This window comes from Cololabis saira, chromosome 12 (genome assembly GCF_033807715.1).
Source record: "Cololabis saira isolate AMF1-May2022 chromosome 12, fColSai1.1, whole genome shotgun sequence".
Classification (NCBI taxonomy): domain Eukaryota; kingdom Metazoa; phylum Chordata; class Actinopteri; order Beloniformes; family Belonidae; genus Cololabis; species Cololabis saira.
In genome coordinates this window covers 29,119,771-29,263,949 of record NC_084598.1, presented here as the reverse complement: position 1 = coordinate 29,263,949, position 144,179 = coordinate 29,119,771, and the positions used below count along the sequence as shown (strand labels likewise).

The window sequence follows — 144,179 nt, the reverse complement described above, 5'->3', positions numbered from 1 at the left end:
TCCCTTGGCAGCAACCAGGTGTGGAATTATTAGTATTAGCACCGAGCCAACCCATCCTTTAAGGAACTGTACTTCCTTACGTTCAACACCAGGGGGCATGAGCCGATTTTCATACGAACAGATGGAAGGCAAGTGGAAATAAGGCATTAAGGTGGCGAAAGTAGTATATTTTCAGGTCTTGTTGCTACAACATTGTAAGAATGTTTAATATCATCTTTATCTTAGTCTTGCTTTATTCAGACTCTATCGTTATTTGAAACAGTTTGTGTTAGCAACCAATTAGAAGTGTTGTTTCTCTTTGGGAATCTGCAGTCATCCAAATACCTCAGCATATTAAATGTGCAATAACGCCATTTCTGCTTGTGATTAGCTCTTGTGGAAATTATAATGAGAAGACTAATTGCACACTAAAATGTATGTTTCCGTTAGTCCATCTGTCTGTTTCATATTGAGATTGATAACAAACATCCGGGCAGTATGCATGTGATTCGCTGCAGAGAGGTGGATATCTGAGCGGCTCTTCTTATCTAGAAAGCATCAGTGAGGTCTCTCAGTCATGTTTCCCTGCTGTTTTAAAAAATAACACCTTAAAAAGTGCAGTAATGTATAACATGCATCACATTTTTCATGTCCACAGGCTTTATTGCCAAAAAACAAACCCAGAACTTCCTAGAAACTGATGCAGCAAACAGAAGAGTGTTCACTGGTTCACGCTCCTCTGTGTCAGCGGACGTGTGGGAATATTTTATGCTGACAAATCACAGTTGATCTCAGTTAGCTGTTCATTTGCATGTGAGAAAAAACAGCATTGTCTCTTTTTCTCCTGAACATCAATAATGGGCTTTCTGATCTGTTAACATTCCTACAGTTTCTGCTTTAATGTTTTCTGAAGGGAGAGTGTTCCTGGAAGGATTCCCGGCCCTGTAAAAGAGGTTTCCATCGAGCTCCCAGTTTAAGCTGCAGTTTTATTCAGGGTGAAGTGAGACAATTAAACCTGTTAAGCTGTCTTGCTACACCAATTTAAATTTCCCTCCAGAGTTAGCATTTGGTATTTACAAAGCCTGAGGATTAACTGCAGCAAAATCAGCACATTTTCTTTAATTAAACCCCTCTATGTTAATGTTGATGCCACCGCCCACCTGTTGTCCGCTCCATGCAAATTGACAACTTTCCTTGAAGAATAGATATACTGTATTCAAGCTCTTAAAGCAGCACAACGTAACTTTCAGCTTTTCTGAGTTTGGCGGCATCTTTTGGACAAAAGCGGTAGTGTTTTACCAGAAATAACACTACGTTTCCCATGAGCACCAGCGCGTACTGCCGGAAAACTCCTGTCCTGTCGCGTGCATTTGTTTTGAGAGAAGACGAGATGCTTTTCTGTTTCACCAAGTGAACAGACAGAACGCAAAAAAAAAGATGTTAAACTGCTGGAAAGGAACTGGAATTTACCGGGATACCTTAAACAAGGAAGCCAGGGAGCGGTATATGGAGAAAATAATGATTATTAATTATTATTAATTATAATAATTAATAAGTAGGGATTAATTATAATAATAATTAATCCCTACTGAAGAGCCATGTGTTTCAATAAATTTGTATAATAGTACAAAATACAGTACATGTTTTGTATCCCTCTTACTTCTCTTTTCTTTTTTTTGACTGCTATATTATGGTGAATAGGCTCCGAGGCGTGAACAATATTTTTGTTTTCCTCGTGAGATTATTTTTTTCCTCTGCAGCTACAAATAAGAGTTAATATTTTTTCCTCAACAAACAACTTTTTATCTGACGATTGGGGTTAATTGAACCGCAGAGAGCTGGCAAGCAACTGCGTTTAGCTGGAGAAGTGGGGAATAAAACCCGTGTTTTGATCCGACCCAGTCTGTGTGAGTCTTTGTGGTTTAAGGATGTTTATGGTTCTGCGTTAAATCGACGCAGAGCCTACGGCGTAAGGTACGCGGCGACACACACCGTACGTTGCGTGTCGCCACGTACCCTACGCCGTAGGTCTGCGTCGATTTAACGCAGAACCATAATTCAGGCTTTACTGTGTGGAAGCCGGTGTTTGGTCGTTACAGCCGCGATCCAAAGCGAGCCGACGACTCTTTCACTCTTTTACTCTGTTATATCAGATACTTGGCCTGCGTGGTTCTGCCTCCGAGCAGGAAACCGTTGAAAAGTTAAACCATTAGGATCTTTTCCCCACGTCTGTTGTGTGGAGCTGCTGCAGCAGCAACGGGTTACCAGCTTCTGCGGAGCTCTGAGCTCCAAGCCCCGCCCATTTTCGTCTCGACTGCGAATCGGGAAGGAGGGGGAAGTGACGTATGCCGTAAAGCAGTCAAAGTCGTAACGATTTGTAGTTTTTTAGTGTGGCAGGGTTCCTACCATGCTCCTCAAAGTTACATAGTGCCAGTGAAGGCGATACAGACCCCTCAGACCATGACAGAGGTGTCATTAAACCTGTTGGAAGTTGATGTACCATCACAATGACTCTGGAAATATTAGATTAAGGTGGAAAAGTTACGTAGTGTCGCTTTAACCTAGAAAAAGTCTGCAAAATGGATTCAAAAACAAAAACAAAAAATACAAAACAGGAACATAAAAACAGGAAAAAAACTTTTTTGAAACATTTCCTGACATAATTAGTCAAAATGACCAAAAATCCCTCTGTCTGTTTCCTAAAGAATCCTTTCCTGTTCAGTTTTTTAAAAACTTTTTTGACAGCTAAAAGAAAAAGGTTTGCCATTCTAATTTGCCTTTACCCTAGAGAGCTAGCAATTATTATCATTATAAGGAGAGGGGCGATAAAGTCAATAATATGGAGATGTTCAAAAAAACAACTCCTTTTGTTATTTCTCAGAGTAAAACATTCATCATAATTAGATTTACTGCAAAATGTTTTGTGGTGCATTTAAAGCGTTTTCTGCACATTAAAAATGGCACAACACTGTCTATTAGTTTTGCAGATGAATACTGTATTACCAGGAGCTTAAATCTGAAAAACAGTAAACACTTGTGTAATACGCCATCTGAACTGCTCTGTATTTGGGTGCGAATCCAAAACCAAGTGCTTCTGGTGGAAAAATCTGGAGGAGGAGTTGCAGCAGATTGTGTTTACTCCTACATCTTGTGAAAAGGGGAAATATGATTCTGTCTCCTTTTAATAGGGTTATCTTCCAGGAGGTTTAATTGAGCCCTCGCAGTTGTTAATAGTGCTGGATTTAAGTGCTGTAACGAAGATTTAGAAAAGATTGTTTTTATTCCTCAACTTGCGAGCTGCTGGGGATTCAAACTGTGTCTTAAAAACGAACAGATGATATGATTCACTGATAACTAGGTCTCAGAATGTGTCAGTGCTTCAAGGAAGAAGCTGCCGAGGCCTCATTAGGAAGAAAGTCTGCTTGTTAGTCCAGCTTCAACAAGCCCTCATTAAGGATAAATATTTTATTTTGCAGCTCCACCTCTGAAGTTAGCGTTAGGATTAAATTAAATTTGTGAAACCGCATCAGCCTTGTTACTTTATGTAGAATTCACGTCAGAAGACATTTGAAATTTTGGTGAAGTACAATGTTCATGGTTTGGTCTCTTTCCAGATGATGGGAAGCTGTCCTTAGAGGAGTTCCAGTCCTACTTCACTGATGGTGTCCTCACTGAGGAGCAGATGCAGGAGCTGTATTACTCCATCGACAGGCAGCAGACAGAGTAAGCTCATTTTTTTCCCCCTTTTTGGTCGTCCTCCAACTCTGCTGCCATCTGCAGACCCCCCTGCTCTGCTGCTGCCTGTCAGCAAGAGGTCGATACCTGACTTCAGTGAGGATTATTATTAGCCTTAATACCAGCGTGAAAGACAGGGCTCTGGCAGCAATCTGTTGGATGACTTCTCCCACACACTGTTTTATTTATATTACCCTTTGCCCTACATAAGCTTCCCATACACTGGAATGTAATTGGTCTACGGGTGTGGATGATGGAGATTCATGCAGCAAGGATCATCAATGATCGCCACAGGGAAGAAAATGAAATATGTACGCATTTACTTGATTACATTAATCTGAACATTTTTTTAAGTGAAAGAAAATGTTTTGTGACGTGGCAAAAAGTACACTAGCAGGTATTTTCTGCTGTTCCAGTGGGAGCGACACAGAGGTGACAGGGAAATGAAACATTGTCATGTGCTGCCAGTCACAGTGAGGCCGTGAGGAATGATCGAGCAGCTGTAACAGCTTTTTGCTGGACAGATTGACTCTCACTTTCATTTCTACGCCATCAGCAAGAAAGCTTGAAGAACACAAAATAATAAATGTTCCAGCTGAGCTGTCACCTATCAAATGGGTTTGTGATATACAACAAAAGTGAGCACACCTCAGTTAGAGGAGCAATTTGGAGTTAAAACATTCTTATGTCTACTATAGGATGGTATGGAGAGTAGACTTTGTATATATATATATATATATATATATATATATATATATATATATATATATATATAAATGGAGCTAATTTAGGCGATATATATATATATATATATATATATATATATATCGCCTAAATTAGCTCCATTTAGAGTTCCTGCGCTCACAGTTTATCTCAAAAACCGAAGGGAAATGTCCTTCAGGACTGTTCCAGAAGTTCCCACTGCAACCATAAACTGCAATGTCTGCATTTCCTAAAGGATCATAAAAAGAAGCATGAAAAGTATTGGGACTAATGTATAATGAGTGCTTGTGTTTGTATCATTCTGCTATTTGACTGATGGTGACTATCAAACAGGGAGGGTCTTTAGAGAATTATCTGATCCAAAACGTGACCATTCCATACTTGGTCACATTTGTGCAGGCTGTTGATGATATTTAAAGACTTTTGCATGTCACAATTTGAAAACCTGCATGCTAAAAACAACAAATAAGGGATCACTAAAGCGGGGGTGGGGTGGGGGGTTGTTTTGATGGTGCTTTTGAAAGTATTTAAGGTTTCTCAGTAGAATTAGTTTGATTAACATTCCCCTTGTTTTTTGTCTATTTCTTGTCAACTCACAGAAATCTGGACATAGAAAACCTCTCAGGTAATAATGTGTTTTGCTTTTTTTTCCCTTCTTACTGATTTGAACAATAAAAGAGTGTTTGTATGTCAAATATTACTAAATCTACAGGTTTTATGGCTCAAGTTGACACACTAGCAAAGAGAATCCAAACATTTGCTTCAGCATTGATTTATTCAGACACAATTAAGCCCTGTGTGTGCCAGCACTGATTTAAACACACCTGATCAATGAGCTCGTCAGACACATATCATGTTGAAATTGCTGTTTTAAAGCTTTTTTGTCTCCAACAGAGTACTTCGCTCCACATCTGGGAGAATATGTCAACGTCTTGTCTTCTCTGGAAAAGCTGAACGTGGCCATTTTGAAAGCCATGGATAAAACTAAAGAGGTAGGTGATGCACTGACTTACAGTAGAATAAATGTAGCACTGTAAGGGTCCTCCATCCCTCGAATCGGTTCATTCGAGGCTCAGCTGTCAGCTGCCATGAATCGTTTTGCTGCTGTGGAGCTAAAGAAGAAGAAAACCGCACAGCATGACTGATCCAGCCTGCTATCTGTTCTGCCTCTCATCACTTGCTCTAAATTTTCAAACGTGAGCTACGAGACCTTTACAAGATGAGCTGTGCCTTTGAAAATCACTTGTCTAACAAGAAATGTACGATAAAAGACCCGGCAACTGACTGTGCTCCGTGCATCAGCCGGACAGCCACTTAAAACGAAGTAAAGCAAATCAATGGAGCTAAGTTGACGCGAGCTCATCAGACCTGCAGCATTCATTGCTGACATGTGAAGGAGTGCATCATTTAGCAAATGCCTTGTCATGAACCTTATCAGTAAGATTCAAATAATTTTCAATACTGTACTACCCTATTATTATAAACATGCTGATGCCTTATTATGACATGCTGATGCCTGTGCATTCTGTTAAAAATGCTTAAACAGGTGATTGAAAAAATCAACTAAAATGTTTACTTTCGCCTGAGAAAATTCGTTTTTGTATTACCTCATGAAAAGTATTGAGCGCATAAAATATTTGCACTCATGTTACTAGACAGAAGATTAGTTACAACAATAAAGTTATAACAAAAGTTATAACAAATAGTGCTGTGAAATGAATGAATGTCTGAATGAAATTTTGTGTCCAAATGCCTTACTTTGACTTACTTTGGCACTTCTTTGTGCCAGAAGGACATTTGGGGGACAAGAAGGATTTTACCTGCGGGTAAACCTTTCCACATGCACAAATGCTAAATGGCAATTAAACCAGTTAGGCACTAGTTAGGATAGAAATGGTGCACTAATAGACAGACAAGACCCCTCCAGAGAGAGGCTGATGAATCCACAGAGATTAGCAGCTACAACACAAGCAGAAAGTCCTCACCTTTTAGTGGAGCATGATGAAACCTGAGCCATTATCTTTATTCTGGGATGGATCAGGGGGCGCTGGGGCTTATCCTCAGGCGCTGCACACCTGGAGCAAACACAGAGACAGACAAACCACTCAAAAGCCACAATGGTGTTTACCACTGCGCCACCATGCAGCCCTGCAGCACTCGATGTCATGTGATGTTTCAACATTAATGCAGAGCATCGGCATGTGCTCAGAGCCGAAATGTTTACTGTCTGTTCAGCAAATGCAGGTTCTATAATTTGCACAAACATATTATTGCCCTAAGCAGCCATTAAAATGTAAATCGCCTTCACACAGGACTAAAATGTCCTTTGATGGCATTCACTTTGGAGTTATTTTTCTACTAGAAAAAAAAAGGCAGCGTGCAATTTTTTATTGTTGATGTTAAATCTGTGTCTCTCATCTTTGTTGTCAGAATCCGAAGAAGTTTCACTCAAAATACATTAAAGCTACATTGGTTTTCTGTGCATATTGTTGGCATTTCACAACAAAGACAAAAAAATTGGAGATTTGCAACACTTTCTGGGCTCCAAAAGAAATGCAGTTGTATATGTCTACATTTTAAGTTTGTAACATACCTACATGCCACATTACAGTACTTCTAAAATTGTACATTTTGTGAATCTTCAAAGCACCAAGAAAAATACATGCATATATTGTACATTGCAGATTTTTAGCATTTCTGCACCTTGTATCATGTGCAACCTTAAAAAGTATGATAATGCAGTGTTTTAACAAGATAAAAAAGTGATTTTTGGATGGCAGTGGGGGGCTGAAATGTGTCATCAGTCCCATCCAACATTAACACAAGGAAAGTGTTTCTATTTCACATTCTTAGTACTTTTATTGATACAGTATTATATTTTGGATGTGTATCAGTACTGTGTTTCATCACTCATATCCTAATTGTAAACTTTAAAAAAAATAAAACAGACTATGGAGTTGCTTTTAAGTTCAAAAGAGTGATCCTTTCCTTTCATCTGTACTTTCAGATAATGAGACACGGTATCTAAAAATCCTGCGCCTCGGATTGTGTAACACTAATTATTTTGTCCTGAAATCCTGTTTTGACGCGGTCGAACGGCGACACGGAGCTTAATATTCCATGAGATGCGGCGGGGGCTCGGCTGTCTGCCCCTGACAAGTAGGACTGTAATCATGCTGTTTCAGCAGCACACAGAAGAGATCAGCATCAAAGAACTCCCACAAACACTTAATCAATGGTTAAGCCCGGTCTTTATTGATCTTCCACACTTCTCCATGTTTAGTCAGCTGGTGAATATTTCTCGTTTTGGGAAAGGCTTCTGAGTGTGTTCTGAGCTGCGAATGAACAGATGCTTGAATGTTAGAGCAGGGATGTTCTCTGTGGTACGCAGCAGCTTATTTTCACTGCAGTTATGGAAAGGCAGAGCGACAGTGGAGATGACAGAAACTAAGGCTGACAAACCCTCCAGCTTTTGAACTGATATGACGTCAGTTTGTAAATGCAGAGCAACCCTATTCTCTCACAAGCTTGTTTTGTTCGTCTCTTTGCTCTTTTATCTCTCTGCATTCATCTTGTTTGACTTGGTCTCCCTGCCTGGCCTTTTCTCTGTTATTTATCCTCTTTCTGTATCACTCCTGCGGCTCCAGAAGGTTTAATTTTTCTGTTTTTTGTACAAAAAGCTTTTTTGCCCTAAAGAAGTGGTAGATTACCAGGGTACATTTTAGTGAATAAATTGCTCAACCAGCCATGTAGCTGACCTCTGACTATCTTTAGGTAAAACGTATAGGTACAATTCCTGGAAACAAAAACAGTAAACTGATGAAATTACTACACAGAAATATATTTTCTGAGAACATATCCTCTTTGGTGTCTGAACTCATCTACCTCGGAAATTAATGAGGGAGAAACTGAGAAAACAACAGAGGTTCATTACTCACATAGTGCGACTTCTCTGCTGCAGAGACAATAAAGCACAAAGAAACAGATCTGCAACAGCTTGGTGGTCATTTTTTTCTCTTTTCTTTTTCTTGTAATTTCTCCAGAACTCATTTGTTGCACTGCAGGGTGCTGGAGAGGGTGACGAGGCTCATTATCCACAAACTCTGAGTTGGAAAACTTGTGTTTACTAAAATGAAAAGCATCTATTTTGGAGATGATAAGGATTAGAAACTGGTAACCACGTATACATGGTGATATTAGGAGTATTTAGCTGCACACGATCCATAATTGTACCCAAGCTGGTTGGTAGCTTCCATCACGTAACCACAGAATATAAAGAAAGATCATCGATATCTCTAATACAGGGCTGATCAGATTTAATGGCATCCCTGCAGTAGCAGATATCAGCTCTCTCCAAAGGCTTTTACGGGAATTTAATTCAGGACTTGCAGCTTGTCAGTATAAAATTGTCCATATTTACCTTGTCTGTCCTTCTTTCATGGCGTTGAGTCAGTTCCCTGCTGAAACATTCAAGGCCTTTGCCTCAAATATATTCTTCCAACAACAGGTCACGTATTGCTTCATAAAATGCAGCAGCAGGTTTCATTGTAGATAAGATGCCCCTTTTACATCTCTCTGATTTAATTTTATCACCAATAAACGAGCTGATGGGCTGTATTCCTAACAGCTAATGAGAAACATCTATGTGTTGTGGCTGTTGTCTGTATATAAGAGATGCTCTACATTAACCAGCCCTCAGTATCTGTCGCTGATATCCATACTGCATCAGCTCGTCAAGACTCACAACAATGTCCAAATTTATGTTTCAGTTCGGCTGAAAACCCTTTGTTGTAAAATATTCTGATAATACAAATGGGTTAATTTGTACGACGGAGTATTAGGGCCAAACTAAGAAAAAAAAAAGAAGGAAATTACGAAAATAAAGTCATAATGTTGCGAGAATAAAGTCGTAATATAATGAGAATAAAGTCGTAATATTACGAGAATAAAGTCGTAATATTACGAGAATAAAGTCGTAATATTACGAGAATAAAGTCGTAATATTAAATATAATATAAATATATAAGTATAACTTCACAAGATACTCAATATTCAACATTTTAACACACTCTTCCTGTTAGAGTTCTCATAAATTACCACTTTATTCTTGTAATATTACGACTTTATTCTCATAAATTACCACTTTATTCTTGTAATATTACGACTTTATTCTCATAAATTACCACTTTATTCTTGTAATATTACTTTATTCTCATAAATTACCACTTTATTCTTGTAATATTACGACTTTATTCTCATAAATTACGACTTTATCCTCGTAATGTTACGACTTTATTCTCGTAATATTACGACTTTATTCTCATAATATTACGACTTTATTCGCGTAATATTACGACTTTATTCTCATAATATTACGACTTTATTCTATTACGACTTTATTCTCATAATATTATGACTTTATTCTCGTAATTTCCATTTTTTTTTGTCTTAGTTTGGCCCTAATACTCCGTCGTAAATTTGCATTATTTTTTATGAATAAATTCAGATTCAGAGGAGGGAGGAATTCTGTTATTTGCGATTAATGGGTGACAGTCATTCAGTCTAAACAGGTATTCATGACACACTTTAGCTGGTTTTAGCTGGATGAATATGGTAGATTATCTACGAGCAGAATAAAAAGAAAAATCAACTACATTTTTATGTCTAAATTGGAGCAATAATCCATTACTTTAACATTTATTGACAAAGAATAACATTATTACCAAGGCCAACACATGGCTGACTCTTCTTTAATCTTAACCTTCCTCCTTCACCCCAGGAGTATCAGGGTTCATCAGTGCTCGGCCAGTTTGTGACGCGCTTCCTGCTCAAGGAAACCACCACCCAGCTGCAGTCCCTCCAGTCCTCCCTGGATTGTGCCATGGAGGCCGTTAACGACAATAGCTGCACGGGGAAAAGGCCGCTGAAGAAACCTGAGGACCTGCCCATCCAGAGGGTGACCAAGAGACCCGGCCGGCGCATCCAGAAGAACATGTGTCTCTCCCCGACAGACCCCTACTCCGGCATGCTCACCACAGGTGCTCGTCAGGGTTCAAATACTGACACATTAGGACGCATTTTGCAGCAGAATGTTTTTTCATCATTTCATCATGTAAATTGAGTTTATGTGTCTGTGTGTCTAATCCTTTGTTTTTCTTATTAAAGGGGTCAGTGTGGAGCCAGATAACCACTGGGGCTCCCAGATCAACCAGCTGGAGCATTTTATTGACAAACTGGAGTGTGAGGTTCGTATAAAATATATTTTTTGTAGGGATGCCCCGATACCGATACTGGTATTGGGGCCGATACTGCCCTCATATACTCGTACTCGCAAAAATTCTCCGATACCAGGCACCGATACTTCATTGTTGTTGTAGTTACTGGTTAGCGCCGCTAGGGGGAGATGTTGAGCCGCCCCGCGGCTCCCCGGGTCAGTCTGCAGCCTGGCTGAGCAGCAGCTCTGTGGCTGTAGCCAGCTGTTCCATGTTTCAGTAAATTCTATCTTCCTTAATTATACAAACTGGACAAACCTTACTCACAGGGAACTTTATTAAACACTCCACGTAACTCACAGTACAACATAAACAATCCCATTGTTACATTCCAGTTAGCCGCGTTAGCCGCGTCGACAGCCCGCAGTCTGCCTTGCTTCTGTCGTTGCCCCTTATTTTGAAATATGTCCACACTGCTGACATCCCACTTGCATTAATTGTCACTATCTTGCCTGAAACGGCACCACTCTCCTCCCACCACCACGCACCACGCCGGTTAGCCGGACTGTAAGAATGGGACTGTAACAATGGGATTGTTTGTTCTTCTTCTTCTTCTCTGTTTTATTGGCGGATCGCAACCAACTTTAAGGGGCATACCGCCACCTACTGTACAAGAGTGTGTAACATAATTTTGCTTAGCCTGTTTTTTAAATTCTATTTGATTGTTTATGTTGTTTCACACGGACGGCTTCAGGTGAAGCACCACACATGCTCAGTTGATGTACCTGCAATGAGACAGCGCGGAGGAAAGACCAGCCGGCTGAGTTTTGTTTAAAATTGAATTTCTCTTCCAAATAAAACCTGTCTTCTAATTCATTGCATTTTTAGCCTAGTTATTTTTGTGGTAGAAGTATCGGATCGGTACTCGGTATCGGCGAATACACAAATTAAAATATACTCGTACTCGTACTCGGTGTGAAAAAAATGGTATCGGGACATCCCTAATTTTTGTCAATTTAACTTCACGGCTTGTTTTCATATTGAGCGAGAGTTGGCGTCAACCTTTTTCGTATCGAGAAAACAAAAACGTTGAGCAACTATTTGCTTCGGATTCACAACATAATCCCTGGGTTCAGCAGTTAACCTTTTAAAACTAGGATGTTTTACACATGAAATTAAGCCCTTTAGGTGGAACCATTACTGACATGATTTTATTTCGAAGGCAAGTTAAATTTGCCAGAAAGATCTTAATAATAATAATAAATCCGCCAAAAGCTTCGTCTCCTAAGGGACATGCTGCTCTTTGGAAGTAAAAGGTTTCACTGCAGGCTGTATTATCATTAGGAAGACCACGGAAACGCTAATGTGGGTTTGCAGATTCACAGTTTGCCCCTGTGGTTTAAAACCTCTAAGATCTTGCCAGAGAAGATGATTTGTACAAAAAAGCAACGCTGAACTGTGCTGCATGTACTGAATATGATGCATGAACATATCAACGCTTTACTCTGCTTTGTTTTGCAAAACAGAGTAAATTGTTGTAAAGGGCTTTGGGAAGCTCTGTTGGATTTATTCAAATCATGATACTGCAGCCGTCAGAATTTGAAATGTTAATCTTAATATATAAGTAAATATATGTAAGATTATCAGGATTGTCTGTTATGCATTTAAGAATTTCATATAACTTGGGTGAAACATATATTTTGTGACGGTAAAAAAACATTTATGTCTCATTTTTCAGAGTCCACATCTCGAACCTCTCAAAGAAGACTCATTGGCAGGAACATATAAATCTGTGAGTGAACATATGAGATTGTGTGAATTTACTTTAAAGTGTCCATGTAAATGTTAATGGTAAATCTATTCTCTGTTTTTAAACGTTATTTTTTCATAGAAGAAAAAAATCTCTTTGAAAATTCAAACCATGCCAATTCCAAGTTGGGTCCCTTTTACCGTAGTTAAATGAGGCCTGATTGTCAATAATGACTCTTAGAGGGGTAGGAAAGGCTATGAATCCATATTTTAGTATTATGAAATGACATTGACCACAAAAATAAGAAAATGTTCCACGTCGTCTGGAGTGGCACCATCAAGACCATCAGAATGAACCTGAGCCCTTCTGGTCAAGACTTTCAGGCACAGACCTCTTGGATTCAGCAGCACACATGTCCAGAAGCTCAACTAGCCTGTCTGGAAACTTCTGTTCTCCATGCTTGAGCCACAAGGGACCAAAAGAGATTTAACTGGACAAACTAACGTGACAAGAACTGGAATGTCATGTGTCAAAGGTTTTATTCAACTAGTTCGAAAAATGCAAGAAAAGATGATTTGATATCAATTCTGTGGCAAATATTAGCCCGTTGAAGATCAAGGTCTTGCACAGCATTGGACTATACCCCTCAATCTCATCCGTAGTGGGTGGAAAAAAAGGCGTTCCAATCTTATAGACAGCCCTGGAGAGCAAAGGGCTTGAACCAAAATCCCAGTGGACACATGCACCTTCTTAGCTTTTATGAGAATCATCTGTATGCTGTTATGGAAAGTTGCTGTTAATTATTGATGTAATGTTCCAGTGAAAGTAGTTCAAGTTTAATCTATGCTATCCATGTTTGTGATGTATACTAACAGTATTTCATTCTTCTCTTTAGAACATACTTCTGGTCCAGAGACAAATGTCTGTGAAGGAGAAAGATGTTGAACAGTTTCAACAAGCTCTTAAAATCTACACGGATGAGACTGCCGGCGAGCTTAACAACTTGCAGTACGTCCCCTTTATCTACCTCTGTGTTGTTGATTGCTTCAGGAGCTCTCTGTGGTTTCTTGCAGCTCCTTCAAATTGCTTCAATTTCTCCAGATACAACAGCAGCAAAAATCACCTCCCACACTCTCTGCCCTCTTTTAACTCTGTTTTTTTATTGTTTGCAGCATTTCAGTCCAGAACCTGCCAGACAGATCATGCTTTATCATGTATGAATTTTGGCAGGATCGCCTCTCTTGGATGAGGTACGCTTTGGCATATTATTGGCATATTATTCAGGAAAACATACCAGGAGAATTTCACTGCCAACATTTGACACACAGAGCTGCTCACAAATTCTCTTTGATGTGCAATGAGAGTCTCATTATTATGTCTTTGGTTGTTCTGCCTGTGTTTTCCTCTCAGCTACCTGCAGTCGTCCATCAGCAAGACTTTCCAGCGCTGCGTTATTGACTCTCTGGAAGAGCCAGAAATGGTTTCCACCATGCTGCTCCCAGGTAGAAATCGATCTTCAATGCAGGCAATTCAGCTGATGGAAAGATGCTGGTTTAAAAGCATTTAATCAAGTTTGAATTTATGATTATTGATGCTATTTAAGTCAGGAGTAAAAAACAAACAAACCCCAGTCTCAGAGAAGATATAGATTTTCTTCACAATTAACAGAATAACGTCCACAGACAGGAGCTTTTCAAGCTTTAAGGGCTTCTTTAGTCTGTATTGTTGGGTAGTTTAGGGAGCTGATGGGGCTTTAGAGGTAGCGTTAACATTTTATTTCTAATCTAATATCTTATATATTAGTATATATTATTAGTGGATCAAATGTTGCAGAAGTCCCCTCATCTCCAATGAAGCATGTTATTGTCTCGTAGCCCTTTCTTCTTATTGTCGTTTCACTCATAACGTTCTCATCAGTGTTATTCCAGTAAATCCCCTTTATGCAACATTTTGAGAGCCAGATGGTGGACAAAGTTTGTGACAAGCACCTAAAGAGCCAGATTTCGCTCCCTTCTTACTGAAAAACTATTAAACAACCAACACAAGAAAAAGTATTGGAGATAAGATGGATTTCTATCTATATCTGGTCTATCAAAAATAATGAAAATAAATCCTTCTTTCATTTAATTAAATGCAGATAAAGTGACAAATGCAAAACTGTTTGTTGGTTCCAGTCCAGTTCAGAAGGTGCCAGAATAATATATTATTATATATAACATATTATAACAGCTGCTGCTGAGGTCTCCACCAGAGTGGTGTAATAATTGGTGTAGTTTAGTAGCATTTAGTATTCTTTTAGAGCAGTGTTTTGGGGGCTCCAAAGACTGAATGTGGTGACAGATTTATAGTTAAAAAGATGGAGTTGAATTGGTATTTTTTTTATCGTCATTTTTATAGTTATTGGGATAAATGCCAGAAATTATCGTGATACATTTTTTAGTCCATACCGCCCATCCCTAGCGTTGACGCGTGCGTTCCTGTCATTCAGATGTTTCCACTGTACTGGCGGTGTGCCATCACCCATTGCTGAGCCTTTCTTTGTGTAATTTCTAGTACTTGTGTAATTCCAGAGGAATGGTGGTATTTCAATAAGGAGGACTTTTTATTTTTAGGTGCAACGTGATACAACTCCTTCGTGTAAGAGGTGATAGGAGCAGGGTTGGTAAGAGCAGCGGGTGTCTTCATGGTGGCTCATCTGCTCCCTGTCCTCTGTTTCCCCTCTGTTACTACCTCCTGAAGCAAACCAAACATATGCCGCCATAAACACCTACACAACAAAAGCAGGGCAGAATATCTGTAAAAAAAAATGTGATATTTAAGTTTTGTGTTTAAGGGGCTATTATCTTAGGATGGATGTGTGCAGGAAAGGAGACGTCGTAAGAGGAGATCTATCAAACATGGTTCTTGCAAGGCTGCATTTTCTTAATCACATTTAAGGTGCTTAACAATACAGCTTCCCCCCTCAGCGTTGACGAGCTTCAGGACGGGCTCCTGAGCGAGGAATTTTGGGAAAGTAAAACCGTTTCCAAGGAACTTAAAAATGCTCCAAAAGCTTCATAGTTCAAAGTGGCAAAAGAGAAAAAAATAAATCAAACCCAGCTTCCATGTGTTCTTCTGTATAACTATAATATTTCAGTGTTGGATCATTAGTTTTATCTTTCTGTCAATGCTGGAAATTGGTTCGGCTCAAGCCGAGGACATAAAGCATTTACACACTGCTTCTCTTTACAGCCTCCTGGTGGATCATGAACAACAACTGACCGAGCAACACTGCTGCTGTTCAACAAAATAAGAGCTAAATATTAAGGAGAATTCACCAAGCAGTTCTTCTTCTTCTCTATGCTCTGTTATTAATCTCTTTTCTCATGGCATGACCTGGATTGTTTGCTCTTTGAGTTTTTCTCATGTGTTATAGAAAAAGAAAAAAAAGAACCGCTCAGAAAAACCTGCAAACAGGTTTTTAAAGCTGTAAAGATTTTAAAACCTGATAGACGAGGAACAGATATTAATTTTACAATATTGATTCAGTTCTTACTTCTGTTAGAAACACAATGAATACATTTTTTTAAAACAACATAATTTGCATGATTTATTTCTCAGTGCTGATTTATTTGACTCAAAGCTGCATCTTAGAGTAGATATAATGTCAAATAAAAACTGACCTATCATTGCATTATCCATTCTACAAAGACAAAAAAGAAATAGAGGTAGGGTTAACGTTTCCTCTTGTTCTCCCTGTGCTTTTGTGCTTTGTTGTGTCCTTCAGCGCTTCTCTAAACGTTTTTTTTCCTCCTGTTTTTGCAGACGCCCATGACCTAGAACATAGTTACTGAATAATTATGGTCTGAATTGAAACATCAATCCTCTTTGTCACTCCTGCACCTTAGGGGAAAAAGAGAAACATGGACCTTATTGTAAAGAACAGATATTTATTGTACACTGACTTAAAAAAATAAAAATAAAAAAATAGTCAAATAAACAGATGTTATTAAAAGCCAACAGCTGATATGCAGTGACAAATTAATGGATTGTAAGAAGTCACCAAATAATTGTGTATTTTCCAAGTTCTGTTTCTGTACAGTAGATATAAAAACTCAAAAGCCATTATTTTACATTTATGCTGTGCAATCATAAGAGTTTAATGATAGAATATGCACAAATATAAGTTTATATTTTGAAATTAAACAGAATCTGGTGTATAATGATATTAGAAAGAACCTATTTTAAGACCGAGTGCCGTAGTAAACGAAAGCTTAGGACTGACGTAGTTGTTGTACAACACTGGTTAATGTACTGTATGGACTTTGGTTGCTCTGATAATGTGAGGAATGAATGTGTTCACAGTTTTATTTTAAGTGTTTGTCATTTCTTTTTTGAAGAAAAAAAATATATACTGTCGTTATGTGGATTTTAATGTTTGTTTTCTGGCATGAATTAAAGTTTGATGTGTTCATGACAAGAAGAAACGTGCAACGTGTTGGTGGCAATGCGTTATTTAACTATGAAAGTGACTCGTATGATATGACTAAAGACAAACAAGACTGTGGCCTAGAGACACCAATCTCATCTCATCTTCAGTCTTACAGTCTGAAAAATAATTTAAGCAAATCTAACACTGATAAAGATGGGAAATTGTGTATTCGCTCTTTTATATGGTTGGCGAAGACTGACACACTGAAATACCTCATTAGAATAAGTTCATTGTATTGGCAGGTTTGGAAAATGTCTGAAAAGCAGTAGAGAAATTCACAGCCTCATTTTGATGCTGGGACGAATATAATATTTCACCATTCAAAGCCTGTGAGGTTTTAAGGCAGTTCCATCATCTCGAAAACAAGCTGAACAATTCAAAAAGGAAGCAGCTGACGGCTCAGATTCACAGTGAATTGACAGTCTTAAAGGAACCACCCAGACTTAATTATTGGATGGAAAGGAGTGTATGCTTTCTTTAGAGACCAAAAGAAAGTGAAGCAAAGCAATTTTGAGTGAGAATAGAAAATGTATCTGGGGCACTATTTACCATCCACTTACAGACTATTGGTTGTCTTAACTCCTTTAACAGCACACACATGCCAGCTTATGTATTTATGTAGGACCCTCAGTCATCCTGGAGAGCGTTATCCATTAACTGATAAATGGTAGACATTGGTGGTGTCTTAATTTTGTCATGTCATGCTGTTGCCATGACACAATCTGTCCAGACTACAGCAGAGGGTTGATAAATCCACATTTAATTACATAACATATTTACATTTTTAATCTTAACATTCATATCACCATGTTTTAAACCAGAGTTTGATTCTGTTCCAGCAGATTCTTTTTTTATTCTTTTATTCTTTATTCGGATCCCCATTAGCTTCCACTGTCGTGGTTGCTAATCTTCCTGGGGTCCACATAAAACATCACATAAACATACAATACAACATACAAAATAAACTGACACTTGTCAGTCTAAATCTAAGTACATTAAAAATGGCAATAATATAAAAATAGAGATACAAAAATAGAGAAACATTTGTCAAGCATCATGTACAAAAACATTGATTATTCTAACTGTGTGGTCTCACTCATAAATTTTTGTTTAATAGATCTTTTGAATAAATATTTGCTTTTGATACTTTTCATATTTGCAGGTAATGTGTTCCACTGTTGGGTGGCTCTATAAATAACAGATCTTTTAAGTATATCAGAAGTTGGTTTTGGAAGTGTCAAATAACCTAAGCTTACCTGTCTAGTATTATGATTATGCTTTAGACCAGCATTTAGTAACTGATCTCTAAAGAAATCTGGCTTCCCCTCAATCATTGCATTTCTGGAAAGATATGGAGATACGGTATTAAAGATTTCAAGAAAGGCAAAGTCAAATGGAAAGGTTGGCATAGGATGGAGGAAGAAGTGAAGATGATGGAAGCAGGAGGATTTTTACAGGTGCCTCCTCCTCTTCTGCGGCCATAAATCTGACGCTATAATTCTCCTGCTGGGCTCTGAAAGCGTTTGCAATAAAAAGGAAGTGGTTACAATGGGCAGAGGCAGGAGGTGGTGGGGTGTGTGGGTGGAGTTCATTGGTTAAAGAGCAGAGTAAATAAGGAAGAAAAAAAAAGAAAAGAAAAGGAGACAATGGAGCGGTGTGTAAGACCGGGACACACTGTGAGGAAAAATGGGGGTCAACTGTCAGAGCCCATCGATGCAGAAAGATCGCAAACTGAAGTGGAAAGCGTGCACTCTGATTTCCTCAAGCTGAACTCACACATTCTTGCACAGCAGTAGGCAGATCTGTGGCAGCAGAAGGAGAGACGGAGGAGGCAAGTGCAGTTACATATCTGCTGGGGCCAGTTATTGACAGCTGATAAAGGAGGGATTACTGACGGCCAGAGGCGGAAAATATATTTCTGGAATTAGAAGGCGTCTGACCTTATCAGATGGGCTCTGCTGTGCACTTTCCATGCCACAGATGCCGCACGTGCACTGCAGCTCCATCAGCAGATGATACAAACAGAAGCGGGGGAGTGCATCGGTTCATATCCAGGATAACTGTGGAGGCATCACATTTCTATTTCAGGTCTGAGCTGATCTGCATAAAATCCAATGTGATCATTTTTTGACAGTAAGTTTAGGGTTCAGGCATGTTAAAAACCACTACATTTACTCTGAGCAGGGCTTTTTCAAGACTTTAATGTTGGGTCTTTAAAGGACGCCATAAAGAAACTGCAGCAAAACACGTAACGATGAGCTTCAGATCACAAAAAACATCCTTGCCTTCATTTTTCAGAAAAAAATCACATCAAAGATTTGAGGTTGTAAACCGGGTCATTAGTTAAAAAGTTCGGGTAGACAATGAGGCTTTTGACCATCTTGAGATTAATGGAGAGACAGAGTCAAAAACACAGAGGAGGATAAACGACAAGGCCAAAAGAAGGAAATCGTGAGGAAAAACAAAAACGATGATGAGAAGGAATCAAAGGCGTAAAATTAAACTCAGTTTATAACATTAGCATTTTGCAAAGTGGGGTTACCGAGGACAAATGTGAGATGTCTTGTTGGAGGAGGGCTGGAATACAAAGAATGATGAAAAGAAATGTGAAACTGAGAGGCATGCCAGTGGGGGATGGAAGCAGGAGGTGGCTGTTCTCTGAAGGGAGGAGAGGGGAACATAAAAGAAAAAGTTAGGAAAAGGAGAAGAAAAATAAAAGAAGAAAGATGAAGGCATAAAAGTTTTAGAAACAAAGAATATTGAATGAAGCAGAGGAAGATGGAATTGCATATGTGAAAAACCAAGAGAACCGCAAAAACAATATATAGAAATAAAAACAACAGCAACATTAATTTAAAGATATACAGTATATGGACAGGGATGTGGATATTGAGTTGGCAGTTGGCAGCTGTTTGACCGGAGCTGCCAAAATTAAGTCCAAAGAAATGTGAATGCAGGTGAAGGAGACGATTGTTAGTCTGGGAAAGAGAAGAAAAGCATAACTCTATGAGAGTGACAGTAAAAACCTTAGATACAGATGAACAGAGTTTGGTTCATTATTATGACATAGAAATAAAATAAAATAAAATAGGAGGGTCCTGCCCATGTCAAAGAAAAACACCATCACAACATAAATGACACAACAGACAATAATGTCCTAAATGTCATGGAGAAATAGTCACCATAACTGCCTTTTAAAAGGCAGAGGATTCCTTGAGGAAAGCATCAATTTAAACCTAATTATAAGACAGACCTCCATTTTTTCCTTTACGTGGAAAACAAGTGAGAAAAAAGAAGTAAGCCAACCACACAATAGGAAGATAGGAGCTGAAAATATCTCTGTGTTACAGTTGCAGAGCTAATTGGTATAATCAAACACTCATATACTGGGTTGGATGTTGGCTGTAGGGTTTGATGTTAATTCTTTGAGATGCATCTTCTTGTGAAATATTCCAGGACCAAAAAGCTTTGATGTTTTGTTTCATTTGAGTTTGTCTAAAGCAGTTTCTGCAATGGTAAAACACTCATTCTGACAAATCAGTGGTTCTCATTATATGAAGACAATAAAAATGGCTGTAGGAAATGTAGGTTGGAGCGGAGGCTGAAGGATCACAGCACGAGGAGCAGAGACGTGAAATGTGAAGAAAAGAAAAAGATCAGTTTGGGATGATGATAGGATCAAAAAAGGTAGTTAGAGTGAGCTGAGTCTGAGTCTGTGGAATACCACTGAACACAGGGAACGGGAATAGGTGGGAAGCAGCTGCAAAGAAGAAGGTATCGAGAAAACGATGGGGAGTGGAAAATGGCAAGTCAGAAATAAATCCAATCAGCTTCAAGAAAAAAACACAACTTCAAATGGGAACAAAAATGCTTACAAGTACAGATAGAAAATGATATGACAAAAACAAACATAATGGTGTGTGTCTCGGTAATTAGAAAACACTGTGATACTCAACTCTGAGATGTATCTGTATATGTACAATAACCAGGACAGTGCATGTCTTTGTGCAATATTACACAACACTTTTTCTATCCATATAATTCTTTTTTGTGGCACTGCACTTTTTATTTTTGTTTTTTACCTTTTATTTTTATCTCTATTTTTAATTGTATTTTTTTTTATCTTTATATGGGTGTTTGGCTTTTGGGGTGTTTGATTTGTAAATGACAGTGATGTGTGTGTGAGATGGAGATGTCAATTTCCCTGAGGGAACCTCCCAAAGGGATTAATAAAGTCGTCTGAATCTGAATCTGAATCTGAATCTGAATCTGAATCTATATACAGTGAAACCAGAGGTTTACATACATTACATACATACAAAAATACATATAAATATAAAAAGGGACATTAAACAGGATGTCCTATGTTAGGTCCCCTCTGGACGGTGATACAGAGCACAAAGCCTCCAGGCTCCAAAACCTCCAGACACAGAGACAGTTTCTTCCCCCAAACTGTTGCTCTTATGAACTCTCAACACTAATAGAGTCTCAGAGTAATCTTTTTTCTTTTGATGTGTGTGTGGAGATGATGACCATGTTCTATCACACAGTGGTGGCCAGTGCACTCGTTTTTGCTGCTGTGTGTTGGGGAGGCAGCATTGCAAACAAAAACACCAAGTGACTGGACAAACTGTCAAAAAAGCGGCTCAGTGTTGGGCAGGAGTCTGGACCCGCTAAGATCTGTGGTGGAGAGGGAACACTGAACAAACTGAAAGCTATAATGGACAATAGCAGACACCCTCTCTCTCCACAGCCTCCTGGAGCAACAGAGGAGCAGCTGCAGCGGTCTCTCACTGCTGCAGAACGGAGCCATTCAGGAGATCCTTTGTCCCCACAGCAATAAGACTGTTTAACTCCTCCTGAACTCAGTCACACACACACTCACACGTTCATCACAGATTTCACCTCTGCCAGAACTGGACTATATTTTATTTTGCACTTTATATGCTATTTTTTTAACCTTTTATTTCATGTTTATTTTAATATTAATGTGCTTTTATTGTCTGAGTGGAAGTGTGGTTGTTTTTTATGTTTTCATGAGCTGCTGGACAGTTGAATTCCCCCTAATAATAATAATAATAACCACAATCATATGTTGTAACAATGCACCTTTCATTAACCATGTCTACCTCATACTGCTGCACCTTTCACTTTAAAAACAAATGTATATATGTTAATAAGAGCTGTCATTTGCCTATTTAAGATAAGATAAGATAAGATAATTCTTTATTAGTCCCACAGCAGTGAAATTTGCAGTGTACAGCAGCAAAGGGGATAATGCAAAACAAGAGCATCAATAGAAGTAATAATAATACAGTAATAATATCACACGCTATAAACAGTACTGGTATATACAGTAATAATAATAAGAAAAATAATTAATAAGAAATACTGGTATATAAAAAATAACAGACGGATATTTACATGATTGCACGTTGCAGTGAGTGATATTGCACATTATTTTCTACTATGTACATTTATTGTCAGGTTGTATGTGGTCTACTGTGAGCAGTGCTGGTTGTGTAGTCTCACATTACTATTTATTACCAGTACTCGAGTTGAGGGGGGATGAGGGGGGACGGCATCCCCCCTGAAATAAAAACGGTCCAAATCATCCCCCCTGTAAAACTGTCATCCCCCCTTTCCATCCCTTATGTAATTTCATCAATGAATGTGGTATTACTGCTATTTCAACATTTAGAGTCATCACCAGAAAAATAAAAACAGAAAAATAACTTATTTGACAATTTTCACCTGTTTCAAGTAAATTTTCCCTTGAAATAAGTAGAAAAATCTGCCAGTGGGACAAGATTTATCTTCTTATTACAAGCATAAAAATTGTTTTTTCCAGTGATGTTTTGTTTTAAGTGTAATAAGATTTTTTTTACTAAAATGAGACATTTTAACCAGAAACTAAATTTGACTTATCCTGTAAACGCATATTGATAAGTTCAGAAAACTGCTGCTATGTCATTCCTGCAGTATTTCTGCAGGTGTTTTGGTCAGTGCTATTATTTGTAATATAGTATATTATTTGTAATCAGCACAAATTATTTGTCCCTATATGATAAAATCCACCATCCCCCCTGATTTTTTTTACAACTCGAGAAAATAACAAATAAATCAAATTCCCTGTCTTGTTTGACCTGAATTGGCCAATCAAACATGATTCTGTTCTATTCTGATCCTGTTTGTTAAATACAGAATAATGACAATAATAATAATAATGAGTATAATGTTGTATTGTGTCTTTTTAAATGAGAAAAGAAGTAAAACGAGTTAAAAGTGTGGGTGGAGAGTAGTCTGAATTGGGTTCTGGAGCTGTACTCCACCTCATACATCGGACTCAACTGCCAGCCGCGAGTGATTCCAAGCCTGCGAGCTGCACATCCACCAGCGGAACGCAGTTATTGCTCCATCTGGCTTCTCCTGTGAGAACAGCCGCGTTGGCCCATTATTTCTGTTCACTCGCTCACCCGGATCAGGTGACACCCTGCAAGGGCAACTATTGGCTCTTGTCTCAGACCTTCCCCGAGGTGATTGGTGGAGTGACGAGCACTCAGCACGTGACCTCTACAATGAGCTTCCACCCACACCCGGAAGAAGGGAGCTGGCTCGCTTATATATCGACTCCATTGGAAAGTGTACTTTGTTATGGTTACGTTTTCCGTTCACATCGGTGTTGGTCAAATAGTTAGTACTTGTTGGTCGTAATAAAGTTGTGGATGATGTAATAGATTTTGTTTTAAATTATCGACGTATAAGAAACGTTAATAGATTTAGTTATTTATTTTTTAGAAGCAATGCATGATGGGAACCTATCGTATCAAAGCCTTGATCAGAATCAGAATCAGCTCTATTGGCCAAGTTTGAACATTGCCCGACAAGGACAATGGTTATTTCGCTCACTGTACCCAGATTTAAAAAAAGAAAACAGTAAATAAACAAATGTGGCACTTATTAACATATATACAATTAAAAAACTGAAAGGTGCCGCAGTATGAGGTAGACCTGGTAATGACGGCTCTAAATAAAATAACATACATGACTATGTCTCAGAAAATTAGAATATTGTGATAAAGTTCTTTATTTTCTGTAATGCAATTAAAAAAACTAAAATGTCATACATTCTGGATTCATTACAAATCAACTTAAATATTGCAAGCCTTTTATTATTTTAATATGGCTGATTATGGCTTAAGATAAAATAAGATAAGAAATCCTTTAATAGTCCCACAGAGGGGAAATTTCCAGATTACAGCAGCAAAGGGGATAGTGCAAAACACAAGAGGCATCAATATCACACAATAATAATAAAAACACTATAAACAGTATATACAATAATAATAATAAGAAGAAGGAGAATAAAAATAGTAATAAGAAATACTAGTATATAAAAATAATAACACATGGATATTTACAGATGTTATTTACATAATTGCACGTTGCAGAGAATGATATTGCACATTATTTTCCGGTATGTATATTTATTGACAGGTTGTTATGTTTGTGGCTTACAGTTTAAGATTAAGATTCCCAGAATATTCTAATTTTTTTAGATAGGATATTTGAGTTTTCTTAAACTGTAAGCCATGATCAGCAATATTAAAATAAGAAAAGGCTTGCAATATTTCAGTTGATTTGTAATGAATGCAGAATGTATGACATTTTTGCATTACAGAAAATAAAGGACTTTATCACAATATTCTTATTTTCTGAGACAGTCCTGTATATAAAAAAAAAATTAAAGTGAAAGGTGCAGCAGAATGAGGCAGACATGATTATTGTTGGAAGGTACATTGTTACATTATGTGATAGTGTTATTATAATTACTATTATTATTGATATTGTTATTGCACGGTGATTGGTTTCTCTGAGACTCTATTAATTGTGAGAGTTCATCAGAGCAACAGCTTGGGGGAAGAAACTGTCCTTGTGTCTGTGTTTTGGCGTACAGTGCTCTGTAGCTTTTGATCACGTATCTTTTGAATATGTATGTGTTATAAATATAAACAGGTTCATAAATATAATTCAAATTTAATATATCTATCAGTTTTGTCCAGCATTGCCAGTATGTACATAAACTGACATGGAAAAGGAAAGTCTGATAACATTTGTGAGCGGTAATGTAGGCATTTGCATTTCCCATGATGCATCGGGGTTAGAAAACACATTATTCCCCAAATTGTGCCTTAACAGCTGTAGGATCCACAAGAATGCCATTATATTTATGGAAAGGTTTTGTTTTAAAACCTTAAATCGGGGTTTACAGTGTGAGACTGACTTGTTGGAAACCATGTAGATTAGTAACGACCGCCCGGCCTGTTATAAATAGCACTCGGGCCCCTGTCTCATCCGGGCATTCAGAAGGTTTGCACTCTGGGCTACATACGGAGAACGCAGTTTCTCATAAATGCGCAGGGGAAAGTCCCTGGACACGTGGCAGAAAGTGTCGTGGTTGAATCCATCGTCGGGTCGCGCTCAACCGCAGTGAGCTGAGACGCCCGTCAGGGCAGAGCTCGGTGATCGCGGCCCGACTTTGTCAGTGTTGCTAGTTATTGCAAGCGAGCAAGTAAGCTTCAACTGAACAGGGCTCATTCTCTGAACGCTCATTTTGTAATATCTTTATCAAGATAATGTAGGTTGCACCTACATTCAAATTTTTACTGTCCACAATACAACTTTACTATTTAAATTCAGGAGATGAAGGGCCATTATTTGGACATTTTGTCTGCAACTATAATATAGGATGTTTCCAACATCTTCGGTGACCATAAGAGAAACAAGTGTTGAAACGTGTTTATTACTCCATCTGGTGGTTAAAAAGACGAACTACATCCCGGCAAATGGCTCAACCAACGGTTTGTAATTAAATTAAATTATCACCGAGCTAAAGGTAGCACATACATCCTGATTAATGATATTAGTAAAAGTATATTTCTCTTTCCACTGCCAAGAAACACCATATTATTATTATTAATAGTAGTAGTAGTATTATTAGTATTAATAATTATTATTATTACATTTATTTATTTTATTTTATTAATTTAGTTTTTTAATGATTTTATTTATTTGTATATTTATTAATTTAGTTTTTTAATGATTTTATTTATTTATATATTTATTTTTTATTTTATTATTATTTATTTTTTATTATTTTATTATTATTTATTTATTTTATTATTACATTTTATATAACACACTTTATATTAAGTAATCTCAAAGTGCTATAGAGCAGAAAAGTATAACATGACATTTTTTTTTAAATATATTTAATATTATTTAGATTCAACACACACCAAAAATGTTTGTACATATGATTAAAATGTTATAGATTTGTGGTATATTTTGTTTAGTATTTATGGATGGATGTGGTTGAATTTTGAATATCTGGCAATATTCTTATTGTTGTGTGTGTGTGTGTGTGTGTGTGTGTGTGTGTGTGTGTGTGTGTGTGTGTGTGTGTGTGTGTGTGTGTGTGTGTGTGTGTGTGTGTGTGCGCACGCCTGCTGTCATTATTACTCTTTGTTTGCCCTGAAAATGGCTCATGGGCCTCCATTTTCTATGGTCTCCCATGTCTGAGATTGAACGTTTTCGTTGGCAACGCCACTAGAGGGAGCCCCAACTCTGCAGCATCCATCCTAATACCCCCAGCACACATGGACATGCTGAATGCCACAGGATTAGATGGTAGACAAAAAGATTACCACGTCACATGGTTATCCCTCCAAATGGTGCCTTGTAGTAAACTACATCCATCCTTGAGATATCCCATAATTCATCTGGAGTGGGCGTAGGCCCGCACAGCATCACCGAGGATCGGCTCCTCCCTGTCGTATGCAGGAGGGAGGGAGGAAGGGAGACACAGAGAGGATCAGGGTCAGATGAATTCCTGCCTGAGTGTGTGCAAATGTAGAGACAAGTGCGTGTGTGTGAGGGAGGACTAATCAGGGAAGGCTAGGGAGGGTGTTGTGTGAGTGCACATGAGAGTGAGAGGCAGAGAGTAAATCCAGGCAGAAAGGGACGCAAGGAGAGGAAGGAGAAGAGGGGACAAAAGGTAAAAGACAAGACAAGGGAAGCCAGACTGAGGGGGAAGATGGCTGAGCCAGAGCTGAAATCGAGAAGCAGCCGGGAGAGCGTTGCCAAGGCGGCAAGCCAGGAAAAGATGGGAGGTAGGTACAGTGCATGCTCACACGCCTGTGAGGACCACATGGCGCAGAGCTGCATTATTCCACCATGCGCTCTGATGCAGCAGCATTGCCTGATGCAAGATTGGGATAGTGGAGAGGCATCGTGCTGTGTTGGGTGTGGGATGTAACAGGTGACAAAGATGGCAGGTCTGGGGATGTGGTACATTAAACAAAAGAAAGTGATACATACACACATAAAGGAGTTGGTATCAAGTGTTATTCTAGAGTACCTGGATTTTAAAATGTATATAATGAATCTGCTTCTGCATATTTTCCCCAATGATTCATAATATCGAAATTGTCCTTCTTTGCAGTCAATTTTTGTTTTTAATTATGATGCCTTGCAGATGAGTTTTTATGTAGTGTGTGTGTGTATTCCAGTCTTTGCCAGAAAGACTCTCACAATGTAATTTTATCATCTGTCCAGTCAACCAGTGCCTTAAACGTCTGAACGCGAGACTTCCTCGTCATACCTGAAATGTCAAACTTTCATGTCTGACCTTCTGCTATGCTGTCATCTCTTCACCAGACACAGGAGGAGAACCCGGCCAAGATGGCCTTATCGTGGCGCAACCAGACTCTCCATCAACCCCAATGGTCTCTGCTCCCACTGCCACCACTCCCACCGACGACCAGCCAGCCAAGGGTCAAAAGATTGAGCTCAAGCGCAGCATCACCCTCTTCAACGGCGTGGGGATGATCATAGGCACCATCATCGGCTCAGGCATCTTCGTGTCCCCGGCAGGTGTAGTCAAGGAGACGGGCTCGGCCGGCCTCTCCTTGATCGTCTGGTCGGTCTGCGGGGTGATATCTACCATGGGCGCCTTATGCTACGCTGAGCTGGGCACAACCATCGCAAAGTCCGGGGGAGACTACGCCTACATCCTGGAGGTGTACGGAGAACTGGCAGCCTTCCTAAAACTGTGGGTGGAGATGCTCATCATTCGGCCATCGTCACAATACGTGGTGTCGCTGGTGTTCGCCACCTACCTCCTGAAACCTCTGTACCCCAGCTGTCCGGTACCAGTGAACGCTGCCAAACTCATTGCCTGCATGTGTCTTAGTGAGTAGACGATGATGTAGCTTTACGTTACACAGCAGCTTCAGAAGTACAGTTTGTGTAACTGGAGACACATTTACACCCATTTATTGGCGACTACTCACAGATATCCTGACACTGCTCTTTTTTCTGTTATCTCCCCGCCTGTCCTAGCTTGTCTTACGTTTGTAAACTGTATCAGTGTGAGGGCTGCCACCAAGGTGCAGGATTTGTTCACAGCTTCCAAACTGTTGGCTCTGATCATCATCATCCTCTTTGGCTTCATTCAGATTTTCACAGGTGAGTGCCACTTGCTCAAAGATTAAGTAACTAAGATATAAGAATGGGTCATTTGTTGATTTGTTTGGGGTGGAAAGAACCTCTTATTCAGAATTGTATTCATCAGTTTACTTGGATATGTCTATCCATTTTAATGTTAAAGTAAATCTGGATGTTCTATGATCTGCCTTTTTTGAGATACCTCAACAGTATCCTAAATAATAGTAAATGTTGCCTCCTTTAATGACCGAGGAAAGTTGTGATTGCGGGTCTTTAAACACTATCATAAGGACTTTTATTATTATTTATTGAGGTAATTGATGGTATTTGTAGTGTAAAGTACAGTTATATAAGTTGTTATCTTGACCATAGGGAGTTTACTTACTCTTAATGATCAACAATTTGTTGACAAACGCTAATGAGGCTAACGAAGCAGGCGGGCGCTCTTTTCAGTTGGTTAGCACAGTTGCTGAATCTGAACACAAGGCCCGTCTGTCTGCAGCCCGGTGATTGAGTCTGGGTGTGCAGCCATGTGCATGTGTCTCTGTGTGGGCGCACTCTGAGTTTGATCACCGTTGCGCTTGATTGCTTCCACACATGTCTCATCTGCACTGTATTTATATAACCAGAATGTATTTTGGAAAATATTCACTTAGAATGACTTACAATTTAATGTAAGTAGCCACTTAGAGTGCCGCACACATGGAGGGAAGAGAGATATCATCTCCTTTTTCGAAGGAAGAAAAGAAACGGAGTACGTCTCGTGGACTGAAAGAGGCCATTCAAAGAGATATTGGGGGAAAAAAAAAAAAGAGCGCGGGAAAACAGTTTGTCCCAAAAACCTGCTCCTTTCCCTCCTCTTCTAAGACCACACCCACTGCCATTGTAAACCTCCACCCCCCACTTCCAGCTTGTTACCATGGGAACTCGGTGGCAACGCTCAGCGGCTGTTGTCAAGCTGTGGTCTTTGAGAGTGGGGAAGACAGAAGGATCCAGTGAGGAAATAACATGCGGGTAATGAGCCTCACTGAATAGAGACTCTGTAAGCGTGAACACGACAGGTAGAGGAGCGAGTCACGCTGCAGGTGCGTTCGCTGTCAAACACACACTCACGTGTGCATCCCCTGGCTGTGTGATCTACTGATGATCCACTCACGTTTAAGGCCGCTGTGGGTAAATGAGGGGACTGAAGTTTACTTATCGTACTTACGTTTCTGCTCATATTTGAATGTCAGCTGGGTCCGAGCTGATTGAGTTTCTTTACATCAAAGGATACTCTCTGAGTAGTTACTGGTGTTAAATGTCAGGCATTTCAAAGGGGAGGCAGTGACAGACCGGCACCGGTACCAGAAGTAAAAGCTCTGACAAATAATCCATTAAACTGACATTGGGACGGAAATAAGGCCAGTGAATCTTCTGAATTAACTGATTTAATGCATTAATTTGCCATATAATATGATGAGATTGATCTCCACCTAAGTCAAAATAGCGACCAAACAAACAATTCTTTTCTCCTGTGTTTACATTTTAAATTCACTTTTCATAAGAAGCAAACAGGAGATGTCTGAAGACATACAATCAAGGCTAGTGGATCTTCATAAAGCTGTGAAAGGATACTTACTTGAAGTCTTGGCTGCTAGATAAGGTTCAACCAGCTATTATCGTCCAAGGGTTTGCTTACTTTTTTTTTTCCAGCATTGGGTATGTTTGATGAGTGCTTTCAATAATGAGACAAGAAATAATAATTGCTTGACTGTAAGTGGATCTCCCTTGATCTCAAATGTGTACAGAAAACCAGTTATGTCCAAAGGATTCACATATTTCTTCTCACCATCCTGCAGCGAACTGAATCTGCTGCTTCGATTGATATTTCTTCTTTTCTGTGTCTGTGTAGGTGACGTTCCATATCTGGAACCAGAAAGGGCATTTGAAGACAGCAAATTCGGGGTCAGCAACATTGTCCTGGCCCTGTACAGCGGTCTCTTCGCCTTCGGAGGCTGGTAAGACATTTCCTGGCTCTTTTGACGTCATAAACGGAGCAGAATTATAAATCATAATTACAAAAAAAAAAAAACAAGCAGCAGCAGGTATGAAGGCATTTGATAAGCCTGGAAATAAAGGAATTATTTAGTTTCTGTCGTGTTTAGATTTTGATATAGTGAACTATTCATTATACATAATTTCTATGTCCTTAGTGTGATAAAGGAAAACTAAGTATACCATGTTAAAAGTTATATTATAAACACATTGATGTGATTTGAAGCTGCTAGGATCCAGGGGGTGGGTCGGTAATGTCTGGGGTTATGATTTTATTTTCATTTATTTATTTATTTATTTTTGCTCTTAATTTATGTGTTAATTTTGCATTGTTATACTTAATAATATGGGCATTACTTTTTTTTGTTTTGTATTTTTTTTTTTTTTTTATTACATTCATCTATTAATTTTTTGTTGTTATGTATTGGTGTTTTTTTTGCACCATATTGTTTTTTCAGAAAAAGGAAAAAAAGAAATAAAAATTTGATCACAAAAAATAAACGGAGCAGAATATCTATTTCTTTTTGCAGTATAATGGACACTAGTTCCCGTTTTAATGTTATGTTAAAACAGTTTTTTTCCCCCCTAGGAATTATCTGAACTACGTTACTGAGGAGATGATCAATCCAGAGAGGTGACGTAAATATGACGACCTGAGAATATGATCAGATATGAAGATTTCTGCCTGAAATTAAGCACAAATTCAATCCCCCATGTTATAAATACAGTCTTGTATTACAAATGTTCTTTGTTCAATGATCTTTTATTTATTCCTCGGTAGGAACCTGCCCTTGGCAATCATCATATCCATGCCGATCGTTACGGTGGTGTACGTTCTGACCAACCTGGCTTATTTCACCACCATCTCGCCAGAAGTTATGGTGGAGTCTGAGGCTGTAGCTGTGGTGAGAAAGATCAACATCAACTTCATAGCCTTGAGTTATCCTGTGTATTGAACATGGACATTTTGATGGATTTCCCCATAATACAGTCTGCTGTGATGTATGTTTTTGCTGGGCTGTTGTGCAGAGCTTTGGGGAGTATCACCTTGGTGTGATGTCCTGGTTGATTCCCGTCTTTGTGGGATTGTCCTGCTTTGGAGCCGTCAACGGATCCCTCTTCACTTCAGCCCGGTGAGCAGAACCAAATATTGACATCATTTTTGTGCTATGAGGGGAGGATGGGGGAGGGTGCTGTTCCGAGATCTGAAGCTGATACAGGGTGGAAAATAACCGCTGAAAGATTGTTTCTCTTCTAGGTTGTTCTATGCTGGAGCGCGAGAGGGTCAACTCCCCGCTGCTCTGGGGCTCGTCCACACAGATCTGTTCACACCGGTGCCATCCCTCATCTTCACAGTAAGACAAGAACTCAAACCACACTGATGGCTTGTTTTTTTTCTTCAAATTATTCAAAGGTTTTCCACCTTTGAGTCTCTTAAAATGAGCTAAACCGGTGTAAAACGTAAAAGCTATGAATCTGCTTGTGCAATATTTGTAACAAGTGTGTGTTTTTCTATTTTAAGACTAAGTGCTTGTGTTTCATCTTCCCAGTGCTGCCTGTCCATGATGTACGCCATCTCCCAGGACATCTTCTCTGTCATCAACCTGTTCAGCTTCTTCACCTGGCTGTGTGTCGGTATGGCCATCGCCGGCCTGGTGTGGCTGCGTCTCACCAAGCCTGAGCTCAGAAGGCCCATCAAGGTAAAGTGTAAAAAGGTTACTGGAGGTGGTTAAAGCTCCAGTTCTTTCTGTAAGAAGTGGCTCTCACTGAACTTCAGCCAAAACATCGACTTTTTTGCAGGTTACGTAAAGCATCCACTATTTTTTATTTTTTTAAATACAAGCGCCATTGTGTCACATTTCTTGTTATTTATATGGAAGTGGAACCATACTGTGTGTCCAAGATAGAAGGGAGTGGTGTTTGACTGAAAGCACAACGCTTTGTTTCTCTTTCATTGTGGGAATATTACCTTAGTTCACCACGCTCTTTCATCTTTCTTTTGAGCCACAGTGTTCTGAGCCCATTTGTTTTGTAAGATAAACTACTGACAACCAATAAACAGACACATCTTCTTTGTGTGGAGAGCATTCACGTAACAAAAATCAGACTGTTGAGTCTAGATTCAAAGCTTTTCTCAGGACAGAGGACTTTTTTATCCAATCCTGATGCTCACACTGTTACAAACGACTCAATCGTGACCTGCGCCCGCTGGACAGTTTTCAGCAGGGCCGGTTCTAGAAAATGATGACTAGGGGTGCATCTCAGATCAGAGGGGGTGCACATGCCTGGCACGTTATTCAACACTAAATTATGCATTTTCCCATAATTTCAAGCGGAATGATAATAGCAAAACAAGAATATTTAAAGTGTATTTCAAATGCTTTAGCAATATTGCTGCAGAACAAAGAAAATGCTACATTTAGTCTGGGCTACCTCACACGTCAGACAATCTAGCAACAGATGTTTCTTACCCTGAAGATAAAACATAGAAATTCAAACTAATTTTATCTATACAGCTCAAAACCATCACTAAACATGACCGTCATTTCAAGTGGAATGATACCAGTCAAACAATAATATTTAAAGTGTCTTTCAAGTGCATTTGTGCATTAATATCGCTGCAGAACAAAGAAAATGCTACATTTAGTCTGGGCTACCTCACCCATCAGACAATCTAGCAACAGAAAATAAAACATAGAAAATAAATAACAAAAATAAATATAACCATAAATATACAAGACTGTCTCAGAAAATTAGAATATTGTGATAAAGTCCTTTATTTTCTGAAATGCAAAAATGTCATACATTCTGGATTCATTACAAATCAACTGAAATATTGCAAGCCTTTTATTATTTTAATATTGCTGATCATGGCTTACAGTGTAAGATTCCCAGAATATTTTTTTTTTAGATTGGATATTTGAGTTTTCTTAAGCTGTAAGCCATGATCAGCAATATTAAAATAAAAGGCTTGCAATATTTCAGTTGATTTGTAATGAATCCAGAATGTATGACATTTTTGCATTACAGAAAATAAAGGACTTTATCACAATATTCAAATTTTCTGAGACAGTCCTGTAGTTATATCAGATGTAATCTTGGACACAAACGCTCACTGCAACAAACATCCTCCAGAGGCGCGTCGCCGCGTACCCTACGCCGTAGGCTACGCCGTGGCCTATACGCCGTGGTTCGGGAGGAACCATAAATCAGGCTTGACTCGCGCGCATTTGTCCGTTTTCTTTTTGTCTTTTCAACTGAGCATGCAAACACATTAACTGAGGGTGCAATGCTTTTGCACCCTCGTAGACCCGGGCCTGGTTTTCAGAACAGGTTACCCAAACGTACTCTTCTCTCATCCCTCCTCATTTAACAGGGGTATAAACCTGCTGCTTGTTTCTGCTTCCTGCAGGTGCCCCTCTTCATCCCGGTGACGTTTGTGTTGGGCTGCGTCTTCATGATTATCGTGTCCTTCTGGGCCGCTCCGTTCGAGTGCCTGGTAGGCAGCAGCATCATTCTCACGGGCATCCCCGCGTATCTACTGGGATACAAGTGGAAGAAACCCCATATGGTCAAGAAGATGCTGGGTGAGTGGGATGCTGGGCGTGTTTGTTTTCAATAATGCCTTCGCATATTTGCTCAGGCGAGGCTGAATGAGCATTCCTTACATGTTTGTTATGAGATCCACGTTAGGATATGTGCTCGAATACGCATCGTGGGCACTGATACAGTATATTTGTTTATATAGTTGGTGCGGCAGGGGGGGGGGTTAGTGAATAAGACCTGGAAACATATGATCTGCCGTGACCCAGAAAAAGTAAGACGGCTAACACGATGAGTTGTTTCTTCTCAGAAATCTTCACAATGTTCTGTCAGAAGATCTTCATGTCGGTTCCCGAGGAGAGGGGGAAACAGGCGGCCGAGTGAAGGCCGGACGGACCAAGCCGGATGGAAGTGTGTCAGCGGCATTCCTGCGGTGTTTACATTTCTTCACCTGTGATTTTGACTAGACCGTTTTGTTTTTATTTTTCTAAAACTTTATCCAACCAGGTGACAAGAGTTTACGAGTCAAGTGGAAAGCTTGTATAAGGAGGGTGTGCAGTACTATGTGATCCGTGTTGTGCGACCTCTCCAGCTACTTTAAAACAATGCGGGTGTTTTTCCACCGCTTTTACTCAACAGTTACGTCTCCTTTTAATGTCCAAATGTGCTTTAATGTTAAAGGAGGGATGCGCTTCTATCTGCCGTCGGCACATTTTTCTACACAATGCAATCTGCTGGCCAGCAGGTTTTGTTCTTTACCTGACATGCGCAGAAGGGAAGTCTAAAATGAAAAGACAATCTTGACTGTCTTTACCAAATCCCACCCAGTTTATTGTAGTTTACTGTTCTCCACAATCCAAAACCTGATGATCAGTGAGGTCAAACTGAGGACTTAGCTGCACTCACTATTACATTTATGGACTTATCAGAACTAAATTGATAGCGTTTAAACGTCAGTGTCTTGATAAGGAAGTATAAGAGTAGCACATTACTGACGAGAAATACCCATACTAATATATGAGTTAACTAACAATTCATGTCTAGTTTTATATTGTTTTCATTAATTTTTATAATAAATCTTCAGCACCTACTGTAAAAAAAAAAAAAAAAAAAAAAAAAAAAAAGCACCGAAGTTAGATTAAATTTGTGTTTTTCATGTCTTCATGTTTAGATGTGCCGCCACCAGACAGGTCTGTCTCTCGAGTCATTTAATCCTGATGTTGAACCATGTCGAGTTGTTTTGTACATGATGAAATGATGATGGAAACCAGCACGTCTGTTCGTGCAGCGACGTTACGTTGAACTGGAGAGCTGTTCAGATGTCACTGTAGTGGCTTTAGTTGTGTTTGTGTAGAAAGTACCTGTAGTCTGTGCCAGCCGTGTCAGTGGTGATATTACAATTTTGCATTTCTATTTTTCTTTTTTATTATTATTTTTATTTTCACTCTAAGACCAAAATGAATGTTGCACGTTTGGAGACACGGGCTCTAAGGAAAATCTAGCCGTCCATGTGTCTCTCTGTCGTCGGCCATCTCATTTAGCTGAAAATCCAGGTTTTACCGTTCAAACCAGCTGTACCGTCAGAGCACACACCGAAAACCGTAAGATGAGTGCTGTGATTATCGACATTAATGCAACAAGAAACTTACAATGTCAGCACAAAGGAAAGCCTGATATAAAAAAGCACATTCGTCAGGATTCAGTGCCGTAGACTCGGTCATTCAGGTCGTGGTCGTTCTCAAAGACTTAAATCAAAGCAGCTGGACTTTGTTTTCCTGGATGCTGAAGATGTTTCACCATACAATCAGAAGACTCCCTCAGTTCACACTTGACCAGTGGGGATTCTTGGTGCTTATAAACTATTGGGGTTACATGTAAACCCTCCTGTCGCATCAGGATTAAAAGTGGGCTAATTGAGTACAGAGTGGGCTTGGCTTTGAAACGGGCAAATGCCACGATTTCATTACGGATTCAGTCTTATGGCCACCAAATGGGAAGCCTATGTGGGATGAAGTAAATTAAATGGAGACAGGATTCAGAGGCAAATTGTGTGGGTCCTGCACAGTTTCAGTAAGGTATGAAAACCTAAAATCCAGGTAGATCCCCATCAGAGTCCACATAGGCAAACAGGTAAGGCCACAACGAAAACGTCCAGAAAAACCCAAGTGGAACTGATGCTGCAGTCCATTTTTAGCTGATGTCATGTCTTTTGCCCACTTTGATTTGTTTTAAGTCGGTTTTGGTCACATGAATATAGGTGTGAACAGCTATAAAACAGGCTGCTCTGCTGCAAGTGTTGGATAAGTAAAACCTGAGGGCTCCTCTGCTGTTAAATGTTCATTTGGGGCAGTTTAAAACATATTTGGAAAGGTGTGCAGAGAAAACAGATGTTTTGATCACTCAAACCATCTGGGAAAACTAACCTACAGTGAATGAAAGACTCTAATGACCCACAGAGGGGGCAGGAGGGTCGGTGATGTGGACACGACTTCAACAGCTTATTAATTGATACTTCACACCAGTCAGTTTGAACTGATGAAGCCTTCTGGAAGGAAGAAACACCTTCAAGATCCAAGAAAAGGAAGTCCAGCTGTTGCGATTCGGGCCTTTGAGGTCACAGTTATCTTTTCATATCATCATCTGTTCTGTGATCCAGATGCAGTCAGCTAGAGCGGCCGACCGCTACAAGTATGGGTCTCTCAACTCAGAGCCTTTTCTCTGCAGGTCAGTCCTGTAACAGCCCTGAAGCGGGCGAGAGAACGTCCCTGGCAGAGGCTGCTCTAAGTGGCTGCATCTGCAAGAGATGAAATATGTTTCTCCTCTTTCAAAAAGACAAACAGTCCTCAGCAATTACCTTATTCTTTAATAAGAAGAGAAAATATAGAAATGCCAATATACAATATATATGTATTTACAAATAAACGACAGAGCAAAACACATTCTTGATCCACAGTTAATGACATGTCCACCCCAAAGCACTTAATGTTTACCACAAAAATTGGGTAAAAGCTCTATGAATAATTTACCCTCAAGCACAATGAACAGCACAGCTGAAGAAAAGAAAGAAATATGTATGCGCCCTTTACGGAATATGGTATCTGATTAAAATAAAATAGTGGACACGGTATGCGACTAAAAGTGCACATTGATTTAATTTGAAGATAAAATGTTTTCTTGAAGCTTCATCGTATATTTTTGTTTGTTGTGCACAACATACTGGAACTGTGTGTGTATGAAATAATCACTATATGCATAAATGAAGATAGCCTTTCATGGCACTGGCTTGATGGAAACGCTATGGAGAACATAGCAAACTCTTTTATTTTTAATGTTAAACTAGAGAGTACTTATTGTAGCTGTTGTATCTCAGTGACCATGGCGGGTACATGTACAATAAAAGTATTTTCTTCAGCATGTGATGGTTTGTATTTTGTAACTCAAGCAGCAAAAGAAATATTCCTACGAAGGTTGAGATCTGACTCCTCACTTCTGTACAAACACAGACGCCAAATACAGTATATTAACAACAGATAATAAAACGCCAGCTGTGGCCTCTCAGCAGATAGCGAATTCAAACAGAACAAGCACTCCCAAAGCACAAGAAGGCTTTGATCCAAATGAGGATATCACAAACACAGGATGATGCAGACCAGCAGCACTATCTTCTGAGCCATCGAGTGTTTGGGTACCGATCTTTATGAAAGGCTCATTCTTTCCTGTTTGTCTTGTCTTGTTTGTTGGCTGTCTGACAATGATGCTTCTGAAACCTGTGCTGTCAGGGGAGTTCATATCTGTCAGAAGAGGAAATGAGAGGCTCTGATGGGTCCTGATGGAGCAGGTACCACAGCTGCTGGACGCGATATTAGTGATGGGAGATTGGACAGGTGGGAAACTAATATTGAGCAATAGGTACAGTACTTTGAGGGGTTTTTTTTTGTGTTTTTTTTTAAACCAATATTATCACGGAACAATAATCAAACAATTTCTAATTAATTCAAGCTTTGAGGATTTGCTTTGAATATATTTTCAAGCTTTGAATTTGCACAAACCAGTAAAATGGACATACCTTCCTATTATATGTATATAAACAATGTTCTGTAGCTGTAATCCTTGTTTATAATAAAGAAAATGGTAAATTGTCTTGTTTCACAACGCTTCCAACTGTTAGCACTAGACATCACCAGCAGGTGGAGATAGAGGAACATGAATCTTTCAGTCACTCACTCACTAGCAGGCCGTTTCTAATAGTTTTCCCTCATCTGGGCTCTTGAGCGCCTGCTCTGCTCCTCTGTTCCAACATGACCCTCTCATCAAGGTGAGCACACATCTGTTTATTATCCATTTATTTGAATCACGTGTGTTGGAGCAGGAACATCTTTACACTGAGAAGAATAGAAAAAGAAGAACTTCTCATCCACCTCGCTCATGATTACTTACATATTTAAATCAATTTGTTGTGCATATCTTTCATTTTTCTCACCAGACTTTATAGTATATGCTGCACACATGTCTTGAGTTAAATTATTTCTTTCCTTCATTTAAACAGGGCACTTTTACTGTTAGAAACGCCCACTTCAAAAAAAAAAGAAGCCCTGTAAACGTGTTACCATCTGGAAGTTCAGCTGCTTGTAAACCACAGTTCGTAGTTAAAAGTGCTTCCCCGAGGGTACATCAGTGTTAAAAATGACGTTAAGGCCTTTCAAGTCCTTTTTTTTAATGTCATTAAAACACACCAGAATCACACGCTACCATCAGTTTTCGTTATTGAACTGTAATTAAATTAGCTCTGACTTTGGGTAAGGGAGTGAAAATACGTGTAGTTTTAAGAGTCGCCTCTAGGGGGCACTGCGTCCTTATCGTCAAGGTGAATGGGGAAGGGGGAGGGAGGTCTGGGGAGGAATGATGATGGATTCCATTTCTATTCTACCTTTAATCCAACTGTGAAATTCATAACTAAAAGGCAGTTATTTTTTTTTTCGTCTTCTGAGGCAGGTCTCTGAAAGGCTGCGCACTGCTGCATCAACTTGGAGTTTCATCATCACACCTTTACAAAAAAACAGGGCCAGCGGGCAGAAATATCTTTACTTGATATATACAATATTGATCTAGTCTGGATCTGGAAAAGAAAAAAATAATACAGAAAAATACTGTGAAAAGGTCAAAGTACATTAAGAGAAACCTAAACTCTCCTGCTAATGAGCCATGTGACAGCAGTCACATTAACTTCTGCAACATCAAAGATTATCCTCCTAATTAACCTCAGACACATGCAGGGGAGGAGGGAAGTATACGTTTATAGGCATTTGCAGCTATCGTCAAAAACCTAATGAATCCGTTAAGCTCTAATAATGTGTGACAAAGAAAATAAGAGGAGACATGCACATTCACTTTTCCACTTTAAACATTTTATTACAGACAAAAGAAAACAAACAAAAAAAGAAGTATTTGTGACACAAAATGAATCTAATGCTGGTACATGTACATGAGAAATGCACCACCAAGTTCTGAAAAAAAAGTTAATATTCTAATAACAATGTTGTTGATTCAATAATAATAATAATAATAATAATAATAATAATAATAATAATAATAATAATAATAATAATAATAATAATAATAATAATAAAAATGAATCCTGATCAAAATAAGCCAAAATGTTACTTCATGTAGCTCATAAATAGATGTGAAACCTGCAACCAAATTAAATATAATGACCAAATTGTAAAATGATATTCAACAAAACAAAAAAGGGTTCTTTCGTCACTGGCTTAACAAATCAAAAGAAGCACATTTGGCAGTTTTATGCACAAAATTAAAATATCTACCCATATGACTGTTCTTCTGAAACACAAATCCTGCTACAGTGAAAAAACAAAAGATTTTTCTTTCCTCACAAAAAAAGATAAAGATGAGTTCAACACAATGCTAAAACACCTAATAAAACTAGTCGAAAACTTTAAAACCCACTGTTATGTTTTTTTTTTTCTCTTTAGTAACATTTCACATTTAGCAACTTTTTTTTTATTCACCTGTACAAGTGGTGTGAGACTAAAAGGGGGTGGGGTTACAGGTGGGGAGAGGGGCGGGGCTTCCTTATTGACCGAGAGTTAAAAGGAGCTAAAATTTCTGACCCCCTACGGTTCTGCAGCGTCCTGAGGCCACGTGAAGAGAGGGACACTCTCAAACAAAGCTCCGCCAGCTGAGGAGGAAATTGAGCATTTTTCAGTCTTTGCATTTCCCTTTCATTCGGAGAGATACAAGACCAGTGAACACAGTTTCAACACTAGTTTTAGTGTGTGTATTCCCTCACTGAATCTGCCTGCACAGGAACCACAAAACCAAACATAAAGAGGATATTAAAAAAAAAAAAAAAAAAAGAAGAAGAAGAAGAAGAAGAAAAAAAGCAAGGGACTGCAGCTCAATACACACATAAGAGGAATCCATTTTGGTGATATTTACAATCACTCTGTGATAAATAAAGGAAATGAAGGAGTCCTTTACTTAGAGGACAGATGATTTACAAATGTCTTATGTGTTTGTGATTATCTCTTCATTGAAATGCTGCTTCACTTTTCCTCAGTCAAGGGGAAGGGGGGGTTTGGGAGTGTCCTGGAGCACATCCACCCCTGAAGAGGCAACTATGTTCTACTTTTGCCCGTTAGATTTTCAAATCCTCATACTTTAAGAGCATTTCATCGTCTTAATAAGAGCAATCCATGGCAAACACAGCGTAATGGCGTGATCAGGAGAAAAATCAAATCATTGCAAATTGAGAAGACATTTTTTTTTTTTGGTCTTCATTTCCAGTATGTGGGCTGGCATGAGCTTAAAGCTCACTTCCATGTTGAAAAAAAAAAAAGTTTGGTGATGAAAGGGGGAAAAAAAGAGAGAGAGAGAGCGAGTGAAGAGCCCCAGGCTTCTGGCCGATCTAAGTGCTTGGCAAACAGGTGAAGTTACTGTAGCAGTCTTTGGGATTTTCGAAATCCATCAGAAAAAAAAAAGAAAAAGAAAAGGTGTAAAAGCAGATACATCGATGATGCGGCTGTTATGTTAGAAAGCTCCCTGGAGTCTGACATGTGGAGGTTTTTCAACTTCAAGTGAGGTAGAGAGGCTTGTCCCGAGCTCCCATGCCGCTGCTGACGGAAAAACAAAACAAAACAAAAAAAAACTGTATGAATGCGGATGTACGGATATCAGTGAACAGAGTAATGTTCTCACTACAAGTCTGCTTATCCTATATTTCACCAGGGGAAAAAAAACGCATCACTAAAGTCTTAGCTTAGGGAGTATATCAAAAACCAACATAAAAGCTGCAGACAAACAACAGACATCAATAAGAATGAAGTCAAAATTTGCAGATCAGTCGCTTTTTGAAATGTCAGATACCAAAGTCTATTCTCCAGTTATCTTTACTGACAAACTGGAAATAATTCAGCGCCATCTAAAATCACAAACTACAATGATCTGACACACAGGATGAAGATTTAACCGAAGACTCAATCTACTTGAAAGAGCTCCAAACACAATTTGACCAAGGCGTGATCCCATTTGGCATGAAGATGAATCAGCTCTAAATTCAGGAGACTCAACTGCCTTTCTAAGCAGAGTTTCAGGTGTGAGAGAAAACATCCCGTGTTCAATAAAGCAATGTGTGCCGAGTGAAACATGGGGAAACTTAATTGGATGTCACACTTTTTCCGAGCTTGTAACAGCATTGTTCTAGCGCTGCATTAGTCATTTCAATTTCAAAGAGACGCTTTGCTTTAGCAGTAAAATTGCAGTTTGTGATTAATACCGTCTGAGTCTCAAGTGAAGTGAAATGGTTCACACGGAAAATGAGTGTCACGCAACCTGCTTTATTTTTACCAGCAATCACAGTTGCTCCAACTCACCCACAATGGTTGGGTCCACAGTCCCTGTTGCAGTACTCGCCATCCCAGTCGGGGTTCTGACCGTGCACTGGATTGGGCGCCCCTGGAGACTGTGAGCCGCCGACGCTGTTCTGGTAATCAGCCTGAAGATGGGAGAATCCCTGAAGATCGGAGGAGAGAAAAACACAAGCAGAAGTTATGCCATCCAAGCTTCATGATGGCGTATGAGGCCACAATTATGTCAGCGTAGGGCTGGGCGATATATCGAAATTTTAATATATATCGATATATTTTCAAACGCGATATGGTACGAGACAATATCGTTTATATCGATATAGCTTTTTTTTAAAATGATTTTGATATAGCTTATTTTGTGACAAATTGACTTGAATGTTTTATTTGAGATTTGCATAAATGTTTTGTTATTTGCACAACTGTCAACCTCAGTGGAAAAGTCTGCCTGTTACTGTCTACATTGTATTAATTGCACAGTGTATTTTAATTGAATTGTTATGCAGGAAAGGGATATTTGTTTTATTTTATTCAAGAAGCATTTTTATTGTATATATGCAGGCAGTTTATTTTTATTTCATTTGTTTTATACATGTTGATATTGTGCAGACCTCTGTTAATAAAGGTACCTGTGTGACATTTGGCACGAGGCTTTGTATTAAAACTGACTGTTTTTTAAGGGTTTGCCTCAGAAAAAAATGAAGCTAACAGAGATGCTATGCTATAATGCTTTGGAGGAAACCCCAATTATGACACAGAAAAAATATCGATATATATCGAGTATCGCCATTCAGCTAGAAAATATCGAGATATGACTTTTGGTCCATATCACCCAGCCCTATGTCAGCGGTCGACATCAGCTGCCGGGAGTGCAAAACCACTTGTTTTTCTCTATCCATTTGCTCTTATTGCTTGATTACAATGGTTCTTGAAATCACACTTGGTCTTGCTCTGACATGATCCCCTGCAGCTGGACTGAACACAATAGCTTGTATGTGAGAGTGGTGAACTGAGAGCTCTTTTATTTGAAAATCAGCAGAAATTAAAAGGAGAAAAAAAAGACAGGCCAATCACGAAGTTTAATCAAAGCATATTAGCTACCCCTTTAGGGGTGATAAATGTGTTTGTGCAACACTAATTAATAACTATCAGTTAGTAATTACAGATGATGGTTGCATGTTTGGCACAAATTCCATAACTGTGAGGAACCGAAATACATACAACGCATGCATCATTACTCAGACGAGCATGTGCCACAGCGTGTAATGATGGCCGCACCAACCTGTTGGCTGAGAGGAGGGGAATGCAGAGAGGCCTGGAGCCCCATTTGGTGCGAGATGATTGGCTGTGACTGCTGCATCCGAATTGGCTGATTGAGCAGGGAGCTCTGGTTCAGGGAGAGCTGAGTGTGTGGATGCAGAGGTGGACTGATCTGGAAGGGTGCTGGGGGAGAGGCACTCATGCTGGGTGGGAGCATCTGGGACTGGCTGAGGGTGGATGCCAGGGTGTGGCGGGGCGGCCCGCCGTAGCTCTGGAGGTCTGAGAGAGGGAAGGAGCCCGGGGGGCCCAGGTAGGGGGAGGAGGGCTGAGGGGGCACGCTGTACAAAGGCTGCTTGGGGGGCAGCATGTGGGAGGGTTGGCTGGTCTGCTGGGCACTTTTTGGTTCAGGGTCGTTGTAAGTCTGTGGATTCAAACAGAAAAAAAAAAAAAGAGACAAACCACAGTTTCAACAATACAAGAAAACCTCAGTAATAAAAGATGTAAGCTGAAACCCAAAACACCAATGTTCAGCCCCCGTCTCGACTTTTAAAGAGAGATGCTATTTGCCAGGCTGGGTTTAATAAATGACAGCCACAGTACGCAAGCCACCAGCTAACCAGCTGGTGTTTGTTTGCTTATCAGCTGCTGGGATTTCACTAAATCCTGAAGACTGTTTGCTGTCTTTGACTTTTGCTGGACTCACAAGGTTATAAAGCACAAGAATCTGACAAAACTTTGCCTGGAAACCTTGAGTTCTTGTCTTAACTGGATGCTGGATTATGACTAATGTTCATACTCGGTTAAATATTGAGTCTAAAAATTGTCAATGTGTGAACAGGCATCGCTGTTGCTCTATGTATCAGCCCACTAATGGACTGTATGGAAAGGGAGCAAATAATAACTTAAAATTCAAAGTCAATAACCACACTTTTACCACCTGTAGTAGACTCCCATATCCAGTTGGGGGTGAAAGTGTATTATTAAGTAGGCATTTTTAAGGTCAAACGTAATTGCTTGTTCAGTAGTTTTGTGCTCTGCCGAGCTTTAGACACCACATTGTAAGGCTGCAGCTTATTACAACTAGTGCAAAATGCCACAGCATTTCAGCATCCACAGACTCATTACTAAATGATTCTAAATGAATCCTCCATTAGAAGAAGAAAAAAGCAAGTGCTGAGAAAGTTCATCAGCAAGGATCAACTCATATTATCAGGTAAAGCGAAAGCAGTGATGAGTAAACAAAGAATTGCGAAGCTACATGGAACAGGTGTTCTGGTATCCGAGTGCTGCGACATCTGAAGGGAAGATAACATTTACAATGGATTCGTTGGGAGTGTAACTACGAAAATAGTCCAGTCCATATGGACGTTTGATGGCGGTCGAGCACAGTCTTGCAGTAAGAAATCATGTTAATTCAAATGTTAATTATGGAGAAACATAGATGGCAGGGTTAAAACTGTTTCAGGTCTACATTCAGTAACTTTAAGCAGATGATTTCAGTGTTCTGTCATAAGTTTTAGTTTTTTTTTGCTGGGTAGTTATATCCAGTGTTTCAAGAATTAATGTCAGTACTTCAAAAGCTGTTATGTTATGTACAGTATATATATTTTTTAAATTTGCTGGGTGCAGCTGTCCAGTATAGTTCGGGAAGATAGCTGACACCAGCAATCAAAAGATCAAAAAACAGTTTTATGCATATTTATAATTCAACAGCTTTTACTGTTTGTTTTTTGGAGGAACCGGACGAGGGACTGAGACGGGCTTCACTGCCTCAAGCAACGGCCTCATGTGTGAAACAGTCCTTTACCAAAATCCCACAAACCTGACCTTTTTCGGTCTGGACAGTGAGCAGGTGCAAAACACACAAAATACCCCATCTCCACCCTCCCCAGGCCTCTGTGATGAGCTGTCAGATTGCTCATCTCCAGCCATCAGTGTTGATTAGACGGTAATGGAGCCCATTTGTATGAATAGAGCCGGGGCTGAGGTAATGATCAATAGACACCTTGACGTATAGATGGGAAAAAGAGGGAGACACACACCCGTGTGTGCATACACATCTACACACGCACATACATATATGCAGGACTCCAAGCAAGAGAAATGAGGCTGTTTGCCTGCAGAACAAATGGAATGACAAAAGGAATCTTCCCCACACTACATTGTGTGCTGTTAATACAAAGAGGCACTAAACAATGCAATCCACAGCACCTCCTCGATCCCTTTCTTTAGTCCCTGTGTTGCCTTGCTGGTGTGTACAAGACATCACCGTTCACGGGGAAAAAGGAGTGTCATAGATCTAAATTAGCAGGAAAGTGTCAGAGGTTCGAAACAGCATCAAACCCTGATCGCCTGTGTTGATTTTAATGTACTTCCTGTTGTAGATGAGGAGAGAAGGAAATTGATGATCTCATGCATGACACAGGTGTCTGTTAGTGTCAGATGAATTTAGAAATGGTATTTTCTAAAAGACAGGCACTGTATAAATTATGTTCATCTGATTTCTCTGATAGCGATTCCTTTCCATCTTCCAGCCCTCATCCATGATGCCTCCATATGCTTCTGTGGTCTGCCACGGTGACCCTTCCCCCTTCTCTATATCACCATTCTAGCAGCAAATCCCAACCCCCAATCTCCAACCTATGGAAATCAGGTATTGTTCCAAATATGGCCTGTTCTTTTTTGCATGAGATGCCCCCACCCTCCCCGTCTGCACTGTCTCATCCATCGGAGGCCCCACCCAGTCCATTAGCAAGGATTTTCCATCCAATACATCATCAGTCTTATCCAGGGCCTGTGTGTCATAAGCGTTACCTTGGAAACCAGACTGGCTCGGTACGCGGCCAAGGCTTTCAGGTACTCTTTCTTAGCCGCCTCAGTTTTCCTCTTGTATCCCTGTGAAGAAGAAGAAAAAAAAATCAAAACAAGATGCTTCGGGTGAGAGGAGACTTTGACATGCTCTTAAATGTGCAGACATACATCTGTCAACACACACACACACAGACACACAAGCTTCTTTCTGGCTCATTCAAACCATTTCTTAACCACATCCAGCACACATGGACATGCGCATGCACAAACCCGTGCACAATCTCATCAGTAATGGCTCTCTTTCCATCAGAGCCAATGGTACAGAACACCTCCATTTCCTCATCATAGCATTAATACTCCCTCATCTCAATGTGTCTCCCTCTATTGCAGCAACACATCATTTCCATTACAATCCACCTAAAGAAATGAACTGGAACTTTTGTTCTCTCTCTCGTTGCCTCTTCAGCTCTGCAATAACACTTTCAGTAGACTGACATCAGTGATAAACCAGAATGGTTGTTGTCATTTGGCACATTAGGTTATGATCCCTTTGTATAAGTTTTGTTTGTAACTGCCTTTCATATTGTTTTAGTGATGCACAAACCATGCTTTTCATATACCTCAAACAACAATGAAGTCAGAGTTCTTATATCAAGAATGGGCTTAAGAGTTCCTGTTTGTTTCTGCAGGTTTTTACATGCAGGTGTTTTTTTTTTTAGTCAACACACACACACATACCTGTCCATCTAAGATGTAACATTTCAGACACTGGTCACTTTTAAAACAATATTTCTCCCCTTTTCTTTCAGACATGTCAGTGACAGTGACAGACAGAGCCACAGTGTGCCTGCGATATTTGTCACATGTTTGAGATTGGACAGTAAATCAAATGAGAAAATGCACAGTTGTTGTGTACAATGTGTTGGTGGAGGATGGAAGCAACTGAAAATATGGTTATAAAAGAGAAATCCATTTTAACCGTAAAAAGCCTTATTTTCACCAGCTTTAATGAAATGTGATGTTTTACTTTACTTGAGGACAATCTTGGAACCACAAAAGACACAAAGGTCCTCTGATACTATGATTTTTAACAGTTTCTCTCCTTTATTTGGCCCCAACAATAAGAACAGTGATTTATTACAGTACAAGTGTGGACTTGGTAAACTTTATAATGCAGGAAGTCCTGGTATATGCAGTTCTCCCAAATACCAGCAGGGGCTGCCTCCAAAACTATTTCAAGCCTAGAATAATAATACAAAAAAAAAACAATAAAAGACGATTTTGGTCGCTATAGTTAACCTTCACAGTGATGACAAATGTACTTGGGTGAATTTTTACGTAGGCCCTACCCATCAATTGATATCATATGACGCCACAAATGCATGTGTCATCACTTTAGCTAAAGTGACTTTCGGTAAACATGACTTTTGAACTGTGAATAAAGATCTAATAGAGTAAAATAATTCTTCCTTTAAACATAATATGGCTTGTGCTGTTAATTGTATGAACAGATCACCGTGAGAGGCTATGAGTTGGAAGGGGGTGCAAGCATAAAGCTTAGCTAAGCAAAGATAACATCTACCTTTACCCCTGGCCGAAGGCTAACGGGCCGAATCCGGGAGCGACTTCTAGCTCGTCGGCTACTCTGGCTTGGTCATTTCAGATAAAAAGCTGACAGCATTGTTATTTGGATTGGATTGGACTTGGACTTGACTTGTATCAATGGTGGACACTGAGGACTAAAGACTGGACACAGACTTGAAGTTTAGTGACCCTGCAGCAACACTGATTACTATGTCCAAACTGAGATTGCTGTCACTTAATGTCACAACACGCACTAGGACAGAGTAGAAGGGTTGTGAAGTGGTGACCATTTATAACCGATACACTACAATAACAGCCCTTCTAGAAATTAGCATAATATTACACAAATCTAGTCAAGCAAAAAACCTCTTTTAAGAAAAAACCTCTTTGTCCATGTGGTTAGTACATTTTTGTTGACTTAAAACCAATTTTCTTAAAACAGGATTTTTATTTTTCTTACATAGAAATGGATTTTGGCAGTGTACCAACAGTTTTCCTTGTGGTCTCATTAATTTAACAAGTGCATGTCTAAAATTGTACTGGAAATGTGCTTTTTAACTGTGAGATTAAGTGAAATGTGAACATAAAAAAAAAGTCCAAGGAGAATAACTCTTAGTTGGAAAACTATGTTTTTTCATTATTATTACTTTTTCAATACTATTATATAAACACATTTACAGACACAAAAACATACATTTCTAAATCCATGCACTCTAGTAATGAACTGAGCTGGAAAACAAAAAGGACCACTTATAAAACGCAACATCATGACCTCCTACAACTCAGTCATCATTAGTTTCCTACCTATTACTGCAGAAAGGGGGGGTGACTTTAAATAGCAGCAAAAACAATAGATTTTCTCCTGAATAGCCAAGATGCCCTTCAGCCAAATTCAAGGATGAAACGATACTGAAGGGGGATACACTAATTGTGTATTCTAGGCAGGATCAAAATAGCAGGCAAGAGATAAATAAAGAGAGTGGAAATGAGAACTTCACACGTCCCAGCTTGTCAGAGAGCCAATGAAGATGCATGGTAGGGAGTGTTATAGAGGCTGGAGAGAAGAGAGCAAATGGGACAGTACCTTGGCCTCTAGCTTTGCAGGATTCTTTTTTCCATTAGCAAAGAATATATTAACTAATATTATATTTAGCTTAGACACACCTGAAACACTTCTTTGGACTGCGATGTGACAAGCAGAAACAATGATATTTTCTTTGTGTCTTTGTGTGATTGTTTACTTTCTTCTTAGCTCAGAGGAACATTTAGCCAGTGAAAAACATATCTTTCTTGGACTCCTGAAATCTCCCTGATTCCCATATTGACCATAAGTTGCTTGTAAAATGTCCTACGTTGTTAGTCTCAGACTGTTTTAAGGCCGCTGTTGCACACGACACTCCCCCACTCTTCCTCCTCTTCCCTTAGCTAGAATTGAATTTAGAAAGAAAATCATTTTAATGAGAGCCAGGGGACCGAGGATAAACGGATGGATGGATTATCTTTAGAAAGAGAAGTACTGGCTCATTAAGGTGAGCTGTAACTCACAGAAACGTCGTGGTAATTATGCAGCAGATAATGGCAACAAAAAGGCTGCAGCCGCAGTGCACACGCCATCTGCTGGTGCTGTCAAAATCTGTTATTTAAGGAATTTCTTTTACACATCATCTCAAAGTAGATACTTTTCTTATATTGGTTTGGATATTCAGATACTGTGCCAAATGTTAATCATCATTGCAGTTTGAAGAGCACATCTCTTAACTAGGAGCTCCTGACCGTGAAGCTTACGAGATCTTAAAAAAAGAAACCTACTACTGATAATAATGAAGTTAACATTCTGATGTCTGATGCCATTCTGTGATATTGAGCTCATGAACTATGGTCATATTGCAAAATGTAAACTTTTGCTCAAAAAAATACCACTAATTACTTCAGAGAGAAGCAACCCATTGTTATGGAAGATTGTATTGAGGGATCTGGTTTCTGAGGAGAAGTTCTGGAGCCAGGTTTTTAAGTCTATGTTGGCAGAAACGGACTCTGCCCAAACCCGGTTGATCCAAAAATGGGCAATTAGGCAGACTTAAGAAATCTGACAGTCAGTCAGATAGCACATACCCAACTTAACTCAGTTACAAAAAGCTACCCATCTTAAAGTTACCCAAACATTCATTGTGACTGAATCTGCCCTTTTGTCAGGTGATTCTACTGAAATGAAATTGCTCCATTTGAGCTCCACTAGATCTACAATCTAGCCTCGGTGGCCCAGGCAGAAAAGCCAACAGCAACAGCGATTGCACTGCAACTGTGACCCAGACCCTTCCAGGCTGGCCTTGAATGGCGGGTGATTAAAGTGGCCCCCCCTAGAGGACACAGCCCCAGCAGTGCTCAGCCGGTCCACAGGCCACCTGATTGTCAGCAGTTGCAAAATGCAGAAGACAGACAGCCTTCCCCCGTGCCAAGGCCACCCCAGAGCTGGTTAAGACAAGCTTGCAGTGCAAATGATAGCACACAAGCGATATTGTCTTTAAAATAAGAGTGATTAATTTACTGCTCAGATAACAAAAATGCTAAGCGCTAAGTAGAACTGTGTATAATATTTAACCACATCTGTTGGAGACTAGGGCTGGGCGATATATCGAGATTTTAATATATATCGATATATTTTCAAACGCGATATGGTACGAGACAATATCGTTTATATCGATTTAAAAAAAAAAAATGTTTTTTTTTTTTTTTATGATTTTGATATAGCTTATTTTGTGACAAATTGACTTGAATGTTTTATTTGAGATTTGCACACATGTTTTGTTATTTGCACAACTGTCAACCTCAGTGGAAAGGTCTGCCTGTTACTGTCAACATTGTATTAATTGCACAGTGTATTTGAATTTAATTGTTATGCAGGAAAGGGATATTTGTTTTATTTTATTCAAGAAGCATTTTTATTATATATGCAGGCAGTTTATTTTTATTTCATTTGTTTTATACATTTTGATATTGTGCAGACCTCTGTTAATAAATGTACCTGTGTGACATTTGGCACGAGGCTTTGTATTAAAACTGACTGTTTTTTTAAGGGTTTGCCTCAGAAAAAGGTGAAGCTAACAGAGATGCTATGCTATAATGCTTTGGGGGAAACCCCAATTATGACACAGAAAAAATATCGATATATATCGAGTATCGCCATTCAGCTAGAAAATATCGAGATATGACTTTTGGTCCATATAGCCCATATTGGAGACTCATACATTTCAATACTCTGGCATTTTGTACCTGCTTCTGCTCCTCTCCTAAGCTATCCCACATGGAGGCAACGATCTTGGAGACGTCCCCGAAGGTGGCATTTGGATTCTGGCCCTTTATGGCTGCCTGGGTGTCTCTGAAGAAGAGCGCATATGCAGACACAGGTTTCTGTGGCTCGTTGGGGTCCTTCTTCTTCTTCTTCTTTTGAGGCTTGGGTTTGGGCTTCATCATTTCTGCCGAGGGTCGCTTCTCATTGCTTATCTGGGGACAGAACAGAGCGATGGAGAGGAGGTGAGATGAAGAAAATGCCGGTCATAAATCAGTTAATAATAGGTCTTTTCTTACCGCTGCAACGGAGAGACGTGTGGGGATTCTTGTTCATTACAGTATGTAGTGTATTTATAGGTGGGGTGCGTTAAGTAGATAAGACGCTGTTTTTTGCACGCACACAAGTTTGTGCTTTAATCTTACCTTACCTTAGCCATTTACAATTCATGACTTCAACATTAACATATCTTCCCTTCACACCTAACCCCTAAACCTTACTCTCTATCGGGGCCCGGAAACAACATTTTGATTCATCTGGGCAAGTGCACTCTAAATTTACATATTTAGTGGACACATTTACATTATTTTATCAGTTGATAAATAAGCTGGCTTTTTGGGTATCTATATTTTCTTATTTTGGCTGTTTTTATGTACACCATAAAGACAACATAGACAAAGGGGACATTAGAAAAAAGGTTTAAATGCAAAGTTTTCACAGTGTGTACCCTGTTAGTTTGTCAACTAGCTGGATTCTGTCAACATCTCAAGGAAGCAATGCTGCTCCCATCTGTGTGATGTACTGCATCCAATACACACAAACACATTTTCATTTTCCAGGTATGGCTTTGACTGGGAGTCAAATGCAGGTCACCTGATCCTGGATGCGATTTTAAATGGAAATTGCCATCTTTGCTCAAGAGAAATCACATCCCACACGACAGAGACAGAAAAAGGGAGAGGGGAAATAGAGTGACAGCTTTATGTTACCATTAGTATCAGTGGAATATGAGTTAACCTGATTTCCTAGATGCTATAACAAGAAAAATATATATAATTTCAGCCATGTGACTAAATATATGACATTCTGAATATGTAATGATATACTGGTTACTGAAAGTAATACTTCACTATTTACTGTTGCAGCTTTATAAGGAGTTACCCAAAATTTGTTTAGAGTTCTGAGGGATGTAATGATGTTATTTTTTGCCTTCCTGGCAGAGACACCATCTCCCAAGCCAAGCTGCCATTTCATCATGTTGCATCTTTGAAAAAGTACATTTCTGTCAATGGTTTCTTTCATAATCCCTCGATCTAGGCTTTAAGCTTTCAAACTGAGCGGGGGGAAAAAAATCGATCGAGGTCGAGATCTGCCCCTCCATGAGTATCAAACAGCAACCTGAGGACATTTAAAGGAATTCGTTTTCATCTACTATCCACTCACTGTGAGATTAAGCAGCAACTACGAGATTATGAGATTAATAACGACAAGATTAAAACACAACTATGATTATCAGTTGCAAAAAGATGAAATGACAACCTCTGAAAAGTGTGTTGTTTTAGAAAAGCATTAGGCCAACAACAAACTGAATTCAAAACAGCATGTAATGAACTATTACAAAGCACAGGTCCAAGAATGAATTTAGTGGCTAAAGAAAAACCTCAAAAACTTTTGAAGTGGGCAGAAATTAATGAATCTTCCTGGCAAAAGCACTGCTTGTATATTCCACATTTTCCAGGTAATATTCATTTTATGTCTAGCATGTTTGTGAGTATGAGTGGTTTCATTAAAAAAATAATCACACCTCACTTTTAGGCAATGAGGCCGAAGACAGGCATTTGAAATGACATCTGTTCCACCCAAGTCTTTGAAGTGAAAATAGAAGAAACTGATATCAAAGCCAATGTAATGACAGAAAAAAGGAAGGAAAGAAAGCTGAATAATCTCCAGGAAAATGTATGTGTATTCACGCAGAGAAGAGAGTAATGACACTAAAGAGCTCACAATGGCATGTGCTCACATTTAAAAGAAAGTTTTCTTCTTCTATAATTATTTGAGACTTGTGTTTTTGAACTCCAGTATCTTCAGTACGGTAATAAAGAACGAAAGTGAAAACAGTTAAAAGAATTCATGATATTAAAAAAAAACAAACAAGCAAAAACTAATAAAATACTATTAAATATTACTTGTAAAATAATATTACGCTTGTCTAAATGTAACTGGTTACCGATTTTACATTGTTAATTGAGAACATATTTTTAGTTAACAACTGAACTGTCTGATTGTCTTATCTTTTGATCCAATTTTAAGAAATAGTAATTTTAGTTGGCTTTAGGCCTTAGGATTCCAGCACTGGTTTTTGCAGATGATGTTGTTCTGTTGGCATCAGGTGTAAAGTGGCTGGGATACAAATCAGCATCTCCATGATCTGAACACATGGTTCTCATTTGGAAAAATGCGGCATGCCCTCCTCAGGCTGGGGGTCGGTGCTGCCTCAAGAGAAGTTCAAAAACCTTGAGGTCAGGTTCATGAGTGGAAGAGAACTGGGGGGATGCAGACTCTGCACCAGTCTGTTGTGGTGAGCTACTGTATGATAATGTATGAGAAGGAAATCAGATCATGATCTGCATACACAAGTGAAACTTATATTGCTTGCAAAAAAGGGCTGCAAATTTGCAAAGCAAGACAGAATAACAGTCTACTGAACTGTAAACAAAAGCATCAAATCAGATTTGACGAAGCGTACAGTGTTGAAGGTCAATAATAATTATACTCAGTCATAAACAAATTAGACAGTGTTTAGAAAGTGTTCAGGTCTCTACAGTATGTGCCAACGGAAGATAAAGAACAAGTTTCTGTACAGTAACTGTAATCAACAAAGAGCTCAATTGTTGATGTCAGATGACTATGAAATATAATTTTTGTGCTCATCAAACTGTTGCCCTTAAAGACACTATTCCTTTCTAAGAAGACAAGTGGACCTGAAGCAAGCCGACAAAATGCTCCCCATCACCAGAACATTTTTCCTACTGAAAGCTAACAAACCAAAGTGAAAACAGACACTTAAAAAAGATTTCAAGCACTATTGCATACGAAAACAATAGTTGGATTATCATTACGCTCTTTGACAAAATAGAAACAACAATTCTGAAACTGTGTTTTCATTGCACGATGTAATGCAAATAAGTGTAACTTTCAAGAAATGTCGCCCTGCAAGTCTTCTTTTTATGACCCTATCTGTCCAAGAAACTCGCCCTGTGAACTCTTTGAAACAAAAGAGAAGATTTTGACTTTGAATAAGATAGACAGAAACATCTTTAGTTCTGGAGAAATTACTGACACTGCCCCTACCGCTGTTGCGAAAACTGTATGACGATTCAAATGGTTGTACCTGATTTGCCTTTGTCATACCCAGTGATGCCAGGACCGTCTACACATCTGAAAAACCATCTCATGATAGTAATAAAAAGGTTTTTGAAAGATTTCACAGTTTTTTCAAATTGTTTAATTACACCTACTTTTTTGTAGTGTTAATGAAAACTTGCTAAATGATAAATTGCATTGCCTTAGTCTCATGGGTTAAAGTAAAAGTAACCAGTAGACTGTGATGGTGAATTTATTAGTGAAAATATGAAAAATGCAAAGTGAAAAGTGAGCTTCCTAATAGGTGGAAAAGGGCAGCTGCTGGGAGTGATAACAAGTGATAACCGCCATTGAATAATCGGACACAATCATGAGTGTCATTTGCTTAATGGACACCAAACCGTGTACGTGTGTAGCATTTGCATTTATTTGTTTCTAAGGGCTTTCCATAGATTTGTCACCAGCCTGTTGCCATTCTTCCTAAGAGGACACATGCAACGCTAAAAGACACCACTTGTGTGCTGAAAAATAGTAATAATAATAATGTAAAAAAAAAACAACATTCATGTTCTGAACTGCGGTACAGCAAACAAAACACAGCACATTGCTGTTGCTAGGTAAGACAACCATGTCCCGTACAGAGGAGCAGAGTCTAAAAATATTTTGTCAACAGCTTTGTAGTTTGGCAGCAAAAGATTGAACTACAGTGTCAGCCTTCGCTTGCTCATCCCATCAGCATTTCTCTTGTCTGAGAGAGAAAGAGACGGAAAGGATGGTAGGTGAAGAGAGGGCGTCAGGGCGCGCGGGGGGTTGCTGTAATTCTAAATGGACAGCACTGCTCTGGCAAGACAAGATTAGAATTGACAGCCTGATAACTGCATCACTATCAAAACAGCAGAAACAAAGAGAAAAGTAGAGAGAGGGAGGGAGAATGAGGAAGTGAGAGTGACAAAGAAGAGAGAAAAAGTAAGATGTAAGGGAAAGGAGAGACAGAGTTGATGTAAAGAAAACAGATAAAAACAGAAGGGTTGGGGTTGATTTAGAAAGAAGAAGACAGATAACACCAACAAGGACAATGCAGACAACAGAGTTTAAGAGACAACATGAAATAAAAGCAACTGCTAGTAAAAGAGGGAATTTTCCATTCCCAGCGTTTTCAATATGTGCATCATAATCATTATCATCATGTACACTGAAAAGCAATGTGAAGAGTGCTGCAGGGTGCACCCATTTCAAAAGACCATAAAAACAAAGTGGAACTACTCTGAGGTGATCCATAGATACACAGTGATGGCTGCAACATGAAAGTGTCCATCAAAGCTGAATGCAATCCACTTCCAAAGTCTGTACAGACGGCACCTTGGATTTCAGGGCAAAAAGTGGTTAAATGGGGAATAGTTTTAGGGTTGGTGAGCATATATACGTGTATGTGTGTGTCTACTTTAGCTGCTTTAATCAAAGATTGATAGGGAAATCTTTGATCTTGGGGAACGAGAGAGAGAGAGAAAGAAAGAAAAAAGGAAAAGTAAGAAAAAGTAAATTCAAAGAGGCAATATTATGCCTAATCATGGATTCACTTTGTGGGTGGTGGAGAAGGATGAGAACAGGTTTACGTGACATGATGTTTAAGATACTAATATTTATCAAATTATTGCTGCCAAAATGGCCAAAATAGTGAAATGAGAGGCAGATGCTCATACGCTCGTCAGGCATCATAAAAATTGATTTTATACCTTTAATTTTGCAGACCTTGTCAAAAAGTACAGCAACACGATAAAGCAAAGGGGAAATAATTTTAAACATTCTATGTGCTCATTAACCAGCTAACTATTCTACAACCGCTTTTCTCAAAAAGGCTTTAGTGAAAGCAGAATAATAGACTTGTTATTTACAAGAATATAAAGGGTGAATTTAAGCATATTGCAGCTGAAAATTTCCCACAATGGTTTCTCACCTGTCAGTAATGAGGAAAAAAAAAGATTACTTTCATTTCTTAGTATACAATGAAGTGCTGAGTGGAGCAGTGAAAGACTAAATAATGATGCAATTAAAGAGCGCAGTTTATGTAACTCTTGCAGTAACAAGGGTGAGCAAAATGGTGATTACTGAGTGACAGCAGAAAAAATCAGACTGAACATTTTTAAACATGCAATAACTGTTACGGTATTTTAATGGAGTGAAAAAAGCAGATAGGAGAAAGTCTTAAACAGAAATAGTTGATGTTTGACATGTCCTAAATTCTGTATTTTCACATGAACCCAATGGAAATACATTCAATATACTGTACCTTTGAATGAACAGCAATATAAAATAGTATTTTGAGATTACTGTAAATTATTATGTCCTTTCATGAACCTTCATATACAGTTATTGGATCATTACCATAGTAACACTGCCATAATGGACTGACATGGGGAAAATGATTAAACTGATTTGAAATAAATGAATAATATAGTCCACCAAAGAAAGTCAAACACAACTGTCAGATTTAAATCAAAGCAGTATTAATATTAAAGATAGGTTGCCTATGAGTTTTTATTTATTTATTAAAGTCTGTTCCTGCTTCCATACTGAAATATTCCTCCGTGGCATGCACACGGTTCTTGGTATTTGTTTTGGACAAATACAGACTCTCCAAATACTATTTTGATATATTAAAAAGCATGTTAGAGTGGAATTTCTGAAGCAGCCATTATTAAGTTGTGAAATTTCCACATGCAGCACAAATACAGCTAAATTATTTCTTCATTTCATTTTGCTCATAAGTCCATCTGATGAATTTGAATTCAATACTTTCTCTGCTCTTTGCTCCTCACAGATTCCTTGGGAAAATATCTGGCTGCTTACCAACTAAACACTCCATTATATTCACCAGCTATTTGATAAACTTGTCTTGCTGTCTGTTTACTGGTGGGCAGGAAATGTACTCTGAGTTTTTCCAGTAAAACTGGCCCGTTGAGCTGGAAAATTACTCTGTTGTTCGAAGTGAAAGTGTGCAATAGCTGTAAAACTTTGCTTCAGAGAATTAAAAAGGGTCCTAATGATGTTCAACATTTTTATCAAATTATTAATAAACTGTCCATTTTTAAATACAAGTATTCATAGAATGGATTAATATGAACATTTTGTGTTTACGATATGAACTTACATGGTTCATTCACTTAAAATCATTTCTGTTTAATTGGAGAAATCCAAGCACCTGATCCTTCCAGTACTACCAGCTTTGTCACGATCAAAGCAGGCTGGCTGAAGCAGCTAAATAATATCAACTTTAACTAAAACCTTATGACCATAAGTAAACTGCATCGGGCCTTGAAAGGTGCTTGTTTGTCTGTTCAGACCAATAACAGTCTCTCCAGGACTTTCACAATCTGGGGTTGACACCATCTGGACCGACAGTGTTGTTTGTGTTCAGCCGCCTCTTCAACTCACTGCTGAAAACAAACAGGCAAGACATGGAGGCAGAGGGGATTTCAGTATGTCATGACGTAGCGGGAGATGTGAATGGATCTGTGTTATGATCCAAGACAGTGTGAGCTCAGTGTGGGGGCAGAAGAAGAGGAAGAAGCACACTATCACTTGACTTCTTATTTGTGAAGTATCTGATGGGAATAGTGATCTCTACACAGAAGTTAATGTAGTCTGTCATGCACTCAGTCATGGCATCGATGTCATCTCCATGTGGCTCCATGTGTGCAACCCTAGCCTTTGGACTCAAAGCTCTCTGCTGCAGTTTCTTCCCCATAGTTCTGCTGGTCATAGATTTCCTCTGAACAATTAATTCTTAGGTAGAGAAGAGAAGGACAATGTTATAATTTGCTTTACTGACTCTAGGACAGGCAGATGAGCTGTTTACATCTCTAATATTTGATTGCATAAATCCATCCTTTTTCTTCTCTGCGGTGCAGCATCTAAGAAACTATTGGAAAGTTGGAAGTGTAGGAGAGAGAACGTAAGAGATGTGGCTGGACTCTTCAGAGATTGCCATGATTGCGTGAGGGCCTCGGGTTTGTAGCCTGGCAACAACTGAGCTGCAGCATTAGCAGCGGCTGAACATGACAAAATAACGCAAGTGAACTCTCTCGGTCGATAATATGGATGGAAACGCACAGCTAACGGTTCAATATCTGGGTTGCAGAGATGCTCCTTCATAGTAGCATGTGTAAAATGTTTCATGGAGAAAATTCAATGCGAGAAATGCATTTGTGCAACAGAAAAAAATGGACCTCTAAACACCAGTATACCAGGATGAAGCCCACTTTGTCAATAAATGTATAAAGAGCTACTGTTGTTGAAGCAGCAGTTGTGAGAGTAATGTCAGGTTGTCATGTCTAAACATTTCACCTCAAGCTGTAACCCAAAGCCATGAGGAGAGAGTAGGTTCTTGGAGACATTTTGTGTAACTGAAATTTCAAAGCGGTACAAATCCGACATCCATTTCAGAAAACCAGCTGCTTTAAAATTGCAACATCATGTTTATTTTGAACTTGTCAGGGAGCAGGTGTGAAAAAAGATGAATATGATCAAAAGTTTTGGACTTGAATTACAGATATTTAAGTCATCCTTACTCAGCTTCATGACTGGTTATTCATGACTCAAAGCAACATCATCATCAAATGCTGAAGGAAGCTTCTGAGAGAAAAAGGCACATCTTTGTTATATTACTTTAACTGGGATCATGTGGGCTTGGATTTTTTTTACGCCATGCAATGAGTTGTTATTCAGATAACAACTAGCATTTTAAAGTGCACCTGTTTATAATGCTCTAAGCAGTGTTTCCTTTTGAAATCTTGGCAGACAAGATGAGAACATACACAAAGCTGCTTTAAATCTGCATGGTACTGTAAACTGAAACTGCCTTAAGATTCCAAAAATGGAATTCAAAAGTCAAAATGGTTTTTCTAAAGTAGCTTTTTATAAATAGCTTGTCAGTCCTATACTCTCTGTCAATTATTTTACAGTCACCCCGGCGTACGCCTTGTCTTTGTCTATTCCCATCATCTGGTTCACCGTGACGTCTTGATGGCCTAAAATATGTCTTAAAACATATACAGTGCCTTGCTCATCTGGAAGCAATTACAGCTCATGTCTGACTGCCCATCTGCATGCAATGAACAGGACTATATGTCAAAGCTGCTACACAGATTTGTGAGTAGAACCAGACGTTCGTCCTGCGAGCAGCACTCTTCAATTAAAAACATGGCCCAGCCCAAACAATAATGAACTCCAAGTGCAGATTCATGATCACGATCTTAAAGAAACGAAAGGGGTGTTTTTGTGCGGGAATCATATAGACCGATTTATAAAGAGGCCAGTATGGAATTTGTATCCAGTTTTGGTGTAATGCCATTATAAATATAAAAGGGCTTTATGATGTGGAGTATTCCGTTAGTGTTTTCAGATGGGCAGACTTACATTACTGAACATTCCTCTTCCAATTATTTCTTTTTTTAAACTCAAGCCCAAAGCTATTGCTGGACTTAGCTGCTTCATTTATCTGACATTAGAAAATGACTGACAGCTCAGAGCAGCTCCTCCCCACTAGCTCTGCCTAACAACGCTGGAACCTACCTAATCAGTCTAAATTGCAACGTCGAGGCCCTTGTATTTGGTAATGTGGTGAAAAGTGGCAAGTGAGAGCTAATTAGATTAACAGTAGTTTAACGAGCTGTTGGAGGGGCCCCTGCAGATTGGATTTTAATAAATACGTAGTGGCAAAAGCATCTGCTATGCACTTCCTGGCTCTGCTGGCATCCTAATTGGCCCCAGTGGGTTGCTGTAGCTCAGCACTACACACTGCAATTTAAGAGGGGAAAAGAGGCAAAAGCTTATCCTCTGTCCAGGTAAGTCTGGGAAAAGTGAAAAATATGTCTTTATATTTGTATTTCTAACAGTATTATTACAACACAAATACACAAGTTAAAACTTGCATCACTACATAACAACAAGAAGATGCCAGAGCAGGAAGATTTACCATCTCAAAGTCCAGTTAAAGGGGAGCTATTATGAAAAACACGTTTTTTCTTGCTTTAACATATATAAAGTGGTCTCCCCTCAGCCTGCCAACTCAGAGAAGGAGGAAAGCAACCAAATTCTGCAGTGTCTGTACAGCCGCCCGGATGATCCATCCAGTGTAATGTGGCTTCTACGAGCCGTTCAGATTCTGCTCCCTTTCGTTACGTAACGAAAATGCAATTTACATAGTTTGGCCTCTGATGCGTGAAACCACGCTCACAACTAACTCCGCCGGCCGGAGCTTCCGCCATTTTTCCGTAGCGGTGTATTGCGTCATTCAGGCAGCCAATCAGCACAGAGCCTCATTATCATAGCATCCACGCCCACTCAGAATCCTGCATAGATAATGAGGTTAGAGAATGGGAAGATAAAGACATGGCTCAGAGGCTGAATTTATAATTTATTTAGCAAAAAAAATCAAAAGCTTGTTTTTAAGACATCCAAGGCCTGTTTAAAATAGGTATTAGATGCCATAATAGGTCCCCTTTCACACTCATCTTTTTTCTATTGTTTGTTTTCAAGATGATATGTTTCCATTATGAGGTCTTGGTAAGGGCAGCAGCACAAAAACGGAAAAAAAAAAAACAATTAATCAAATTGGAACGAGCGACAATGGCAGGGTTATTTCCATAGCAACGGCCTGAGGGGACAACTTGAACCCTTTAATGTGAGCTGGTGATGTCTCTTTGTAAACATGCGCGCAGCAGGGGGAGAAAGCCAGTGAAGCCAATGAGAGAGCCTGGCAACAGAAGCATCACAGGGCAGCAACCTCTTGGTATCAATCGAAGTTTCCATTATCTAGTGATGAAAGGGCCGACAAGTGCTCTGAAACACTGCGTTGGGCAACATTGGAGTTGTTCTTTGTGATACAGTTGTTAAATGCCTAAAACCACTGAGAGTTTTGATGAACAAATCTTACAGTTTTAAAAAAAAAATCATCCAAATGATCAGAAAATTGTGATGTTAAACAAAATTGCTTCTGAAGACATAATTCGCTCGGGTATTGGTGGTAAAACAATCACTCTAACGCAGATATCAAAGCCATTTATATACACTCACAGTTCCTCAATGTTATGTCTCTCACACGAGGCAACAAATCACAGTCATAATCCCTCTTGTACTGTAATCATGCTTTATGGAACCTGCAACCAGTATGGGCTCTTTCAGACTCCAGCTGCAACCAACAGCTGGCACCGTACAAGTGCACAAACAGTACGAACAGCTTTTATGAAGGGTTCCTTGTTGGTTGGAATGAATAACTATTGCCCCAGAGAGGGCAGTGGGGAATAGCTGTCAAAGCAATTTGGATTCTTTGTATACAGATGTGGTTAAAATGGATATGAAAAATCTAGAAATTTGCAGTGAGGATTTTTTTGAGTAATGAGGGTAAAGTTTGAACTGGAGAGAAAAAGAGAGATTGATGCTCAGAAAGTAACCTGAATGCAGTCTAAAAATGACTAAAACACCATAAGTATATAGTAGGAGGATGGTAATTCAGTCAACCACAAGGCTGTAAGCATGTAAAAGCGAACACGGGCAGCCTATAGTTCTATGTGGTTAACATTTAAAAAGAAAAAAAAAAAGAAACGTAGTCAGTAACGGTCTCCAAAGCCTCAGAAAGAATGTACGTAAGAAGGTTATTACTCTGCCATTTGTGAAACAACTCGTGGAGCCTGGAAGCAAAACTGCTGGCAGTAAAAGGTATCCATACCATTCTTGTCCCAGACCTCACTGGTTCCTCGGGTTAGAGTAATGGCTCCTTTGCACTGGGCTGCACAGTGCTATTGTAGAATCACAGTGCGGTTAATTGAAACAAATGACTCTAATAATGGCACATTATCCCCACAGGCTGGCTTTGTGGTGGGCCTAATTAGCGTTGCGGTGGAGGCGAGTCACCACGCCGATCTCTCAAAGGAAGCAGCCTGGGCCCTCTTTTAATCGTTCAATGTGGGATTCTCTTGCTTAAAGCACGCGTGGGGAGAGAGGTTTATTTATTTTCAAATCAAGCTTTGTAAATGTAAACATGTCTCGGTTGGTCTGAAATTCCAGATCCGCTGAATGTTTGCTTTTCCTTTCCTGTTCTTTGACACACTCTGACTGAAGCACGTCAAAAGGTTAGCAGGAAATATAGTCAATTAGGATTCAAAGTGAATCTAATTGTATATAATAATGTAGTAAGTAACTGTAGATTATTATTATTATTATTAGTAGTAGTAGTAAACCAATTAATAGTTTGGTTTACTCTGAAAAATTTGGATGATTGTCCGACTTATACGTCAAATCTCAAACATATTTAGTTAACAAAACAGAAATAAGACATTTCTGAGACTTGTAATAAAAGAAAAAAAACAACTTAGTAAAATGTATGTATTTAATTTTATAATTATTGATGATTAACATACTGAATACTTGATTAATAGACACAATTATTAGAATTATTGACCATTTTTCAATTGTTTTCCCTCTTTGTCATGATTTCCTCCGTCAGTGTGCCAATGGCCCATACCTAATGTGACATCATGGAAAATTGTCTTCCAGATGTATTTTGATCACCCCTGAAATCTATTTGTGCCTTTCCTAATTGTTTACTCTTGTACATGATGATCCCAGAAAGTCAGATATAATGCAGTGTTCAATTCTCTGTGACCCAGCTGTTTTAAATATTCATTAGTCGTAACCGTCGCCTAAGGTTATTTGAATTAGCGGCATGAATATTCATGAACTGCGATAAATGTGCATTTGTTTTTAATGCTCAATCAGTTATCGTCCATCTTCATTACTCCGCTATCAAATCTGCATATTAAGAAGCAGAAAACAAACAATGCTTTGCCTTTTAAAAGCACACTTCTATTTGGAGAACTATTTTTTTACAGTTTAAATAAATAGGAGTGTCTTATCAATTATCTTGCTGTCATTTCTTTTGAAACCTTCAAAACCGTGTGTTTGACCTCTGTTGTGGAGTACAGCACTGACGGCGTTTACATGCAGTCAATAACCCTTTTCTAACCGGAATATTAGCAATAACCTGGTTTTGCACGGCCATGTAAACACCAATAACCCCTTTGGATAATAGAAGATAAAAGAATATGACCCCTGGGTTACTCCTTTTCTAACCCGAATATTCGGTCATGTAAACGCCAAACGGGATATCCCCATCAAAAGGAACATTGATTTGTTTTCTGCGCATGTTCTTTTCGCAAGGACTCTTGGTCTTTTAAGTCCAGGAAGTTCTTATAAACATGGCGTAACACAAGACCAGGAGGAGACTAATCACTTCATAAATGTAATGAAAGATATGAACATTTTGGCATTTGTAGACGGTAGAAAGTACCGGGATAGCGAGATTTACAAAAAGGTAAGCGAAAAGTTGCGCAAAGCAGGATTTGTACGAACGGCATCAAGCACCGCTGGAAGACGCTGAAAAAGGCGAACTACAGGGCCGAGAAACAAAACGACTTCTACTGGGCTCATTATCCGCCATGCTGCTGTTATTTTTGTTGTCTTGAATTTGGATACAGGAAGAAGAAGCGGTAATGACGGGAATTGCGTCATTACGTTCTCCGTGCTTGTTTTGATCGAGATATCCCAAACGATTACAATTACCATGTTTACAGGGATAACTGTTTACAGGGTTTGCTCACGCATGGAAACAGATTATTCCGAATGTTTCAGTAACCGGATATCATTAAGCTGAATTTTGACTGCATGTAAACGTAGTCACTGAAGGCTGTCGGTCTCTTTCTAAGATGGAAAGTCGCAATATTTTTTTTTCGGCTATTCCAAAAAGTGATTTATCTGGGTTCGTCAGAAGATGTCAGTGAAAGGCAACGGAGCAAGCAAGTCATCTATATGTCTAAACCTTGAAATGAAAAAAAAAAAAGAAAGATTACGTTTTGAATTATATCTAAAGGAAAAAGAAAAAAAACCCTAGTAATCCAGCTGCATTAAGCATGTGATATCAACTCAAACTGCAATTTTCTGCAACTTAAAAAAAAACCCACTCTTACAGGTTTAAATGATATAAAAGATATGCACATTTAACAATTGTGATCATTTTGCACATCACACCACGAAAGCCTCTTTGAATTTATCATATGAAAATCTACAACCAGATCTTTCTGATATTACTCTCACCTCTTTAATGATTTGATTGGTTGCCCATCTAAACCATCCCTGTTCTGTCACTAAACACAGCTGTCAATACCGTTTTTATGTCCTGGCTTTAAAACAGTAACGGCCTGTTCCCCCCAGAGTTTATGTCCTAAATGCCAAGTGAGGCAAAATAATTTTCCTTTCGCAGATTAAATGAAGTCAAATTACTGTACGTCAAAGCAGCACAACCTCGTAGCAATTAGTGTCTCTGACAAAGGCACATCCTGAAAACACACAAACACGTGGGGATGCACGTGGCCAACACACTTTAACTGAGCATACATACACCGCTCAGGCATAATGTACTTATATGATGTACAAACACTATTTGACAACAGATGAAGGTGGATATTTGTTCAAACATCAAACCTCCACAAATAATCAGTTTTATATTTGATATGAATCAAAACTGCTGCACCAACCAGCTGAGGTGAGGGTAAATATTGGATATAGTACGAGTTCAAATGAAAGGCTGTTTCTTCAGGCTTGCCGGATGACAAAGAGATTAAGTTGGGATTCTGATGTGGCTCATCTGAGCAGCAGTGGTCGAAGTTGTATATTTAAACACAAGTATCTTATTAAAGGCTTGCTAGACAGACAAAAACCTGTAAAAATATTATACCAGAACCAAATACTTGACAGAATTCCTACTAACAGTCATCGGACTGAATATGCTTCATAAACTTGAGATCCAGGCAACCTTCCTCCTCCTCCTCCCTAACCAGACTCATAATGAGACAGGGGCTGCTGCTCTGTTTCAATATTTAACAGCACTAGCACCCCTTTAGTCTCCACGTTGGGGCCGTTGTACAAACTCCCCTTCGACCTCTCATTTACCCTCTTGCTGGCGAGGGTTCCTCCTGCTTTATTTTTTTTTTCTTCCAAGAGATGGATCACGCTGACAAATCTCCCGGCAGTGCCGCCAACCGCCCCTGAACGACGAGGGGCCTTGTTGAACACGAGACCCCCGGGGGTCACCTCTGCAGTGGCAGGAACACTGGAAGCTGCAGGTCAGGCCGGGATCCTCCCCGGCAGAGAGGATCTGCACAACAGCGTTGTCACATGGCACAGCGTCCAGGAGTTGCCTCAGTTCAAACACGCTGCACATGGTGGAGGTGCGAGAGTCTAGGAGCATTTCTGATGGACGGCTCCATGTTTTGTAATGCCAGTGTCCTACAATTTAAGTCTAGGAAATTGTAAAAATGCCAGTAAAGCAATTATGAAAAAACATGCAACTTTAACTGAGAGGATTAATCCCCCAAGCCTGAACACACAAACCTCAATCTAGCAAATTTTTGATTTAAGAGAAAACATTTCAGCTGCCTGTGTAAGTTTTAATTCACTTGGAAATGAATAAATTAAGCCTAAAACCAGAGAAAGGACATATGTGTTTCGCAAGTCATAAATCCTGAGATTGTCATACCCTGGTAGACACCCGTCAGTGAGCAGAAAAGACAAAAAGCGAGAAAATGACATGCCCATGCAGCATGATGATGGCCAATCCACTGCTCTCAATCCTGTAATGATTTAACTGTGTTTGCTGTAAGATCGATGTGTGCTGAAAAAGAAAATCCCATAGCAGGGTGAAGTTTACAGAGCTTTAGCCTTAGGCTAAATGTTGTACAAAAACCAGCAACAACATCCCTCGAGATGAAGCGTATCTGTTGTTCCAGCTGAGCTTGTTCTTGTAGGAGGTTTTAAATGTGCAGTGAAGGATAGATGTTGTTGAAGAGAAGTGTATCCTTAAGGTAATGCTGCCGACTCCTTATTTGCTTTTTCAGCAGCGGTGAAAGAAGACTGCTGAATGAACAGCGTCTTTGGTTTTCCAGCTATCTGCTCCAATTTTTGGAGTTTATTGTTCAGCTTCTGTCAATACAATACAGCAAAGGCAAAGGCTTATGTCTTCATTTTGACCCTGGATATGCCGAGAGCCTATTTCCATCTGCCGTTATTAGTCTTCGAGCATGCAGCAGACATAAATTCAATCTTCCTTATTATACCTTTATCAGCATGAAATTAAGGTTAATTGACTTTGCTGGGGAAACATCAAATGAAACATCCCTAATGGAAGCAAAATGAAAATAACGTCATCTTCAATTGCTTTAAAATATTTCTCAATATCCAGCCTACTTTCCTATTCCTCAGCCACAGAAATAAGCTGCTCTTGTCCCAGGAGATAATAAATGAATTGAATCCCCCCACTCCAGCCTCACCAGCGACCCCCCCACTTTCTTCCTTATCGGTCATCTATTTTTCCAGAGTAAGCTATTACTTGCCGGGGTTGCTAGGCAACAAGAAATATTAATAGAGGCTATTATTAGCCAGCCTCTGCCAGAGTAGTACTAAAATGTGGAAGTGGGAAACATGAATGTGTTACATAAATCTTTGGACCTTTCACAGTGTGTGCAAGTCTCTGTTTGTGCAGTGATTTATTGCAATGACGGTTCATTTATGAGAAAAGGGGGTGTGAAATAAGAAAATGGAACATTACCCTGAAGGGCTATTTGAAAATAAATAATTGCAAAGGTGAAACAAAAGCTGTTTGAGAAGCAGACACTCCCTCCCTGTTTGCTTCTAAAATGTTACTGACCAGAAACGGCTGCTTTGTTCCGGATTTTTCATCCCATAAACACAACATTTTTGCAAGTGGTTTCACATGCAACCCACGTAGTGTAGGTTTTCATGTAATCATCAACTCAGAACATCTCTGCGTGGCGGAAAGAAGCATATTTTGCTTATATAGTAGTCAGTGGATTGTGACCTAATCCAAAAGACTGGCTTTAATGGAGGTCTTAGCTACCACCCAATGGAAAAAAAAGATGTGTGCAACTTATGCAGTTTGATTCTGAAAATCACATAAGACCTGATTAACGGAGGATAAATACCACGGATGCTCACATTAAAGCATAAATATTCATGATTGAGGGCAAAGAGAAAAAAAAAAAGTAATATTTATGTCAGATGAAAGTATATAACACTAAATAATTCACCATAGGGCCCATTTATAATTCATCTGATTCGATCCTATGATTAAAGCATTTGAATGTGTTCGCCGGGGGTGCTTACATGTTCGGTCTGAAGCATGTTTAACACAAGAGAAAGTCCCCTCACTAGAGGGGAGAGGAATGGGCATCCTCAGCATCCGTTTGAAAAGAAAAAATAGCTGACAAGGGATATACCCCTTCCCATCAAGATTCTGTTAAAAACTCCAACCTTCCTTTTTTGCTTTGCCGATCGTAGCAAATGAAAAAGTGCAGCACGGGGTTTCTCGTTCCCTTTCTTGGCTCGCTTTGAGCAAAAGTCTGCAAACGTCTTGGCGTTACAGCAGGAGAAAGTCTTTGTATTTATGGAGAGTTCATATTGCATATGTAGACGTGAGTGTCTTGGCTTCCTTGCCCTCCAGCTGAGCTACTTGTCACTCTGACAGAAAAACTCTTGCCTACGTATTATGATGGAGAAAAAAGAGGTAATATTTCTGATTCATAGGTGTTTAAAGTGGTTTAGTGTAATAGAGTGAGAAATTAAACATACTGAACTTCCTATGATAGGAGCACATGAAATCTTCAGTCAAAACGTTCCCTGCATGGACTTGCTGGCTGACTTTCAAGTCTCCAACCACAAAGGCTAATAGCTAGCAGCAACACATTCTTGATTTCCATGATCTTAAAGGCCAGAGCTAAAATAAAAAACAAATATATATGTAACATAAGATGTACTCACTGAGTGCATAGGTCCAGAGAGGAGGTGAGTGTCTTGACCCAGCATATTAGACATCATGAGAGCGGGCAGCTCAGGGTACGAGTAGGTGTTGAGCAAACCATTGTGAGGCAGGGAGTGGAAGGGGTAACCTGACTCGTGCTCCATGAGATGGAGCAGAGAAGGGTCAGCATGGTTAGGAGGAGTGATGGGGGGGATCTCGTAGTCCTCATCCCCTGCTCCACCTCCACCGCCGCCGCCGCTGCTCCCTCTTCCCTGACTGGAGTAGCTCTGACAGAAAAGAGAAGAGAATCCGTTTTTTTGCCAGATGGTGAAAAGCAAAGTGCATTCACAGTAACTTTTACAGATAAGAGCTGTTACACCTATGGGCTATTCAGAGTGTATTAAGTCATATGCAAAGGTTTGTACCTCCTGTTTTAATCCTGCATTTTTCATGTAAAAAACTATTTTCTATCTATCATCTGCAAATAGTAAAAGCAGTGATTCTTAGTATTAGACCCCGGACAAACAAAAAAACATAACTATTTGTCACCATGTCATGAATTTATCACATATAAGCCAAAAATTAACGTGACCAATACTAAGTACATCCATGATTGAACAGCTTAAAGTTCCACATTCAGCAGGAGTAACATTTTGGCCCATTCTTCTTTTAAAACATTCAGAGTTAAGTGATTTTAGCACATTTGCTTGTGTAGTACTCCAGTGAGGTCTGGACTTTGATGAAGTCATCTCAAAACCTTCTTTTATTTTGCTGGTTCAGATCATTGCCCTGTTGCATGACCCATTTTTGACCAAGCTTTAGCTGTCAGACAGATGGCCTCTCATTCTCCTCCAGAGCACTCTGGTACTCAGAGGAGTTCATAGTCGCCACCACAGCCCCGACACATTAGACACCTTTTAGTGAGCAACTGTTGTTTCAACACATTTTCCTTGATGAAAACACAACATGTTAAGGGCAATATGAATATAAGTATCATTCATGCAAACAACAAACCAGAGATCTTCCAGAGTGAAAAAACAAAACAAAACAAAAACCTGAAAAATTAGGTTTAAAATGTACCTGTTGATTTTTTTTTCTCTCTCTTTTGTGTCAGACTTTGTTTGCAGATACAAAACAACAGCATACTTAGTCAGACTGTGGTGCCGAAAATAAAAATAATTAGAAATGCAAATTGTTGCGCTTTGGAAAGTGTAAAGAATTCATTCAACACAAATGCGCACAGCAAATTAATTAGCTAAACAACAACAGCTGCTGTACAGAATAATTTGCTTCAGAAATCTTGACAGCTTTGAAGCAACAAACTGTCAGTCTATACGCCTTTAAAATATAGTTAATCAAATTCATTATGTGGAAAAACACCCCTGACAGTCACTTTGTGGTTATTTTATAATCCCATAATTATAATGGCAATTATGTCTTCTTAAGGAGAGAAGCTGGACAAAGCAAACCTCACAGTCCTCATTATGTATGCAGAACATCCAAGTGACCCCCTGGTAGTTAGAACCGCGCAGACTTTATGGCGCTAATAAGGTGATACATGAGCAGTGTCTTTTCCAGGGCATATCTTGACATAATATTGCACTAAGAAATATGGTTTTGTGCTCTCAAAAAGCATACTGAGGGTATTCACTGGGGAGTGAAAAGCAATTTTGTCAGAGGCAATCTGATGCCAACTCCCTTTTATAATGACTGAAGAAAATTAATCATCACAAATAATATTCCAGTGTCAGCCATTCAAGAGCTTTTTAATAGAATTTTTATTATTCATGTCTCGTGGTACACATCAACTAGTCCGTTCTGCAACATTTCAGAAATCAATTCAATATCATCTTCGTGTAGGCTGTCATCTCGCCTGCCAGCGCAGCAATTCATCTTGAAAACAAATACTTTTTGCAAACAAATGGCAAAAGATGTTGAGGAACAGCTACAATGTGCCCACTAGCAGAACCAGTGCTTGAGGAGGGGATAAAAAGTCTCGTAATGTGCTCTATCATTAGGGAGAAAATCATCATCATAATAAAAGGGAGTATGTTTACTACCAGGGGGTGATGTGGTGTTTTTTTTCTCCTTTTTCCCATAACACTCTCTTGGCTCTGCAATTTCTTAGAAATATCATCTCTGACAATTCCTTTTTCCGTGATAGACGTTTTGTCAGTTTCTTTGTCGCCTCAGATTTATTGTCGCTATTATTGTTAGCAAACATTTGATGCAGATTTTATTCGGAGCAAGCACAAACAAAACTCTCACCTTGCTGGGTACAGTATCTGTGTATGCATTGAATCTTAAAAACCTTGAAATGAGTCGAGACGGATGAGCGGGTGGAAAGAAAGTGGCAATAACTGCCTGTTGAACAAGTGTTGGAACACACCATGGACTTACATTAGATAAACTCAGTGATGTTAATGGCATCCATAAGCCTTTAACTGAGCTGTTTAGCCCAAACTCATCTGTGTGAATTAAAAAAAATGATTGGTGATATGATAACTTCACTTTTATGCTGTTCTGGCCACGGTTTATAGATGCATGTATGGGAAAGGCAATAAAGGTTTTTTTTACTACAAGATCTGACAATTAATCCTCTCATGTTTGGTGCAAACCTTTCTAATAACTGCACACTGGCATCGATGAAGAATTAAACATATTTTTCTCTCACATGATAGGCAAAACCAGATACCAACAGTATTGTTAATATGTGTTCTGTAAGCAATTACAGTCAAACACTTTTTTATGTTTGGGGAAACTCTTAGCCATGAGATGAAACATGATTTAAATGCTGTCAGAGGCTATTTCATGACCGTGCCTTCTGCTGTTGTGATATTTTTCCCCCTCTTTCTACATCTCCTTATGATGCCCTTGGAGATAAGGCAAAGGACGAGGACATCACAAGTTTAACATTTTCAAACATAGATAAATAATTCATAAATATACTGTCTTTCAGGACATGGAGAAGAGGAGATAAAAGAGAGAAGGGTCAGAAAGAAACGCCAAATGTTGATTCAGCCTTCTCTCGCTACAACCTTCAACCCGCCTGTGCAGAGGTGAAACTTAAGCAAATCTGCCATTTTCCCTGGACAAGGGCATTATTCTGTTCCCCTAAGGTCACAAATAACAATTCTTTAATTTTCTTTTTCTTTTTTTTTTGACATGAAGATGATAGCGCCGAGATTTTTTTATTGTATGTTACTTGTGATTTGACATCAAAACACCATATTGTTCACACTCTTTAACACAGTTTAGAGATGTGAGATGTTGCTCCGGGGCATATCGACTGACATCAACTATAAACCATTTTGTGGTGCTTTGAAAAAAATGTGTGATGACTCATCCCACAGGAGCAGTGCAGAGGTTTTTCCTTTTTCTGTTTTTAATCCAGGCTGACAAGAAAACATTATTTCTCTTGTTTTATGCTTCAATCTTAAATGCAAACTGTATATATAGAATCTGTTTTTAAGATGAACTGAAACAAAAGGAAAATACTTTTTTTAATTTAATTTCATAAACCACTGAGGTGCCACAAACTCGTGAAAATTTTGACATTAGCACATCCTCAAATTACCTTATCTCACCCTCCCAATGCGATCATGCAGCGAAGTGTTACAGTTAGCGTCCGCGGGCCCTGAGTGCTCGGGCTGTTGTCCGAGGCGCTCTGCTCGCGGCAGCTCAGATTCCACTTAACATTTCCATCACTTTGGATTTGACACTGTTGCTGTGATACAACACAAACTTTGAAACTCGATTTGAGCAGCCAGAGAGTCAAGACTGAGATGTATTTCTAGAAATCCAATTGGTACAGTGCTTCAAAGCGCCTCCGAATTTAGATTTTCTTTGGAATTGTTTTGCCCTGGAATCCTGCGAGTCTGAAACCACACGGTACTCGTGCTGTTTCCATACAAACTCCCTGTGTCAACCAGTGTGTCGGTCAAGTATTTAAAACTGACACCAATGCTCAGATTATGCAAAAGCTGAAACTTATTTCTGATCTTATATTGAACAATTTGTTGTAAAATTCCATCCAATATTGCCACAATGTGCAGCCTAAATAAAGTACTTTTTCACCCGATGCCTGGAAAAAAACCTTTAATGGGAACAGTTGTCAATGTGTCAAAAACGTAATGGTTTTGCAATAAAAGCACACAAAGTAAGTTATCAGTGTTTAATTTTGCCTGTTATTTTGTATTGAGCAGAATTCACATGGTGCGATACCAATCTGTAACCATGTATTTATAAATGTCTAATTTAATTGAGCTCATTTAATTCAAGTCAATAAGGCTTCATCATTCCCTGAAAAGCAACTATATTTAAGCCAGACTGTGTGTCTAGAACTAGCTCCATTTTTATTAATATCTAATCCTAAACATATATTGGTTTTCTGGTATGGCTGTTCACCTTCCGAACCCTGATACATCCCATTTCTGAATGAGTTATTGTTGAATAACATCACTTCTGTGATAATCTTATTAAATGCAATATATACACATTTCAATTTTATATTTTTTGAGCATGCATGACAGATTCATGTTATGCAACGTGAAGGTATCTTAAGATTTTAAAAGGCATAGCAAGTCACACAATGATTTTGGAGCCCTGAAAGAGTGATAATTATACCGCTTCTGAGACTATACCATACTGCGAAAACATTTCTGCATGATATCAAAAGAGCAAAGCAGCTGTTAGTGTTTTTAATAAAATTAAGGAAATAAAATTGAATAGTCTTTTTATTGGAATGTAATTTTACTCAGATAAAATTAGCTAAAGAAACATTAACATTAAGTCAACATAATCTAATGCCTTCATAAGTAACACATACAGGTTATTTTATACGTTTAGCCAGTTTGGTACTGTTTTTCATTTCTAAACGCAGCATTCAAATGAGAATGTTTACTCAATAAATATCAGCACCGGTGCTCGAGTAATGATTAACTAAGTAAGCAACAGAAATTGTACCTTAACACGCAAGCATGAGGCTTGGAAAGTCTCTGCAACTAAATGTCTGAAGTAATTACTGTAACTCACCTTTGGGAGGAAATACATTTATCAGCTTTGGTTCAAGTTTTTTTTTTTTTCTTTTTCTTCTTTTTAACACAAATGGCTGGGGAGATGAGATGAAGTCATTAGCTCGGTGATGGAGTCATTTGTGGCCCATGAGGTGTTTAGTGGCAGACAGCTCATCTGGGAACAATGATGTGTTCGTCAAAGGGAGCGGAATGAGAATGAAGCCTGTCATGGCTGACAGGGGGCAAATTGTCCAAAGAAGAGAGTTGTCTGTCTTTGATGAACTTTGTTATTGATTTCTATGACTTTTCTGTGATAGAAATTTCTTTAAAAAAGATACCCACTGCATCATAAAATCACCCAGCTTTGAGTGAATGTACAATGTCCTATATGGAAAGTCATACTGCCATATGCTTCTTTGTAAAATGACAGAGCAGCAGGGTTTGGGCGACAAACAACAGCTGGCCATGCATACATAAAGGTTTTCACGTCCGCTCCATGTGTTCCAGATAGACGGATAGCAACGGTAAATCTTTTAAACATCTTATAGGGTTCCTCAAAATTCACCTTCAAAGATGAATCTTGCAGAAGGAAGGTCAGAAATCATAATGAGCTGGGGCGCGCTGAACACGTGACCGCTGCAGCAACGCGCCGCAGATTCCGCAGAGGCTATCTGAACTGGCTTTGAAATGACAGACAACTCCATTTGGATAAAATCAGGATGTATCAGGGAAAGAAGACAGTTTGGTACAATGGGAAGAGAATAAAACCGCCAACCGACTGCGGCTGGCTGACAGAGAGAACTGGGATAAGTGAAGTGTGTGGAAGGGATGGGGTGGGGGTGGCTGAGGGTTAAAGGTAGTGTCCATCACTACAGGACAGGTAGGCTTTGGTGGGCTTCAACCAATAGCAAAGGAGTTATCTAACCTCCTCCGTGCTCCCCTGTGACTGGTAATTCTCTCAAATGTCACATCAAAATGGATCTCATTTAGATGGGAAGGAAGGACCTGACTCTCCGTTACAGACGTAGGTGGACCTGTGGTGGTTCGTATGTGAACTCTGAAAACATGGCCCGCAAAGGAAGTGCTTTTAGGTGCAAAAAAGGGGCACATTTATATGGGTTCAATTTAACTCAGTTATGGATGAAAGAGAAGGGTTGGAAAAAAATATCCCTGACCTTTGCACTGGAACAGAGAGATGTAGAAAATTCTTCCATTTCTTTATCTTATTTTATTTTTTGTAAAGGGCATAATGCTGTGGTCTTAGCCATATTTCTTATTCCTATTCATTAGAGAGAATGGTATAAATAAATAAAATATGTTGTTTCACAGTCACTCATCCCCCCCAGGGGACCATCGGAGCTTTGGTAATCACATATGGCACAATAGCTTGCCCATAATCCCCTTTATTTTTATTTTTCATGATGTCACTCTCTTTGCCCGTTGCTTTATGACTCGCAAACACAGAAGAGAGGGGAGAAGAGGAGGAGCAGAGAGGACAGGAAAAAGCAAGGGAGGGGTGAAAACAAATGATGTGGATCCCTCATTGTTCTTTCTCTATGCCCTCATTCCAGTCAGGGCAATAAGAGAACATTGTGATTTACTGTCAGTGAAGCGCAAGAGTGCATCAGAGAGAATCCACTGCGGCAGGGGCCATTAAAATAGATTTAACTTCCCACAGTATTAGGCCAGATGTCTACACTTCTATTATATTTCAATCAGCCATGACCTTGGTCTCCGCATGATGAGAAAGATCACTGGGAGAGAGGGAAACAGAAAGTGAAAATATATGCAGAAAACCAATAGAAATATCAAACTACTTAGTCCTACTAAATCCCTTTGCGCCATCGAGCTGCATATACACAGCGAGCGAGAGAGAGAGAGAGAGTGAGGACGGGACCGAAATAGAGCCAAGGTTTCAAGTTCTCTGAAAAGAGTGTATGAATCATTGAGTACACTCTTGCTGCTGATAAGCTGCTGCTTTTTTTTTTTTTTTTTTTGGGGGGGGGGGGGTGTCTTTCTGTGGGGTTGGAGGGACAGCAGCTCGTTTTGATGTGCTTTAAAGCCTCTTGTATCAAAAGATGAATCTCTTCATGTTGTTCAAACAAGTGAAATGTTGACTCCTTATATAACCATGGATGCTATTCGCAGTAGGTTATTTTTTTAAAACACACTATTTACACTCTATACATTTCTATTAGGAATTATGTTTTTTTTTTATTTTATTTTAAATCCCTCCGCTTTGGCATCTATCCAGTCATTTCAACTTGTATTAACAGAGCAGAGGTCAGCGCTTGTTCTACTTCAGAGACCAATGATAATTGGACTTATTGGCTGACATGGACTGACCTACTTAAAGAATCACTAATCCATGGTTACAACTGCAACTTACAATCCCTCCTAGCGCAGATGTAGATGTTGTGCAGATGTTCCTCTGATGTTCTTCCAGAGCAGTTTTTCAGATATCACTGCTCCAGCGCTGGTTAGGAGCTGAAAACAGTATTCAGCCTGGATTTGTGATACCCAGAATGTAAGCTCTCCTGAAATTTAAATACATGCCGTACAATATGTATCTCGACTTCATTCTGGCGACCTTGCCGCCGGCTCTATAGAGCCTCAAAGAAGGAGTGAGATGTGTGTTGGCGTTCATACCCTCAATTTTCATTTATTTATTTATTTTTTTCCTTTGTCTCAAATGTCCCCCCTGTTTTTTTTTTTTTCTTGCAGGGAAACGATACAAGGATAGAGAACACATTCATTGAAGTATAAGGGATGGTTTGGTGGGGAGGGCCAGCGTTTGTGTAGTGCTGAGAGTGTTGCAGTTGTGGTGTGGTGGTATAATGGTACACTATGAGTCACTATTAAGTAACGGTGCCTTTTCACATCATATCGCCCACACTGGGTGTACGGTGCCAGGGTGTACTGAGGTGTCTCTGACTCAGAGAGAAAGAGGGAAAGAGAGAGAAAGACAGGAGATAGAGAAAGAAACTGAGGGGTGGATGGTTTGAGAGCATAAACATCTGTATTACTGTGTTTGGTTAACAAAACATCTTCCGGTCAGCCGCTGTTAGGAGAAATATCTCCATCTTTCTCTGTTCATGGTAACAAAAACCCCCCCCACCACATTAAAAAGGTCCCTTTATATATCAATAACTTGTATCTCACTTATTTAGGGCTATGAAACTGGAAATTTGTAGTTTAATGAGGGTTATGTGCCAGAATATTTATGCCTCCTAACTTGACACACCAGATGGTTTGTTAGACAGAGCCATCTGAGTAGTCGTCCCTCGAAAATGTTGGAAAAAGGCAGGTACTTTCAAAAAAAAAAAACTTGGCAGGTGATTTGATGAACCATCTGTCTATTTCAAACTATATTTAACACATTAGAGAAATTAACCATATGATCCAGGAGGAATGCGGAGAAGAAGAAACAAATTAAAAAAAACTAAACCAACCAGTCAAGAAGACGTGTGAAATTCCACATGAGTTCGATGTGAACTTTTGAAATGTTGCAGAAACTGTTTCCAGTTAGGAAAGCTAAACTGTCTCTTGATTCAAGCTAAGGGTGCAGACATTGAAGAAAAAAAAGAAACGTGTCTTATTCTATGGCTGAAAGTTCACTGATGTGAACCGTGGGAGCTATTTTCAGGACCAAGGGGTTGGGTGGGTTAAAATAGGACTAATTACACATAACGGGTAAAGTCAGAGAATGTGATGGTGTTGTGGATTTTCGGAGTTAAAAAAATAAAATAATCTAACACACACATACACACACAAACAGACAGAGCTGCAGCCTGACACAGACAGAAAGAGAGGCTGCAACCAGACAGTTAGTTTTCTATTCTCAACTCCACCATCAGAAACTGCTCTCTTATATCCGGCCAAATCAATAAAGATGCTTGTCTTGGTGAGACACCTGTAAGCAGAAAACATGGTAGCATGAAGAGGCTGAAGCTTGAAGCTTCTCTGAAGACCGGGCTTTAAAGCTTTCTCTCTTTCAAAGGTACACGGAACAAGAACTGGACCACACATGAGAGGGGCAGATGTTACATATACATAAATACATATAAATGACCCTCTCTCTTCCTGCTACCTCGCTGCTTACTCTTTAAGCTCCATTCCTCCTTAATCTATTGTATGCACATGTATCGATGGAGTTGGAAAAACACCACCATTGCATTACCAGTCAAACTGATAAACTGCTAAAATATGCATGGCAGCAAGCTTTGTTCCACGTGTATTTAGGCTGCAGGTTGATTATGAGTAAACTGCCATTTGCACGTTGATAGGTCTAGAGTTATGTGCATGGGTTTCAATCCCTGGAGTTTATCTTGCTTTCAGGATTTATGTCTTTTTTTGTAAATGCAGGATTAGATGCAATGAGACCTTTTTAAACTTGCTGAAGACAGAGTTTTATTCTCTATAAATAATGCACAAATTCTCAATTTAAATAGAAATGTGTGATAGTTTTTTATACATAAAGAAACGACAGTCAATTTTCAGACACCAGAACTGCATCTATTTGAAAAAAAAGAAAAAAAAAAGAAAGAGAAAAGCGTATTGGACTAATTTAAAACTCTAATTTACTTATAAGAATACTTCTAGTCAGCCAGGATAAATTAGATGTTTAATACTCTTTAATTCAACAAACTATCCCCTTAAGTAGCTTTGTGTGTGGGCGGCTATAAATAAAGCTGGTCAACAAAATAACCCTCCCACACTTTTGCTTATACGCTGAGACCTCAACAGATGAACCAAATGGAAAACATTAATATTATCAAACTGTCTAAGAGCGCCATATGTGCAGTTTGAATGCATATTTCGTACAGAAACCATGCAGTAATTAAAGCCTTAAAAACATGTTGTCTGAAGGGACGGTTTGCATCGAAGCGTACAGTGAACAGCCCCTTTAAAGCTGTTTCTCATTAGTGGTTTTCTTTCTTTCTTTATTTATTTTAAAGCCCGGAGATGTTATGTGTAATGTAATCTTCTGGCTGTGTCAGACTGCTACCTCAGTGTGTTTGCTGTGGAAGACCCCAGACATGCAAACAAAGAAGTCTCTGTTCTGGCTCTCTGCGCCGTTTTTACAGGCACACATCATATGAGGACTCGGGTGGGTATCTTACCACAGTGCTAAAATGTGCAATAAAGCACATGGCTTCCCTCTTTCATGCTATACTTGACCAGTTGTGAAAGCTCTGTGATTCTGAGCACTGCTCTCAGAGTCAGGGAGGGTATGCTCGCATTTGTGATGTTCACACAGAGGAAATCAGAATATAAACGCTGCATGGCTAATGCATGCAATTAAACATTAATAATAAACTGGTATTAAGAAATAAGCGACTTGTGTGTATAGTAACTGTCATGACTGATTTTGCATGACGTACAGTATGTAGAAAACCTAAACTACTACATGTCTAGATATGCTTTCTATGAAGGTACGTCATGTTCATATCCAAAGATATTAATTCCCAGGACATGCTTGAAATACACTCCTATCCCACTTGTGAGAGAATGTGTGAAAATGTATGTGCACGCAAAATTAAAATATAATAAGTCTGAAGCCTCGAACACGGCTACAAAAAAAACAGTAGTTACGGATATGAGCTGTATGAAAATGGTTAAAAATTACTGGAAGGTTTCTTTAAATAATACAATAAATTACACAGGTGTTTGTAAATTTAGCACACTATTATGTTATCACAATAGTTATAAGGTGACAAATGTGCAGAAATGTGCTTTGTAGAAGAATTAAAAGCAACACAGTAAACTACAGGGCTGTTCAGAACCTGCGTGGAAGCTCCTATCTGACAGCGCTGGCAGAGCATCAGCTGCATCTGACATGTTTTGAGAAGCCCAAATTGCCTTATCCACTAAGAAGGTATTTGTTGACACAACACTGCAAACCTGGACCGGGTTGTTGGTGATTGACGCATGACCGCTGCAACAGCAAAACTACAAAGCTGTACATTTATCCCAATTAGCACACACAGGTTTGCACGAACAGTGACATAATTAGGGCAGACCAGGAAATGTGGCTAACAATGATGGACTTCATAGTCTATGATGTGTGCTATAAGTAGACAATAAGCTGCTAAAGCTCCCATTCGACCGCTCATTATAGTCATTCAATCCCCACATGAAAGGAAAGACCCCGTTATGGCTATAGCATGATGGTATGTGTAGGTATACAGTATGTGTCTTTGTGAGATTTCACGTGTCTGTGTATATTACTGCATGTGTGTGTGGGCGGGGTTATGAGTGTTTATGTGTGTGTATACACGTGTTCATGTTCATCAATTGCAGCAAGACCCAATTTAAGTTTTACACAACTAGAGTAAGCACATTCTTTGAAAGTGAGGACATTTTAACGGGTCTTCACCTCTTCAAAGGGCTGGCAGAGTTAAGACATGCTTTTAGAGTTAGAAAAATATAGAAAATTCATTCAAAGATTGCACTATATAGGAGCAGGAGCAGCTCTTGTTGAGTTTTTATATTACAGCATTTAAGGGACTATATGTGAAGTTTCTCTTTTTCTTCTAATAAAGCTGTGGAACATGGTCAGAGAAAACTTTTTTTTCCATACCCCAGTTTAAAAAAACTGCAAAATATTGGACTGCACTTAGTGGAGGGTTTATTCTCCGGATGTCTTTCTGAGGATGTAGATGACGTTTCAGAGCAGATATCTCAAGTGATAAATCTAAAACTATTTGCATACTGAGACAATCCAAAGGGAAAGTCATAAAACATATTTACTGCAATGAGGATGGGCTGGCTCCATTTAGTGTTATGGTGTAGGAAAACATGAAAAAGTGCACATTTGCATGTGAATAAACCTGCGCTTTGTTTCAGAGATCGAGTCACTTCCTATTGCAGTAAATGTGGATGTGTTTATACAGTATGTGTGCGAGCCCTGCTGTCATTGGCCCCCTGGCTCTGTCCAGCGCCTCTTTGACTTATTTGGCGAGGTGCTAATTGACATGGAGCCGTTTTGTCAGAACATGAAGACCGAGCTGCTGGATCAACAAATCTCTGGGCTCCAAATTCTGCCATATGTCCAGCCATGTGCTCCCATCCACCAGCTGAGAGCGCTTAGCGCTGCGCCTGTCTGACTCTGCGAGACTGAGACCAGACCACTCCAGGCTGAGAACCAGAGCATTGTTGGGCTTGGGATGGTGAAATGCTATTACTGCTTTAGCAGCATTCTTGGGTCCAATTCTCCCAAACACTGTCACATATACTTGTTTAATCCCTCTGATATTACGGATATGTGTATGTGCTCTGGATAAAATCATCAAAAGGCACATGTTTGAGGGGGATAAAGAGATACTTTGGCTTATGAGGCTTTAAGTGTTTTCCTCCGGAGACGAAAAGGGTCAAAATCATAGATGCCTTTTCAGAATGATGTTCATTTCAAGCCTGGTCCGACACAAGCCCTCACTAACTGTTCTGAAGGACATTTTGGTAACAGAGACAAGCGCATCAATGTCCCATACTTTTTAAAATGTTAGAAACAAATAATGTTTGTTTAGGATTGGCAGTTTCACTGGCTAGCAGAGCTTTAAACGTTAAATTACTTCAAATAGTTTGGGATAAATGCAGCATTTCCAAAGTATTTAACCTCCGTGTTGACTGACTTACATATGGCTTTGCTTTTGTCTATTTTTAAGATCTGTAATGAATCCAGACATCTGCTTTTGAACTTGATGGTGCCATCAGCAGTGAAGTTGCCTCCATGTTGATTAAACTAAAGTCTGGCAAGAATAAATTGGTCCTGTCATGCAACCAACATCTTGCGAGACTAATTGGGTTACACTCAGGTTACACACTTCCCACACAGGAAAAGGCATACATTGAGATTTTTGACCAGCATGGGATCTTTCAAATGAAGATTGTTTTGAATCACTTTAGATGAAAATCTGTTTAGATTATGGTGAAGCCATCTTGACCCGATTTTGTAATTTTGTTTATTGAAAAATTTTCACTTCATCACAAATGCTGATTTCAAGATATATGAGGAAACCCAAAGCCCACATCAGCTGACAATGCAATGCTTTGAAGCTGACACACTGAGAGTTGTGTTTTTTCACTTATATCAACAGAAACAGTATGAAAACATGACTTTTAGGAGACATTTATTTATTAAGGAATAAGAGAGAGAGAGAGGTGGGCATTCTTACCTGATTTGGCGACCGGAACTCTTGGTTACTGTCATTCAAGTACATGTTGTCACCATCAAACTGTGGACAGAAGCAGAAAAATAAATAAACATGTCATGCAAGAAGAGGTTTGTAAAAAACAAAAAGCCAGGGGCACTGAATGAGGGAAAGCTCTTTACGGGTGGCTTCAAGTGTGAGACTAATGACTTTGTCACTTTGGTTAAACCTCTTGGTGGCATGGCAGCGTGGGTAATTACTGTTCGTCAGCGGGCCGGTAATTAGGCTACATGAGCACAGTGACGAGAGATGGGCTTTTCCCTGTGGGTTCTGCTGCGTGTGTGAGAAACAGAATGAGTGTGAATGAATGTGTGAGTGCATTCGGTGGTGAAGTGTGTGCGAGGATGTCTTTGTAGCTGTGACTTCCAGTGTGTGTGTTGTATAGTAAGGGCATGTTGTGGCCTCAGGCTTGAGCTAATCAGGTAATGAAAGATCACTTGCTGCAGGTGCCAAAACATCGCTCGACACGGGGTTAGGACTTGCGTAACAACAAATGAACCTTGACCCTCAAGGGTGCTGGGAAACAACGCAGGGTCACCAGTCAAGCGCCACGTTAAACATGCGTTCTCTGCTTTCTAATATGTTAGCGAGCTAAATTCCTCAAAAGATTAGTTTTGACTGGGCTACGAAGAAGAAAACAATAACACAGACCTGTTTTTAACCGAAGAGAAAATGAGATTGTGCCAAACAAACGGTTGAGTAAGTGAACCTGTTCAGTATCAAGGCGACAGCTGCCTTGGCTTGCAAAGACTTGAAGCTTTGTCAAAGCTAAATGGAATGAACCTGGACTAGACAGGATGATAATACTCTCACAACCATGAAATGTGTCAAATAGAGCCACCTTTTGTTTGTTGACTGAAGTCACTCTTCCTAATAATGCATTTGAGACTTAGAAACGGACAGCAGGGGGAGCGTAATCGAACCAGACAGCATTCCACGCCAAATTCCTAAGATGTGAAGATAAGACGTGTACTTTTCATTTAGGGTGGTCTGCTTTGTGCCCACAGAAAAAAAGCAGCCAAAAGCTCGCCAGATAAATAAACGCTGGATGGGAGGGAACACAAATGGATCTTAAGCTGTACCTGCTCAAAACAATGACCAAATATGTAGCCTAATGGACGGAAATGAGCAGAACTCCTCTGGGGGAAATCTAATATCCACACTGGTAGACAGGAAAAAGTCGAAGTAGCGAGATGAGCATGTGAGTGGTGAGACAGAGAAATTACTGTACATTATTACAGAAGAAAGGCTGGGGGAAAGAGCGCCTGCCTCTGGGCAGGGGTTGGTTAACGATGCATATCGCGGAAACCCTAGCGAGGATTCACTCAGTTACTCTAATGATTACATTTACATTCAACCACATACATGAAACTGAGACAAGAGGTGCATAAATGCTGCATTTAAGTCTCATTCATATTCATATGATTAATCCAAATCCTCATGCCAGCTTGTTTCAGGGGAAAGTGAATGCTCACTAATTGTACAAAGCTACATGCTGGAGATAAAAGACACAAATTGCTAAATCAAGCATGGGCGTGTCAATCACCTCATTTGGCCACAGTGAGAAGTGACTGTAGCTCCTGGAGGGGGCCAAAGTGATGTTGACCTTGGTGACATATCTGCAATAAACTCTTCACTGCTCACATAAAAGCCTCATGTCCCGCCTAACAGAGCAATTTCATTCCACTAAAATCCACTTTGATATCGATGGTGATGTAAAGCCAGCCTGAGAGTGTGTGCAGGATAAGATTCTCCTGGGTGAAAAGAGAGTGTAGTCACTGAACAATGCCACTTATAACCCAATTTTTTAAACCCCAATTTTAATTAGCGATAATGAAAGATCCGCCTGATGTTTGATTACGCTATCGTTGCAGACTGAACTCCTTTGCTGTAAAGCTTTGATGCCCTTTCTTTCTGGAGGAAGAAATGAACTGATATGAAGCTCATTTTTACCATATGCATCTACAATAGAATAATCACCATAAAAAAAGACAAAAAAAACCCCAGAAACATCTAAGATAGGTCAGCCATTTTGTGTTCCAACATGGCTGCACATGTATCGCAACATAAAGCTTGTTCCTCTCTCTCCTCTCCGCACTTTCTCACTCTTCTACTTAAAATGCCAATTTATCCGTGGCTCAATGCTATCAACTCCGACATTACTCCACATTTACACAGCAGAATTCATTCTCTTTCTCTTTTGTTACCCCTCGATTTATTTTCTTCTCTTCACCCTTTTTTCGCTCCCTCTTTCTCTTTCATTGTATCATCTCCTCCTTGCTTTTTTCCCCCGCCCTCGCTCTTACACTGTCGTCTTCATGTTCTCATCGTCCCCAACTCTTCAGGTTACAATGTTTGTGCTTCAACTTTTCTCTCACCCTCCCCACCACTCCTTCCTTCTCCCTTTCCCCCCCCTCTTTCTTCAGCAGGCTTTTGGCATTGCTTTCTCATCGGCAGCTTAATTGGGCATTCTGCCTGAGACAAGGGCCTCATTAAGCAGTAATTACACACGTGCTGTTTTCGGCAAACATCTCTATTTGGATTGCTTTGCATGGTAATTGTTCAGCAGGGACCACTGCTCGCCATGTTTCCCTCCTTGACACACGTGGTTTCGTTGGAGAGGAATGAAACCACGGAGAAGAGGGGTAAAGAGCTGGGTAGGGGTGGAAGGAGAGGTGGGTGTGAGAATATAGAAAAAGAATAATAATAGGTTGTGGAAGAAAGACAAATTGAGAAATAAAGAATGCACACATGAGAGAGAATGAGGATGAGAGTAATACAGAAAGGGAAAAGAGAAAACGACTGCATGACGATGATGCTGAGGCAGTAAATGGAGAGAGACAATGAATATACGACCAAAAAAAAGTGTGAGAGGAAAACGAGGTGAAGAGGAAGAGAGACAGACAGACATGAGAATGAGCAAACGAGGAAGAGAAGTGAGAAATGAAAGACAGGAAGGAAGAGAGAGACTTGAGCCCCAGAATTAGGTCATGCCTTCCAATCATCAGCAAAGCTCAGCGTTTCAAAAATAATGAAGCCACAAGGTGGAAGTAATGCTAACTAGCAGATCCAGGAAAAACATGTAATATTTACTCAGTTCTAATGGTGCGATACAACGCTGGGGTCTTTTCATCTTGGAGTTCACCAGTGAGCAGTGACGGCAGGACTGGAATATGATGGACAAATTCATATAAGACCCCCACTAGCTGTAAAATCTATACTCGCCAACTGTGACACTGAAATACTGCAAATAGTTTCAGGTGTTAATGTAGTAATTCAGTGTTGAATATGATGCAAGGTTTTATAGTTTATAGACATTTCTTCACGAGAATCACTTAACAACATAGAGGCATATTTCAGAAATTCATGAGGGCGGATCGTTCGTTTGTGGGCCAAGTGTGGGTGGATCATTCTTCTCAGACTAATTTAGGGTTTCTGAACGTGTCCAAAACACTAAAGGGGGGTACAGCTCCTAACCCCGCAGCTTCCAGTGTGATTAATGGTCAACCTTTAAAGTGTTGGTAGTGTTTAGCATGTATCACTAATGTATCACTGACACATTAGCTCGCCACAGTTGATCAGAGCGTTCATTCAGAAATCAGGGGGGCTCCTCGTGCCAGGGGAGAAATGTTTCTGCAGATTAATAACACTGCACAGTTTATGTTCATCTACAATGAGATTGCTGAAACGCTCCATGAAGGAGGCATCTACAGAAGCAAATTGCAAGAAACCAACAGATTGAAATTACTTTGGTAGAAATTAATGACACACATGATCATCATCGTAGCCACAGTGGGCGAAACAGCTGGACTTAATGTGATATGTGCTGTTTCATATGGCGGAAAGGAGGTCAGCACTTCCTGCTACTCCAGTTTGCAGTTTGGATTTGGGATCAGGGATGCAGGGGACCAGGCCCGAGGGCAGAATGGGAAAGAAGAGGCTAGAAGTTCTGCTGCAAACGTGTCTGAACGGTAAAAGATTGCCTTAACAGTTACATTCTCTCTCTCATTGAGTAGCAAACCATTTAATCTGAAAACAACATCATCTGTGTAAATAACTATCGGACTTTAGCCTGAATGATATCATAATATGAGGCTGCAAGCAAAAGAAAAACGGAAAAAACACACACTACAACCCAATTAAGATTCAAGTAAAATCCTGCAACATGTTATATGTAAAACTTTAAAAACAAAGATCGAAAAAAAACTATATCTCACCAAAGAATAACCTCAACCAACTTTTTTTTTTGAACTTTTCAATTAATAAGAGAAAAACTATAGGCAGAATATGTACTACTTGTGACTTTAAAAGCCTTTGCCAGTACAGCAAGTCTCTAAAAATAATTCTCTCACCGAGCGGAATTAATAAGCCCCAGAACAGTACACAGCCATTCTGTGAAGAAAGGGGTGTGGTGGTTGGAGCTCATGCAATATGTATGCCCGTTTGAGCACCCTTCTTCCTCATCTTCCCCCTCTACTCTTGATTTCTCTTTTTACATCTCACTCGCTCCCTCCAGTCCTCTGTTCAATTAAGCTGTGGGAGCAACCTAACAAACCTCAACCTGAGACAATGTGCCACTGAATTTTGATGTTGCCTAACTTGTCAGTGGTGATTCAAAAGTCAGAGAATGGGAGATGCATACAGACACACATGCACAGATATACACAAAAACAGAGTGGTAGAAGATGGGGAATAAAAACAGCAAAGAAAGAAAGAAAGAAAGAAAGAAAGAAAGAAAGAAAGAAAGAAAGAAAGAAAGAAAGAAAGAAAGAAAGAAAGAAAGAAAGAAAGAAAGAAAGAAAGAAAGAAAGAAAGAAAGAGAAGAGGAGAGAGACTACAGTAACAATCCTAGTGTTGCACCACACCCCAAGCAAACAATGAGCATGTGCAAACAATGAGCATGGCACACATGCACAGGAACACGCAAACACTTGCATACGCGCACGCAAAAGCTCATAAAAAGCACAGCCTGTGGCCATGGCGACACATGCTCTGTTGTCGTTAGATAAGGGAAACAGGGCCTCTTCCTGGGTGTGAGAGTTTGATCCTGCACGCTGACGCATGCTCACAACACATTCACACTACATATGCACACACAGCTGGAGCAGCACCGGGGTCACATTCACTGACGCCCACCGCCTCATGTATCCTCATCTTTATCAGCTGCAAGGTTCATTTTCATATTCAAAAGTCGGCCTGTGTTTATGTGAACGCACAACAGAAACTGACAGCACACACGGCGCTGCTCTCCGAACCTCTCAGGAGGATTTCAATGGAATTGTGTTTGGATTTTTGTAGATTAGTGCCAGCACTGAAAAGAACATGAGATGGTTTAGTGATACATTCATCTAATGAGTTGTTCCAACGTGTCTAGTTTTGTTAAAGAAAAATGTCGCTTTATTGCTTGTGATGGAGCAAGCTATCAATTAGATTTAGCTCTGCAGCAAAAAGATGCAAAGAATGCAGTTTTGGTTCGTGTTATTCAAAGGAAATAACAGGTTTCAACCGCTTCCGGGTCCACCTATACCTTGGGATGTGCAACAAAGAAAGGTTTTCAACTCCCATTCACCTACTTTGCTGTTGCTGCACTGAGCAACCACAAAAGCAGAACCAACATCCAGCAGCAGAGACGGTGAGAGATGGGAAGGGAGATTGAGAGTGCAGGGAGGCTGTGTGGGGTTGGAGGTTGAGGGCAGGTGGGTTGGTGCAAAATAATGTTTGTTTCCACTGTGAACGTCACAGTGCTTGATGAAAATCTAAACTGATGAAAGTTCACACCGTTGATCGGCACTCACTGTTCAGTAGCTGCAAGGCCATAATGACATGTCCTGATTCATTTTCATTTTCATTAACATAATGTCACAAGGCGAACAGCAAGGATTTGGGTTCCAACATGCAAAAGGCCAAAGCCAAAGTAAAAGCAGAACCTGACAAACTAAGCATGAACATCAACATACTGTTTGAAATTAAAGCTTGTGATTAATAACTTTGAATTTGAATGGCAAATGGTCCTTCCTGCATTATGACATCAGTATGCAGAACATGGGTAACTGATATTTAACCAACTCACCAAGTCCCTGTCTGTTTTAAACTACATCACAAAACATTTCAATTGTATTTATTTGGTTTTTATCAGCTTAAAGTTTGTCTTTGCTGCCTTCTCTCTCCATTTTCAGTAGCGACACTCACAATTATAAGTTAAAAATTGATCATTTGTCTCTGTGTATGGGAAATGTTCAACAGTTGTTGCAGAGGTTGAACAAACTGAAAATAATCACCCCATGCTCCACTTCCAATCAGATTTCAAATAAGCATTTTTGTGTTTCAGGTCATTGTTTTGGTCTGCTGGCAGCAACTTCAGTACTTAGTTTATTTTCAAAGAAAATGTTGTGAAAGCTTAGAATTTTATTCTCTGTTTGTTTTGCATCCAATTGTATGAGGACAAGCTTTGAAAAAAAGCCCATGAAATCAGACATAGCAATCCAGCAGTATTCATGCTACAGCCACATGAATAATTACTATGCATCCTCAGACCAGGACGGTATCATCTAACACAGTGATTGTAGACATAATTATGTGAGAGACTTAAATCATGAAACATGGAGAGAGGCTGAAGACAGGAATACAGCATGTTTTTTAGAGTAACTTTTATCTTAATCTATATAAGATACTTATTTTCAAAATTATCATCATGCTCGATGGAGGGTTAAAGCACTTGCGTAGGTGTGAAGACAAGCATTTTCTTCATTTATATTCCCTGAAGGCTAAAGTTATAGATGGGGTCAATGATAACAGCTTGAATATGATCCTAGCTCTAGTAATAAAGTAATAGTTACAATGCCAAGAATGGCTCATTGTCAGGTGAGTCCTCTTTCTCTTTTGATGATGTTCATTCACCTTACCCAACCCTCTAAGCAATACAAGCCCCGAAAATATGGTTCCGGACTGGCCTGCTATAAGTGGCTCCACTTAGTGGAGCATTAACAATAAAGGAGCCAGCTGTTTCCCTAGAGGAGGAGGAGGAGGAGGAGAAAATGGACACTGAAGCAAAGTGAACAAGTAACTTGTTTGAAAAAATAGAAAGAAAGAAAGAAAGAGCCTATTCCTCGTCTCTTGCTAACTGTTGAAAGATAGCTTTAGAAAATTTGATAAGAGATGAAAGAAACAGCACACTGGCTGCCAAATAAGTGTGGGTATATCGTAATGAATACTGTTGCGTTATTTATTTATGTATTTTTCGTAAAATCATGCTCTCGTTTTGTACCGGAGTGCACGGAACACATCCTTAAAGTTTTGAGGTTGCAACACAAAATGTGTAGCTCTGTTAGCTTAGAAAGTTACATTTCCAGAAAGAACATATTTTTTTCTGTTTTTAACAAAGAAAATATGCCTTTAGAGTAAAAAATATGGTGGATTTGGCAGGTTAAAGAATACTTTGTTCTTCCACTGTCAGCTACACTATCAACATTCTGTCCTTCCAGCTCTTCAAATCCTTTCAAATTTTCATAACCAATGTATAATAGGATTATGCTTTCACAGCACCAACCAATTTATGAGAAAGAAAAGACCAAAAAAGTAAATATTTTTGTTTAAGCCTATTAGTTATGTGTTGCAAGACTTTTAATGAGCAAAATCAGCCATGAGTACTATGGTTGGGAATTTCTGCATTATCAGACAGCCTGTATGTTCCACCCTGCTTCCTCATCACTTGTAGAATGGGACTTTACATCTTCTTTGCATGCATGCTGTGAGGAATACAGTAAAATCAGATGAAATGAGATACTAGCTATAGCTAGAATCCATATAAACGAGGTACAGACAATGGCACAAACACGGATTAGAAACTACTTGGTGTTTTTCCCTCTTGTGGTGAAAATAGAAGACCTGACATCGTCCCCTTAATGTAACGATAGCTTGAAATCAGATTTTTTAAGTCTTCTTCCCTCATAGGATCATCCAGAGTTAAAACAATTATTTTAAGGAGTGGATGCTTTACTTAAGAACCAAACTGAAGCAGTTTTGAGGGATAATGGAATGCTTTTTCAGAAATATGGTAATTAAACTTAGTGCTAGGGGAAATAGACCTGTGTCAAAATAAATAGCTTTTTTAAGACTGCTTTTCACAGAAATGGAGTTGAAATTATATATTTAAAAAATAGGTAAGTGTTAGAAGCATAGGCCATGAACTCTCCTCCTTTTGTGTCTGCTGACAGCAGTTTTTGTAAAATAACTAGTCGACTTGTACAGACCTCTAAAAATATAACAGAGACCAAATGGAGATGTCTTTTTTGTACACGCAAAGTCAAAATCCATTCAGTTTGTCTGTAGGGACCCTACCCTTGCTATGACTTAAGTGGGAAGACATCTGTCTTGTCCGAGGTGTGCGCAGGGCCAGTTTAATATTCACAAGTCATCTTGTTGCCATGGGAATTGAACTCCTGGTTGAATGTGTAATGTTGATGAGCACATGACCTTTCAAGTGATTAATACTGGCGTTGGACTTTAACTGGTGCTAATTCATCAGTGTTGCTTTTTTTGTTATTCATCTTTTATTTTATTGCAGTTTTTTCAACCGTCAAATGATCAAGTTAAGTCACAGCTTCTCTGCCAATTGTCTTGTCGATGGAGGCTTACTTAGCTGTCTTACGGAGGTGTGGAAACACGTTTGACTGTGTTTTATCAGTGTCATCAGTCTGTCTGTGGAGTAACTGGAGCAGAGTGCAAAGAGGTCGCAAATATGGAGCGAGCTACATGTGAGTACATGTGCAAATGGATAACAGAAAAGAATATGTCAGACTAAAGTGCCACCCACATGGCCTCCCTCATCCTCCTGCGGTGGCCGTCAACTGCTCGCCTGCTAACCAGCGCTGGGAAAACACTTTATTAGCGTCAATCACAATAGCAACACAAGCAAGCTACACGAAGCCGGTTAACCGGAGCTAATCTTAACAACATGGGTGCTACTGGTAGGAAGGTAGTTATCCCACAAGTCTACCTGACACTCCAAACAGTCTCTGTGTGACTGTTTCTACGTGAGTCTCAGTTGATGAGGTTTCAAGAGAGGATGCAGAGTACAAGCCACTTTTAACTGACTGGGGTAAACAGTGATGAGAGAAGATAAAGGGCAGAGTGAATGTCACATTACCCCAGCCCTTTGCCTCTGCTCACCGCAAGATCAGATATCTGCAGCAGAGGGAGAAAAAAAACCTCTGGTTTCCTCTTGCATATAATTGGTTATCTCATTGCAATCTACTGCTCTCTTGGCTCTGCGCAGAATAAAGTATGAAAGAGCAAAGGAAGAAGAACAAAAAAGACGTTTTGACTGAAAATAAATCTGTATGAGCAACATAAATGCATCAGTCTACGTGTACGAATGTGAAGATGTCGGGGACTTTAAAACACAGCACAGAACTGATGATTAGGATGTGATGTGTTATAGTACTATGTTCACGGGGCCAACAAAAGCTATCGTATGTTTTATCAATTTATTTATTTATTTATTACCAACAATAAATGAAACATATAAAATTATTAAGAGTGAACTTTTAAGAAAACGTGGTGTTCACAAGGCATAACATTCATGTTAGACACGGTGCTTGTGCTGTGTAAAATGAATTAAATAGCGTACTACAGTAATTTACAGATCATTTAAAAAAAACTATCTCGATCTCAATCTCAACTATCTTTTAACAGTCAAGTCTAAGTTGTACCTATTAATATCTACATCGTGAACTGACTGTAACAACCACAGAGGCGTGTTTTGCACCTTCGAAAGTTGTCACACACACATGTTCCCACCATCACAAATAATTCTGCCATCAACTGTAAATTTCTACAAAGCCCCAAACATGGGGGGGATTTTTTTGGTTCTTTTGGGTTACTTCGCAATAAGTTTGTGTTTCCTCGCAATGATGTTTAATTGTTAGTTTATGCGGCACCATGGACACAATAATGGAGCACCCACACCCATTGGGGAGGTTTCTAGAGTTTTATTTTGAAATCTGTCTGCAATATAAAGATTTTCAAAATGTGCTTGCGGAAGGCATGGGTTTCATATCAGTTTGAGACATTTGAAAAGAGAACTAAAATTAAGCAGACACAGTCATCCCAAGGACTACTCAGACCTTGCAGCACTAGAATAAGAGCGTTAATTCTAGGTTATGCAATGCAATAAGGTAATGCAAAAGAAGAAAATCTCCCCATGTCTCCTAAGGGTCTCCGTAAACTCCTGTAAAGGCAAACTTAATTTGAATGGAAAATTGTGTAAAATTTTTGATTAAAATTGTATAAAGAAAAACAGAAAAGTGCGCTTTTATTTTCTCATCAATTTGCATATTTTGTATGAAACACAGCCAGTGTACAGTAAGTGAATGTTGTTGAAGGGACTTTTATGAGTTTTCTTGGTCTATATGGATTTATATTTTTCTTTTTTTTTTAACTCTGGTGATTTCTATTTTTGCCACTTCTCATTTTTTTTTCCAAGAACTACATGAAGGAAAGTAAAGATTATAAAATCTATGATTGCAGTTCTTGGAGAGGAACAACGGAGAAAGACGCAGCAGTTAAACCAGTATAATGGATAGTTTAAACCACTAGCTTTTACACCGAGGCAACTGAAAACCATACCCCTATCTTTTATGCTCAATAAAATGGACCATGCTACATTTGTACAAAAAAAGCTCTGATCAATAACCTGGACATGTATGAAAAAAAGTCGGTTACGTTAACTCAGTGTAGTTCAAAAGTTATTTAACAGTAATAGTGTTAATTGGGTGTCCTGGCTTTTATTATATTGATCACATAGGACAGGGTTAACAGGGAGATTGTGTTTTAAGTGTATGACTGAGTTAATGTTTATGCTGTCGTTCATTAATGGGTTAAGCATTAAAAGTATAACATTTTTTTGAATGATCGCTTTTGACGTTGCACTTGTAGAAGACGCCTCCACATTTGTCTCATATGCCTCATATACTGTATGCACTACTTTACACTTGCTGGAAGGAGGCATCATGTCTCTGATAATAGACACTACTTTAGTCTGTAAATAGTGTGAGTTGGCAGTGTTCATCCTGCTTCTAGGAATAAACTCAAAATTAGGACATTTCAGGTATAAGCTACTCTGGTAATGATCCGTGTGCAGTTTTAGCCTACGAGGTATAGTTATAGTGTAGAGCCTCTAAAATTCCTCTGGTGCCAGGTAACTGAATGTCAATGTTTGAAAAGATAAATAAATGAATAAGAAATCCAATGGTTACAGGGGAAGAGGTTTCCAAAATGGGGGGGCTTGGCTACTGGTGCTCACCACAGCAGTGGGCAGTCTTTTCCTAGATGGAGTGATGCCTGAAGGGGAGGCGGTGTGGAGCCTAACCCCTCGTTCACCCACACTGTACCAGGCCTGTGGTTAGAGAGACAGAAAGGAGGCAGAGGAAGAGAAAGGGAAGACAAAAGCGGGGGAAGGAAACAAGACGATGGGGCTTTAGTTTTGCAGGTTACAAGCAGGGCATTTGCAAAGAACTTCACCCTCGTTGCGCCTCACTCAGCCTTTTTCCACTCTTAGGTCATTACGAGTAAAACGCATGCAGGGGGGAGGAGTAATGACATGAGATTTACACAGTGACTGCGAACAGCACCCTGCTATGGGAAGAATGGAGGTTAATGAGCTGACATCCCCGCCGCCCCCAAACACGCCTCCTCCCCGTGCCCACCTCATGACGCACATTGACAAGCATATTACATCCAAATTCCCTGCGAGAATGTGGGTCTGAACGATGGCAAAAGAGCCAAGGAGACCAAAGACTCATCAGGGGTCAGGAGTAGGAGTTACACTGTCTTCATTCACATTATACTGGGATCATAACAATCTTAGCAATGTAATGTGATTTACATCAAATATCTACTAAGCGAATGTTATCAGGAGGACAAAACGTGGTATTTTAATGAAACAAGTTCCAGTCATGTTTCCAAATGAAGCTCAAACAACAGAAATCAGGAGCTAAAATTTGAAAATGTTGTTTACCATGATTATGGCACCATCCATGTTGTTGGCTAATTCAAAACAACTCAAAACATCCTTTGTTCCTTACTGATATAAGGACATCTCAAGCACTAAATTTTAATCTAGGACCAGATTGGAAAAAGAGAAATGTAACAAAAGCATATAGTAGGTACAAATTAAATGTCAAACTCTGGATTACTGTTAAAGCAATGGCGTTTGTTTTCTACTGTGCTGCAGTTAGCGGAGGTTCTTGATGTTTAGCAACAGCTCGGAAGCTAAAACTGTTTATATTTACTTATAAACGTTAAATAAACAGCCCAACCACAGGTACTAAGATTTTAATGAAAGCAACGTGAGTTAATATAAAGATATCTTATCAACGTTATTAAAGACCCCTTTGTTAACAGTATGATACTATTATAGAAGACAGGCCACCGCAAAGAGTCATTTACGCCTTCAGATGGGTCGTTAATTTCTTGGTTGTCCTTTGGTAGCGGGTATTTAAAATGTTGCATGAAACCGCGTTGGTCTTTTGGTTGGCTCTCCACAAAACCAACACATGTGAAGGTAACGACTTTTGAGAGATAAAACCCGGCTTGGGGTATGCACAAACAAAAAATAATTACGTATAAAAATATGATTCAAAGGAAAGCCTTGGCGAATTTCACATCAGAAACTTCTAAATTCAGCCAGAACTACATACATACATACATACATATAAACACATGTTTCCACTATCCTATTGTAGCCAGTTAGCTTTAATTGACTTAAATAAAATGGGCAAAATCCTGAGAAATAAGCAACAGACTTCATAAAAGACCTAAAGCAGAAACAGTATTGATAACTTTTACAGTAAAAAACATTCTCACAGAGCTTAAAAAATTAAAGATGGATGACTGGTCATTAGCAACCATTGTGAATCTTTCAAGTGAGTAATTTGTGGGGGGGGGGGGGGTGCCTCTGCATTTTTAATATTGTTAAATTGAAGAGCCCTAAGAATACAAACTCTATGAAATAATAACAGGCATTTCACCTTAGCACTATCCGAGCCTCTCAATTATTTACCACTAATGAATGGCCTCAGGCTATATTCTGCAATATCAAGCATCCCAGAGAGCCCGGATCAGCTCGCTCAAATACTTAAACACATTTACTCAATTATACTCTCTTTTCCTTATATGAGAGAAACACAGATGTCAGGCTTTCTGCTGCTTGTTACGAATGCGCCAACCCTGCCTTAATATTTCAAGAAAATCCAGCCACAGACAACAGTGATTAATTGATAAAAGGCAATAACAAGGTCCTTGACTTTTCCTCTGCTTTTTCATCTGTGCTGTGGGAGGATACAATAAAAACATGTTTGCTCTTATCCTGGTGTCTAGCCTCAGAAGCGTACTGTAGTAGTATTGCAGGATCGTTGCCAGGCATCTGCCAAGCAGCTTGCACCAGTTCCACATTTTGTTCCTCGTTCTCTCGGATTTTTACATTCATGCATGTGAGTGTGCTTGAGCAAGTGTTTATAAATGCACATATTTTACATCTGTAGTGCACACTGAGTCACGTGCTGCACATTTAGCTCTGTTTTGAAGTTTTGACATTTTTATCACCACTCAATCAAGAATATTTCACTGCTTCCACTGTATAACAGAGCAGTTTAGGCCTGACTGGCTTTAGTCAAGTCCACACCATCCAGATGTAATCATTAGTCTCTATGCCTTAACTACACCAGAGTAAAATTAAAGTGCAAATGATCCCATTCCTCGACAGCTGGTAGTTGTAAAAAAGGAAAAAAGGAGAGAGGGAAGGAGGGAGGAAGTGAGTTTAAACGAAAAAAAAAGTATTTTCATTTGAACTGCTTTAGGGATTACGGCTTGGGGCTCTAGAAAAAAAAATGCATTAAAATAATCCACCATTTGCATGTTTTATCTCACAAAGGAGACCCACATACACACACATAAAAACCAACCCCCACTCTCCCTACTTACCTTCCTCTCTTCTCTCCCTTCCCCCATCCTGGGTGAGCACACACACATATATATACACATATATATATATATACACATACACACACGGTATATATACAAACTGTCATTATTAAACGCACACAAACACACACACATTGAGATCAACCTGCTGCCATCTGCTCAACGCACTCCGTACAATCCTTGCAGAATACATTATTCACTACAATACATCACATCACATTCCCTCAATGTCAGAGCCATGTGCTGAAGAGGGAGGATGGAGGAAAGCAGAGCAGTTATTGTACTGAAGGGTAACATAGAAGGACTTGGCCAGTTTTGTGTACAGTAGCGGGGGGGAGTAAAGAGTATTATTTTACTTGTAGGCGACACAAGGCCCTAGAAGGGAAACTTCCTCCTTACTCCTGACTGCCACCCATGTTCGATTACGAATCCCAACAAGGAAGGTATTACATGAAATTGATATATAAGCTACTGACTATGTCACACGCATAAAGAAACAGATCTCCAACCATCTGCAACCTGCTTCTAGTTTTGTTTACATTACTTTTCTTATTCTATCTTCTGCGTTAAATGACCCTCTGGGTTATTTGAGTATTATGAGGAGCTATCTTAAATGCAATATCACTTAAAACAAAACAACTTCAAATCAACTTCTCTCATCAAATCAAAACAAAAAACGTCATCTACAATTCAATATAATGTCTCTACAAATCAAATGAACCTGTGACTATCAGCAGCATGCGATCAATCGGAAAAATGTTAGAAAGCTGAATTGCCGGTGAACTGAAAATGGAGTGGCTATCGCTTGATCTTAATCTCAGAATCATTTGTAAAATACTGCAGATTAATCTGCTTGTTATAACTCCAAGTAATTGACTCTTAAAGACGTTGGAAAGCAACTCAACAATCAAAACCTATTACTTGTCCTATGCAGTGGTCTCTTAAACATTTTAACACGTATCTTTTTATTTTACTCACAGGCACTGTAGAAAAAGTCCACGCCACACAGGGCCGCTTTGATGAATTTGATTGAATAATGTAATAAATGGACAGGTTCCGCTGGCCCCGGCAAGAAACGTATCCGAGGTGAAAAGAACCAGCTAAAAAATACTCCTTCTGCGTATTAAAGCCTCTTGAACAGTCAGGAATGTACTTGCACAGGTTTAAATGTACTAGAGTCACAGCTTGGCTGCTTTCAACTTCAGAAAAACATATTTACTTTAGCAGAAAACACTGATTCCACCTTCACAGCTGATGGTTGTAAGTACTGTTTTTTTCCCCCTTCAACAACAACTTGGTGCTTCAGCTAATCAACACAGGTAAAAACAAGGAGGAGGGATGTTTGAAAAGGGTTCTTATTTATTCATTTAATTACACAATTAGTAAGATTCCTCCAAACATCTAATCGCATATCAAATGAACCCATCCCTGCTGTGCGTATCTGTCCATTAAGGGAACGTTTCGGTGTTAAAACAGGTCTATTATTAGACAGTAAGGAGTGAAAAAGATGTGCATCAGTAGTTTTGAGTGAGAACGGATTATCTGGTTACAGTCAAATGGCAATTAATGTTCGCACTCACCTACGTCAAAATAAACAGCTATTCTAGACAAGACTCAAAAGTGTCATTCCAGATAGCACTGCCTGTACAAAAACTCCCTTTTCTCTTGTTAAATCACTTAAAATAGTCATTTATGTTGGTGCAGGTGGATTTCATCATGTGACATTACTGTATTAATGAACATTTTACTGTAAAGACATATTCCCTTCTAACTCAAAATTCCTTCAGTTTACGTTGTTTAAGTCCTTAATGAAAGTTTTCAGTCCTTACCGTTCATAACAGACCTGGAGTTATTTTAAATCTAGATTATTGTTTATTCATGGGACTGCAGCGCTTCGGACTTGTTTAAAGTGATATACATGTTTTCTTTTAATGTATGTTTATAGGTTAATACATGTTGGATTGCCATTACAAAGTATTACAGAAAAGCACCAACTATGCAATGCCTGTATTTATGATATTTTATTAAGAAAACCCAAGGTTCATCAAAATGATGTCACTGTGGAGACCACATTTCCCCAAACAGTTCATCGTGACTCAATATGACACCTTCACATTCATTATAATCACCTAATTTAGAAAATATGAGTTCATGACTGTGTGATATTGAGACCACAGTCTCTAGTTAAAGAAAAAGGACCAATCCAACACTGAAATCAAGATTGATGCTCTCAAAGTAATCCATTGGCCTCCACAATATCTGCTATTGTGCCATTAGTGGTTCAGGTAGGGTTCTCGTAAACTTCACTGGCTTTATCTGTAGTTGATAGCTTCCTGCTGTAGATCTTTTTGTGATATTTGATGATAATTGGAAAAATGTAATTCTTAACTTGGTTTTTTGTATGTAAAGTAAATATGTGCTGTGTGAGTCTCTTTTTCTTGTGTGGCAGTCATGAGCGCTCATGTTAGCGCGCGTGCTTGTGCACCGTCGTGCAGAGGGAAGGAACAGCTGGCAGGCCCACACTTGACTAGTACTGACCTGCTTTGCATTCACCTGTTATGCATCCAAACCTAATGTTTCCACTTGGCTCTGTGGCAGATGAGCAGAAATTAACGTCGTTGTGAGCGCAAGTCTTAAGTAATTTGCCAAAGCAGTTTGTCGAACTTCGCTAAATGTCATCCTTCATAAAATTAATAGTTATTATTTTTTCTTTTCTTTTTAAAAGCAAGTGTTGCACACGGCAAGGCGGCTGACCTTTCTCACATTTACAGTAGCTGTGAATGCAATTTACACTGATTTCTTTTTTAAACTTTAAAGGTTTTCAAAAGGTTGGACAGGATCTCCCGATTGCAGATAACTCGCCTTTAAAAAGGCCACTTGCCTATTTACACTATCCAATGGAAGAAAGCACTCTTGCATCCAACACTTTCTTTATCTGCATTGCACTCCTCCACTTCGCCTCGGCTGGTTTTTTTGTTTTTTTCCCACCCTCCAATCCCCCTCCCTTCCTCCTCCCGCCTCTTTTCCCAGATGCCCTCTTGTCTGTGTTTGGGCTGCGACTGCAAGGGGTCAGTGCCTGCCTTGTTTCACACGTGGAGAGCTCAGTGTGTGTGTGTGTCTGTTTGTATGTGTGCGTGAGAGACAGAAAGACATACTAGTGTCACCGGATAATTACATGAATGAAAGTGTAAGGAGGTCAGAAAAAAAAGAAGTGTGTGAATTTATCCCAAAGTGTGAAGGCTTTTCCCACAGTGTGTGTTTCAAAGTGTCTGAATGCGTATTCTTGTCTGTGTGCGTGTGTGTGTGTGTGTGTCTTGTGAAGCTCAGTGCCAGGTCTCTCTAATGAGTCTGTCAGGCGCTGTTAGCGACGGCGTGCTCCCCTGGCTCAGCACACTCCTACAGACACACTGTGATTAGCCGGGCCAACGGCACGCCACCGGGCCAGATTAAACACTCACCATGCCGCCAGGGAACACACACACACACACACACACACACACACACACACGCACACACACACACTCACACAGACGTACTTAGACACACACAGCTTCATCATCATCATGCTTATTAGCCCACTGTGATACGGTAACACGTACTTGCCCTCCAGAGCCAGGTGTTGAAGGCTCTGGAATTGAAAATTAGTGTGAAATATAAACATAACATAAGCCACCTATGACACAGGCTTATAGACAAAAAAAAAAACAAAAAAAACAAAACAACAACAAGTATTTCATTACAGCGTCCGCCTTTATTGATTTCCTGTCTGCCACTAATCTTGAACATCACTCAGAATTAGGGCCAGCCCTTCTGGCTGCAACAGCTTTCAACATCTTCATTAAAGCAACATGATTCACTAATTACAGGTAATTACCCTTTAATGAGCAGCCCAGATGAATGAGCAGATATGTAGAGGAGGAGCAGGCATGACTGCACATCGGTTTTCATTCCTCTAGGGCCAAGAACGGACTCTGACTGACTGAGGGTTACGGCATGATCGTTATGTGTGACGTTGTGTCGTGTTCAACAACGCTGACTTGACCGTCGCACATCTCTCACGTGCTCCTACTGTATATAAGATACTACGGGTGGGTTATTTGATTATTTGGACCACATGGGCACATGTAAGGTTGTCTCCAGTCACTCAGGTCCACTACGCTGGAGTTCTTTCCACAATAAAAGTATCTAAAGAAATGTGGAAGTGCTGCGTAAATACTGAAATTCTTCCTGTTGATGCTAGCCATCCTAATATATGTTTTCTAAGTTTCTTGAAGCCAATTTAAGGCTCAACCCCCTGTGATGGGATCCAACGGTGAATATGGTACCATATGGGTACAGCCTGGGTGGTATATAGTCACGTTTCATGCTGAGGTCTCAACTGTTCAACTTGCAATTGTAAAAGCTTGACAATTGTGTAAATTAATGTTGAGTTCAGTTGCAAGATGGTTGTCTAGATTGTCAGAAAAGCTCAAGGAAAAACTATTAGGTTAAATTTTATGACTTGGTGATAGGAATGGGCGATATTTTACCGTTCACGATATACTGTCAAAAAAATTCCCCACGGTAAGAATTTGTCATCTAGCGGTAAAAACGATAAATTCCCGTTGATGACGTTTTTGTGTAAAACTGATTTATGTTTCTGCGTTAAATCGACGCACAACGTACGTGAAGGAAGGAAGGAAGGAAGGAAGGAAGGAAGGAAGGAAGGAAGGAAGGAAGGAAGGAAGGAAGGAAGGAAGGAAGGAAGGAAGGAAGGAAGGAAGGAAGGAAGGAAGGAAGGAAGGAAGGAAGGAAGGAAGGAAATGAGCCTGAAAGAAAGAAAGAAAGAAAGAAAGAAAGAAAGAAAGAAAGAAAGAAAGAAAGAAAGAAAGAAAAAACGATAAATTCCCATTGATGATGTTTAGTAGCATTTAGTATCTTTTAGAGCAGTGATTTGGCTCCAAAGACTGAATGTGGTGATAGATTTATAGTTACAAAGGTGGAGTTGAATTGGTATTTTTTTTATCGTCATTTTTACCGTTATCGGGATAAATGCCAGAAATTATCGTGATAAAGTTTTTAGTCCATACCGCCCATCCCTACTTGGTGAAAAGGTGGGTCTGAGCCAAAGGAAGAACCTGTCAAATGCTTTCGCAAATCTGGATTGTTTTCTTCAAAACTGCTAAAAAAAAGCGCCAGACTTGGATAACTCCACTCTCCAGCTGCAGTTCAAGTTCTTTTATGGAATCATTGAACTCAAATCTGCATGGTGGTGACCTTATCACAGGCCATGTCCAGTGTGCAGCCCTGCAGCAGTCTGCTACAATGTTTCCAACCTCCTCTTCACTGTAGCCTAACCTACAATCGATCAGAGCTACCAGCTACAGAAGTGGGTTTTTCCTCGGCCAGCGTTTAGAAAGAATATGACCGACACTGTTAAGAAGTGAGAGGTGTGCCGCCCTTTACGTGTGATGGGTTAAAAAGGGGAGCTTTTCTGACTGTGAGGATGTAGGAGGTGAAGAAGACTATAAACTCTGAAGGGGTGGGGGTGTTCACTTTTCGTTAACTGTTTAATGAGAACGAAACATACTCTTTTTTTTTCTTCTACCTCTGTCTGACAAGTAAAAGTGGGATTTATCTAACAACTTACCAAACAGTGAGGTTTCTTACAAAAAAAGTCCCTACAAGTAGGCTTTGTGCACCAATTTTCCTCTCTTTCTGAGTCTTCTCCTCCCCCTCTTTTACCGTCTCTCGTGCCAAGTGGCCTATTTTTACCCCTCCGCGTGGCATCTCATGGTTTTTCTTGTCACCACCGTGTTTCCTGTCATCAGTGTGTAGGTACAGTTGAACAGTGCAGTTACTGAAAATGCCCTGACACGGTTTGCCTAACTGCTTCTCTGTCTCCTCTCAGATGTGGTCACAGATCCTTGTCTTCATATCTGAGGCAGTGTGGCTCCCTCTATGGTTTGCTAGGTCGACTGTGCAAAGCAGAAGTTTGGGGCTAAAACACCATGATTAGAATTTTTTTTTTTACCTTTTGGAAGATGATACACTTTCAAATTAACCCCTCTTTCACCCCCATTCTCCAAAGCACGCCTGCCATGATGCTATATGCCTTCTCCTTCGCTGAAATGTGCAGAATGTGATATACTGTGTGGCAAAATGTAGTAATTGTGTATTGTCCCCCGAGGCAAAGAATTACTTGAAAGAATAGAAATATCAGTTCAGGATATGTGCCTTCTAACATAATAAGAAAATCCAGTTGTTAGTGAGAGCAGCTCATGGGCATATAATTGAGTAACTTTATTTCTAGGATGTTGCTGTGTCGTCTGGCCTCTATTACAGCAGGCTTTAGTGGCTGTCTTATTTTTAAAGTCAAACCCATATCATCTTTTTTTGCAGAACTTTACTATAACCCACTATAACGACCTTTCTTTCTGCAGGGCAATTAGGTCTTTACAGTTCAAACTGTCCAGAATCAACTCCAGATGCAAGTGAGTGAGTAGAATTCCTTTATGAAACACAAATACACTACTGGACTCGAAATGTTAAATAAAGAAATTGTAACAGACTGCATGAAGTTAGCTGTCCCCCTTTGTGCTGCACGTCTCCTTTCGTGTGACACACAGTGCCTCTTTTGTTCTGCCGCTCGCTACTTATGTTACTGTAGAACTCTAATGCACGCAGATCGATAGCATACTTTCCATTTCAACACATTGAGTTGATGTTCGGACACACGGTCGGAATTGATCCCGTTCTGTCAACACAAAGTTTTAGGTCTTTATATCTTCTTGCCTCGGAGAAGAATTTCTCACAGCAATTCCCGAGCCCCTTTCCAGCCCGGCGTTGACATCTCTACATTACGACTGAATGGCTGCAGAGCTCACAATGTTGTACAGCAAAGTGGGTGGGTAACGGTGGCGTAGACACAACAGATCAGCGTCAAACCACAGCATTAAGCCCATTTATGCGACTCAAACCTTGAAATATTCTAGTCCCTTAAAAAACATTTACTTGCACGGTGTCAACAATTTACGATTGGAAGGAAATCATAATATGGGCTGAGATAAAACTCTTCTGGCACAGATGTAATGTCATATCAACCATAAATTCATCTTAATATGGCAATAAAATGACCAGTAAAGGAATAAACTTGAATAATACATTAAAAAGAAATTGAAAAAGACTCAAATGCATGTTGCATGTTGGTTTAGAACAAACAAACCAGCAAAATCAATTTCCTTCCTCTAAAGGATGTCCACAATATGTTAGCAGGTTTTTACGACCGCGAGTGAAAAGTGCAAAAACACCAAGCATGCCACAAGTAAGCCAAACAGTTAGTCTGCACTTGTAATAAAGCTCATAAGCGCACATACTCTTGAAGCCTTTGATTGCATAAACGCAGGAACCAGGAGCTGGCTTCTCTCACTCAAACAGGGTCATAGTGTGCACTACGCTGAGCAACTGTACACAGAGTGATCTTTATCTTCAGTTTGCAGCAAGATGCACAACAGTGCAGAAGTTCAAGGAAAATTGTCACGTGCACAGGTTTAGCGATAAATTTACATTTGCTACTGCCGTACAGTCAAACCCGGAATGTCAAAGCTAGTCATCTTCCATGACAACTTGGTGCGGGGTGTGCATAAAGTCATTTCACCTTAGACAGTTCAATCTGTCTGTTAAGGCCTCTGATACATCTTCTACAGCAGAAAAAAAAACAAAAGAAAAACAGAATGTGCATGATTGTCTGGCTATAAATCACACATTGGTCCTTTAAAATGATGCACTGTAGGAGGAAATGCTTTAAATATTGTGGAGCCCTCAGCCTACACAAAACAGTAGGTGCTTCTTACACCAAGATAAAATGTTTTCAGTGATAACAATAATGCTTCTCTTCTTGGTTCGATGAACTAAACCATCAGCTCCTGAAAGCCAGAGATGGGGAGAGAAACAGATAAAGGGAAGGCACTAATCTCATTACCTTCCCTTCCTGGCAAGAGAGAATAATCATTTCTCTGTGGCAATAAGCAGGAGGGTGAGAACAAAAAAAAAAAAAAACACACACATCAATTGCACATTCCACCATTTCATTTTCCATGTAATTAAATCAGTTAAACGTTATAAAAACATGTAAACTCCATCAATGATTTTAATCCATTTGCATATTTAATCAGGCCAGATTAATTCTAATAAGCGTGCTGGGCTAAGGCGATGACAAAGCGGGCCTATTGTGTGCCTGTCACACTCATTTAATTCTGTCATTATGCCCCATATCCTATTAAGATAATTGCCTTTTTATTCCCAATCAACACCCAGCCAAGGTTATTAAGTAATAATCTCTGATGAGAGCACTTTTAACCTTAAACTTGTTAGAAGTTTGCCATCTCAACAAAAACAAGTGGCTGATGAAAAAAGGAAAATTGAGAAACAGTGCGATGCCTCGGCTTATCCAACCTGGTCACTTGCTCCAAATGACAAATGACTGTCAAGAGGCTGAATGTTGACACTTGGCATAGGGTGTAAAGCAAACACATTAGACAGAGGAAATGGGTATCTCCATCCTCCCCCTGCAAATAAACTAAGCAGAGAAGACAAATGTGTCTGATGTGTTCAGCCATTTCCCCCTGCTCCGTCCTCGGGGAACCACTCAAAAACATCATCTGAAAGACTGGACCTTCAGTTCAACTGAGCAACACCACCGCATACAAGCAGTGGAAGGGCTGAGATGGTGATGAGATTACAACCACGAAGACGTGCAAAAAGACACGTGTTTGCAACACAAAACTAAAACTCTTGATTAAAATAACAACCATGAAAAAAGTGTGCTGATACCAGAACAGTTTTCAAATGCACTGCTTATCAGTCACTCTTGTGAAAAAAATACATAAATTTTTTTCCGCGTAGTTTCTTGGCTAGAAATAATAAAGCTGTGCGATGAGTCCAAAGTTGAAGAGTCAGACGTGACAGGTAAGATGTGACATTAAGACAGAGATGTAGGGCAGCAAATGCCAGTCTCATCACTAGTCACAATGTGGGTCTTGATGCATCAGACATGTGGTCAGGGACATTTCTCAGCCCACTGACGATGGTTAGCTTATGTGGCACTCTTTGCAATAGTCTAACAGGAAGTGTATCTTTCAGGTTCACTTGCTTAGAAACCACAAGCTAATGTGTTAGCGAGTTCCTAACAAGGCAAGAGTGCACACGCAGCAACCTTTGGTGTGAACCTGAAAGAAAAATGTCCCACGAGCCCTTTATGTGTCTTTTAGCTGGAAAGACTTTGCTGAAACTATACTTACACAGCTGAATTTAAACAATAATGTGCTGAATCCTGAATTTTTTAATGGCAAAAACTGAATCAATCAAGAAAACAAGAAAACTGTGAGATATTTGCTATATTTCTCATTTACAAAGCAAAACATCATGACTACCCAGAACACTTAACAACATGCTGAACTGTTCATATTTACTTGTGACACGGCCATTCCTTTAGTCAAAGGCCAGAATAATAATGGAAAAAAATGTCTTCCATTCATTAGCTCAAAATGTACTGTAAACAATGCCAGGAAAACGGTGGGGGCTGGGAGAGCTTTACTTCGACAGAGGCAACCCTGATGCAACTGACGGTTGAACCTTTAATGTTTGCAGCTTCTCCTCTCTTCTGAACAAAACGCTTGTGCAGTCAGCTCGCATATTCTTAGGTCTAAAATTAGCTCAGGACTAACGCAAACTGTCAGTGCTAATTTGGTTACACAGGTAGAGCTAGGCTGTATTAATCTTTCTCAGAGTGAAGAAGGGTGGTTTTTGGGGTTTCACAACCCCCTCTCGAACCCCCCAGCCCCAGCCCCAACCCCCAACTCTATCTGAGTCCTTGTGCTTGTTACTCTCACACCAAGAGATTATTTATAAGATTTCTCCAGCGAGGTCTCTGACACGGTCCAATCACAAGTTCTGCTTATTCAAACAGGGAAAGCAGTAGTTTCTCAACTCTCACTCGCTAATGTTATGAGTGATATCTATAACCTCAGAGCACAGCCGTGTCACTCTCCCACAAGCGATTTCGCTTTAACACTCTAGAGACATAATAAACCTTTTCATTTCACAGTCAGACCTCATGAAAGTGCCCCACGATTTACATTTTACTCACCATTTATCTGTAGCGAAGACTTAATAAGTTCCCTCTTGAGTACACACAAGGTGAGCGTTTCTATGGGGACGGAGAGTGCTGCTCTGTGCTCCATGGCACTGAGGCCTGCTCCCATTGTGGCGAAAGACAACAGCTGTCTTTACCTTTGGCAGGCAAACAGACTCATTAAAGGCAACCATGTTTGGTTTTGTGCCTGATACCTAGCCTTAAGCAAACATTGCCATATCTCCACTCCACAGCCCCGTGCTGCTTCAACATTTCCTTCCCTATTGTGGAGGGAGGCCCTGGCACATTGAGCCTGCCATCCTTTCTTCCTTTTTTTCCCCCCTTCACCACAAGCTCTGACCAAGTTGCCAATTGCACTCAAAGAATGCATGCTGAATTAAGACGTTTAGTCAAGGTCTGAGCTGATGAAATGTTAAAATGCTACTAGCCCAATGTAGTGATGCCATAACTGCTGTGTGTTGATTGTGTGTGTTTTATGCATAATGCATATCATTATACTGCCTGATACCGCATATACTGGTATGCCACGAGAAAGCCTCCTTTGTTTGTTGCACCATGATAAAGGCATCATTATTTGTTCTGTTCACAGCTACAAGTAAAATCCGCAGTCAAACTTTAACTTCGCATATTTTTCCCCAAGCTCAGCAATGTCTCCGTCTTGAGTGACAAGACAGGTTGAAGTCATAAGGCTTTGAGAAAAAAATCATTTAAAGAGGGAAAACAGCAGTGAACATCATTCCATTACTGCAGATTGCAAACATGGGAACATTTGAACCCAGGAGGCATTCGCATTAACTTATACAAAACAACAGCCCCCACACTCGAGATTATGTACAGTACTGTGGTATTTAAGGCAGAGAATTTCACGAGTAGAACTTCTCTTCCAAAATGTATTCACTTATTTGATTTCATCCCTTTTCAGCATTTGTCAGGTTCAAAGTCACAATGCATTGTGGAATGAGTTCTTAATGTGGAGTAATGAGGCTGTCAAGGCAAAGCAGTCGCTGCTTGTTTGAGTTTGACTCAGGCCGTATATTCAGTTAAATCAGCTGAAGTCAAGCTGGCCCCGGGCCTGATCGGTAATGGTTGACCTCATTCAAACAATGCTCTGACATATTGAAACAATAAGAGGAAGGGCCTTGAGTCAGTTGTAAAAGCAAACCCTACTCAAGAGCGATAAGGTAGAAAAATTACAATGAAGTCACCAAAGTGTTTGAAAGCATCGTGTAAGCATGTGTCTTCAAGGCGCTCATAAAGGTTTTTAGTTGGTTTTTTTTACAAAACAAATCTTATTAGTGCCAGGTTTTTGTCTTTGTCTTTTTCTTTTTCTTGTGTAACATCCTATAAGACAGTGGACTGCTGTGTGAGTGTGTGTGTGTGTGTGTGTGTGCGTGCGTGCGTGCGTGCGTGCGTGCGTGCGTGCGTGCGTGCGTGCGTGCGTGCGTGCGTGTGTGTGTGTGTGTGTGTGTGTGTGCATGCATATACCTGTGTCTTCATACTGTCATTAAAATCATGTAATATTAACAAAAGTCTATGTAAAATTGTCCAAATAAAACACATGCTTTCATATCATGCAATCATATGCTGTAAATCAAAAATAAGTAAAAATGTTTTCGGAACATTGAAATTAAAACCGATTTGCTTAAGCTTTTAGAGATAAAACTACAATTAAAAAAAAGTTTCAAACACAGCTGGGCCATTTCATCTTCTGGAGGTTTACTTGTCCTTAGCAGTCCAAACTGATTTATTTGGATGTTGAAATGCCTGGAATCTAAATCATGACACAAACACTCCCAAGGAAATGTAAACAACCTTTCCAGTCCCAGTCTACAAACACGCTTTCTGAGCAATAACATGAGTGCCGAGGGGCAAAAGCACTTCTCACTTTTGTAAGGGTTTCCACTGTCGCAGTTGAAAGAGAGGACACTCGTTTGCATGTTAGGTTCAAACTAAAATATCATCAGTGTCATTGGATATTGTGATCCGGAGCTTTTAAGTCAAAGTGTGTTCACACTGTGACTTAATGGTGACAAGGGTTGCTCAACTGCAAGATTTTCCACAGAACTTAACCCCAAATTCATCTGTCCTGTACTTATCAAACAGTTACAGCTGCCTTGTAAGTCATCCTGCCAGAGTGATATAAGTAGATTCTAGTAAATCCGCTTGTTTTTGTTGCACCTGGTTGTTAAAGAGAGCTGGCAGTTTCTCAGAGGGCTTTCTCTTAAGTTTGTCATGCTATTGTTGGTTCTTAACATCAAAGGAGCATCAGTTTTCTTGCCAAAGTTCAACTACAGTCTGCTCACTTTCCTGAGTCAAAGCACCCAGGTTTCTGGGTCTGTAACCTATTGGTGAAACTTGCAAGCCACATCTGAAACATTTACATGCGGCAACTGGCAAACGATTGATTGTTTTCCGGTAACCAAAATTTGTCGAAAAATGTATTTTTTTCTCTAAACATTTTGCTTAAAATCTTGAGCCATAAAATCTTGAGCCAAGAGTTGGTACGGGGCCCCGGACAGCTCAGCTGGTTGAGCAGGAGCACCAGGGGCCATCACCCTCGGGCAGGCAGCACAGGTTCAACTCCAGGTCTGTAGCTTTTTACTGCATGTCTTCCCCTCTCTCTTTACCCAAGTTTCCTGTCTAGCCACTTTCAAAATAAAGGCCATAAAAAAGGGAGTTGGTATCTCTAATAGGCTTACTTCTGTCTCTTATTTTAACATGGGTTTACAGTACCTTTCATTACGTATACACAATGGAAAGACAAATGGTCTGAATGCTCTGCAGAACAGAAATTAGATAACAAAATCAGAAACATCCTGCTTAATTCACACTTGTTTTTCTCTATTCACCAGGGCAATAACAGTTACAGTAAAGAGATAAAAGAGCTTGCACACAGACACACACACACACACACACACACACACACACACACACACACACACACACACACACACACACACACACACACACTCAAACATCAGTAACTGCAGCTCATTAAGCAGCATTCCCTCTGGCCCTTATTCCATTAGAAATTAAGACTCGGCACAATTAGTGGCAGATTGGTCTCAGCTCAGTGCACTGAAGTCACACTCTCAAGGCTCCAAGATGACTTAATTACAGGTACTTTTGAAAACAGAATGTGAAAAGCGCGCAGTGGCTTGTTGACGGAGTCTTCAGTGGATATCTCGAACAAGTGTCAACCACATTGAGGTTGTGTCGATGCAAAAACATAACTGCTGAATTAAACAGCCCCATATATACACACACGAACAAAAGTAAACACAGAGACAGATGTGTTGGACGTGAGACAGCGTGTGAGGTTGGAGAGCTCTTGCTTGTTTTGGGTATCTTTTAGGAGATTAGTTTAATGTGCACGTTAAGCTTTCAATGGGAACAGCATCTCTTTGGACATTTAGCACATCTCACTTGAGTTTTAAATGATCCCATGGGGAGGTGTACATATTTGACAAGAATATTAGTTGTGCATATATTCATTAACTTCAAAGAGAATTCAACAGGACACTGATGTAAACCAGCAAATTTGCCTGAATCTGTTTAATCTGTTTCCACTTTCTAGTTACTTTATTCACGTATATGTTCATCAAAACAAAGGAAAGTTCTAAATCTATACTGGTCAGCTTGTTAAGATGCCAACAAATGCATTTCTATTTAAAATCCCTTAGATTAATCTGACGTAAAATACATATCAATGAACAAATGCCCATAAAGCAAAGTCTTTACCTCAAATCCTAAAGAAAAAATGGACAACAAACCTTTTTCTTTTGCGTGTACTTCATCACTCTGCTTATGACAAGGACACAAAGCTTTTTTCTGTAATAGACCCAACCCTCGTTTATGTAACAACTGACCGTTCTGCCCTTCACGCTAGAGAGATAGAAAGAGCGATCTGATTGCCCCATGTACTTAGTCTTGTCACGTGACACCATGTCCCATTATATTGTGATGTTGTCATAGGAGGAGAGGAAATGAAATGCCTTGGAGCTATGTGGGAAATGTCTGTGTGTGAGTGTGTGTGTATATTTGTGTGAAATGGTGGGACATTTAGAGGTGTAAAATTGAGAGAGTATATATGACCCTGAGTGTGGTCCAGGGAGGTTCAAAATATTTCTGAAGTGTCTTAACTTAACGAGTTTGCTTTTTTCCCTTCTCTTACTGTCTCCATCCAATCGTGCGCGGTCTTTCTGGATGAAGTTTGAACTCACTTCTAACAAGGACAGAAAATAACAGGACTGCAATTCAGCCAAGGTACAATGAAAGTGATTTTAGTTTCAACATTACAGTACAACAACTGCAGCACAGAAACCAACCTTTTGATTTCCATGTGCAGATCAGAAAACTAACTTGTTAGCCTGACCATTTGAAGCCATGCCAGCCAACTTAACTCTTCTCCTCTTTGAAACAAAGAATTCATCACTGAACAGGCATACAACCAACATAAAAACTGAGCACATGACCTAGGCAGAGCAACAACTGGACTAGTAACAACAGAAGACATCCAAAATGGTCTGGAGTCAAGTATGACCGCTAGTGAATACCTGCTGTCGTTTTTGCAATAGAAATTTGTCGATACAAAGTGTTTGTCGTTATCTTGGCTGTTCTGAGCCCTGGCTCTTGGACGTTCCTGTATGAGTTATCGCATAAAGTACTGGATGTGAATGGGAGGGGTATCGAATGAATTTCACAAGAGATAATTTTTCCAAAGTGAACGGATATAGCTGGCCATCCTCGGTCATTTGGACAATGTCTACTGATGACTTAGTTGGTTTGCTAACTGGCTGAGTTGCCGGTTTTTTCTTCTTCTTCTTCTGCAGGTCAGTGTGTTATGCTAATGTACAATGCAAATAGATAATTCATTGATAGGTACATTTAGTAATTAACCTGTAAAGCACAGTTCAAATTGTGTAGTACCACAAGGGATTTTCAAACACCCACTGAGGGATACAGGATACAGGATACAGGATACAAAATCATGCCATATTGCACAGCCTCCCAAAAAAGCCAGCTTTTGATGTTATTCAATTTAAAATTAAGCATTCTTTGTATCCTCTCAAGGTTTTAGTGACTGGCACAAATGACTAAAAACCATGGTGGTAAAAGCATAAAGGTCAAAACTCCTCAAACGCAGAGCAAGTTTAATCCCATTTACACCCTGTGTATGAATTTAACAGTATTCTTACTTCTTTTTTTCTTTTTTTGCCTCTGCTACATAAAAAAAGACATCAACATTACATACAGCCTGAGATCAGCAGCCACAGCTAGCCATTAGCTACCTCAGCTCTGGAAAAGCAAATAACCACACTTTAGATATGGCTCGGTTTTGCATTTTAAGATATGTTTATGCAAATGTGCTCAGTGCCTGATGGTATATTAGATGTTTTAAAATGCCTTTCCTAAATGAAAGCAGAATGAGCACATTTACTTAGGAAATACCGTGCCTGAATAAGTGATAATATGTAAGTCCTCCTACAGTGGCTGTGGAGAATCTGCTAATGACTTCGGCATGTATGTGGGTAACAGCACTTTACTAAGTAAGTTGTTATTATTTGTGGCTGGTGTCTATGACAAAACTGTTATCATGAGCACTCAAGAGTGATAAGAGCTTGCTAATACAATTTGGTCCATGACTCACTGAGTGCACACTGTTGGATGAGGTACACTGAAAGACTGGATGCAGTAAAATGTGTTACAGCCAAGTAAAATAGGAAAGTACACCCTTATTCCAGGGCTTATTTGATCCTTGCTTCTTTAAGAAGAGATAAATGCAACGTCAGATTAAAAACAACACATTAAAATACAGGGTAATTGTTTTTTTTTAACAAAACTAAACCAAAAGGAAAAAGCACGGTGTTGATAAACTATGTACACCACATTATTAAATAGTTTAAATAGTTCAGTTGAAGCAATCATTTTGTATATAGCAACATTATTCACCTAGATTATTATTGTGATATGTGACCCAATTTCAGTCCAGCTTTAGCTGTCAGACAGATGACCTCAGGTTTGGCTCCTAAAAGAGCCCAAATCATCACTCCTCCACCACTGTGCTTCACAGCTGGTATTAGATTTCTTTCTTTCTTTATTTTTTTTTATTTTTTAATTATAATGAAAGATCCCCACTTTGGTTTCAGTTATGTTCAAAGGATGTTGTCCCAGTTCAAATTCAACTTGCACCCATGTTTATTTAGAGACCAAGGGCTTTATCTTGGCAATCCTTGCAAACAAACCATGCAGCTGTTTTCAAATAGTACTTGTATGAATTTTAGCATTTAACACTATAATTGAGGCCTGTGGAGTCTGAGATGTAGATCTTGAGTTTTGTTTTTTTTTATTTTTGCAATTTCTCAAAGTATTATCTTGGGATGATCTTGGCAGGATGTCCACCTCTGGGAAGATTAGCAAAAGTCTTAAATGGTTTTCAGTTGTGATTGATTATTTCTCACTGTGGAAAGACAGGCTCCAAATTGCTTGGAAACGGCCTTATTACCCTGATGGGAAGCAGCAGCTGCCTCTCTAAGATGCCTTTCCTCCTTGGCATTGTCATAACACACAAACGCTCAACACCAGCAAACTGCCAAACCGTACAATTGAAAGAAGGTGTACTATTTTCTCACATGGCTGCACAATGTCTGATAGATTGGAGATAAATGTATTCTGTTCATGTGGCTTTGATCATCGGTTTATTTTGCTCTTAGATAAGATAAGATGCCACTTTTTCCAAAGGTACGAAAATTAAAGGTGCTTGTTGACTCAATGAGGTATACATACAATTAAGAACATACAAATTAAGGACAATAAAAAAAAAGGAAAAATTGCACAATGGGGTTAGAAAAGTCTATTCACTTTCATAGCACTAAAAGCCATGACTGCCTTTGGGTAGAAGCTGTTAAAAAACTGCAGTGGGGATTTCTTGCTCGAACCACAATGTGTGACACAAGTTGTCTAAGAAACACTGCATGAATTCACCTCAGAGCTACAGCTTAAACCTGCTTTTCAAATAGTCTCTTCACTGTACAGTTTACAGTTAGTCTGATCTCTTTTGCTTTAAATTTTCTACCAGGTTGCATCACCTTCGAACTGAACTCTTAAGACTTTTCAGGAAATTTGTCAGTGAGCTAAGACTCGGCGTCTGACTGAAGGGTAAATGAAGATAGATCCAGAAATGGGGACCACCGGCAATGAAAGACACTTGTTTTCTCCAACAAGTGTTTGTGTCAGTTGAGAATTTCCTTTTTGTGCGTTCCTGCGTTCAGGGATGTTGCATGAATGGGCAGACAGCATTTAGGATTCAAAAGAAAACAGCAGCCTGAGCTCCTGGCTGTGTGAAAACCAAGGCTACCCTGCTCTGTATCGAGTGCCATTGTTTTGGTAATAGTAAACCAGGGGCACTTGCCAGGAGGCATTAGTCATTCATCTAACAAGTTCCACAAAGCAAACCACAAAGTGCTCCACTGTTGACTTCCTCTTATTGAATTCTGAGCACATAAGCACATTTCCAAGTATCTAAGAGCAAGGTAAAAACTTCCGGATGACTAGGTTTCTGAAATATGTCTGCCATGTTTGTTTACTTCCATGAATTTTTTTTTTTTTTGACTGATGGAAGGAAAGAAACTAGGAGGTGGTGGGTGAAAGGCGTATAGGAGGGGATTAGGGCGGAGTGCAATTATTCATCAGGCCAGACGTACGACATGATCTCTAATTACCAACAAAGCAATGTGTAACCAGAACCACAGATTAAACTGCATTATCAGACTTAATAAAACATGACCATCTCTCAGTTTCATTCCCTTTCCTTGCTCAGCTGCTGCAAACACTTATTGTTGATTATCAAAATTGCCACTTCTTCTACTCACTTACTGACCTTGCTCTACCTGTAATAGTTCAAATATTACAGTAAAAGAAATGTGCAATCTCCTACTAACGGAACTGATATTACTCAACTGATATTACTCAGATGATATTGAAAGTTAAAGTTACTTAAATAGAAATAATGTTTTCTCACTCACCTTTCCAAAAAGGTCATACATTTTTAGTCCCTTATAGCAACACTTCATTTAGACATTGAGAGAGCTCTATTGATGTATCAAACTGCTCTTTAAGATGAAAACTGACCCTTAAGGAGCATCCCGTGTGGTTAAAATACATGCTGAGGGTTCCTGACTAAAGTTAAAATAACATAACGTATTTATTTTCACAAACAGAACTCTAAGTTTGAAAACTGAAAATGAAAACCGAACCATCCCTTCAGTTCTTAACAACTTCGGTTGAATTGTTGGTTGATGGCCTGAAAAAAATCGAGCTACACACTTTTGTCATTCACCTGTGTGTATTTATACATTTTAGAACGGTCATCTTCAGTCATCTTTGACATTAAAATGCTGCTTACATGTGTCAGTACTTATTATCCAACTGCATATCTTTAAGAAATAGAACAATAATGGAGGATATCTGTTGGAACCTTTACAAGACTTCAACTACATGTTACTTCCAATAGCTGCTACAGCAACATGGACACATATGTATACACGTACATATATAATTGTTTGGTTGATGTGGGTTGTGCCCGTAAGAGCTGCTTTGGGATACGGTTTTTCACTACTGTCTACTGTGTTATTAACAATTCTATAAAAAGATCTGCTCAAGTTTCCCTTTCCTGTGTTAACAAGCCTACTGAGCTGCTATGAGCTTGCTGAAGCCTAGTTAAGAGGTGGACAAAGTCCTCAATAACACAACACCATTTACTGTATGTCATAATTTCCAAAATCTTACTTTTCTTTCCTCTGTTTGTTTTTCTTAGCGACATCACTCATTGGTTTGGCTCGTGGCCAGCTACAGACTAAATAGGTTGAAAACACAAAGAGAGGGCCTCTTTCTCTTGCTTTCCTTCCCTTCTCTCAACCCACAAGCCTCCTGGAATTCTCCTGCATTCTGTTTTCTTTGACGTCTATGTGTAGTCTGTTCCTCTGCTATTATTTTTATTGTAAATATTTTCCATTTTCCTCTCTTTACTACTTCTCCTGCAACTTCAATCAGTGATAACACCAGAGACAGTACAGTAACCATAGCTTACTACTGTACTTTCTGTCACACTTCGCTCCCTGCCCATTGTAGATGATCAGGGAGCTCATCATTAGTTCTCAAAGAGGAAGAATGAGCCACGGTTTGATTGCCTCGGTGGCTCTGCGGGCTCTCACAGTCTGTTCTGACTGAATTGGACGCAGCGATTACAGCCTTGCACAAGGCAATTATATCTGCCTGCTAAATATGTCACACATAATAAACACATGCTCTTGACAGACAAGGGACAAGGCGAGGCAGTCACAGCTGGGGAAAGAAAGCAAATTTAGGATCATAAGGATTTATCAGCCCTGCCTTTGTCAAGTGGAAAGCTCTCACAGTTTAAATCAGGGGATGCTAATGAATTCATAAAAGACACAAATGCTCAAAAATGCTTTTTCTCATATTTTTCACTTGTTTCACACCCTTTGCAATCTATGAACATTATGAAGAAGCTTGTTTATTTGGGCCACAAACACGGAACGAAGATCAGGCAGATATTACTTATAAAGGGTATTTAGTGAATACAACTGACGGAAAGAGAGTTAAATTCCTGGCAAGGAACTTATATCGTGGCTGTTTGTGTTTGCACAGGACATACCTCAGGAAGCTGACAACTGGGAACGTTTGTCCAGCTTTCAACCGTATGACATACATACCGTTTACTCATGCATTATATACATGAAATGAACACAAACGAAGAATCAGACGCGTACTGTATATAAAAGGTTTACGGACGTGGAAAGAAGAGCATACATACACCCAGTGATAATGGTCTTTAAACTGTTCATTTGGATTTTTCTATTCCTTAAAAAGGGTGGTAATAATAACATACATCATAAATGAAATGTGGGATACGCTTTGAGTTATTTTTGACTTTTTTTTAACCAATAAAGGCTCATATTTATATTTAAAAGGGTCCAAATGTGCCCATATGAACAAGGCAACCTCTGAACATTTAGGTTCACTTTTAATAAAATGTGCAACACTAAGATATTTTGACCAGGTTATGAGATTTGCTGTGCGTTATTAAAAAACTTTGACCCAAAGACTTTCGTTTCTGCTGCAAATACACGTACGCATTGTTCTACTTTGTAACTAATGACCAGTATGGGTAAAAGCTATGGAAACCCCGCCCCCACCCCTCCCGAATAAAAACAACTTGACTCAGACTTCTCAACGTTTGCAGCCATTAACATATATAATCAGCAGTTAAGTAAACACCCAGGGGGCTTTTCTGCAGCAGGTGCTGGCTCTGTTTCTTTTTGGTCTATAAGAATAAGAATGCCAACACACACGGCCTCGTGGGAAGGCTTGAATCGGCTAATGTAAGCACACTGCAGCGGGGCGGCTGGTCTTAATTACGGTAACAGACGCTGAGGGGGATGCACTGATACCCACCAACGAGAAAGTAGCTCAATACTGCCATGGCCAATAATTAGCACATGGGAAACCCCCCCCCTCAACCCCCCACCCCCACCCCACCACCACCGCCATCACCATCAGCAGCACACACAAATGCATTCATACTGTCACTCTTGCTGCACACATCAAACACAAACACTGCATTTAAAAGGTCAGACAAAGAGACATGAGGCCCTTGAATGATGAAATAGTGATTAATGATCCTGCATGGAGACCAGGTGTCTTGTTAATATTCATGTTTGTCTGTCTACTGTATCCAGTCTTCACCAAAAATCCCCAACACAGCTGCAAAAGGAGAAAATAAATGATGCAGATGCCTGGTTGGTTGGGAAATGTACTTCTGCATACTTCAGCCAGTGTCAGAGAATACTGCGGTTTTATTGGAATGATTATAAATGGTTGGATTCCCTATTAAAACGTCCCCCATGTGCCAGGGCAGGGAGAATACGATTTAGAGGCTTTTTTTTTTTTGCACTGGCCCAACTCGCAGTGTGTCACCGGCCCTTGCCGTGGTATGCATGGCCTTCCTCTGCGCAGGGCTATGAAAGCAATTGTGATTGTGATTCTGTAGTCAGCAAAACGCTTGAATGGCCCCGAGTTAGCATGTGCAAGCATACACACACACACACACACACTCACAGAGTCCCCTGACTGGGCCACTGATTACTTCAACCCATTTGACTCTCACTCATCCTTTCATTCTCCCCCCGTGCCCGTCTGTCACATACCACAGAGTTTGTCATTAGCTAATAGTGAAAACAGCCCTCACCATGAACATAATACAGCCAGCATTACAGGAACTGCTCATTTAGTCAGCCTGGTTCCATTTCTCAGTGTATTGAAATCAGTTACAATAAGTCAATTCTAATAATAAATCATTTATATGTGCATTTATTCAAGAACTTGTTTCAGTCAAAGATGATCACTTCATGGAATGACACTGAACACATTTATACTAGGTAACCAAACCTTTGCATATCACATAAAAGCTTGTACAGTAGAAAATAGGTTAAAACGGTTCTAAAGCATTCAAATGGAGCACATCATTGCCCAGTTTATCTCAGACAGTAGAGACCACCAACTAACAAAGGCAGCTCTTCAGTCTTGCTCTATCTGAGCAGATATCAGTCGTTGGCAGGATATATGAGCTGGGTGGGGCACGAGTGTATAAACATGGGCCCTACTCTCTCTGCACCCTATGCTATTGCTGTACTGTAGACGGTGCCTCAGTCCAGCAGCAGCAGCAATGTTTGGTTAAGGTATTCAAATAAAGGAACAGACACTGTGTTCCCATTTCACAGAGGAAACTAGAAGTGCTGGAGAAACGAATATCCAGCACAATTACGTCTGCTCACATTGTATAATGCTCACTATAACACTTAAATGCACAGTGTGTGTGTGCACGCCGTGCAGCCAGTATGGCAGCTGACGGCATTCATACACAGTACAGTAAGTTTTGTATCACCACCACAGCACAAAGCTGTTACAATGGTGTCATTCTGTGTCATTTTTCCTCAGCGGTGGGAGAGTACTGCATTCATGAAGACACTCACAGAGAAATAATGTGAGTACTGAAAGTATTAAAGTCGACATCTTCAGGGTTATTTATAGATCTTACTGAATCATTTCCCTCTGCACTTCATGTACATTCTCTGCTCATTTCAAGCATCTTTCTTTTCATTTTATTCAGCATTCTTACCTTTTCATTTCATTACCAGCGCGGTAAATACAGCTCTAAATAAAAATCAATTTTTCCTGTGAAAATATTTGTGCTCTTCAAGTGCTAACTGATTACAAATGTTTGCCACAAAATGCAGGAAGAAGTTCGCATTTCCTGACTAGAAGCTTAATTTCTTTTCTTTTTTGTGTATGATTCATTTTGATTGTTTGGTTTTGTTTTTAGTTGTGTCAAACGCTGACAAACTAACAGGCCTGACTTACGCAGTCGCAGGTGATTGCGGCAGTTATTGGTTTACCAAAACAGGTGAAATCTACCAATGCACGTCAACAGTTACATTATGAACGAAACAAGCAGCTCCAAACGTGACACAAGTTGAAAGCATGACAACGGCACGTGTTTTGCTACAAGTCTCAGACTTGCTCATTTTTCGAACCCCGCTTGTGTCTGCCCACAGCTCCCGAACTGAGTAAGAAGTTAAAGGAATATGTTTTCAAATAAATAGCCTGTAAAGCTGTGATAGACACACACTTGCTAATTTGATCTATTTGAATGCATTAGGTTAAGTAATACTGATAAGCTTTTTTTTTCCTTTTTAAATGCTGTAGCAGCTAGAGACAAATAAAAGTGAAACATTTCATCAAGGGCTTCTTTCTATTCAAATAATTCTTTTTTTTATCTTTTATAATAAGATCATCCCAAGAGAACCAAGCTGAGCTGAAATACAGCACTCTGGCCGACAAAAACAGATACAAATGAAACTATCCATATTAATATGCAAATTAATCCCTTTAAAACAATTGACTGCAATAGTATGATTATCCTTTCACCTCCCTGCCGCTTTTGAAATGGACCTGGGCAGCATTTATAAACTGGCAGCCCAAGGCTGTCAGAGATATTGCATAGCAGGCAGATCTGATCTGCACATACAGTACCTATTTAATGGATTAAATGTGTTTTGTTTTTTTGTCTTTTTTCTTTTTTGCCACGGACTATTTAACAAGCGCTCGAGGGAAAGAACCTGACCTTGTGCACTGTGTTAACAGGACACTTAAATGATCCCTGATGGCCTCATTTGCACTACTAGGGAAGGTAGTTAGTGTTACGCATGTCGTGGTAGCAAATTGTACCTCCCCTCTTGGAGAGAATTCCAAGTAAAGAGAACAGGGGGATTTCAATAATTCAAATGAACACTTGTAATTTCGAGGGGAGCCACGCTGTCATTTCAGCGGCAGTAGTTAGCGTCACTTTTTTTCCCCATGAAAGCTTTCCATATCATCTAATATCTTGTGGCTTTGTTTTCAGGATTCCTGCAGTGTGCATGGATATCAGCATATTCTTGGGATTATCCGCATGGAGGATGATCCTAATTCATTTGACCTACAAAAAAGCCCCAAAAAAATAAAAAGCTTTTGCAGTGGAACAGCTACATGAACCTATTTCTGTGTCACATGTGTAAGTTTGTCTCATCAATTAAGGGTTGTTGGTTTTTTTAATTATTATGATTATATTTATTTATTTCTAGCTCTATACTTGATCGAATGCCACAGAGACTGACTACAGCAGCAACTTGGCTGCTTTATCCAGCTTCAGATGTCGAAACAGAAGCTCACTGTATGATTTCTTTTCAAGACCTGAAGATGTTGATCAGTGGAACGTTCCGTTGACTTGTAGAGATTTTCCATTGCCCACACAGTGAAAGTCAAATATCCCCAACTGACTTTAGCATCATTCCCCTCGTCGTCATACCTGAAGTCTTTCTTTAATCTGACAATGAAAGAACTCCAAACGGTCTTTAAGTCATCTGTCCTTATTTCATCTGTCCTGCAGCAGCAGTGGACATCCAGACCCTCATGATTTGTCACATTCCCACTTTGGTAAGTGACAGCAACAAACTCTAATCTAGGGATGGCAGATGGCTGATACTATTAACACTAGTGGAGCTGAGCTACTGTTAATTAAAGAGGTTCTTTTTTATTGTTTTCCTAATATTTCCACAGGGCATGTGGTATCTGTAGTGGTCATTAGTACTTTTCCTGTGATCTCAGCTCCCTTTGTAGGGGTTTTTATGTCAAATGGCACGCGTCCAGTTTCATTAAATTAGATGTAATTTTAACTAGAGTCGATCCCGTCTTTTCTGTTTTTACAACACGAGTTGTTTTTCGACAGTTGTGATTTATCTGATTGTTGGTTTAGCCTCGTAAAGCTTGAGTTTTTACGCTTTTAAAAACCACCTGCGCACCTTCTGCTGTGTCGGCGCAGGTCAGCGAGCCGCAGGGTTTCAAAGCTGAGGGAGAGAAAAAAGTGCAATACTTGCACCAGACAGCCTCCCTTTGGGTTCTTGTTACAAAGTAATTAACAGTACAACAGAGCACACATCCATTTAATCGCTCAAGTCCCAGCGGGAAAGCAGTAGACACCATAGAGAGGGTCCGTAATGCTGGAGAGGAGCAGAAGGGACTCTGTTACAGCTGTGCTATTCCACGCTGGCTCGGCTGGGACATTTTACGCGATCCTCATCCAAAACTTAACTTCCCATCATCATCACCTGGTTGATAACATCACTACAGCGTTTGTTGAGGAAGAAAATAAAAGTTTAACTATAACTTATCTCATCTTATCTACCATCAGACTGTACAACAAGGCCTGCTCTCAGTAGCCAGTGGACTATAAGATGTGCAATAATATCACATGTGCAATAATATATATAAGCTGTGGAATATCTGTCAATCTACCTCACAACACTCCACCTGCTTTTCTGCACCGTTTAACTGTATATACTGTTCATATCCTGTGTTTATACATATTTTATACGTATCTTTTGTATTTGTTATATATTTTTTATTTCTGACTTTTCAGTCTTTTTACCCCTCCCCTATATGTGTGTACTGCTGACGACAAATAAGTTTCCCCACTGAGGGAGAAAATAAAGGATATCTTATCTTATCTTATCTCTTATCTCTACAAAAGAAAAATAAAGGGATTGCCCATTTGAGTTTTAATAATGCAACCTAACAAAATTGAGACCAGTCCATGCTGGTCCAGGACACTTCAGTTGCTGACACGTCATTTGTGAAAGAGAAGAAAAGCGCGTTTTGGAGCAAGTGAGCGCAAGTCCACACAACGCGTCCAGACCTTTCTATCGCGCAAACGTTAAAAGGATGTATCGGTTCCTATAATAAAGTGACACATGAGAGCATTTACAGTACACAAGGCTGCACGGTGTTGTTTACCTTGTTTGAGTGATAATAGTCCAACGAGCTCAGGCAACTTGGATCAGTCGGCAGGGAGCATGAACCCACATTTGCTGGGGGCGCAGGATAAAATCTCACATCCATGTCAGACTGTGCGAGACTGAAGGCATGAACACACTTTCAGCGTCTTTTGACTCACTATTGTCTTAACAACACACAAACGCTGGAGAGATTTTAAAAAAAAAAAAGAAAAGAAAAAGCAAGAAAAAACAAAAGAAACGGGGGGAGTTTTTACTCGGAGCACTTCTTCCCCTCACATCCGTTCGCGGCCGAACTTCGGCACCAACTCTGGTGATGCGCAGTCCTCTTTCCGAGCTCCGCACCGGGATGCAAACACTCACTCACTCAAAACCAAAAGTGCGAATACATTGGTAGGCACGTGTTGGTAAAACAATGCGAACTTCCAACTTTAGATTCCTGTCCTGCATGTGAGATTGTCCTGTCCTGCAGTTTTGAACGGCTGAGCTGCAGCGCAGAGCAGATCTGCAGCTTCTGTTTCCCCCGCTGCTCTCAGGACTCCATACAGGCTTTGTTATGGAGGTGCATATTCTTTCATTGGTTCCAGTACAGAAGTGCTTGGGCTTCCCTATGCCATGCGACCTCTGCCGATAAAAAACGGGAAAAGAAGAGGAGCAGGAGGGTGCAGGGGGAGGGGATATTGTGGCTGCCTTGGCAACCGCTCTCCTTTCTGCAACTGCGCGCCTCTGATTAGCTGGAAATGTAGTAGTGTGCACGGCTGTGCATTATAAAGCGCACTCTGCTTCCATCAGTGCTTCATAAAGGCTTCCATTTGGGTTATTGTGCCAAGGCGGATGGGAGGAGGTTGCACAGTAGTTTAACATTTTTTTTTTCAATTATTTGTTTGTGTTTCCATTTGCTATACAGATCGTGAAATTCCAAACAACTTGAATTTAATAAAGCAATCTAAAATTTGATTGGCATTGCTGCACTCCAAACAGCACCTGGTTATTCACGGCCCCAATTTCTTTTTGATGAGACTCTCATTCACTAAAATGCTCATTAAGATGTTAACTCAAAAGGACACAAACATTTAAATTATCATAACAGTCTCAATCTTATTAGTTTCCTGGAGTTCATTAAGTGTTTGCTGAAGTATTTTCTGCACACGTAATGTGTTTCAGCAATGAAAAGTTATCGATAGCCATTATTTCTAAAAGTTTTCAGTGTTATTTTCAATTAAACAAGTGCAAAGTTTTCTGAAAATGTAAAAATAACAAGTCTAAATAATACAGAGCAGTGTAAAACAGCCTACTTGTAATGCTGGTCACTTTCCAGAGTGTTGAAGATATGATATGTTCAGCACAGAACATGTATAAAATGGTTTAATCTTGTATTGTGATATGGCTGCAAATGCTTGTGGAGAAAGGCTCGGGCTGCGAGAGCTGCCTCTGACAGCTTCACTGAATGTGATGGATAGCACACCCTTGCCCTGTGATGTGCATGCACATTTGATGTTGAAATGGCCTATCCATGGGACCATTGTCTTTCAATCATGTCAAGGCAAAGTACAGAACAGAGCACATTTTCTGCTGCATTGTGTTATTACTATGCTACAGTTTACAGCACATCCATACACCCTGCCTGTGCAGAAATGTTCTCCAGTCTACTGATGCTGTTTTCTTTAGATACCTGATTTAAGCTGTTTTCTAGGATGTGTTTGCATTGAAATGCTGATAAAACAGACTCTTTATCGCCTTTTAAACGAGTAGCTGAGGAGCTTTCATTAGGTGAACCTGCATGTGAATAAAGAAGCTTGTAACTCAGAGAAGGGTATTATTTTCGCACAAACCCTGACAGGAGCATCTGCCCACTACTGCAGTTCTTATGTTTCCAACCTACTGAAATCCAAAGAGCTGGACATTATTACAGCGGGTCTATTATGCTACAGCAAAACCTCTTTATTTTTTTTAGGGACGGCCCTCTCTCTGGTAGGCACGTCCTGCCACTCTTCCCGGCCCAGCACACCGAGGGTTAATCCCATGGCTCGGTGCCATGGCTTCATGGGAATGGAATGTGGAGTGCTGTGTGTGCAAGGCTTCTTTCCCAGCATCCCTCACTGCCCAGGCGCATGCTAATGATCAGTATTATTGAAGCACAATTGATGGGCTAGCAACCAAACAAGAGAAACTAATTACTACTAAGGCTTTATTGTCCTTTAATTACTAAAGCTCTATGGCAATTAGTGCTGCACAAAGACCCAGCCCTACTTTAATCTCAAATAAAATGTGATGCAGATGAAAAATTTGGAAGATGAAAGGTAGATAAGATAATTTAGATTTTGGTGCATTCTGCAAAATTGATGTCTGATTTCAGAAAAGCGTGGGACAACAAAAGAACTGCAGAGAGCTGCACTAATTTAAACGGAAAATAATCTCCAAACTAAATCAATGGATGATTTTTCTGCAACCTTGGGCAGCTAAATTAAAAAAAAAAGTTATTATAGAGACTCCAAGCTACAAAAGAAAACAGTCAACTATGTTTCCAGTCTGAGATGTCCTTAAAAGATGACTTACATAATTATCATGACAATGAACAGCATCTTTGTAGGTTCAGTATTTATTTTTTTCATTTGAAGTTTGTTTCCTTTCGCTGTTCAGACTGTTCAGGTCTGGTATGGGTAGCTAAAGCAAAGTATTCATACTGGTGGTGTATAATGTTCACAAAATACCTTCATTCTATATCAATTGATTTGATTATATGTTACAATGTTATTGTAGAAAGAAAAGGACTTTTTCAGATTACTACACTTTTGGTGTCTGAACCATTTCAAAAAAATCTGATTCAAAGGAATACAGCAGAGTTAAATTAGACTTAGGTCTACTAGTAGATGGTGATTAGCATATTCTTTTGTCAGGGTGCAAACAGAGTTGAAATCAAACAGAATATATGTTTGCAGCATAATAGCCATTAACATTAGACAAGAGGGTAAGTTGTGATGTCAGAATAAACTACTACCATAAGCCTCTGGCAAGACTCAAAAATGTCATTCCACATTCCTAAGTGGTGGTGTATTCGGTACTTTCAGACAGACCAAGGTGATTTTAACTATGTATTTGTACAAAAAGTGTCTCAGAAGGGACTGTTTTGGGCCATTCTCTGTCACGTTGTCATTAGTCTGTACAATTCAACCTCAGATATGTTGCAGAGTACAGCCATTTGTGATGAGTTCATGGCCTCTGCTTCAAACACTTGTCTTTTTGTCATAAATATATAAGTAGTGAACCAGTTTTCTGGAAACAGAAGCCACAAACTCTGCTCTTTTTGTGTCTCTCGGTAATGGACATGTGGAGAACAAGTAGCAGTAAACAGGATTTAAATTACAAGACAAACAGTCCTTTTTCTCCAATTTGTGTACACATAAACAGTAAAAATGATCTTTATTTGTCTGTAGAGACCCAATCCACGCTGTCTCTTAAGTGTAATAACATTTTTGAGTCTTGTCAGAAGCTTCAAATAGCTATTTATTCTAACGGCACTACTTGCCTACTGGGCTAACATTAATATCCATTAATGCTGCAGATGTAGATTGCATTTGAAGTCAAAACTGTTTCGATTCATATAATTTTGGTCCCTAGCTAAAATTTACATTCATTACAATCTAATAATAGACTCAGGGTTGATTTAACTCTGGAAAATTCCTTTAATTGTGCCACATTTGTTTTCCCTATAGGTGTAAACTAAGAGTTAGCGTCACTTTAAGAACTGGCCAGGCGCATCCATACTATCACATAAAACTGTCAAGTTTTGAACATATGGTCTTTTAAAACATTAGCTTTAGTTTATATGCATCCTTAAAGAATTTAAAAAAAATACTGCACAACGTGCAATAGCTTTAGGTTTAATGTGCTGATAATGGGGTCATAAACTATTAAGACATCAGTTAGAACAATAGCTATTTTATTCATAATCTGCTTTTCTAGCATCACTATTAAATCACTGGACAACTGAGATGAATGCAAAATTGCTTCAAGGATGCAGAAATCTCCCAAGCCAACCTCTTTAAGTGCCCAGACATGTGCAAGGTTTTCTTGGACTGCCCATTTGAACGCCCCTGCACAATATTTCAATGGGATTCAACCCAGAGCTTTGACTTGACAGTTGCATAATTCTACACTGTTTAGTAGCAAAATGTGCTTCACACTATGTGCTAGTGTGGTATAAGGATCGTTATATTGTTGAAGTGTCCCAAAACATGGTCTGAGGCTGTAAAGTGGAATCAGTAACTACTGTACAAGCTGTTCCTGACATATCCGAGTAAAACCACCCATAAAATTTCCAACAACAAGTTTCACTTTCACAGCAGATACGGTCTTCTTTGTTTTCACCAAACATGCCTTCTGTTGCCAAAGACTCCATTCTTTGACTCCTCTATCCAAAAAATAACACAAGAAGAAAAAGACAGGAAAAAAAACATGTAAATGTTGTATAGGCCCTAAAAGCATGTATAACTTTTCTTAGACATTCAAAGATCCAGAATGTGCTATAAGAAAATACACACCGCACACATTCTTTAGACCATGTAAGTTTTTGGAGTATTTGAACACTCATATATGGAAATGGAAACCGAGACAAAAAAGAGAGATAGAATTAAATGAAAATAAAATAAACAGAAAGGACTGAACAGATTAAAAGTGTAAGGACGGCTGTTCTGGCTTAAAGTCTCTCGTGAGAATTTGAAAAGAGAAAAAGTGCTTAAATATGGGGAGTATCTACACACAATCACAGCTGAAGATTACCCTAACCCTGAATATTTTAGATACTTAGCAACCATACGACAAATTATACCCTAAGAGGACAACTACATACAACTATTACAAAAATGACAAAACAAACGCAAAAACATTAGCATTAAATGCTTTATAAAAACATATTCTGTGTATCCTAGTGTGCAATTTCAGCATACTGCATCATGATTGACATTAGGATGCAGTGTCAGTGTAAAAGCAATTATGCTACTGTATAACTGAAAGCTAGCCATGTCATTGCTTTAACTGGCTTTTACTGTGAAGTTTGCATCATGGGATACACTATGCAAGTTAGACTGGTCGGTTAAACACTTGCATTCTTTCCTGAAGCAGCATACATGTACTGAGGACATTTTGCATACTGCATACTATGTTTGAAAAAATCAGTTCATACTTATAGTGTAGCATGGAGTTTCAAACATAGCTTGTACACTTAAATTTGACTCTTTGTAGTACCACATTTTTGCATATCTTTTGTTTGAGCTAAATGTCATTTGTTTAAACATATCAACTTTAAATGTTTGTTTGTTTGAATATGTGGGAAAAGACAATCATTTTCAGGGCGTGTGGAGCACTTTTGTTTTTGTTAAACACGACTATAGGAAAGTGAAACTTTAAGCTAACAACAGCCTCCAAATAAAGACAAATAAAGAAACTAAGTGCTTTGAGTCAGCCTGTCAATAGGGGCTTCACAGAAGCGCCACGTTAACCAGCATTATGGTCTGGATAACTAAATTATTTTATTTTTTTAATGGTTTGGCAGCAAATGAAGTAATTCAGCTATTTGTTCCACTATGGCAGCTCAAGAGGGGTCCGACTTGAAGAGTTCATCTCTGATAGCTTTCGTTCCAGTGGCACTTCTTAGTCACCTCCTTCAGCAGCATCTCACAAAAGGGGAAATTGCAAAACATTTTAGTTTAGTGGAAAGTTGTGTGAGTGGAAAAAAGTAAGGGTTAAAGGTCATTTGGATATAAAGAAAAAAAAGTGCTTTTTACAACCTTGCCAAAGTTTTTGAATAAAGTGACTTTCAAGATCAGCCAGCTGTCAGGGTGCTCTCAGTTAACAGACATGCACGTCCTTCAAATGTAAAATACTCTCTGTTCAAACTCTCCTCAGTTTTGTGTGTTTTGTATATATTATTGTGATTGTAGCTCTTTTTTTATTGTAATCTGAATAATTTCCATCCATTCAAGTACAATAAACATTCAGTTTCTTGTTCATTGAATCATTGATGAATTGAAGCTGCTTTTTCAACTGTAAAGACTTTTTTAAATGTAAAGGTGAAATCTGAATTTTGCATGTTAATATGTAAATCCATGAACTGAATTAAACACGCTTAATTTCTTTCTTTTCACAAACGTTTTTTGTGTAGATGATACTTACATGACGTACCTACATAAGCACTGGGCATCTGGTACTTTTACTATCTGCCATTTAACATAAGTTTATCTGGATATGCAAACTATAAGTTTAATGGCAGCTATTGCAAGGTGCATGCAAATGGTACTTCTGACAAATACTAAAAACAAATTTTCCTCCATAGAGGTGGATCCCTCTGCTGTCGAACACTTTTGCAATTTAGGCTGCTGCACACATATAAAAAAGTAAAGGTACATAACTATTGAGTCTGTATTTGTCTGTATTTGTCACACACACACACACACACACACACACACACACCCAACTGTCTGCTGCACCTGCACCGGTCTTGCAGTGAATGGGTGTGCAGTTAATGACTACAAAACTGTGAAAGCCTGCAGGGAAAACCCAACTAAATTAATCTCAGGGTTAAAGGATAAACATCAAAGGTTGTTCATTTACTGAGAATCAATATTCATTTATGGAGAATCATCTTGTAAAATGTCAGAGGACCCCGTGGAAGGAAGCGGCAGAAAGATAAAATGTCTAATGTAAAACAACACCTTGTCAATGCATTGCCTTAAATACAGTTTTGGAAGTCTTGAGCACTCTGCAGCTTCACAGAGCCACGATGTGGTTTCTCCATCACCTGAGGAAAACTTAAGGGCAGCACTCTGCTGCTGCTCGCTGACCTCGGACCCCTTCAGCAGATCTCTTTGACCCAGCTTGTTTCAGCAGAGCATGGGAACCCCCAGTGTCTCCTGAGAGCGTCAACAACCTGATCCAAGAGCACAGACAGAATTTATGAATAAATATTTGGTCACAAAGACACTATGATAGTTTTTCATCTTTTTCTTTGTGTTCCGATGCTTTATGAAACATTGGCTGGTGTTTTCTTCTTGATTTGCTCTCTACTTCTATTGCACAACATGTGGTGATGTACTGCATTAAGTGCAGCTTTCCAGACGAAGGGGGGCGTGACCTAGTTTCCCCGGGGTCAGCTCCATACTCTGTTGCAGGACTTTAAGCTGCAGAAATCCAAACCACTAAAACATTAAGTTCCCGTTTGATTTTTCTTGATTTCATCCAAACAAGCGTAACAGCCTGATTTCCCATAACAAGTCAAACACAGTGCTGCATGCCTCTTAATCTCAATTAGCAATATTAATGAAATTCCATGATATCATTTGGCCGGCGTCATGTCCTCATTGTGTCGTCACCTTGCAAATCTCCCTGAAGCATGATTAAGGAAATCACCACAGGGCTTACACACATTGACTCTTGCTTTGGTGAAAGGGTCGTATATACCTTTTCCTCCTGCACAAGGAGCTGCTGGGAGACAGAGAAGCCCAGTGAGAAAGGGAGCAGACTTGTCAGTCTGACCACGTTTCATTTAGCACTTCATTTCAAAGAAATTCAAGAGAGTCCTCTAATTGTCTGCAGCGTTTCAGCTTTCAATTGTGGGAAGAATATATTGCAGTCTGCAGGAGCTTACTTTTGTGTTTGTTTTAGCTTTTCTAAATCATTAAAAAAAGGCCAACATTTGTTCATGGTGATTATGTCAAGTGAGTTACAGTCTTCTGAACACTGTTTGTATAAAACCAGTGTTCAGAGAAAGAGAGGGTTGCTTTTATTGCCCGTGTTTGGCTGTTTGGCATGACTGATTATATCAAGTCAGTGACATTTACTCATGATTTCCTCTTCGTTTTGGGCTCATTCTGTCTCATGCCCTTGATTGAGCGTATGTTGTGTGCACATGAAGGAAAATAGGGCCAATTCTTATTTTTCAATCTTTGAGGCACATGGCATTATTTGCTGGTAAATATTATCATTTCAAGCGAGGGAATTGTGAGTCATTCTCTTATAAAGACATTTTTGCATTTAATAATGGTCCTTTTCACATAAGCAATTAGGGTTCTGAGTAGTTTCAAATTACATACTTTATTTATTACTAAATAGAAAACATAAGAGAAAAAAATAGGCCAATTTGAAGTCTTTTTTAATGCGAACTATCAGCAATAACAAACAACAAATGCATTTCATTTTCCAGTGACTGCACATTTGGAACTTATTGGGCCAGAAATCAACATTTCATTTCAGTAACATCATTTTTCAAGAACTGTTAACCCTCACAGCTTTGTTGGAAACAGTAGCTGAAGTCCTTTTTTATTTGCAGATCTATAGATTGAATACGAGCATCATTATCTGATTGCTGGTGTTGCTGTATTTTTCTCTTTCTCTTGAAATCAGCACATGTAAGTACTGTGTTTTGTCCGTCATGCATGGTGGTGAAACAATGCTTTTGCTTCTCGTGTTCCATCCACTGATGAAATGAAGCACACTTGATCTTTATCAGGGCTGAAGGATGATGCCTGAACTGGCATCCGTCCAGGTCCTGTAGGCTGTGAAATAGGAAGGAGACCATAACATTTATAAGACACCAAAATGGTTTGTGTCATATAAATTCATGGATAAAATCTCTAAGTTGTTTTTTAATAAAAACACATTAGAGCTAAAATGTACTTCAACTAAAATCTTTATTAAATTCTTCATCCAAATGCTTTCAGTTATCGAACAATATGAATGGCTAAACAGCGTAATTGCAAAATAATAATTTGATTTGAATGCCTGATCTTGCCCAATAGTGTTATGATTGTGAATATGATTATTATTATTTGAAGTGTTCTGGTAATTATTGGTTATTGGTTATTAAATGGTTATCACAAATAATCACTATATATATATATATATATATATATATATATATATATATATATATATATATATGTATATATATATATATATATATATATATATATATATATATATATATATATATATATATATATATATATATATATATATATATATATATATATATATATATATATACATATATATATATATATATATATATATATATATATATATATATATATATATATATATATATATATATATATATATGAATGGCACAGTTTCTGTAACTGCAGAGAATGTTTCTTTTATAAGAGAAACTGATTATCTGCCTATTAAAACAAGGTCCACACTAATTTAATTACTTTATTTGAATGACAGAAGTGAAAAGGAATCTTCTTGAACAGGCAGAAAGGAATTTAATGTTTATCTCACAATTCAAGGCTGTGTTTGAAATAGCTTGTAACCTTGGGTTTACAAAGGGACAGTAAAATTATGATTTTACTCTTCAAGTGTTTTTTGTATTTTGAACACTGTCTGTCTCTGAGATATGTGGAAAATGGTGCTTCATGGTCAAACTCCTGTTGAGAGAGGGAGAGGGAGAGTGGGAGAGAGAAACAAGCTAATGCTCTTTCTCATTTCTGTAAAAGTATCAAACAAATTCATGTAATATTGCTCAAAGTTAGGATAATTGCAGATTTTCTTTTTAATGAGATAATCCAAGGTGTGCCTACAATCTATATTTCTATATTTTATCTCTTTGCTTATTTCTTGCTATACTCATGTTACCCTTTTCCTGACATGAAACACCTGGATGATGGGAAGGAGGTGGTTGTGCAGTTTGGACCTATTGTTGAGAGGCTGTTTGTCAGGAGATGTAAGGGTCCAATGATGAATTAACACACTTAGCAATGACAGCTGGAACTCATAAGCTTTGTAGAAGAAGCATCATTGGACAAGAGCAAGCAGGGTGTAAAAAAGTAATCTTCTCTGTGGATAAATTTAGAGTTATACAATGCTACTTTGCCTCAGGAAGAAGATTTTATTCCCCAGACAGAAACAAAACTACATGTACTGTTTAGGTGTCTGTGTTGGACATGACTGTTTGTATTAATAAAAGATGGCCATTGAACGTGCTGTTCACAGTCGGGGAACAACAATATCCTTTTAAGAGTAATTTTACTTTGGCGGTGTGTCGTCCTCACCAGTCAGCCTTCCAACTTTTCTCACAGACACAAACAAACTCACACAGATTTGTATTTTCAAGGGTGAGAGAATGCTACAATGCCATTAACTGAGAACACAGGCGAGAGGAGGAGGGAGAGGAAAAAAAGGAGGGGGAGGGATGGGATAAAGTCCATCAGATTTGATGGCATGGTGATGTAGATAATGTTGTCTCTTTTTAGCTCAGCTCACAGAAAAGAAGAAAGCACACAACCACTTTCTCTCTCACACACACTGTTTTGAATGAAAGGGAGCACAATGTACTGAATGTGTGTGTCTAACATGTCTCTTTGTGCACAAACATCATTCCCCTTTACCTATCAGAATGATTGCCTCACCATTATGTGATTTAATGGCAAACACACATACTCTTAATCCGCTACGCTGCTCTGGGTTGGGCTCGTGGAGGATGGGCTGGGGGAGAGCATAATTATCCAGTTCCTCATCTTTTTGCACGTACAGTATAGGACAGAATACTGCTCAATAACTGCTCAGCACCACGGTAATTTGCCACAGAGACATACTGGAAAACAAACGTGTTCAGGAAATGTAGATGGCTTTTTAAGGTCTGAAAGCCACAGCTGCTTGGCAAGCAGGAGCTGGCTCCTTTTGTCTTTTATCTTCTTCTGTAATGTGCACAGGTGCTACTTAATTCAATTGGAGAACGTTGCCATGGTTTTACATTAATATATTTCCATGTTACCATTACGACTGTTGTCATGGAGATGATAGGGCCTATTTGAACTGAAAACAGTGATGGTTTTATGGGGGTATGGCTCTCTCTCCCTCCTCTCTCCAACCCTTTTTTTCCTTCTCTCTTTCTCTCTCTCTCTTACATTTGGTTGCTCCATGTCAGGTCACATGGTATGCAGCCAGATTTAAGGCTTGACTTCACAGCACCCCCCCCCCCTTTTTTTTTCTTTTTCTTTTTTCCTTGCTGCTTCTAGCAGGATTGCTAGATGCATTTCAATCATAAATGTAATACAAGAAAGTTGTTCAAAACATGAGCTCTGTGTGGTTCAACTGTGATGCAAAAACATAATTCAGCATCATTTTTAATTATACTCTCACTGACTTTCATTATGTCTGAAACCGTGTTGATCGAATGTCTTTCGAATGTCAGGAGAAAATGCTTACAGAATAAAATAAACAAGCTAATCTGATACAAATGTTCCACTGGAAGTGGAATTTGCTCAAAACCAAAACAACCTACAAAACAGACGTTTAAAAAAAAAAACATAGTTTACTACGAACATTTAATCGAGACATGGTTATTCCAATTAAAGTAATTGCACACAATAATAAAATCAATACTCCTCCCTGGTACCATAATTGCTTCTTTCAATCAATTTGATGCGTTTTCTAGAACAAAAGGCAAAGCAGGGGTATTCAATTTACTCAAGCATACCAAAGTTGATGGAATGGTTGTATTGGCTATTAAATCATTGCTTGTTTTCTTCTTATTCTTCTTAAGGATGCCGGCGGAATATCTTCAGATGCAAGTTCAAAGTCACCTTGTTATCTATGGATTTCATTATGATGTCACTGGAACGTATTATGTCTGAAAGCACAGGAGCAGGAACATATTAGTGGCCTTTCTTTATTTCTGAAATGAAACCCAAAATGCTTCACAATTGTTGAAATCAAACTTAGTTTCAACTAATGAATCTGTTTACACCCAAAGTGTGGCACAGGCATACACAGACTCATAGTTTGGGTGAACAGCCAATCAAAAATCAAACAAAAGCATGCAGGAGAAGCCGGGCTGTACTTATGGGCTGAACTGACAGCTTTGATCCGTCCGTGATTCAAAACAACATCAAATGTGCCCTATTTCTCTTTGCATTAACTGAGCTCAAAAGATTTCCTGAATTTTTACACATGCAGTATTTTAGGCTGTTCTCCCCTCAGTAGTGTTTTGAAATAAATCACTTAGAATTAGAAATTGGTTTGAGTATGTCTCTCTCTCTCTCTCTCTCTTTTTTATTCACTCTCTCAGTCACACTCACACCCACAGACAAATTGACAAAACCACTTTTTTTTTCAGGTACCGAGATTAAGGCGTTTTCTGCATTTCATTTCATTTCTTTTTTTTTTTTCTCATATAGAAAAATGTCTAGTATGAAACTCTGGACTCGTAATGCGGCACCAAGTTTTCTGCTGTTCTTATACAAACACAAAGTGACAAGATGGTTACTCTTTCTGCACACTGACAGTTCATTCCGGACTAGGAAAAATGTCAAAAATGTTTAGTTACGGCTCAGTGGACTTAATTACCATCCTCTAGGCTGCCTCAGAACTCAGTGCCGTTAATGGTCCCGAGCTACAGATAAAATTCCATTTACAAAAATGTGCCTGCTTCAAGATCTGATTTTGCCAATATGAAATATTTAGTTTGATGTAATTAAAGCAGCAGCAGTTATCACCCAATTTGATTAGAAAAATAGGGAATTTCACTGTTTAAATAGATATGAAAACAAGGACTGCTGGCCCATGGCTCACGCTGAAATGTACTTTTAGAAACTGCGTTAATAGTAGTGGGCAGTGGAAACTTTTATCAAGAGGTTTCAGAAGGATGGAAACATTTTTCAGCGTAATAATAGACAAGACAAAATTTGCATCACCAAGTTTTGACACAGGAATGGAATTACTGCTATTACTTCCAAATTATTGGAATTATTAACACCTTGCCATAGAATATGTCAAGGTGCTCTTCGGCATCAGCAAATCAGCATACATCAGCTGCACAAAACGTACAGATATGCAGTTTACAGGTAGAGAAAATTGCTGGTAATTTTACTAAAAGTTTAAGACATCTGTGTTTCTAAAACTAGGACAGAGAAATTAAAACGTTATACAGTTTGATTTATTCATGGAAACAAATCTTTCAATGCATGTCTCTGCATGTTGCCACATATTGCTCAACTTTGAGGGTTTCTTTTTGGAAGTGCATAATGTGTTTTATGGTCATTCACAGCACATGTTTGTGCAAATGCATATGTGGTTTGATAAATTTACATTTCAAGTTACCTCCAAATTATGGCATTGTTGGAAAGTCTTATTGTTTTTCAAAACATTTCCAGCAATGTTCTCTGTCCAGCCCACTAGCCAAATTTACGCATTATATCCTTTTTTTTAAAACTCTAAACATGGTTTGGTTTAACAATAAGGTTTTTAAAACACTGCACTCCATCACAAGAATTGAATTCCTCTCCATGGTGGTGGTGGTTTCATGGTCTGGGAGAAGTTCATGTTCTCTGAACCAGAAAAGCTTTGATATTATTAATGGAAAAATACATTCTGTGAATGTTGATTAAAAAAAATGAATAATATCTGTCTGTAAATCAAATCTTAAAAGGAACTGTGTCAGATTCTTATCAAACTAAAACAACATAAAACACATATTTGTTCCACCAAAGAATAACTAAACAGGGATACAGTTAATGTGGTAGAATGACCAAGTCTACCTTCCTGAACAAAAATGTTGTAATAATAATAATGTATCAAATAATATAAAACAAATTAAAACTCTAATAATCCCTGCTTGGTCAAGTATATCAGGTCAGTTAACAAAATCACTGCGCTGCGTTGTCATTGAGAGTAATGGTGCGATTAAATTTCTCCGCGATTACGGGAAAACTCACATAACAAGCAATGTCAAATGTTTCCGTAAATTCATATTTACAAGACTCAGCTTATATAAACATTGTACACAAGCGTTTTTGCAGTGTCTCTCCCAAGACTAAATGTTGCGAGGATATATTTTTTGACCCATACAGAACTTTTGGATCACATGCAAGGTTGAACTTTTTCAACCTACTAACACTTATTAATTTAAAGGAGGGGTCACGGGGGCTTTAAAACACCTTCAACCCTCGGATATCAAGGTTTTGTCTTTGGCAAGTCTTTTCACTGTTGTTTTTAACCTCTTTTTTTCACATAAAGTATCACGTGAAAAAAAGGAAATGTATAATGGTGGTTTAATGATTTCAGTGCACTCACATTTCTGCATGCATTTTTTTTTTGGGAGGAGGGGCTGTCTAAAGAACAAGTTTTGCTACCAGATGTCCACAAAGGGAGCAATGAATAGACTCCAAATGATGTGATTTATATTAAAGAAATAATGATCATTTAGTTTGAAAGGCTGCATGTGAAATTTCACTTTTAGACTAGCTTCTACATTTCTGCTTTAAAAAAAACTAACAATAATAAATCACATGATGTTATCAGGTTATGTGATGTTGTCTATATGAGATTGAATTAGTGGTATTTTAAGATCGCACGTGAGGATTGAATTTTTTTTCTTCTTAATTATGTTCTGATATGTTATGTCCTTCTTTGTTAGGACATTAATTGACATAATGCATTTCTTTTGCTTCTTACCTTAATTCGTCTAAAATTACATATGGAGAAGAAGATACTTTTTTTTTTCCTTTTTCTTAATGCCTGTGGGACTTGAGCCACCACGCAGCAGTACAATTGAAGTACATTTTTGTTCAGAGTGTTCAGAGCATTGAAAACAGCAATATGTCTGTGTAAAGTTTTCCGCGCGGTGGATAAATGACTTTCCTGAAATTGAGCCAGTTTTACCGCTCATATTGGGACCACTTGCCTATCCGTCTGAACGGGGCGACAGTTTTACACAGCTGAGGGGACAAAAGATAAAATCCCACTCATGCCTAATTTCTGCATAAATCTGAAAAAAATGACTCTTTTTATTTTAAATCTAATTTCTTTTTAGCAGAGAGGTCTTTCATCACTTAATCCGAGAACAGGGTTATAGCTAATAGCATTTACAGCAGTAATAAGAAATAGAACAAATGCAAAACATTTGCTGGGAAAATATTTATCATGTACATCTTTATTTTGCATGTGTCATGACTTTACGGTAGGTTAATTATTCATAGGCCATAACATAGGAAAATATTAAATATTTGACCAGATGGTGTCATGAAATGGAAACCATCAGTTAAAACACTTCTTCCTGAAGGCTCTTTGACAGGTTTTTCAACAACTCTCACTGACAAACATCTAATAACATTCAGAAACTTACAAAAGGTTGTCAACCTGTGACATGAACACACATTCTCTGAGTATCTGAGTTGCTACGGGAAGTTAACGCCCAACAATCACAGAGATATTTCACTCTGGACCAGAGTAGTGGATAAAATGCACAACTTCCAAAACATGGCTTTATGCTCTGTGGTAAAACACACAGGAAGTTGCAGATGAGCTGCTGCTTGAGCCGTTGCGCCTCTCCCATCCCTAACATCTATCATGTTAAAATGAGTCCACATGCATCACTGCTAACGTAATGTTCTTAAGAGGCTGAGAGAAAAGCTCACCTAACATGCAGGATGGCACAATAAAGACGAACCCACTGACATTAATGAAAATGTATAACATTTAAAACGAGCTGAAGCAATAGCTGAGAGGAAGATGGAGCATTATTTATTGATAGTAAATGACTAAGTGACTGGCTGTTGATGGTGTGGGCTATTTTCATACCATCTCCAGAGACTTGATGCTGTTTATTGCCAAGTTTATTTTTTTCTCAAGGACAGAAATTATAATGATGTGGAATGATTGTATTTTTCCTTGAATATGTAGAAAAGTCCATGCATATCTTTTTTTTAAAATAGCTATTTTCAATAATGATTCACAGAATCAAGTCACTAATCTAGTTTTTCTTTTACTTTTTGTTGTTTTTTTGGGGGGGGGGGTGAACATTCTGACTGATAGATCCTGACTAATAGACAACATTTTCTGCTCACAATATTTACATGCAAAAGTGCTGGATAGTGAGTTGCATTTAATAAAGTTGAGAGTTGGAGTGTAATAAACAACCTACACGCTGATGTATTTTCATTCTTCGTCAGTTCCAGTTTTATAGTCCATATTTACCTCAGTGAGTCTAATATAACATCCTGTCATGCTCTTTCTTCATCCTCCCTCCCTCCTTCCCTCTTTGCTCCTCCCCCCATCCCTTAGTTTGTAACCTGAATACAGTAGCGCAGTGGGCTGATCGATCATAGGGAGCCCTTTTTTTTTTTTTTTATCCCAGCAATTTTCCTCTGAGGAAAGAGGGAATAATGTGAGCTAACAGTGTGGAAAATCAATGCTGCACTAGCATAGAAAAACCTGAAGTCTGTGTGGAAGAGAACTGGACTCCATGAGGCCAGTTTGACCGATCAAGCCACCTCACGTCCCGTCTCTCATCCTGCATAATGTGCAGCTGTTCCTGCAGAGATATAGTCTCTCTCAACTGGAGGTTAACAGTTTTATTCCTAAAATCCTGAGGATTTATAAGGTGTACACTCGTGCTATGAGGCTTGAGTGCATAATAGCCCAGTGAGACTGTGTCTGCATGCCTGTATGTGTATCAGTGTTGTACTGTAGTAGTTAGTAGTAGTTAAAACATATAACAGATGGCCATTTCCTGTCATTGTTGTCTCATCAAGGGTAGTTCTACACTAGCTTAGGACCCATCATACCTTCAAACACTCTTTTACTTTGTAATGATAAACAAAAATATAACAAGCATACAACTTCCTTGAAAAGCAATTGTTACATCTGAAGTGTCTTCTGATTGGTCACATTTCTGTAAGCGTTCCAATGTCCCTGTTTGGGATGTTTTGAAAGTGTTGATTGCGTCCCGTGCATTTCTCCCAAGGCACCGGGAGCTGATCTCTCCGTCCTTGGTGTGCTGGTAGCGACTTTAGCTTTAAAAGATGAGGGCAATCTAAAAATATGCATTTCCTTATTGACATCATGATAGGCAGAAGCTTCCTGGCTCATGAATGCATACAAACTCTTCAGTCTGTGACAGTGCAAGACTTTACTGAGGTCTTCATATGTGGTGTCCAGTAGACTTGGATACACTTTGTATATTTTGCATAGAAATAGAGCTACGCTTCTTTTTGATCATGTCTGAGGTAAAGGTTCATTATTGAAACACTTTGGTTAAGTCTAAAAACATGGAAAAGCATGCATTGTCCACGCTATATTCATCTCATACTCATGCTAACGCAACTGATGCCTAAACCTGAACAACTGTTGAATGAAAGTTAAAATAAACAAACAAAACCAAAAAAAATGCTTAGTCTAAAACATGACATCATCATCATGTAAGTAATGCAAAAATAAAATAATATGGATGTCATCCATGTTCTACATTACGTATAAAAATGAGCTGATTAAAACTATAAACTGGAGATAAATTAGTATTAACATGAATAAAATGTAATCATTGACTACACTAACAGAATAATACAATAAATGCATGTATCAAGAAGTAAAAGCAGTTAAAATTCATGGATGAACAGAAAATAAAATACAGTTTCACAAACTGTTATATTTCTGTAATAATAACTTAATTTCATGAAAAGATACAGCCTGAGGAAAATAAATTGGTTTTATTGAATTGTTATTTATCGAAATGGAGTATGTTGTAATTTTAATACAGAGTTGAAAAGAGCTTTAAATAGATCTAACAATAGTCGGGTCCAGGGATGTTTTATCAGTATCAGTATCAGTTGTGTGGTGTAACACTACTCTGTCCTTCTCCAGGCACTGTGTATGTGCAAAGGTTTGAGCACAAATGAGGTATTGTTTCAGTGTCTGAAACAGGTTTCATAATCAACAAGAAACAGTTTGACACCCTGTCATCTTTCATAACAGCACTGTCACAGGTACACCGCAAAGCGTGCTCGTCTGCAAATACGTGTGTCTTCTTTCAGCAGCATGTAATCCCTCCTTCAGCACCCGCCGCACTGACCCCAGCACTCTGAAACCTGCTGATGTTGCTTTTAGAAAAGTTATTACTTTCAGATGTGCTCACAGGGAGAAAAGGCTGAATTGGATACATACGTAGATACAATAGACAGACAGACAGACTCGCACAGTGCCGGAGGGATTTTGCATATGATTTTTTTATTTTACAACATAATCAAGTGAGCTGCCCGTCTCTTCATTAAGTGCTGCATGTTGTAGCAACAAAGCAAAGATCTGCTCAGGAGATGCCAGTCACATCCAGTCTTGCCAATAACACTTTGCATGATTCCCACCCTAAATTAGGATGAGCCAAGATGGAAAATGATTCCTGGCATGTCGTGGGCCCTAATTATCCATTGAACAAATGGAAATATCACTGACGTTGTGTTCTTAATCCACCCATTGACAGAGAGCAACAAAGCACTCTGACAGTTTTTTGGCTCGTGAATTATCATGCGAGAGAGTCGAGCAGGATGTTGGGATGAGCACTCTGAGAGCTTAAACACATACTTTGTCATTTAAAGTTTATTTGTGGCTGATGCAGATCTCTAAGTTCTTCCTTTTTTTTCCTCAAAAAGATAACATGATTGGTTACATCACGACACTAAGCTCCTTAATGCTCAACGGTGGCAAACACAGCGTAAAACAAATAGTGTTGTACATTGCAGGGAGTTCTCATGTGTGTTTTTCTATTTGAAGAGTCAAACTTGAATCATAAGAATGTACTCAGTGTGAATAGAGGGAAAAATCCATCCTCTGAAATACAGATTGGGAAAAAGGAAATCTCACCCATCCAATTTTCAAGCAAGACACAAACACATCCCGGCAACTACCTCCACACATTTCACAAATACACACCACAATCAGACAAATATTATTTTAAAAGAAAACTTTAGACATGTTCTGCTTCTGCAAATTTGACTTTATAGGAATAGCAGTGAAATAACATTACCATAAGCTTGGTGCAATGCATGCATAATAGATTGTTGTTTTCACTCTGCATATGGTAGGAGCTGGATTCGCTTCAAAGTGCACCAAATTTGCATGATTCGATGTGAGGGATTCTGGGATTAGAGAGCACCCCCCCACCATCACCACCACCACCACCACCACCCCTCTTTCAGTCAGCTATAGAAAGGTATCACATTCCCACAGATAGCGGGGAACATTGTGAGAATACTGCCGTTGCGATACAAAAGAGTATAAGCACAGGCAACTAAGAAAATAAATGTTGCAAGAGTTATTTTTGTTTTACTCTGATTTAACAGTTTCAGTCTGATGATTTTAATGGTATTTTAAAAAGAAAATCAGTTTTAAAAGAACGTGGTCAAAGATTTCCACTATTAAATCAGTCTCGGGGTTTTAAACATGTAAAACAAGATGATTGAAAGGGAAAGTGACAACTCCTACATGTGCCAGGAGAGGCCAACAGACAACACACTGGTGTACAGATGCTTGATGCTGACACACTTCACCTTTGTCTGCAATAATTTGAAAATGACAGAAAACAGAAAGAGAGAGGAAACCGCCTGTTTGACTGTAGCCCCAGAGGCTGCAACGGAACAACGTCTGGTAAACAAGAACAAAGTGATCCACAAAGTCTTGACAACAATCATACTTGTTTTTCTTTTTCATCTTGCTCTATCTCTTTCTTTTTTCTTTTTCTTTTTTTTTAAGCAGCCCCAATTTTCTTGTTTCTGTGTGATTTTTATTTTTTTCTTTGCATGCTGCATCCCTAAATAACATGAACTGAGGACATATGTCACCGACGATGGGAGTTTCATGGTAATATGCACTTTTATGTAAATCACATGCCAATCACTGAGGAGCTGTCTCTTTCCTCACTGGATAACCTGATTATAATTTACATCGGGATGTCCATCTGTTAGGTGAACGCCCACGCACGCCGTCATGCATATAGGCTGCTTGAAACAGCTGCATGTGTTTTTCCTATTTCTTACTGAGAAATAATGTCAGAGAGGGCAGTCAAAGAGAAGGCTTTGTTTACACACATCTCTTGCAGCTTTACCATCCATTTCTATTCATTTGTGGCATTTCGGTTCAGACCAGATAGGGTAGCACTGAGATTACATGGATATGAATGGCAGGACGGGACACTATTGTATCAGAGTGGAGCAGCTATTGAAGGTAACTCCAGAGTGCTGCTGATAATAAAACCTGTGCTTTGTAATATATAGTATTTTTCAACAGGGTTACATAGGGATATACATAATGTGGTCACATTAAAACAGTTGTTTAAGCACCGACAAAAACATTAGCAACTTTGTTTGGATTGTTCTCTTTAAGGAGTCACCACAGTAGATCACTGCATTCCGCTTATTGATTTTGGTTTCATATTGATACCTTTCTCGACACGACTCTCCCACTTCATCTGGGCTTGAGAACAGCATTATGAGAACGTGGGCTTCTCACGCAGTAATTCTCAGCAATATGTTAATGGGTGAGTCATTCGGAGGACGTTTCTACTTGCTTTTAATCACATTGATTGTACCTGTGTAGAGTCGACCCCTGCCTTTCAATGCAAAGAGCTCTGAGACGGATGGATGGATGGATGGATGGATGGATGGATGGATGGATGGATGGATGGATGGATGGATGGATGGATGGATGGATGGATGGATGGATGGATGGATGGATGGATGGATGGATGGATGGATGGATGGATGGATGGATGGATGGATGGATGGATGGATGGATGGATGGATGGATGGGCTTTTGTACTTAAGGTTTCAAATCTTCAAATCTTCATTGTTTTAATTAGTGTAAAAAGCTTTTTGATTTTGGTTTCCTGTCAGTGGCACCGTGTCCCTTCCAGCCCGTCTACTTAGAGAAAATATATTCAGCGAGCAGCATTTTAATTGTTTTGACTGCAGGTCGCCCCATGATTAAGTCACCACATAATGTCAGTTATAGCAGCTGTACAGTCAACACATTTAATGGTAACAAACATTAGTAATATTTACTAATGTTACATCATATGTCTGTTTAATTTTAATGAAATGAAATGAATATCCTAAATTAGGACTAATGATGACAAACCTGATTAAGGCAGATCAGATGATAACATCTGAGAGTGAAAGTAAATCTGTCTTTTTTCTTTTTTTTTTACTTTACTGATAAAAGAATTCCCTGTGACAAAAATACATATAATGTCTTTGATTTAACACACATTTACCTTTGTTTATTCTGCAGCTTCCTGCACAAGTACCTAAATGAAAAGATGGACTCCCATCTATGTTTTGGTTGCCCATTTCTTCACACTCCTCCAGTGTTTTTAGGTTTTCTTAAAATGGATTAAGGCTTTTTTTTTCTTATTTGTTTGTTTTCCAAAATAATAAATTACATGTTTCTCCAAAGAAAAGAAAAACATGGCTAATGCTTGTTGACATGAAAAAAATAAATAAAAAATCTGAATGCATTCATGTACACTGAATTTATAATAACCGGCTTTGTTTCCAGTTAACAACCGCAGCTCTGTTTATTACGACCATGAAGAACGGAGCCTGAGCTGCCAACAATTTACAGCCTAATTTATTTCAAACAGGGTGATGTAAACATGTCTAATGTGCATTTTCAAACTCTGAGAGCATCTAGTTAATATTCTAGTCAAGTATCTGGTCATCTTTTTCACATTTAATATTCTCTCATTTTTTATATTCTGTTGAGCTTGCACATTTTCCATTTATACTCAGTATTCATATCTTTTTTTATCTCTTTTATTATTCTTGCAAGGCTATATTACATTTATAATATTCCTCATGGACTGTGTAGCTTGTTGTATAATGGTAATATTCTTTAAAAGTGTATTGCTGTGTTTGTAAAGTCCTTGTGTCTTTATGTGTATTTTGATGTTGCACTTGTGTGGTCCATTTAAAAAAAAAAAAAAAAAAAACGAAAATTAAAATCCTTCCAGAGAAATCCAGCTTGTCAATAAACCAAATTATGAAACTGATTCTGGTATTTCTTTGCCAATATTGCTTATAGAGAGGACGCACAGTCATACATCCTGTATTTGGTACCTTTAAAGAGACTACTTGCATTTTGCGGCTTAGTTACGCAAGTTCAGTGATACAACAACTGTATTTCATTGCCCTGCAGACACTCGCTGGAGAGAAGAAAAATTAAAGTGAATATGGGATTTTTAGGGCTTGCATGTAATAGAAAGGAGAAATATGGTAATTACATATCTGAAAAAGTAACTGAATAACAAATTGCTTCAACAGCAAATCTAACAAGGTAAGTTGTTAATAAAAATCTCAACAGCACAAAGACCTCCTTCACCTGCTGCTGCTGATTTTAGATAAGTTTCCCTTTCCATCTTATGAAAATGAAATGAAAGTTCTAGTATATGAAAATTAGTTCATTGTTTCGAAACACTGTCAGACGCTCTGATGGATGGTACACGTACTACCATCAGCTGAACCACTGAAGGTACCAATTAAAAACCTGATTTAAGTTTTCCTGTTGCCTTTGAGTCTTTCGAGATGCTTTTATTTAACTTGTCCTCTTGTAAATATCAGCACCTGAAATTTCTGTCTTTGCTGGTAGTGAATAGATTTTTGTGAGGGGTGTCTTTAAAGTCTTGAAAATTTAATATTTTAAAAATTAAACAGCAGTGTGAGTGTCCCACTTATTCAGAAATAATTCAGGGAGAAGCTTCCCCAGGGACTGTCTCTTCGAGAGAATGCACTTCAGGCCAAAAAATGCACAATGACATAAAATACACAAAACCTGATATCGTTTGTCAGAGCCTTTTATTATCTGTTGTGTAGTTACTGGTAATTCAGGGGAGTTTTCCTGCTTTGCTGATAGAAATCTGTCCCATGAGTCATCACCTGTAGTCATATTTCTGATTACAGATAATGTTTGGTGACCAATTACATTTTTTTTCAGATTTTTATTGTTCATTATTTATTTCACAAATCTTTAGGTGACATGAATTTTATTGTTCAAGTGAGAATTTTACAGAGGGAAAAAATGAAAAAAAAAAAAAAGAAAGAATCTGTTAAATGGACGGGGGTGGATCAGGGTTTGCAAGGCTCCTGACCTAATGCAGTAAACCTAGGTCTTCACTATACTGTACCAGCTGAGAATCAGGTGATTTACTAAACACACAGGAAGATGAAGACTTCCTGCTGGGCTGAGACATTCATAAGGCAAGCTCAGGCCTTCTTTTCCTTGTCTGTATCTCCCTCATGCTCTCTGCTGCGTCCTTGTTCTTCAGCAGTGTCCTCTTTTCTGTGAATGATCTTATCTACTGTAAAGTAGGCGTCCAAGAGATTTCGTGTGGGAGGAAAGTATTTTGAGAGGAGCTTGAAGTCTCCTCTGTGTCTTTCGTGAGAGCCATGTTGATTATGTCCACTTAGTAAGGTTTCATTGTAAATAATTCATAATATAACTCTGATCCTGTCGTTTTTGGCCAGTAAATGTGAGTGTTTGCCAACTTCAGCTGAAGTCTGAAATATGAAATGGATTTTCTAGCAACCCTGTATCAGAAGTCAAGACTTTGGGACTTGGGTCCATGTCATCCCACATGAAGCTTTCTACAAGGCAAT

The 144,179-nt window shown here is 39.2% G+C and overlaps 3 protein-coding genes and 1 long non-coding RNA gene across 8 annotated transcripts in view; 3 read left to right on the top strand and 1 right to left on the bottom strand.

Annotated features, from left to right (window-relative positions):
• LOC133456517 (N-terminal EF-hand calcium-binding protein 1-like) overlaps window positions 1-16,853 on the top strand; it is a 23,008-nt gene extending 6,155 nt beyond the window's left edge. The window contains exons 3-12 of the mRNA XM_061735007.1: window positions 3,594-3,702; window positions 5,037-5,062; window positions 5,332-5,429; window positions 10,217-10,475; window positions 10,603-10,682; window positions 12,388-12,441; window positions 13,295-13,407; window positions 13,572-13,649; window positions 13,810-13,901; window positions 15,631-16,853. Coding sequence (XP_061590991.1) covers window positions 3,594-3,702; window positions 5,037-5,062; window positions 5,332-5,429; window positions 10,217-10,475; window positions 10,603-10,682; window positions 12,388-12,441; window positions 13,295-13,407; window positions 13,572-13,649; window positions 13,810-13,901; window positions 15,631-15,659 — 938 coding nt within the window. The 3' untranslated portion in view covers window positions 15,660-16,853. The remainder of the gene's footprint in view (window positions 1-3,593; window positions 3,703-5,036; window positions 5,063-5,331; window positions 5,430-10,216; window positions 10,476-10,602; window positions 10,683-12,387; window positions 12,442-13,294; window positions 13,408-13,571; window positions 13,650-13,809; window positions 13,902-15,630) is intronic.
• A 9,836-nt stretch (window positions 16,854-26,689) lies between these two features.
• LOC133457312 (large neutral amino acids transporter small subunit 1-like) lies at window positions 26,690-37,369 on the top strand. 2 transcript variants are annotated; one of them, XM_061736445.1, is made up of 11 exons: window positions 26,690-27,042; window positions 27,596-28,123; window positions 28,274-28,399; window positions 30,273-30,378; window positions 31,005-31,049; window positions 31,197-31,320; window positions 31,445-31,548; window positions 31,674-31,770; window positions 31,966-32,115; window positions 33,828-34,002; window positions 34,269-37,369. In XM_061736445.1, exons 1-11 carry the CDS (start codon window positions 26,967-26,969, stop codon window positions 34,340-34,342), a joined length of 1,605 nt encoding a protein of 534 aa, XP_061592429.1. In that variant the 5' UTR covers window positions 26,690-26,966; the 3' UTR covers window positions 34,343-37,369. The 2 variants fall into 2 exon arrangements, with proteins under 2 accessions (XP_061592429.1, XP_061592428.1); XM_061736444.1 differs by having other exon boundaries at window positions 26,694-27,042; window positions 27,590-28,123.
• Window positions 37,370-39,399: 2,030 nt separating this feature from the next.
• On the bottom strand, window positions 39,400-121,471 carry LOC133457310 (TOX high mobility group box family member 2-like). 4 transcript variants are annotated; one of them, XM_061736441.1, is made up of 9 exons: window positions 120,764-121,471; window positions 92,543-92,635; window positions 81,205-81,264; window positions 68,033-68,299; window positions 50,767-50,997; window positions 45,916-45,996; window positions 43,124-43,522; window positions 41,851-41,990; window positions 39,400-41,091 (listed from the first exon to the last, which is right to left on the bottom strand). In XM_061736441.1, the coding sequence occupies exons 1-9, from the start codon at window positions 120,866-120,868 to the stop codon at window positions 41,052-41,054; spliced, it is 1,416 nt and encodes a 471-aa protein (XP_061592425.1). In that variant the 5' UTR covers window positions 120,869-121,471; the 3' UTR covers window positions 39,400-41,051. The 4 variants fall into 4 exon arrangements, with proteins under 4 accessions (XP_061592425.1, XP_061592424.1, XP_061592426.1 ...); XM_061736440.1 differs by having other exon boundaries at window positions 39,401-41,094; XM_061736442.1 differs by lacking the exon at window positions 92,543-92,635 and having other exon boundaries at window positions 39,401-41,094.
• Window positions 86,851-109,616, top strand: LOC133457311 (uncharacterized). The gene is made up of 3 exons (XR_009783856.1): window positions 86,851-86,872; window positions 101,643-101,697; window positions 109,565-109,616. It is a non-coding gene; the product is annotated as an uncharacterized LOC133457311 (long non-coding RNA).
• Window positions 121,472-144,179: the final 22,708 nt, after the last annotated feature.

What these genes read in the sequence shown, in the direction of transcription:
- LOC133457312 (XM_061736444.1), top strand. Translation starts at nt 26,967, where the DNA reads ATGGCTGAGCCAGAGCTGAAATCGAGAAGCAGCCGGGAGAGCGTTGCC. An exon ending in CTCTTCGCCTTCGGAGGCTG is followed by an intron (nt 30,379 to 31,004) that starts GTAAGACATTTC and finishes TTTCCCCCCTAG; the next exon opens with GAATTATCTGAACTACGTTA. An exon ending in GAGATGATCAATCCAGAGAG is followed by an intron (nt 31,050 to 31,196) that starts GTGACGTAAATA and finishes ATTCCTCGGTAG; the next exon opens with GAACCTGCCCTTGGCAATCA.
- LOC133457310 (XM_061736440.1), bottom strand. Translation starts at nt 120,868, where the DNA reads ATGGATGTGAGATTTTATCCTGCGCCCCCAGCAAATGTGGGTTCATGC. An exon ending in ACTATTATCACTCAAACAAG is followed by an intron (nt 92,636 to 120,763) that starts GTAAACAACACC and finishes CTCTAACCACAG; the next exon opens with GCCTGGTACAGTGTGGGTGA. An exon ending in TGTGGACCCAACCATTGTGG is followed by an intron (nt 41,095 to 41,850) that starts GTGAGTTGGAGC and finishes TTTTTCCGTCAG; the next exon opens with CAGCGGCATGGGAGCTCGGG.